Source organism: Lytechinus variegatus, chromosome 13 (genome assembly GCF_018143015.1).
Source record: "Lytechinus variegatus isolate NC3 chromosome 13, Lvar_3.0, whole genome shotgun sequence".
NCBI lineage: Eukaryota > Metazoa > Echinodermata > Echinoidea > Temnopleuroida > Toxopneustidae > Lytechinus > Lytechinus variegatus.
This window is the reverse complement of record NC_054752.1, coordinates 2567930-2674532: the sequence shown is the minus strand read 5'-3', so window position 1 is coordinate 2674532 and position 106603 is coordinate 2567930. Positions and strand designations below refer to the sequence as shown.

Genomic DNA, 106603 nt, shown 5'->3' with positions numbered 1-106603 from the left:
TTCGAAATGCTGACAATTAAGTTCTTATTTACAGTTATTAAAAATTCAATATTAAATATCACTACTTGAATAAAAAAAATGTTCTGCTGAATGCTACCATCACCCCTATGTCTGTTTTCTGTCTCCACCCCCCCCCCCCTTCCTCTCTCTCCCTCTCTCTCTCTCTCTTGTATTGAGTAGACTCAGAGTGAAAGAATAAATTACATGTATGTTCAGGAATTTGTTAAGAAGTATTCATTTTTATTTACATCTTCCTCATTTTTCACACAATAGTCGCCATGTTGGTTTGATTTTAATACACAGCAGTGCATTCCATGCAGTTGACAAATTATTGTACATCTTCAAAACATTCGAAGCAGAATATCAGATCTTATTTGATTAGCCTTATGTGGTGTCTGAATCGTCAGTCAGCATCGTAAATGAGGTGAGTTGAGCCATTCATAATATAGGGAAGATTATTGTTTTGTGGCTATATAGGGCAATAATAATCATGATTTGCCAAAAATGGTTATCAACCATCCAACCAACCAACCATAACTGAATTCAACAAGGAAGTGAATTCATAATCGTGAATAAAAGTAAATTTCTTGCCCCCAAACATGGCAAACATGACAATTGAACATGTAAGATGTATTGTATATTGTATACACACAATCACTGGTAGGTTGAAATTATTTTCATTTTTTCTAAAATCACTTGCTTTCATAGTTGGTCGTGCGACTGTTTGTGACCATTCGGCTACATTGGCATATTTTTACAACGGTTACAAATAGTTACAATATCAATTGTGAAAGCCACTTGACATCGAATCTTTCCACTGGCCTATATCCGAGTTACATATTTTGTGTGTAGCTATGTCAGGCAAACAGTGAAAGAAAATTATCTTCACTTTTCGCAGAATATAGTGATAATATCAATAATAATAATAATAAAAACATTAAGGTGCAGGCGCGGATCCAGGAGGGGGCCGAGCCGGCCCCGGCCCCCCTATTTTTTGACAACCTGCAGAAAAAGGTGTACTCTTTACCTTGATAGAAACTACGAAAAACAGAAAGAAAAGTAAGAAAGAGGTATTTTACCCATGATGTGTAATTTACAGCCTCGTAACGACCGGCCCGACCCCAAAAGGAAACAAAAAAGGTGAGGGGAAGAATTGGAAAATAGACTTTATATAAAAATTTTATAGTGCCTGTGCCTATTGCCTGTGTAATAGGAATCCCATTCAAGAGGGTTAAATGGCATTAATATATAACCAATATATATACAATGCAGTTCTGATATCAATTTGCACACAATTTTTTTAGCTCGCACATCAAGCTTTCATTATTTTGTTTGATTTACAATTGTTAATCAAATGTGTATCAAAATGTTCAGCTTGCGCTACGCGCTCGCATTGTTTGATTTGTGAGAAACCTATGCTCTTTGGAAATTCTTACAAAAATTTGTCAAAATGCTCCTTTATCATGTCAATATATCAAAAAATTAAGCTCATACTTCGCGCTCGCATTTAATTGTTTGAGACACACAGCTTGTTTATTTAAATAAAAACGCGCTTAGACTGTTCATTTTTTCAGGTCGGAATATCAGAAATTTTGAACTCGCACTTCGCACTCTCATTATTTAATTGGTGATACTTGTATCCTCTTCATTAATCACTAAAAACAGTCCTAATTGAGTCACTTTTCACGTTACTATATGATAAAATTTCGGCTCGCGCTTCGCGCTCGCATTATGTATGAAGATCACATTACATATTAAAACTTCAGTCTTTAGTTAGGACTACCCCCTGAAAAAAAAGCCAGATTGTAGTGGCCAATCGAGAAAAATGTTGATCAAAATATTTTTCGGCCCCCCCCCTGAGGTGGAACACATTTTAATTCGGACTTTGGGATGTTTCCATGCAGACTTTTGGAAGAGATTATCCTAAATGCACTCATATTATGAATTATAACATTTTCAGCATTTTTACCAATAACAACTATGATATTACTTGTCAAGTAAATACAAGATAAGATTAGGCCTAGATTTTTCCAGTAGTTTTTTTTAAGGTTTTTATTATTAATCTTTTTTCCTTTTTGTCTTCATTGTTTAGTTAACTAAAAAAACGAAAAAATAATTTAAAATGTTATGTGTGTGCGGGGAATTTAGGTACATATTTTGATTTCTGTTTAGATCTAATTTTGTTGAAGATTCAATCAAAAATATTTTTGCTCATTATCAAATTATTAAGGAGAAGTATTGGCTGAAGTAGACTGGATCTGTCGACGTTGTACTTTCTTCAACCAAAATGAGTGCATCAAAATGCCAAGCATGTGACTCAGATAGGACAAAGGACGGAGTTATATGCATCAAACCCAAAGAGGTATGTTAATGACTATTTTAGCGCTCACTTCGCAGAAGCTTTCTATAACGCAGATAATCTTTTGTCAAAAACCCTTCATAAAAAAGCAGCATTTGTCGAAAACCGGTGAATCAGAACAGCAGCGACGTCCAGGGGGCCGTTTCATAAGGGTGTTTGTAAGTTAACAACGACTTTAAGAACGATTGGTGATCCTTTCTTACGTCGTGTATACCATCACGAATGAACATTTTGGTATATTCCATTTACCACAAGAAAGGATCACCAGTCGTTCTTAAAGTCGCTCTTAACTTACGAACAGCTTTATGAAACACCTGGACTGGAGAGATATGACCTATATTTTGTTTGCATTGTTTTTGTCCGGTTAGAATCTTAGGACGATGTGATGTCTCGGTCCACCAACTTTCGACAATGACCTCTAATCTGTCAATTGCAATTTGACGGGCATTTTCAATACAGTTCTGAACGTTGCACAAATCGTCTGCCAAGTGGATGCTAAAATACACTAATGGCTATTTTGAGGACTCGGATGGATAACTTGACAAACTGGTCAGACTTACTATGAGGGGTAAAACAAGTAGTTTTAACAATGGCTTGACCATTGAATCGCTTGTCTGTTTACCTTTCTGGTGCCCTCCTACCCCACCCCTCCTCTGGAAAGGAATCTTCACAACAAAAACATTTTACATCATATCGATTTCTAGCTTTTCTTATGGTGTGATTGATTCTTGATGCATCGATTTAAAATGAATAATAAATGGATAATTATTATCCACGAGATTAGGATCAGAGGGAAAAATTATTTTCGTTAAAAACTGCAGTAAACACATTGGCAGATTATAAGTAGGCCCATTCATATGTTTTTTTAAACATTATGTACAGGATACATTTACATGATTTGAAAAAATCAAGTCTGCAAAATAATCTACAAGTTAATATTACTGAAATGGAGAAATTCCCTACTATGCCGGCTAATTATTGTATTTTCTATTATATTGCTTGGTGTTCACAGGACATTATTTTTTTTAATGTATACAAGGGCGATGCCATATAGGAACATTACCTAATAATTAGGTCAAGACTCTGTATAATAGTAACATGACCCATAACCGATCTAAGGGGGGGCAGACTGCCCCCTGACGAGTCACAACTCATGCAAGGGACGTATCACTGCCCCCCCCCCCGACGAGTCCCTGACGTGCCAGAAGTGGCTCCCTCCTTTTGAACTTGAAGACCCCCTTTTTTGCTTGCTTGCTTGTCAATTGTTTTTTCTGGTGCGATATGTCCTTTACTTCCATTTGAAGACTTTTTTTTGCCTCCCCCCTTTGGAAAATTCGACCCAAATGTCGCTTTCAGATAGTCTTCTTTCTTCCATTTTTAACTGCATCTATTGCCATGATGACCAGGGCACTGAAAACGATTTTTTTAAGTGGGGTGCTGATGTAAATTTTACAAGAAAAAAATAGAAGTAAAGAAGGGTTTCTCTTCAAATTGATCGTCGTTTTGGTCGGGGGGGGGGGGATTCGTAGCGCAGCTTTCGAAACGACGTGTAGCGCGCGCGTATTTATTGCAGCCGCGAGTACGTCGCAGAAGGGAGGGTCGATATATTCACCCACCCAAGAGTTGGACATATTTTGCCGGTATTTGGCAAATTCCTTACTTTGTAATTATAAAGGATGTAAGAATTCACATATTTAGGAGTCACTTGTTCGGTACAGGACATACAAGGACCAAATAGGAGTGGTATTGTGACCGGATTCTTCATTAAATTGCAATTTACTGATTGATATTTCGTTGTACGTGCTGTGTAGTGTGCAGTGCAGAACCCACACGACAGCATATTTACCGGCGCCTCACTACCGACTCGACTCCGGCCTGCCGTGCCCGTCAGATAAAACCTGCATCTCATTATCTCGTGGGCACGTACGACATGGCATCATCCATGATGAAGTGAATGAATGAGACGACATCTTATTTCTTACATCTTCAAGGAATTTCAATCTTGAACATTTTATCTCGTGAGGGATCAGCTAGAAATCAGACATGGCCGATCCAGCAGAGTGCAATATCAAAGTGGTCTGCCGTGTGCGGCCAATGAACGCAAATGAACAGAACACTTCTCACATCTGTACAAAATTTGTCAGTGAAGAACAAGTTCAATTAGGTGTAAGTATTATTATTAACATTCATGAACACACCCTCTATGATTGTTGTAAAGTTCAAACTAAAAAGATTCTTAAGTTACACAGTGTAGGCTCCTACATGATGTAAGACTAAGAATCTTTTTAGTTCTAACTTTACAACGTGACACTGCACTGACAGTAAGTGGGATCTAAATATTTAGATGTAACGTTAGACCTCGAATACTAGAAAATGTGAGAGAGGTCTACTGTCAGTGCAGTGTCGTGTCAAACTCTTTCTTTCCTAATCTACCTCAAGTTCATGTAATTGTAAGCAAAAGATTTAACTACATCTTTGAATTGAATGTTCAGCTGTCGAGCTTTTCTGTCTATTTTGCCTGAAATTCATCAGTTGCTGATTTTGTGTACATGCTTGAATTTATGACCCTCGCCCTGTTCATCATGGCAAACATTGATACAGTCAGTAGACTCTATGACTATGTTGATTTTTTCTTAAACAAGAAGTGTCAAACCTAACATTCACACACCTGGGGCGGTATTCTGAACATTGTCTTATCTCCATATTTTATCTTATCTCAGAGATATGACAAAATCGGTATTCTGGTGGATGTCATAACTTTTGTCACCAAAATTGTCATAAATTTTGTCTTATCTCTTTGGTGTGCAACAAAAATACGCGGCTTTAATGCGCGTAATCCTTTTATACAAGCAAAAGATATGACAAAAGTTATGACAGGGGGTAGCAGTCATAAATTTTGTCATATCTTTTAGTACCAAATATCCCGATACCCTGCCGACTGAATGTCAAGCATATAACGATATCATTTATATTAGATTGTGGCATAAGTTTCACTCATCATCCACGACAATTTTTAGAATTATTTTGTCATGCTACAATTATTTAGGCCCTACATATTAATTTCTTCTTTTTTCTCTGTTTTCCTTATTTTTCTACTTCTCCTCTAAAATCCTTCACAGCTCCCTGTCTCTCTTTGTAATTAAGCGCATCAATATTCGCGTAGTTGCGCGATGCCAGCAACAGAATTGGGGATATCCCCTACCTGTCACGGGGCATTCCTATTGGCTAGAAGGGCTCCCACTGGGAACTAACGATGATTTTGATTGGATTGCTTCCGAAAAGATGGGCGGGAACTTTGAGAGATATGACAGGGAAAAGACAATGTTCAGAATACCGATTTGTGACAATCATAGCGGTGTCATATCTCGGAGAGAAATGACAAAATTTATGACAAAAGTTATGACAGAGTTACAGAATACCACCCCTGGATCTATGCTCATTTTACTTTTTATTTATTTTGTATTTTTTGAATATTTTTTTTAAACTAATATATTTTGCAACATTGGGATAAGATCTCTTGTATCAAGTTATGATGTTGGTGACTGGTGCTGGTGATGATGATGAGATGAAGAAGATGATCATGATGATTTGATGAAGGATGAAGATGATGATGACAAGTATAATGTTGGTCAGTTGGTGATTATATTGATGATGATGATCTTGTAACATTGGGATAAGATCACTCTTGTATCAAGTCATGATGTTGGTGACTGGTGATGGTGACAGTGTTGATAATGATGATAATGAGATGAAGTCAAAGATGATGATATGATGATGATGAAGTTGGTGATAATAGGATGATGATGATGATGATGACGTGACAGTGATGATGATGATGATGACAGTGATGATGATGATGATGACAGTGATGATGATGACGGTGATGATGATGATGATGATGACAGTGATGATGATAATGATGACAGTGATGATGATAATGATGATGATGATGATGATGATGATGATAATTAGTATATCATTACACGTAGGCCTAAACTAAATATAGTGCTATTTTTTTAATGAACTAAATTTAATAATTGCATTTTAAATGTGACTGTTGACTCTTTGTAAAGTTGTGGCCCAAGAAGTCTCTTGGTTTTAGATGGAAGGCTTTTGGAAAAGAGGATCAATTGATGCCTTGATAGTCTAAGAAAGTAGGACTGTTGGAGTTTGATCCTGCGGTACGGGTTTCGGTAGCCTGCTGCAGGTCAAACTTCATGGATATTTCAAGTCAGCCAGGCCAGGTAGCCAGAAGTTTGACAAGACTTGTACCCCTTTCATAAACCCCATTAAAATGAATTAGGCGGCTAATAGCAGCATAATTTGGTCGTAAAATTGGAGGAGGACAAGAGTTATCCGCATTACTCTGATGCTGCTATTATCCGCATAATAGCAGCATCGGGACAAGATTTTGAGTTTATGAACGCATTTCCAAATAATGCGGATAATTGCCATGGTGCGGTCACAAGGTCACCCTTTTCCAACACAACCGCATCGGAGGGGGCGTGTCCAGTTGTCATGGCGATTATCCGCCTTTTTCAGGACGGGCGCTCGTAAAAATAATGCGGCTTATTTTCGGAGTTTATGAACGCAATTTTTATTGAATTATCCGCATTACTCTTAGGCGGCTAATTGGAGGATAGGTTTATGAAAAGGGTATAAGTAATAATGCTAGCTTGCATATTGACTTGATGGAGAAGTTTATGGCCTTTTAATGACCCCTGGGCAAGAAACCTTGATAATGAGAAACCATTGTTTAGTTATGTATGAACCGCTTTAATACCATTCAGGCAGAACTATAAAAAGTAATGAGTTTTAAAGACCAGTGTGCATGATGAATGATGATGACGATAATTAGTACATCATTAGGCCTAAAGTGCTATTTTTTCAATTAACTAATTGCATTTTATGTGACTGTTGGACTCTTTGTGAAGTTGTGGCCCAAGAACTAGAACTCTCTTGGTTAAGATGGAAGACTTTTGGAAAAGTGTATTGATGCCTTAATAGTCCTAGAAAGTAGGACTTTTCGAGTTCTATCCTGCACTAGGGGCTTGGGTAGTCTGCTGCAGTTCTAAACTTCATGGATCTTTCAAGTCAGCCAGGTCAGGTAGCCAGAAACTTGACAAGTCAGCATGTTACATGTACATGTATAATCCTAGCTTGATGTATGTATATTATGACAAAGTTTTGATTCATTTTACAAAACAGTTAAATGCACATCCTGATTGGTATGCAAATGAGGAGACTGATGATGTCATCCACTCGCTATTTCTTTTGTATTTTATGATATGAAATATGAAATATTCTAATTTTCTCCTCATTGTCAAATTTGTAAAAAAATGATTGATTCCTCCCGCAGCATGTGGAATTAGCATTGTTCAATACTATATAGTATATGGTTCAATCAAGTTGGTCCTTATTGTCAAATCTGTAAAAAATGAAATATTGTATAATTAAAACATTAAAAAACAAAAGAAATAGTGAGGAACATCATTGACTGTCTCATTTGCATGCCATTGAAATGTGTATCACTGTTTTGTGAAAATAAAATAAGCGAAACTTTTAAATGTCAGTTCTTTCTTATTTTACATCCGATTTTGATGACATTTTCAGTGTTATGCTAATTTGATTTTTCTCTATTTATTTAAATCAACATTTTTCTGGGGTGGCCTTGACCTTTAAAGGAATGACCTAATTTGACAAGACACCCATTTATCACAAAACTTTACCCTTCAGCTTATACACATCTCACTGGGAGTGTCGTGTCCTTGCCAGTACTAACATAATGTTGGACTTCAACCATTACAGTACATGTACCTTCTGGTGGAAGAGAGTTGAGAGAGTCAAAGTTCATGGACCCTCTTTATTTGTCTGCTATCCTGAACTAATGCTGGCAGATTTATTTTCATGGCAGATTACAACATGTACAGTTCCTTTCCCTTTCAACCAAGCAGTTGAACAGATCAGGAATCTACTCATGTTTGGTGACACACTTTGGCCTACAGCAGTACAGCCTACATGTACATGGACTAAACTTCCTTGGACAAATTAGCTTGTTTTGACAGGACAATATCTGTTGACCTGACCTTTCTAGCTTCATTGTCTTTTGAACTTTGCAGACTACTATAAGATTGATTTTGACAAAATCAATTGTCAATGGCTGAATTGTAATTCCATTGAAATAGCCTGGTTCTTGATGAGACCCATGTTCTGTACATTGTACAGTATAGGTACATGTATAAAAACTTTTTACAGAACAAATGGATGCCATTGACCTTAATAGTAAAGTTGTCTTTTCTTTTAATACTTTATTAGTCTATGGGGTTGTGAAAGTGGCACCGGATGAGAAATTTTGATACAGCAGTAGACAGAGGTTCATGAATTACACAATGTACAGTGTATAGGCTTTACAATGTATGCAAGTTAGTCCTTGTCCTCAAGCAACTTGCTATGGCATTGACAACTTGGGCAATTTTCAGTGGCTGGTTTTTCCTGCAATCACTTGTGTACTGTACAGATTTCAGGGCAAGGCCACTTTTGTTCAGTGCATTTTTCTTGTACATGTACGTTCTGTCGAGTAGTACTGGTTTTCAGTAAATTATTACTGAAAAATGAGATGGCATACCTGTACTGATGGTTTCATGCAAATTCAGTTTTTGCATGGTATTTCTGTGAAAATACGATTTTCTTACCAAAATACTAATTTTCAGCCTTTGAAATACATGTACATCTACATAGTAAAATACTGAAATGTTCTTGATTTGCAGATTTGCATCTCTGGGTGAGGTGTACTACATGTAGGTGTACGGCTGTACGCCAACCATTTCCAAGGCCAATTGAGGAGCATTTTGGTCAGTCAATGAGGCATGAAATGGCCATGGTCAAGGTCTTGGTCGACCATTGGATTAGTATTACATTGGAATAATTTAATAGATAAGACCTAATTGTACTGCAAAGTATTAAAATAAAGGACCCTATTTTTGTAGAGTATAGCTTGTCCTGTACAAAAGGTGAGATCGTGGACCTACATGTTCTTCACCCAAGGTGCTTGATGTTTAAGATCAGGATCCATCCTATTGCTGCTCTATCATCATGAACTGGTGGTTTACAAGACCCAAATGATGTGTGTATAATATAGATCTCAGTGTTGCTCTTTGTACTCTATGTAGGCCCTACCCAACCATGCCAAGGCCTGCTACATGTACAGTACATACATGTATGTATTTTATGGGGCAAGTGTGCCTGTCTCCGATTCCCAATACGTGGGACTTTTTAAAAAATGATGTGCCTACATGTAGGCATATCTTTTTTTCTTTGTGAAATTTGCATCTCTCAAATTTAATATCCCTAAAGTGATGTACATGTACTAAAGGAACTATAAAGAAAATTGTGGTCTGGCATACCAAAAGGTTGAAATTATTTTATGGAATTGTTTTTTAATGGTAACCAAACTACCAAAGTATTGGTACATGTACCCTCAAATGTACAGCTCATTGTGCATTGTACAATATGCCTTCAATTATGGATGTGTGGGAGTTTGTATGCATAAAGCGAGAAGTGGAAACTTCATTCAGTAATGAATTTTCAAATTATTTCAGTTACAATGTACATGTAACCTTGAAATGATTGAGCTGGAACAGAGGAAAAATGGAGTCCTTTTGTTTGGGAAATAGTGTCTCATACAGTTATGACACATGTCCTATCTCCGGTAGCTACAGTGTAAAATGTACTTAATACATGTTTGTGTGATACAAACTTTGTCAAACGGACAGTGGTGGATGATAGTTCACAGAATATACATAAACTGTATGTTATGGTTATAAGATAATGATCATATTCATAATCATTAGATTTCCTGAAGAACAATAAGAAATTCAAACATATTAGCAGAATAAAAGGCACCCACAAATTTCATAGGCAAACTATAAAGTTCATGTTTGTTGGTATCTCATTCCACTTGCAACTTTGTGTTTGATTTTACAGAACAAGTAAATAAGTGGGGCCTAATAATTTTATCGAAAAGACTGATTTTCATTTTAAAATTCTTATACTCATTTCATAATTAAATGCAAGGACCTTTTGTTTTTCATTTTATAATTTTCCTTGAGTGATTCATCCGTGAAAGTTGTTGAATGAGACACATTTGTATGTAGGCCTTCATGTAAGGTTGTACAATCATGGAGAAGACCGAAGCTGACGTGATAAACAACCCTGCCATTGGTTCTGACTCATTGCTGCACAATCATATGCGTGTACCCTCTCAGAGGCTGGAAGACGACCCACAGATCTCTCTCTCTGCGCTGTCTCCTCATAAATTATTCACGGCCAATGACGTGGGCTATCCGAGTGCCTCCGGATTAGCACATTACTCCGCAATGCTCATGTCGCTCTGTCAAGTGCATGTATTTGATTTTTATGTGCACAGTGAATATGACAACAACATTTACAAATTTATCTGCATTTGTTGCTTGTGTATACATGTACATGTATGAGTCATGACGTAGTCATATTTCAATTTGTTGCCTTAGTAACGTGTTCAAATCATACTATGGACATGTAGATCACAGATCAAAACAGGGGGCAAAAGTTTGAAAACATGTCATAGGACCAACTTATAAAGGAAATGGCTGCATCTTTGTAAATTGGGAATATACATGTACATACAATGCAGACCTGAGCCCTACAAATGTACATGTACAGGTTAGCAATAATGTGTTAGTAAGTTGAATGTAGGATTTTAGGAATTTCTACATATATACAGGCCTTAGCCATTAAAGAGGGGTACATTTATACATGACTACCGGTACATGTACATATTTTCTTGTTTTGAAGCATCTACTCTACATGGTGGATAGCATCACTTTCACTGATAATGAGATGGGGAATGGAGGTCACTTTAAATTGCTTTTGCATTTGCTCTTTCTCTCTCACTCTTTGCATTGAATTGATGATTTGTGTACTTACAAGTACACACATGGCAATCCCTGCTCTTGGTCTCTCTCTCTTTCTCTTTCCCCTTCTCTCACCATGTGTCTCTTTTTGTGATGGTGATACACTTTTAGATTAAAGGATTTTGATCTACTTTAGTACTGGTAAGGACTGCACAGATTTCAGTGATTTCTATTCAAGTATCACGTATGTTCACGGCCTCAAATCAGTGGAGCGCGCCATTGAAAGGTCTTCTCGCTTAGCCGTATTGTTAGAGACGTTCGTGAGCATCCCTTTTTTCACTCTCTAAAATGTCTGTGACATTAAAATCATAAAAACAGTGGAATCGTTAAATTTTAGTGAGGCTATGAATGTTTATCATTTACGTTAACTATCAGTTTACCAACATATACCAAATTTACAAGCACTGTGTGGGTAGACTTCGAATTATCAGTCATTTCAATGCAATCCCAAAATTGATGAAAATATTTAACAGAAATTTGATATAACATTGAAAAATCCTTATTTTCGAATCCCCTTAAATTTTCATTTTCTTTAAAAGCATCTTAGTACATTTTTTAGAATTTTTCATAAATGATAACGGCAGTGGATTTTGTGCTCCAGTTTTTTTAAGGAAAAGACAGGCATTTGAAATCAGGTAATTTTTTTTTACATTTTCAAAAGAAAATAGTTAGATTCGAACAACTTACTAATAGTTCTCCAAAAGAAGCGTTATATTCTATTTTTTGTGTGTAAATGATACATGACGCTAAATTTTACGAGTATATCAATGCATGGGGGATAACCTTTTCCACAATGAGTTTCGTAATTGAGAGAAAAATCCAGTTATTTCCTAGCACGCGAGCCGCAGAATGATAAATTTTAGCGTGCGCACACTGGCTGATCGCCGTGTCTGCGGGGACGGATATCTAGTCCCATACTGGTGTAAGGTCATATTTTCTACGTACCTTTTCCCTTGTAATGATCACTTTGCACTTTAATGCTTAATTTTGTCACTTAATCTGTAAAAATTGATGGCTAAACGATTTTCGAAAATGCTCGGAATAAACCTGACACATGATTTCATTTTCGAGAATTATTATTTCTTTCCTGAATTACTAAAAGGCAAATTTAAGTCAAGATTGCATTATGTAACATACTCACATTGGACTGTATACATAGCGCATATGTGTGCGTGGGGTGTCTATAATCATCTAAATTGTGATGTAAATATAATCATATTGTAAGCAAAAATCATGATGGGTGTCATAGCAGGGGCGGATCCAGCTTTTTATAAAGGGGGGTTGGGGTGGTATGCGAGGGAGCGAAGCGACCGAGTCCAAGCGAGCGGACCGAGCGAGGGGAGAGGGTGTGGGAGGGGGATGTCCCCCCCTCCCACAGGAGAGAAATTTTTTGAAAATCTGTGTGTGAAAATGGCGTTTTCTTGCATCTAAAACTCCACTATTTTTGGTATAGAGGTTAAATGAATACATAGAAATAGAATAAAATTAAATTAAAAAATGGTCCGCGGATTTTTTTTTTTTTTTTGGGGGGGGTTGCAACCCCCCCCCCCTCTAGATCCGCTTCTGCATAGTCTGAGTTTTCTTTGTGTAAAAGAAACAAAATACTGCATGTATGTCATTGTATGCAATGCATGGCAATTTCAATCAGTTTATATTTTTCTTTTGTTTAGTCAGCGTTTAGTCTTCAATGTACATAATTGTTTTTTTCAAGCGGTGTTAATACCAAAGAGCTCGATTCCGGCACTTCGACTAAAATTGGATATGATACAAACTATTTATTTACTGCAGCCAACGAGTTCCTGACACAATTTACTTCTTTGAATATAAACTACATTATGAATATCACCGGAACGGTTTTAAGATAAAAAAAGAATTACCTTTTTTTCGCAAATGAATATACTTTACTACAGTTGTAGCTGTAAAATTACTTTGTCTTAATCCTTTCCTCTTTAAGTCGCGCATCATAATTGCAAAAGTGTTTTTAATGTCCAGTTTTCAAGCCATAATACTAAAAGATTTTCACGGGCTCATTAGGCTTATTACATTAATAGATAAGATGTCAATTTAATAATTACTATGTCATTTTTAAAAATGGAATATTGACAAGTTCTATTTCGCGCTTTGGAAGAGAAATATGAACATAGTCATCATTTTCATTTGATGACATAATGTTCTAAGGATGTCCGGGTGCTATATGTCAAAGCTCAAAGGAATATATTGAAACATATCAGCTTATTTCAAACTGTGATCCATATCCACCTATAACAATTTTCCCACAAAGTGCTTGAAATACAGAGCCTAAATTGTCCCTTTTACAGATCGGAATATCAAATATTTTAATCCCTTTTTGATAAGATAAATTGTCTGTTCGCGCTTCGCGCTGGCGGTAATTATTTAGTTGGTGGATACACATTGAGGAACACAAACATTGCCCAGAATATTTAAATTTTAGGACAAATACTTGGAAAAAAAGCTCGCTCTTTGGTGGTACCCTTAAATATTTTTGTTGAATTTTTAACTCAATATATTGCTTTGACCGCCACCCCCTTCACACACGATTTATATATCCCCGTCTACTAACAGCTCTTTATGGAGGGGGGGACATTTTTTTTAATTGCAGCTCGATACTTTTATATTGCTCTCACCCCCCCCCCCCTATCAGATGATAACGCCACTTGACATACGTGATGAAATTTTTTACCCCCACCCCCACACCCGATCTATTACGTATTAGACAATGATATGAAATTAGGCTGATCTGCCTTTATTTGTGCACGATATTCTGAACTAAAGTCTTGATATGACCATTGACATATGGGTTATAAATTTTCATAGTTTGATCACACCATATCAATTTTAAATTCCTGGAAATTCCAGCAACAATACATGTTGTCATGGGTACGACACACATTTTCTTTATTAAAAAGTATCACGACACCAACGTTGAAACTGTGCAAAGGCCTTTAATGGCGAACTCCACTGGGTTGATACATAACCTATGGGTGATGAACATACGTGGTATCGCTGTGAACTAAAAATGAGCAAAATGGACAAACTACTGTACTTCATTTTGTAGCTGTTTCATGTACCAATTCCTATAGATGGAGAAATCTGAATGGGCACAATACATTGTATAAAAATATAAGGTTGTACATCGTGTAAAAAGTTTTAAAAGGCTGTTGAAAATTCCTGTCTTGTAATGAAAAAAATGATGAAAACAAAACATTCACTATTCCCTGTTCTGTTTTGACCATGTTGGTACTAAATCTCATCAAGAACATTTTTGTCTCTCCGGCATACATGCATCAGAGTGATACATACCCGGTATAGTATACCTCCTTTTCAACTGCAAAGTATCGTCAACATTGAAATTTTAACCAAGTTAAAGTTTTTAAAATGTCATCGGACCTACATGTATTTCATGAAACTTGGACATAAAGGTACAATGTATTCAGTATCATTGAACATCCTGCCTTGGTTTCAGATCATATGACCTTACTTGTAGGTCAATGAACTAAAGACCATGTTGGGGGAATCAACATCAAAAACTGAACGAACGTTAAGTTTTTGAAATTATGTAAAATTATATGGATATGGATCTACATGTACATGTACATACAGGTAGTTCATAATCGTGAGTAATCAAGTATCAATGATTGTCTTTCATGAAATTCGGGTAGGACATGTGATGAAGGTAAAGGTCATATAGGGTCAGTGAACCAAGTGTATAATATTTTGTTTGTGAATAATTTATTCATCTTGATTGTTTTCAAAATCAGCCCTGCTGTTATTTTGCTTAATGCAGGCGAGACTGCAATAATATACATGTAATCTGAAAGTACCAAGGAATTTATACCGTTGTCATGAAATGTAATGCAAGCACTCTTCATTCTACCTGCTCATTACTCAAGAATTCCGCCAGTATTTTTGGAAAGGTGATACCAAGAAATATTGAGTTATGTTGATAAGATGGGGGTACATTTCACACATGGAACCTAGGGTCTGCTGCTCTCACTCTCTCTCTCTCTCTCCCTAACTCAACCCGGAGGGCCTGCCGTGATCTTGTATGAATCCGAAATGGTAAAGGTCGTCTAGGCGCTTTACAGATGGAGAGACACATATTCATGCTGAGCTTTTTCTCGGTCCATCCCTGCCCCTGCTTTGGGTTTTAATTAAGGAATTCTCGGACATATTTATCACGACCCAAAGAGTCTGGAATTATTTCACTTGGATTTCTCCTTTCAGAAAAGTTCCTTTACTCAAGATTTAGCCGGTTTCAAAACACATCGTGTACAATGCAGCTGTTTATAATAATAAATAGGGGAAAATTGAATTTGCCACAAATACAGTGTATACATGCAGTTTTGTTGCTAAAAAAATTTGTTTTTCATACCTACACATGTACATTAATACAAAGTAATTGGGCAAAGAAGAAACTGTTCAAATGGAACTGGTCATGAACTGTCGAATGAACAAAAGAAAGGAAGGAAGGAAGGTAGATGTAAACAGAATGGTATCACGCTTTATAGGCCTTGTACATACATATCAGGATAAACGTATCTTGTGATGACCCTATATTTCTAATGGCCCCAACCTGATAAACTCTTTACTGTGTTTGCTTATTATCGGACCATCACCCCCCCCCCCCCCCCCCCGAGGTCCTTAGACATTTCCTGCCCAACAATTGTATTATTTGCAACATCCATTTTGATGCATACATGTATATTTCAGTGATTCAATATCTATGAAATAATGTTGTACACCTCAAAATGTCAAAATCTAAATAGAAAACAGAGGGTTATTTACATAGTAATTCAAATTTGCATTCATTTATACAGGTAATGCTAATAATAAACAACATTTAATTCAGTCTCGCACCAATTAAACAGTTGCAGACAGTGAAATTAATGAGCTGAGGTCTGTTTGCACTCCCCCATGAGTGACTTTTTTATGCAATGAGCTGATATTTTATTTTGGATGGAGCTTGATAAAAAAATAATGAGAACATATTTGGCATTTTAAAGGCTAAAAGGGAAAATAAATTCCTTCCATGGTTTTTAATCAAACTTTATTAAAGTTGATCAAAATTTTCATGAACAGACTGTTTGTTGGTTAAAATGTAAATTTTTTTCATGCAAAACAAATTACATTTTAATAAACTTTAGGTTTATTTTAACCAAGTTAACCAACTTGTCGGCTAAATCGACTTTTGGTTGGTTATTTAAACATTTTCTGAGTGTGTTATACTATGGAAAGTCAAGACACCCTTCTGTGTTGAACAGTGTACAATCAAGTGGGGGAAAAAGCATTGCAAAACGAGCAGAGAAAAAAAATACAACATGGCTCGTTGAGACACTGCTCTTCGGAATCAAAATTGGTAGTGATGTAAAGCAGAGAGAATGAGAGAGGTTGATGGCTAACGAAGGGGCCTACCATGTAGGGGTTTTCTCTGTTTCAAACTAATGGGTTTGTAGTAATGACTTGTTGACCAAACAGCAGACACTTTGGTACTGTCGTTCCAGTTGCTGCTTAAATGAAGATAGAAAACATGATAATGACTAAAGTAGACCCAAGGTTTAAATAGTCTAATGGACCCTAAACTATAAAGTTAGGTTTTTTTTCAAGGATTAAAAAAGAATGGAATGCATTGTTACACTGATAACCCTGTCAATTTAATACTTATTTGAAGAAAAGAAAGATGAAAGATATTAGGCCTGTTTAAAAAAGAGCAAGAGGCATTTTGAAACATCTCCCTTCAACCAATCAGGAATGCTTTGTGTATCATGCTTATTTCAATGGCATATTTTTCTGCCAAAGTGTTGCCAAGAAATTCGGTTTTTGCATTGAAAGTGAATTTTTTTTGGGCAAAAATACAAGATCACAACAGATGATGCCCCTTCAAGTTTGAATGAAATATCTCTGAAGATTACAGGGCTCCACACTAACCCATTTTTTCTACTGGTCCAACCTATTCATGTCGGACCAGTAGATACCCAGTTTTTTTAATTTTTACTGGTCCAAATCTAAAATCTACTGGTCCCAAAAAATAAAGAAAACATTAAAAAAAGATGCAAGTTTATTTTTCTAGCCTTTCGTTACCCCCCCCCCCCCTGAAATGAAGGACAAAAAGAAAGCAAGACATAAATGAAGGAAAGAAAGAAAGAAAGGAAGGAAGGAAAAAAAAGAAAGAATAAAAAAGGAAGGAAGTAAAAAAAGAAAAGGTAAAGAAAGGATAGATGTGAAGGAAGGAAAAAAGAAAGAACTAAGGAAGGAAAGGAAGGAAGGAATAAAGAAGGAACAAAAATAAGAAAGAAAGAAAGAAAGAAAAGAAAAGAAAAAAGAAATGAAGGAAAGAAATTAAACAAGCAATACAGAAAGAAAGAACAAATCCAGAAAGTAGTAAAGGAAAGAAAGAAGAAGCAATAAAAAAAGTAAGGGTTAAAGGAGAGATGGAAAGAAGGGCAAAAGAAAGAAAGAGAGGAAGGATTGAAATAAGTAAGAAAGGAATTAAGGAAGAAATAAAGGAAAAGTAAAATGATAGATAGAAGGAAAGATATAAGGGAAGGAAGGAAAGAAGCAAGCAATATAAAAGAAAAAGAAAAGGTAAAAAAGATGAAAGGAAGAAAAAAAAAAGACTGAGTGACAAAGAAAAGAAGAAATAAAAAAAGGTAAATGATGGGTGGAAGGAAGAAAGAAACAAAGAAAGTAACGAAGAATAAAGGAAAGAAAAAGGGTAAAAGGAAGGAAAGGAAGGAAGAAGAGAAGAGATGAATATAGGATGGATGGACTCAATTAAAGAAAGGAAGGAAGGAATGAAGAAAGGAAGAAGGAAGAAAGAAAGAAAGAAAGATAGAAGGGAGGGAGGGAGGGAAGGAAGGAAAGAAAGAAAGAAAGAAAGAGAAAAAAAGAAAAAGAGAAAAATATTTTTTTAAAGGATAGAAAGAATTAAAGAAAAAAAGGGAAAATAAAAAAGAAAGACAGTAATAAATAATGAAAGAAGAGAGGGAAGAAACAAAGAAAGATTGAAAAGGAAGAAGGAAAGAAAGATTGGAAGAAAACAGAGGAAGAAAGCTACAACTATCATCATAAATATTTTATCAATTTCTTTTTGGCTCAATTAAAATAGCTACGAAAGAAAGTCAGAAACCAAGTGTATCAACACACACATAAATGCATATGTGGTGCTAATATGTATTCAGACGATATCACCCGAATCCCGATCTATTTTGAATCAAACAGAAGTGAAAATTTATCCTTTTACTGCTTACAAATGACAGAGTTACTCCAATTTTTTTAGGAAATATGGACATTATAAGAGCCTTTCATGAGTATGAACCGTGAATTTTGACAGTTCTGTGAGAGATTTCTGCCAGAGTTTAGCCAAGCTTCGTTCGCGCAGCCAGTGAAGAATTTACCAAGTGTGTTGTGTGGCTGGCTACACGTACACATCTGCTCTAGTAGCAATTACGTGCGATTCATTCTGTGTGTGAATGACAGAATTTATCGGGGGGGGGGGAATGGTTTGCAGTGAATTTGACCATTTCTGGAAAAGTTATTGGCCCAACAATGGTTTTTATCACTGGTCATGTCGTACCAGTAAATCTTCCTATTTCTGAAAATCTACCGTCCCGACAGCGATTTTTACCGGTCTGGGACCGTCGGACCGCCGCTAGTGTCGAGCCCTGAGATTAAATATTTTGGTTTGATACATGTACATTACATAATAAGAAGCATAATGTATGCATGTAGTCCCTCTATGAGTGTGCATACAATGTATGTTCATCTTGTTTACTGGTCTAGATTTACAAAATGTATGCTTCAGTGGTCGAGAAAATGGCATGTATTGTATTGTACATACTAACTCCATTCCAAGACATTTTGTGATAGTTTTGGAAGCAAAAGTGCTCAATAGCTTGAGATTTGCATCACATTCAGCTATCCAAGAATTTGTCATTCTGGGGTTGTGAGAAGGGAAGACAGAGAGAGAGGGAGAAAAAAACCCAACATCAATTGTGCAAGCTTGAGGAATGAATGATTACTTAAGAAGTTAAGATTTTCGACATTTTAATAATTTCAATGTGAAGATACAGTTCATATATTGAAACAGGTGATACAAGTACAGAGCTCTGTACATGTAACCGTCAGTGTGAAAATGTATTATATAATCTTGTTTTGGTTTCTTCAAGACAGTATTGTAATGAAAATTACATGTTAAAAGGGTAGCATTTATGGGACAATAATGTTAATTGTAGTTGGTTTTTATAATTTTACTGATATCTTTCAGACTTTGTACTCCTGGTGCTCCAGAAAATATGACAATTATTTTGTTATTCATTGCATGTTTTTCTATTCTCTCATTACAGGGAAAGTTGTTTGTCTTTGATCGAGTATTCAAGCCTAATACAACACAAGAAGAGGTCTACAATAAGGCAGCTAGGCAGATTGTTAAAGGTAAAGACTTCCTTGTTCAAATATTTAATTTATGACTGGGTTATTTGGAATAAACAAGGGAATATTTGATTGTAAGCCCTGCGAACTGCAATGATAGCATTTTATAAAGTGTGTTGATTTCTTACACATTACTCTTTGGAGTGAAGAGCAACATGAAATACTGAAAATTCTAGTGCCCTTTGGTAGTATTAAAGGCAGTTATCTCCATTACTACATGTAGGTCCCTCGGAGAGGACCACCAGCCTTTTGTCCTCTGGTTGCTCATAAGAAGCAACTCTTTTTTTTTTTAATGGCAATCAGGTAAAAAATCTAACCATCAAGGATATGATGTACCCTAATAAAAGAATTTTTAAAGATTATATTGCTCACTGAAAAAAAAACACAACCTGTCGTACATTCATATTGTATTACATGTATGTGAAAAAGAAACAGTGTAAAAAAATCAAATAAAATTGTGCAAAAGAGGAAACAAAGAGAAGTGTACTATGAAAGATAGACAGAACAAGTTGCATGAACAGCCAGATATCTCATCAATAGAATTATTGCCAAATTCGATGGACCAAAAAGCTGAAATATTTACTTGGTAATTTCTGGCTAATTCGCAATTCTAGCTAGAAATGTAACAACTTTATATTAAATCAGTTTTGCTAACTAAGACCCCTGTTACATCTGAGAGATTCCCTACCTCGGGCCGGCCCGGGGCCTACCTCGGGTCGGAAAGAAATCAGATGTAAACATCCCAAACCCACCTCGGGCCACCTTTTAGCGTACCTACCCGAGACCACATCCAGAGGTAGTCTCGGGTAGGTATCGGGCCGGCCCCGGTCCACCGATTCGTAGATGTAAACGCACACAAGCTTTCAAACCTATCTCGGTCCGTTCGCCAGCTGTCAAATTACGTCATAGCCCTATCCCCTCCCCAGCCCCGTCGTTCTTCGAATGTTTTGCGGCATGCAACATGTGAATTGTGATTAATAAAGTCTTTTGATCAGTGAGTGGAAAGAAGGAAGCATTTTAAACGTATCCTTTTCAAGTCGATCATATCTTCAACGACTGCTGGGATCATCAGTGTAACTTCAATTAGCACACACAAATTTTTCAGAGCCTAGATCGAGAGCACCCTTTGGTGTCAGCAATCGGATACCGCTCGAAACCGTACCGATAGGGGAGGGAATGAACGCTGTGATGTAAACAGACCACATTTCGGACTCGGTCCGTTCGCGAAGCTAATCCACCAATAATCCAGTCAAGGTTGCAAGTGGACTCGGTCAGGTCTCGGGTAGGAAACTTTCAGATGTAACAGGGGTCTTACACATTTCTTGATAAATACAAATTCTTAAAAAAATAATATTCATCTGTAATCAAAATAAAATTTGAAAAAAATGTTACAAGACCAGTACTAATCATACACAAATCTCCAGTTGATGTCTTTTCAACATATACCCCTAACCCTAATAGATCTGCAGATTTTCTATGGGTCCTGCTAGAAGAGAATATGAATAGAAAGAGAGAGAAAAATGAGACGACAGAAACGACACAAGATGCATTTGATTGTACACAAGCCTAAATCAGCCTATTAAGTATTTCAAAAGCAGCAGCCTCACATCACATCCCTTCCTCGTAAACATTGAATGCTGAGTATGCTGTGTTGGAGTGTAATACATTATAAATGGAATACCCCGGTACATGTAATAATGCTTCCCTCATACCCATGACATGAAATGAGAGTGTTCATGCTAGGCCAACGATGACGTATACATGTACGTAGGAAGACATTTTACCCTCATCCATAATGCATGTTATTGTTTTTAGGTTTATTTAGAAATCTCTTTCCTCCTATTGTGGATAATGTTAATATCAGATTCATTCCTACCAAAGGTTTATTGTTAAATCTACATGTACATGTACTTCTTGGGAGGAAAAGGATCACAGTTTAAAATGTTAAATTACGGTGTATTGTTCACATGTGACGAAATACAGAACGTAGAGAATAAATGGTAGGCTGACAAGAAGAGAGGAATTTAGAAGATAAAGTGATAGGGAGAATAGAGATGGAGCTTGAAAAATCTATTGAGGTGGGATCGGGGAGAGACAGAAAGAAGGAGAGGGACAGAGATACAGTAGTGAGAAACAGAGACAGTAAGAGAGATAAGGGCCGTCTGCACCATCCCGAGTTTTCAAATTAGCGCGCTATTTCTGATCTGGCAAATTATCCCGATCTGAACAATCTCGAGATTATTTGCAATGCAGACGCAATTATCGCGCTATTTCGTAGGATTAATCTCGAGATTGCAATCCCAAGTCAACTTGGGATTATTTGCAAAATAGCGCGCTATTTCACGAATTATCGCGCTAATTCGTAGGTGCAGATGCACTCGGGATTATTTATACACGGCAATGCATCGATGCCTCGCTCGAGCAGGAATTGCTCTTCTTGCGATGGTGGAGACGGGGTTTCTTGAATCTCGAGATTAATCGCGAAGAGGGCCGATCGGGCTAAAATCTTGAGATTGGGCAAACTCGGGATGGTGCAGCACCGCCTATAGAGAGAAAGGGTTGGGATGAGATGGTGATTGGTTTATATGCATGCACAGCCCATATCGTTCACATCTAATAAATATTTACACCAGCATCGTCTTGCTGCTTCCCCATCGATCACCATGTACTGTAGAAGTGTGTCTTCAGTCTTAACCAGTATAATCTAATATAAATCCCTCTCGTACCCCTCTCACACCGGTTTTCAAAATTATGCCGGTGCTGTCACGGGACGGTGACACCGCTATAAATGCATTCACAGTAGAAAAGTTATCCCGGCACAGTCCCAGGATAAAGTCCTCCAGAATGATAGACAAGAGTCATATTGACTAGTCCACGATGCCCCCACATAAAACAAACATACATGTATCACAAGTGGCATCACGGTGTTGTAGTGGTGTTCCTGATAGTTTGCCTAGCGATAGTTTGTTGTGGAGTTATTGCGAGGCAAGGTTGTCCAGGGGTAGTTTATTGTGGGTCCGAGAATTCACACTGAAGGGACAGTCCCGGTACTGTAGCGGTGTTTGTGGCCAGTGTGAAGAGGGTATTATAATTTGCCTAAAACACAACCATGCAGTCATAATTCTCAGAGGTTTGCCTTTTTGCAGCTATGAATTCAAATGTAGAAGAACATAGTTGCAGCAAACAATTATTTATTGAGAAAGTCTGTTAAATATAAGTTTAATTGTCTCTATATTATTAGATATCTAGATCTTGTACATTATTGTAAGTTTAATAATATTGCTATGCAATCAAGAAATCTTAGCTCAAAACCAATAATTTTGATGATCACTAACACAGAAAAGCATAGCATGTACATGTACAGTTTATCAGTATTCAGATGATAAAAGTTTTACCAACATGGCTTTAGGGGGGCTGGGAAGTTGCAGTTAGTTATGTTTTATCTCGATGAGCAAATGATAGCATCCCCCCTCCCCCCCGTAGACGATAGACAGTCCTAGGGTGCGTTTATTCGACACTTTTTTACCCTAGAATCATGATTCAAATCACGATTCTGCAGAATCACGATTGCGTTTAGTCGAAATTGAATATAATCATGATTAGAATCACAAACATGAAACACGAAAAAAGGGGCGTTTGGAAAGACGTTTCTGTAGAATCACGAACGAAAAAGGTCGTATGAACGATATCGTGATTTGAATCATGATTCTATGACGTCATTGTGTCGTGCTTCTTCCGGATTCGACTCAAAGGCGCGCGCTGTGTTTCGTGCAGGTCAATTTTCGTGTAGCAGTATTGCCAGCTTTTAGGAATTATCATTCTGTGTATTGTACCCCCGGGGTTGTACTGTAGCGTCATTTGTATATTTCATTGTTTTATCCATCATTTCTTCAAGTTCCAAAGGCACGAGTTGGACTGACGATGAACTCAGGGCTCTGCTTGTGCTTTGGGCTCAGCCTGAAGCACAAGCATCCCTTACGGGGATTCACAGAAATAAGACGATCCCTTTCAGCGGCGTTTGCGAGGGAGGGATTTCAACGGAGATGTGGCACCGCCTGTCGAGACAAAATTAACAGAATTCGTGCCCGGGATTCGTGCCCAGTACAGGACCATCATAGACAAGAAAAATCGATCGGGAGGTGGGAGGGAGGATGATGACCCCTTCTGGTTCCCGATCAAAAACAATACGAGGTACAATACACGGAATTCTTGAAGTAAAAGATTTATTTTTCGGAAGCCGAGTAAGCGTTGCACTTGCACAAACGATCTCGCGTTAGCTCCGGCAGCAGCAAAAAGCTAGCAGCCGACGTGAAGTTAGAAACACGTGCGAAAATGTTGACCTATACTTCCTGGGTCAAATTGCGAAATGTGATGCGCACTGGATCGGCCCGAATTCAGGGAGAAACAGCGTTAGAAAGATGGTTGTATAAACGCTGATTCTGTCGGATCGTGATTCATGCTGCTGTTTTGAATCATGATTCAAATGGTGATTCAAATCATGATTCTGGGTCGAGGTCGCATAAACGCAGCCCTAAATGACACCCCACCCTCTTCTTGCTTTAGGTGCCATAAATACTTCCTAGTCCTCAACCCTGATTGTTGTGATGACAAATTGATTAACTCCAAAGTGCTACTATCTTTAACGAGCCAGTCAGCCGTCTGTATACGTACATTGTAGCATACTGTTTATGATTGCTTTATGAACCAGGCTTCCAATACTACGGAAATTGATTGGTGCGCCATGGTCATCTAAACTGGCACACTGATTCCATTTGATTGAGCGGAAATTGAAGAGATGACACTATTGCGCACAAATTTTCTGATTATTTATCAGGAGGAACAGAGTAGGACCTCCATGTACTTGTATGAAAGTGATGAGAAAACATTAGCTCTTGCATAATTTCACAGAGCTTTAAAGAGAGAGATGATAATTTTAATATTTTTATCATGATAACAAAACCATTTTTTATTTGACTGTATTAATGGAAAACAAAATTGGTTCAAAGTGATGAGCAAAAATGATCTTTGTTTATAATACAGAACTTTGATAAAAAATGATTACCAGTATGTTATGATTGGCTGGAGTAGCAAAACATTATCATGATCCTGATATAAGCAATGTTCACAGTTTTTAATGTTCTTCAGTATTTAGAAATTGCATTGAGTTTATATTTTCTCTTTTCACTCCCGCCAATAACATGTACATCAGATGTACATATATCATCAACATTTTAAAATCAAATTCATCACGATATAAAACAAAATAATGATGGCTACAATATATAATGAGCAATATCAAAACATTATGTGCTTATTAAAAACGCAACTCGTCATCAAATCTGGTGAACAAATTCCTGGAATTCCCAAGGCTGACTCAGATTCAGAATCCTTTTTTCAAGAAAAAAAAATCATTGCAATTGTAATACCTGAACATGTCAATGATGTCAGTGATAAACACACACACACAGCACAACACCCTCCATGAGTGTATACATGTAGAAAATGGCATAGCAAAAATTGTGTGGGCGGTTGCATTATGAGACTCGACCTGTCGACCATGGAGGCATGCCATTAGGTGTAAAATTCAAGTGCTCTTTTCAACATTGTTGGATATTATGTAGACACAACCCCAAGGGCAGTATGCCCACTTGTAAGCAGCTCGAGCTCTCATCTACTGAAGATGTTGAAGTCATGGGTACCATGCATTCAAAGGTCTTGACTCTTATAAATAGAGGCCTACAGATATGTTTATCATCAGGGATCTAATCAAATCAATCTTTAAGTTTTGCTATTCCTATGTAAGGATGAATTGTTTTATATTGTTATTTTCTACTTTCATTTTAAATTATGTATATTCATTTTATTTTATTTTAGGAATATTTTTTTCATGTTCATTTTTTTCTTATTTCATTTTGTATTCTTTTAACTATCCATTCTTTAAAAATTTAATTTGATTTTAAATTTTTGGTGTGTTTTCAATGCTATTATTTTGTTCAATTATTATTATTCTCATTTGTGGGGGCATCCCCCCTAAAATTTTTGCTTGATAAGCTTTTTTTTGCTTGTCAAAAATTTTTGGTGGTCCCCCCACCAATGCTTGGAAGGGGGGGGGGGATACTTTGGGTTTGATTCACCCCGAAACACACCCAATCCTTGTTCATTATTCCTCAATTGCAACTCCTTAAACTATCAAAGTAAAGTTTGGTTTTAAAATTTAGCTACATGTACATGTAAATTAAATAATGCTTTAAAAAAGTCTACTCAAGATAATTACATGTACATGTGTATGTATGTTGAATAACATACTGAGTTGTCATAGCAAAACAAACTTTGCAATCATTGTCAGTAATGGTGAATTATAATCTATGGTTTGTGCTTGACACAATAATGAGTCAGAGTGAGAAATAATATTGAACTTAAAGTAACCCAAATAAACAAGGTCCCATTGCTCTGTATGGAGGCACAGATCAGAGGGGGGGGGGCAAAGGGGAGCTTGCTTCCTTTCTGAGGGCCCCTCAGAAACGAAAGTTATTTCAATTGCAAAATATTCAATTGTTTTTTTTGTTGCTTGATAACTACATATAGTGTATATTGTTAACCAGGAAATGCACCCTGTGAGTGGTGATAACTTTTTTTACTGTCAGTAATGGTGAATTATAAATTGTTTTTATCGAGAGAAGCATTGTGTTTTATGTGATAATGAGTCATAAGTTTTGAATTGAATAAAATAACAAGGCCTTCTACATAAATACATGTATGTACATGTACTGTATCAAAAATAGCTGAGACTTCATGCTTGTTCAGAAATGACACACAATATTACAGACAACAGCAAAAAAAAAAGAACAGGAAAAAAATGAATAAATGATTGCAATTGAAACAACTTTGTTTCCCAGATTTCTAGTCATGATTATAGTTTTGAAACACCAAACTTCAATCTAGCATTGGATTTAGTCAATGTATGTAAGTTTAAGGTGTTGAACTACATGTATGTAACACCATCTATGAACACTGGTACTGGTAGCAGGGTAGAAAATAATTGTATCTTGTTTTGGGGACATTTTTTTTTACATTTGTATGATTGTGGAATTTTGGGGCTATGTCTTTCATTTTAAGGGGTAACAAGCAATTACACAGTAAAAAAAATATCATTTTCTGCCGTAGTAAGAACATATTAATGTTTGTGACAGATCGTGGGCATCTCTAGAAATAAGGGTCACCAGAAAGCATACATTTTGGGGAAATTAGGCTGTTTTGAGGTCAAAATTGCCCGTCGACCTCGTGTACATGTCTTTCCTAGAAAATAATTGTATCTTGTTTTGGGGACATTTTTTTTTACATTTGTATGATTGTGGAATTTTGGGGCTATGTCTTTCATTTTAAGGGGTAACAAGCAATTACACAGTAAAAAAATATATTCTGCCGTAGTAAGAATATATTAATGTTTGTGACCGATCGTGGGCATCTCTAGAAATAAGGGTCACCAGAAAGCATACATTTTGGGGAAATTAGGCTGTTTTGAGGTCGAAATTGCCTGTCAACCTCGTGTACATGTCTTTCCTACCTGACTTGTAGTGTACTTTGAACACCATTTTTTTTAATGGCAGTCACTGTACTTGAGACAGTTTAACTGAAAGTTCATGTACTTGTGGGATGCAAGCACTTTGTCTGATCAGCTACATGTACCATGTGTCATCAATCCCCTAGTGTTTTGGTGACATTCAGCAAAACTTTGAAAGCAGGAGTGTCAACATGTATATAGCTGCTATCAAATCTAAGAACCAAAAGCGAGGCAGTCTATGCTTAAGGTGATAGGGAGTTTAGGTCCATCTGCACCAGCCCGCATTTTCAAATAATCGTGCTATTCTGATTCACCGAGTTAATCCCGATCTGAACAATCTCGAAATTATTTGTAATGGAGACGCAGTCATCAGGATAGTTCGCTGGATCAATCTCAAGTTTGCAATCCCAAGTCAACTTAGGATTATTTGCAAAAATAGCGCGCTACATGTATTTCCAAATCTTGCTAATTCACAGGTGCAGACTCCGGGGGGGGGGGGGACACTCACATATATTGATGGTACGGGGATGTGCCACTTTGAAGGCCCCCTTTTTCAGTTCTCTAGATACTCTGAAATGAGTTTTGTGAGGCACACCTCCATCAAAAAATAATTTGAGTGCCCCCCCCCCCTGGGTACAGACGCACTCAGGATTATTTATTCACGGCGTCACCATAATGCATCGATGCCTCGCTTAAGCATGAATTTCTCTTCTTGCGCTGGTGGAGACGCAGGGTTTCTAGAATCTCGTGATTAATTGCGAAGAGGGCCGATCGGGCTAAAATCTTGAGATTGAGCAAATCTCAGGCTGGTGCAGCACCACCTATGTTGAAGTATATCAAGATCTTTTTACCCTAATTCACAAATAAACTTTAAAAATCAGAAATCAAATGAAAGTGAAAATTTTACCAGGATAATTTAGCAAATAAATTGTTAATATATTTTTAATTACACATGGCTGTTGGCTAATAAGTTGTAACATGAATTACATGTACAGTATGCCTACAATTGAAGTGTAAATGGTTACATTCAAGTGAAATGCATCAGTTACAAAAGTGACTCAGGAATTTCTATGATGCAATTCAAATGGAAATTTCTAAGCTCAATTGAAGATAAAACAATATTTTCATCCCGTTTAAAGTGCTGAATAATTTATCCCAATATTTGAACAATGAATGAAGACAAACTAAGAACTTCTCAATAATGCCTGCCGGCCGGCCGGCCATGCTCAGAAATTGCATCATATGTGCATTAGAGTACCACTATTCCTGTCGCGTGTGGGTTTTTATTGACACAAGAATTTTACCTGTGGGTACTGAAACTGAGCGAAGCAATTTGGAATCTGTCTGTTTGGCTCTCCTGTGATAAACTCTATGAAGGCAAGAGAGTCAACTCTATTCTTGACAGCGACTACGTGATGAGCGCCATGGAAGCTGGTTCATACTGGCATGATATATTGCTCCATAATGCAAGAGTTTGACTCTGCTTATGTTTGCCTGCATTTATTCAGAATCAATTAGAATGTACGTGTACATCTATGATTAACATAATTTATTAGAAACTGAGATAGTAGTCACCAGTGTAAAGGTGTCCCCATGGACACATGGACGTCCCCAAATAAAGTTGAATGTTTTTTTCATAACACTGAAAAATGATAGAAATAGTAGTGATGATGATGTTGATGATGATAATTTCAAATGATGATTATGATGATAATGGTAATAGTGTTTTTTTATTTTTTTCCCCAATGTAATGATGAATCATGATGACAATGATTGAAAGGTATAATCTCATATTGAGGTAATCGTTCTTTAGACAAATAGTTGGGCCTACGTATGTATTGTAGAGTTATTGATTTATTTTATTATGTATGGGCATAGAGTGTATTTAGAGCAATATCCAACTCCAAGGCCTACAATAAACATGCACCGTGTGACCCTTCTCTGGACAACCATTATCCAATGTTTGTTGACTGGATACATCTAACCTACAGATTTGACATCATTCAAAGCTTTTAATTGATTGGAATGCTCCATGCACTATTCACACAATGAATGCAAAGACGAACATGACCTATCAACGAACTCTCTGGATCACCCAGGCTTTGGAAAAAGGAAGCCCCAAGCTCATTTCTTTCTTCCCCTCCAGACAATGTAGTGGGTCAAATTACCCCCCTCCCAGGAGAAATGGAATATGCTATGACTGTACAACATGCATTATGAACTTGTAGTGGCATTAGCATGAACGGGGGTGCAGAAAGGGTGGGTGTTTTACTCATAATTTCTTGTTTATCAGTGGAATGTTTCAAGAAGCTAAATATCATTTTGGCTGTTGCATAAACATACCATTTTGATAACTTATCCATGCAATGGTAACTTACATGGAATACTTGATTTTGATTGACTGTTATCATTGTTGCCATGATAGATGCCATTGGTTGGCAAAGTTACCATAATTGTACTATACTGTCTAGTATTATGCAACAGGGCCCAGTAATTTTCATTGACATTCTCATCATATGGAATTTTTATGCATGTTAGCCTCCCCCCTTCAAAATTGTTTCCACTATACCTACATGTAGGCCAGTAGGCCTATACGTAAACTGCACAGAAGGTGAATTAATTTTCACCTAAAACGATTTTAATATAATCTATGTAGGGCCTACATGTCTAGTCTTTAATAGAGACATGATTCATTGGCACACACAATGCATCCGGAGATACATCCACCATTCGAGGATGCTACATGTAAATCCATATTGCTCCTTGAATTGACGATTCATTCTATTTTACGATCCACCTCGCACTTCTGACGGAAACTATTCCTGCATTGGGGGGAGAAAATGTGACAGAAATATCCCATAATTCCCTCCCCCAGGTGCTGACTTAGAGGGCCATGATATGAACTTGCTTTGACAGACATAATTGTAACTGATGCATGACTCATTGGATTGTCAAGGAAGACTACAGTATCAATACTAAAAAATATTGGCAGCATTGTTGGGAGCTCAAAACAGAACATTTGTTCTTACATGTACATGTAGATAAACTTAGATTTGGCATGCAATGTTACACTGTAAAAAGGTTTACCCAATATTGGGTAAAATGGAAACATGCATGTTTGCTGGGTAAAATGATACCAACTACTTTGTAAATTTTACGCCTTGCTGCGTTGAAAATTATCCTTAAAAATGCATTTTGCCCAATATGAGGGGGAAAAATTACCCAGCAAAAAAGCATGTTCCCTCTCTCCCCAATACTGTGTAAATTTTACTCAATCTTTTTTACAGTGTATTATTATTTCAAACAAAACATATTTGGGCCTATGAATGCATGGGAAGATTTATTTCTGTCCTCACACTTTTGTCCCATGCTAGAGAAATTGTTCCAAGAGAATGGAAAATGATGAAAAATTAGATTGAAGTAAAATTAGATTGAAGTAAAATTAGATTGAAGTAAAATTAGATTGAAGTAAAATTAATCAACCTCCTTTAATTTGCATAATTACCACACAACACAAACATTCAGAAGAAACCTCATTATCAATTTTTCAGCTGAGAATATCCACAGATAAAATGTACTGCTACATACAGTAATTCCACTTTTTTGTATTTAATAGAGATTTTTAGACACCCTGGCCAGTATTCTGAACTCGGGTTTAAATTAAACCCTTGTTTAAAGTTTAGTTTAACTATGGAGAGCCAATTTGGGCACAAATCCCTAACAATAAAAATCCAATTTATTAACTCATACTCATATTGTCCATAATTGTTGGTGAATGATAGCTGAAGTATTTTCTTCATTATGAAAGCAGAAGGAACGCAATAGTAAACATGATAAATATACAATAAAAACTGAATTTTTGGCTCCCCATAATTTTAGTACAGACTGTGGTCTAAGTTAAACCTGACTTCAGAATACAGGCATCTGTCTACATTGATCAGTACACGTATCTTCCGTATCTTCCATAATGAGACATGAAAACAGGTTGAAATAGCACAAAATAATCCAATTAATGTTCATGGTGCACATTGAAATATTAACTGTGTGTTAAAATCATAATACAAGATTCAATAGATAAAGTTTACAAAAAAAATAACAAAATGTAATGACAAATGGATGTATTTTGCACAAGTCTACAAGGAAAGATACATGATGATGAATGCAAATTTATTAGTTAAATACATCTGAACTTGATTTGAAGCTGTGTTTAACTCGAATCTGATATACACCTCATCAGAATCTAATCATTGTATTTAGGACATCATTGATTGAAGATAAAATGTACATGTATGTTGTACTTGTACACATGAAATAAATATTGAATTGTTGAAGTATTGATAGCATCATCTATCCCACTTCTGAATTGAATGTATTAATATTGATTTTAAAAGTTGGAATTGTTTGTTGTACATAGAAATTAATCAGGGGAGGCTTTCCAGGAGGCAATTTGTTTTTAACATGTATGTTGAACAAAAGGGGCTTACAAATCTAAGAGCTACTAACAGCATATTTTTGAAAGGTCCTCTCAAAATTACTTTGGAAGTACATGCATATCAATTTCTGAATGCCCCCTCCCCTCCAAAAAATGAGAAACTCCTCTGTCAAATGGGCAGAGCAAGACATGGTCAATAGGCTACCCCCACAAATTCTTCCATATGCAGCAGCTGTGGTGATGGTGATGATGATAAGGAAGAGGAGGAGAATGATGATGATGGTGATGATGATGATGATGATGATGATGATGATGATGAAGATGATGACGATGATAATGATGATGTTGATGATGATGATAGTGATGATGACAAGGATGATGCAATGATAATGACGATAATAGTTATAACATTTGATAATTATTATAATAAATTACTTTTTTGTTGTCTTACAGATGTTCTGGAAGGGTACAATGGAACCATCTTTGCCTATGGGCAGACATCCAGTGGAAAGACTTTCACCATGGAGGTAAATTATTTATAATCTCATTATTTCTTCAAAACACAAAAATCTGACTGAGATATTGATGTAATATATTTTGCACTTTAATAATGTAGTATTTTAATATGGATTATCATTCAAAAAAAAATCTTTGTAAATTTTTTATGGGGATGAAATTAGTTTTATGATTAGATTATTTCAAGAATTAGGGTAGGGAAACTGGAGATGGAGGATAATGAGGAGGAGGTGTTGATGTAGATAAAGGAGAAAAACAAAATTAATTGATTGAAAAGGATTGTTGATGTAATAAAATCGACAATGATGATGGTGACAATATTAATGACGATAGTTATGATTATGATGATGATGGTGATGTTCATAATGGTGTTGATGATCATGATGATGATCATGATGATGGTGATGATGATGATGATGGAGTTGGTGGTGGTGGTGATGATGATGATGATGGTGATGTTGATGGTGATGATTATGATGATGATGATGATGGTGATGATGATGATGATTATGATGATGATGGTGACGGTGATGATGATTATGATGATGATGATTATGATTATGATTATGATGATAGTGATGGTGAAGGTGATGATGATGATGATGATGATGATGATGATGATGATGATGATGATGATGATGATGATTATGATGATGATTATGATGATGATTATGATGGTGGTGATGTGATGATGATTATGATTATGATGATGATGATGATTATTATTATGATTATATGATTATGATGATGATGATGGTGACAGTGATGATGATGATGATAATGGTGATGATGATGATGGTAATGATGATGATGATGATGGTGATGATGATGATAATGATTAGGGAGGTGATGACAGTGGTGGTGGGGATGATGATGATGATCAGGAGGAGGGTGGTGATGTTAGTAGTTATCGTACAGAATTTAATCAATAATTTTACTGCCATTATGAACACGAGAAAATAAGTGAGTCAAACAAAAGTATTGCTTACAAACATCTCCTCTAACAAATCGTTTGCGTTTCTTGTATTTGCAGGGTGTTATGGGTAATCCTCAGTATATGGGTATCATCCCTCGTATTGTGCAAGATATCTTCAACCATATTTACCAGATGGATGAGAGCCTGGAGTTCCATATAAAGGTATGTCAAAATTGTTCTACATGTAGGACTTCATTTAGGGCAATGACTTTGGAGGACAACTCCCTTGGGGATAGGGAGGTATGCTGGGCTCTGGTACATAGCAGTAAAGTAGGGCCGTCTGCACCAGCCCGAGTTTTCAAAAAATTGTGCTATTTCTGATCCGGCAAATAATCCTGATCTGACCAATCTCGAGATTATTTGTAATGGAGACTCAATCATCACGATAGTTTGCTGGATTTATCATGAGCGTGCAATCCTAAGTCAACTTAGTATTATTTGCAAAATAGTGTGCTATTTACGAATTATCCCGCTAATTCGCACGTGCAGATGCACTCGATATTCGACTCAGGTTTATTTTATGGTGTCGGACCACAATGCATAGATGCCTCGCTCAAGAACGGGTTTCTCGGATATCAAGATTAATCGCAAAGAGGGCTAATCAAGCTAAAATCTTGAGATTGAGTTATTTTGGGCTCGTGCAGCACCGCCTATTGTTACTTTGCCTTTACGAAAACTACCATGGAAACCTTGATTTCATTGGTTGCGGAGCCCTGTTACCATGGCAGCTGGGATATTGGCAAAGTTACATTGATGGTCAAGTTTTTTGTGTAGGAATTCCTGACATGAAAATTCCTACTCTAAATTCCAAGGATTTAAATCTAGATCGGCTGTGAATAGTGTCCAGTCAAATATATATATTTTAAAATCTGAGGTATTAACTTTTTCTTTTTATTAACTTTTAAGTCTCAAAAGATTTAAATCTAAATCTGTTGGCTTTATATTTAAATGCAAAGAATAAAATCTTAATCTAGTGTTTAGCTGGTAACTATTTACAGCCAATCCAGATTGAATTTAAATCCTTGGAATTTGTAGTGCAATTTCTATAGTCATATACATATTGTCACCATGGCCCGAAGGATACATAAAAGGGAACCAAAACCCCAAGAAGAGAAGAAATCTTATTGGAAATTTAAAAAAATTAGAGAAACTATAAGTTAAAACACATTTTATGTTTTATCTTTCAAATTGCCCATTGCCTCCTTCTGATCATAAAATATGTCATAGGAAAATATAATACACACCACATATTTCAATATCAGGGCCCCGTCTTTCAAAGAGTTATGATTGATCCAACCAATGGTAACAATGGAAATCCATCAGTGTCATAATTTTGCTCAGTATCCTTGAAAACAAAGAGAAACATACTTGATTGTAAAAAAAAACAGTTCATGCATGAATATACCTCAAAAGTAGAAAACATTTTGAAGAAACATGTATTTTAGATGTTGACATTGCTGGCTTTCCATAGTTGTGATTGATCGTAACTCAATCGCAACTCTTTGTAATATGGTGCCCAGGAGGAGATAATGTGAAATACAAATGTAAAATAAAGGGGAAATCTAAAAATTTGTATAAAAAACAATTGGAGATGGTTATTTTTTCTCCCAAATCTGCCATTTTGTCCCCCAAATCCGCCTTTTTGAAGCATGTTTGCCAATTTTAGGATCCCCATAGAAAGGAAAATCAAGAATAACTCGCTTTAATATTCAGTCATGTATTACTGATTTTGATGAAACAAGTTTTAGATTGCTCCTCTCATTTGATTCCTTTTGATGAGATTGATTCTCTCCTTTTGGTTTCCTTTTAATGAGATGTTGCAGACTCTGCTACTCCTTTTCAGTGAAAATTATTTGATGAACCGTACTTGGTATAAAGTTTGAATTTGATGGATATAACTGCGATGACTGCCAAATAACCTGTAGATGACAGGAAGAGTTGTTTATGGTCAATAATTCAATATCTGGTTCATCAACCCCTAAGCTTCCTGAAAATCCACCCCCTAATACTTCTTAATGAATCAGATCCTGCCCCCAATTTATTGTCAAGACAAGTGTCGGGGGTTACGTTCCATTCCAATTCTCTGTTGATTTCGTGAAATCACTGTATATCATCTGAACTTCAACTTCATGTCGGATGTCGATTACCCCGGGGCAAGAGGGGGTGGGGGGCTGTCAAATGTCAAATTGCTGTACACACGCGTGGCCAAATTATTTCCGAACACCCCCTAAACAAGTTTTTCTCCATGTAAAATAACCCCCTAAACAAGTTTTTGTGGGCTTAATTTACACATTTTGGCCCTTAAAACAAGTTGTCGCCAGAATATGTCCCCCGGGGGGGGGGGGGGGGAGGGGAGGGGAAGCTTGGGGGAACAAATCATACCCTAAACATGAATGGCTAGTCTTAAAAAGAAAAGCTTTGGGAAAAAATACCCTAAATACGGAAGCTTGGAGGAACAAATCATACCCTAAACATGTATGGCTAGTCTTAAAAAGAAAAATCTTTGGGAAAAAAATATACCGTAAATACGTTTGACTTTGCAATTGACCATTGACTAGTCTTTCAAAACTACCCCTTTTTAAAAAAATCAGTGTTTTTGATACCCTAAAACGGGTGCAAGCGCGGCTCGTGTCCAAAACTGACAAAAAAATCCCTTTAAACTCGTTTGTTCTGCTTTTTTTTTCTTAGAAAATGTTCATAGTTCATTTATTTTTTCCTTTCACAGAAACATTTATACATGGTAGTTAAAAAAAATAAGATAAAACAATAGATTGACAATTTTAAACATACATTAAGTCATTTCATATTCATTACAGTGTACGATTCTGGACACAAAAGTTTACAGAAAAAATTATATTTTGAAAGAAAAGGAGGACCTTAAAAAAGCTACACCGACAAGGTCCCGCCCCAGTTAGGATACAATAGGTGTATAGATATCTTAAATACAATAAGACTACACAACTAAATTTCTATACATAGAAAAACAAGGTAGCATATAATAGAGGAAATTGCCCCTGTAGATTCTATTTGGTTATGATAATGTGTTCATACATGCCCTTGCACTGGCACTATCTTCTTCCTTCCTTTAACACCCTCTCTTATTTCTTTCTTCCTACATGTACGAGTATAAACCCATTGCTGTGGCCATTTCCCATGCTCTTGCACATGTAATGAGGTAATATGAAGAGGACATCCCTTTTCGTTAGAAAAGCACCTGCCGCATATGTCAGAAAGGCTACTATGCCTGTCAGCGAGGTCTGTTCTCACGTCAGGCCCATCTGCACAAGCCTTGATTTTCAACTTTGGTATTTTTTCTAGGTTCAAAGGATTCTTAACCCTTATTTTTCACATCAACTTGTATAATGAAATAAGCCTGGATTTTCAACTTTTTCAAAAAAAATCTGAGACTAATATGCTTTTCACACTGCATTTCCTTTACCCCGGACTATCCTTAAACTCCATATTAATTATCTTTGTTTTGGTTTCACACTGTCTTTCTTAACCCCATACTATTTGCTTTATAGCTAGGGTTTACATTCTAACCCTGGACTATCGCACAGCTCATGAATATTGATGATTTTGTCACACAGAGCGTGATTAACGTGCAATTTAAACTTCTATGATTGGTTAATAATACCCCCATTTTTCCTTAGCCCCGTTTGGTTTCACACTGCAGTTCTTAGCACTGCGATTGTGGTGCTAGCACTGCAAGAAGCCAGCTAATCCTGCTTTTTAGCAGGGCCAGATAATACCGTGCTAGCCCACTTTGGCAAAGCACTATAGTGTGAACTGTGAAGCCAAAGTGGGCTATAAAGCTTAACCCCTGGGAAATTGTTGGGGCCAAGACCCCCCCCCCCTTAGCCCCACTTATTTCCCAGGGTTATACAAATGGCAAATTTATATGTAGGGGTTGAGTTTACTTTAAAGGGGAGGTCCACCGTGCCAATACATTTAGTTGGTGATGATAAAGCAGAAAAATATTGGTCAAAATTGAAGAATATCCGTCAAATGATCAATAGAGTTACAAAGTTTTAAAATTTTCATTTTGTGATATCACAGACAAGCATCTCCTCCACAAATATTCTCATATGATTACGATATCTGTATGTCTTGTTTTTTTTTTTTTTATTTAGTTGGTTTACAATTTGTTCAGGGTCTTGATCCCGCAATGTAATTTGTGAATCCCATTATTACATTACCATATAGATTGATTTTTTCCCATAATACGTGTTTGTAGTATGTAACAAAAATGTGATCTGCGGAGAGGTACAGTACAAATTCATTTTGAAATGTTTTATGAATGCAAGTGAAAATTGTCTGTGCTAGACAATGTACTAGAATTATTAAATTTACTTGAAGATTCAGAAAAAAGTCTACTTTGTAGTCATGTACATACAGTAAGGCTGTATTTTATTTATTTTATTTGGGCCAAATGTTTCTATAATAATAATAGTAATGATAATTACTATTATGTTATTAAAAGTGAAATATTAACATTCAAATTACGTGTATAAATGAAGTTTTCATGAACATTTATGATTTGAAATATTTGAAACAATTTCAGATAGAGGAACCTGATAGCTTTTTAAGGAAAGTCGATAATTCAATATTCAACCAGTTTACAGACATTCAATATAAATTATTATGTAATTATTTTAAAAGATTTTACAGAAGAAATTTTAATAGAAGATAAATAATTTTTCCAATTCAATGGCAGATTTTTTTAATGTCACCCAGAGGCCAAACTGAGAAGGGTTGCTTTAAAAGCTCATTGTTTCACATAAATGTTATTAATTATACTATGTATATGAAACTGCCATTGAAATGACATACTGTGGTGGCAAACTGCCATGTATCCAGTCATGAAGCTTACAGTTTATACCTTTAGTCATATAAATTGGGAATTTCTGTGTACCGGTAACTAGAAAATTACATGTGCATACATGTTCATGAACATGACATGAATTTATGATGGATCATCATAAATGATCTGTTATATCATGGATGTTCTGTTATGTATACTCTGGATGAAAAAGATCAATAAGACATGAATTACAAAAAGAAATGGATGGAATTAACCTCAAAAAATTTAACTTGGAATTACATGTATGAAGGCATAGGACAATAAATTTATGAAAATGAATCAAAATTGAAAGGGATTTGAATTCTATTCTCACTTTCCATGCATCATATTCATCACCAACTGTATTACACCCAAGTCCTCCCCCCCCAAAAAAAAGAAGAAATAGTCAAGCACCGCAGCAGAGATTTTATGAGTAATATTGTTTTCATTGACTGAACTTAATTTTCATTTTATCCAATAGATACAAGTCTTATTACAATCTCATAACATATTTTTTTTTCCAATTTACTCTCTCTCTCTCTCCCTCCATATATTCCACTTGTCCCCCTTTAACCCCTCTTTCTCCCTCTCTTCCATGCCCCCATCTTCTCTCTCCCCTTTTCTCTTCTTTTTCTCTTTTTCTCCTTCCCTTTCTTCCTGCCCCTTGCCCCCCTTGCCCACATCGCCCCCCTTGTCTTCCTTTCTCCCCTCCTTCTCTTCTTTTTTTCTTCTCTTTCTCTTTCTCCCTCCCTTTCTTCTTACCCCTTGTCTCCCTTTCTCCCCTCTTTTTCTTTTTCTTTCTCTCTCGCCCTCCCTATACCCCACCCCTCACCCCCTCCTTTCGCCTCTTCTCTCTCCACTGACCTACAGGTGTCCTATTTTGAGATCTACATGGACAGAATTCGAGATCTTTTAGATGGTGAGTCATAGTTGCTGTTGAATAAATCAATTCCAGAACAATATGAAATATATTATGCATAATGACTGTAGGGATAGATCAGTTATGAAAACAAGAGCATAAAATGCAAGTCCATTATGCTACTAAATCGAGATGTTGTAATTCATTTACATAGTACTGTTCTAAATCTAAGCCTCCAACATTCATAAATTCTTATTTTACATCATTCCTTTATTTTTTTAGACTTGAAAAATTCTATTCTCTTATTTTTCACACCAACTTGTATGATGAAATAAGCCTTGATCTGTATGTATACACAATGAGCAGTTCTCTTTTATTCTGCTTACATTACATGTTCTCCCCCCCCCACCAAATTTTCTACAAAACCTAATTGATTGTTACATGCCTTAATGTTTCACATGTTTCAATGTGAATGAATGACACAAAAATGCATATAATTGTGAGTTATACATGCATAGCTTTATACATGTATATTCTTACACAGTTTTTTTCAACATGGGAACAGTCACGTAATTCATGGAAAACTATTGATTTGATTCAGGTGAAACATGTTACATATTGTATTCCGAGACAAGAACGTGTTTGCTTTGTATTACAAGTCTGATATATGGTTGGTATTTTGAGCAGACAATCGAAAATTCTATTAACATGCATTTTAATCAAATTACAGAACCCCCCCCACCCCCCTCCAAAAAAAAGAATACAAATCACAAACAATTTTTTTGATATGCTTTTGCCCACCATAGGCAATTGCAAGGGGCATTCTGCTTTTGGGTTGTCCATCCGTCCTGTTTTAGTCCTCACAATATTTAAAAAAAAATAAGAACCTTTTCATGGGTTAAAGCTGCCCAAAATGAGATATTCAGTATGAATGACAACATGAAAATATAATGTATTAGCATGATGACCATCACTTTCTTTGGAAAAATTGTCTCTTGAATAACAATTTGAAGGATGATTCACTTTGTGGGTTTCATAGGTATATTTAGATAAACAAAATATATATAAACACTGGAGCATTGAACTATATGAGATGTCAAGTGACAACTTTAAATGAATAATAATCCAAAGAATTGGCTTGACAATCATGAACTTTGCTCATGCAAAGAATGTTACATCACCATAGATTTATGGGTCATAGGTGTATTAATGATGCAACGTACAGTATAATTCTGAAATACTTATCACCAGTCAAACAAAGACACAGACAAGTAGACCCATTCGAAGCAGTTAGATGTAGATTAAATTTTAAATAGTCAATAGCATCAGGAATATCATTGTATGTGAACTACGGGCTCACGTGTACATGGCATGAACTTGAGGATAATGTTCAAGTTCAAAGACCATTAAAACAACATGTCTATGTACATAGTGATCTAGATGAGTCATATGACCTCCATGTTTAATACATGTTGTACATGTACATCTCTTTTCCAGCTTTAATGGTGTTATGTTCAGTTAATGTATTCCTCATCTATGCATCTCTTTAAAAGAATGGAATTTCTTTTTTTTTAATCAAAAGAAGATGTAAATATACATGTAATTTGACAAGAAATCTTGCCATTTATTCTTGTCGCAATTAGTGTTAATGTATAATTGGAATATCACCTTTTTAAAGGGGGTGCTTTTCATCCCCAAAATTTGACAAGAAAAAACAAGGGTCACCACTTCTGTGTGAAAGGTATATCTTTAGTCCTGTGGGGGGGGGGGGGGTCCAAGTATACGGGGTGTGCCTGCACCTTCTGCCCCCCCTTCTTGATCAGTACCTCAATATAGGATGATTTTTTAACCAAAGATTTTCCCCAAGATTTTACTATGAAAAGAATTGCTCAAAGCCCTTCATTGCTAAAACGTGGGTGTTAAAACTAACACCATTTGGTGTCATTAGCGGACCATGCACTGATTGATCAGTACCTCAATATAGGATGATTTTTTAACCAAAGCAGTCTTCACATTTCCATGTACATACATTTTTTATGATTATAGATTGATACAACCTTTTTAAAACTAAACCCCTGAAACATTCAATAGTTTTGTGCTTCAGGATACAATTATTTTCCCCAAGATTTTACTTTGAAAAGAATTGCTCAAAGCCCTTCATTGCTAAAACTTGGGTGTTAAAACTAACACCATTTGGTGTCCCTAGAGGACCATGCACTGGAGGTGTTAAATTACACACTACAGTTTGAACCCACATTACATGTAACTCCATAGTGTGTAGCAGCAACAACCAGAGGTGATGCAGGAACACCCAAAGGTGTTCAATGTTTAAACATACAACACCAAAATTTACCACAATTAAAAACTGTTGTGGTTGTCTACATGTATGTACATGTACACCAATTTTTAACATCTCCATTTTTGCTGTGAATTCTTATTCTCAATACAAAGTATGATATTTGCCTTGTACACGCAACATCCCCCCCCCCCCCCCCAGTCTGTTGAGTAATATAGATTTGGTGGTTATGAAAGTGATATATTAAGAGATGCAGCAGACGGCGTGACATTTACGATTTACATTACTTCGCCCAGACTAAATATAAATTATGTTGATGGAACGTTTCTGGATGTGGAAAAGAAAACGTCCACTCTACATACATGTATGCCTACATACATGTATATGTAGTTCTAGTAAACGGGATAAAGAAAGAAGAGTGGGCATGGGAGAGACTGAGTGATGTACAAATGTAAAAAAAACATGTAGATCATGTACAAGTTTGCAGATAATGAAAGAGAAACAGAGAGAATGATGGAGGGGGGGGGGAGAAAGAGAGGTTTGATAGAGAACAGGGAGATGTTCCCAAACATTCATTTAATGGACAAAGTTTTATTTTCAACAAAAGATGTTCATTTCTTTAAGGGATTCCAATGATACTTGTTTGTGCTTTGGTTTGTGGGGGATGCAGAAATATAATTATATCCAATAGTGATGCTGATAGCATCATCAATGATTAATGACATGGGTTTAAAACCAGACAGATGCTTCTGTCAGATACTGCTTTATGTGTACATGTACAGATCATGAGGGGGGACATAGGTTAGCATACAAAAAAGGATCGGAGAAGTCACTGAAGGAGGAGAGTAAGGGAGAATGGGAGAGGGGGAATAGGGGGGGGGGTGATAGGGGTATTTAAAGGAGAAAGAAAGGAAGAGGGGATAGGAGAAAGAGAGGGGAAGAGAGAGGCGGACAGACATAAAGGAGAAATAATAGAGAGGAAGGGAGAGAGGGGGTAACAGACTGGTCTATTAATAAACAAAGATAATTGAACAAATTGGTGTAAATTATTAAAGAGAAAATGAAGGGAAAATGAGTGAGGTTTTGATAGAAATATGTGATGATCTTTATTAAATGAATCCTGTTATAAATTCAAATTTCAGGGAATTTGATGAAAACAGTCCCTGAAAAAAGTTTGTAATCTATGATTATTAAAACATGGCTTGCTTTTGACCCTTGATGATAATATTCAGTTGTTAGTTTGTAACGTCAACACTCAAACACACATTCTCTTTCTTTCTTGTTTCAGTGTCGAAAACCAATCTTTCTGTTCATGAGGATAAGAACCGGGTTCCTTTCGTGAAGGGTGCATCAGAAAGGTTTGTTTCCAGCCCTGAAGAGGTTATGGATGTCATAGAAGAGGGCAAATCTAACAGACATATTGCAGTAACAAGTAAGTCAAGATAATAATAATTAAAGACCATTTATATTGCTCAGTTTATAATCCGCTGCACATAACAAAATGAATGATACATATTATAGAGTATTAATACTGAAAAGAAAAGTCTTAAGATGTGCGTTAAACTGTGGGTGATTCCCTTAGAGCGTGGGAGTATGTTCAATAATTTGGGAGCCGCGTATGCAAATGTCCCATCACTGAGGGTAGGTTTTGATAAACCTTTAGATATTAACCAAAGCTGTGGAAAAGACGGAAAAGCACTGTAATTGTTATGAGGTATCATAATCTTTTCATGATATCTAGCAAAATATGTACTGACACATTCTTCCTCTCCATAGGATCCCTGTTCTTGTACCATACATAAAACCCCCAATTATAATGAACCTCACAATATAATGTATGATGACTCTAGGGGCACTTCTTGTGTTGAATGACATATTCAATTACTTTGCCTTCCCATCAGCTGAAATAGAAATCCAATCTTTTTAAATTGCAATTTTCATTGTTAATAAGCAAATGAATGCAAAGTTTGTTCTTTGTCAAGAGATATAGAAAATTCACTGCCCGTTTTGGGAAAATTACAGGGTCGCCAGTCACGTTAATTTGTGCGGAATTTATGTACAGCTGAACTTGCCCCAGGAATATTATTCTGTTGGTGCAATTAATAATAATAATAATTATTAAAAAAAAATTATTTACACAGGGTAGCCACTTTAGTTAGGAAACTGGTGGGTGTTTCATAAAGCTGTTCGTAAGATACAAATGACTTTATGCATGACTGGTGACCCCTTCTTGTGCTAGATGATTCATCCCTATGTCATTCATTTAAGACATAAGGACATGTTCCAGTTGTTCGTAAAGTTGTGCGTAACTTTATGAACAGCTTTATGAAATGACCCCCTGCTCTTCCAGTGGGCCCTGCATAACATAATAATGTTATTATTCCATGTAAATGCTGAGCGCCTAGCAAGAAGTCTTTGGTTTGATTCTGCTTGCAATGCAATTGCTGGAGATCCTCTGGATAACATTCTTGCTCTGTTTAACTCTTTTTCAGATATGAATGAACACAGCTCTCGTAGTCATAGCATCTTTCTAATCCAAGTCAAACAGGAGAATATGGAGACCAAGAAGAAACTCAGTGGCAAGCTATACCTAGTAGATTTAGCTGGTAGTGAGAAGGTGAGACACTATACACTCATATTCTGAAGTCTAGTTTAACCCTAACAAGCCCGGAGGGAGGGGGGAGATTCCGCCCCCCCCCCCCCCACTACATTTTTCACAATAATTCTGCCGAGCGAAATGTTTCAGTCATGTCACTTACTGACTTTTCAATTTTAAATCTCGCACAACTTTTAAGACCAAATTTGCAATGAAAATGCCATGGTCTTACTCTGTGCTAAAGTTATGAGAAGCTTAAAATGCTAGTCATCGAGATTACATGTATTTGCTTGTAAAATATAATGTTCAGTATTATCTTCAGTATTCCATCTGCACATTAGAAAGTCTTGAGACTTAAATGGAATTCATGCAATTAACTTTTGTCCATTCATACTGTACACCTAGATTCTTTGTACATGGAATATAATGTTTATATGACTTTTGATTCCTCATTTATAGGTTAGTAAGACTGGAGCAGAAGGAACCGTTTTAGATGAAGCCAAGAATATCAACAAATCACTGTCAGCTCTAGGAAATGTTATATCAGCATTAGCAGAGGGAAAGGTGAGTTGATGCACCAGTGGCACTTTTGACAAAAATAATCACAACTTTTAGGATAACCCACAATAACAAAGTGGATTGACTATAACAATTATTACTTTCATAAATGAAGAGGCTTTAATAGGAGGAAATTGTAATTTGTAAAAAAAAATTTGTTTACATATTATAATTTTCTCCTATTAAAGCCTTGTCATTTACTATCTATTGTCCATGGCGGACTGCATTTGCATATTAATGAGTCAGAAAGAAGAGGATCGAGGGTATTTGAATTCCAGTTCATCGGGATTTAGCCGTGAACCAGAATAGCGTGATGGTTAAGTCGCTGTAGAAAGCAGTATATAGCAAGTTCGAATTTCACTGGTTCCAATTTTTTCTGACTTATGATTTTCATTAAAGATCGAGCATGCGATCTTAAACACACAGGAGTAATGTCAAAAATTTGTTTACAAATCATTACTTTTAATGAATATTATGTTAATCCTTCTTTAGAATTAAAAAAAAAAGACAATCATAACAACTATGACACTTGAAGTTTATGTGAATAAGAGAAGAAAATTCAAATTGCCAAGTCTTTTTTAAAACCCCAGAATAATTTATAGCCCTAAGTACGAAGCAATCAAATGCAATTTGTGTATGAACTTTTCATACCTGATGAAGATTATTTGTCTAATTTTTTCATGAAAATCCCACATGCCATACCATGACATTGAGATACAAACATGTAGGTGAGACCTTTGTGTGTCCCATTTTTCATAGAAATCATTCATCCCACAAAGTAGTAAAACAACACAGGATTTGTTTTATAAAATTATAATGACGATTCTCTTTCTTGTTTCTTGTAGAAATCTCACATCCCGTACCGTGACAGTAAGATGACCCGTATCCTCCAGGAATCCCTTGGAGGTAACGCTAGGACCACCATCGTCATCTGCTGCTCTCCATCCTCGTTCAACGAATCAGAATCAAAGTCTACTCTTATGTTTGGACAAAGGTTAGTACTACATGTAGGTTCCTGTTTCATAAATAGAAAGAGTAGTTCCAGGAGAGTTCCCCCCCCCCATATTCCATCCAGCTTTGAGAACATCAAGAAACTGTAAAAGTTGTAGTAGTACTGATATATAAAGTAGGATTTAATAGACTTTGACATAGAGAAGTTCTGATAAAGACTTTTTCTCACATTGTTTCATTCCAGAGTCAAGACCATTTAAAACACTCTAAACGGTTTCAAAATTGCAAACAAATATTACTTGAAAATTTGAAACGGTTGCAATGTGTTCAATGATCTTGGCTCTGTCAGATAGGATTTTCAAGATTTTAACAAAAAGGGTAGTTCCAAAGGAGATCTATTCCTACATTTATCCACTCAAGAGCGTAGACTATAAGAATAATTGTAACGGTTTCAAAAGTTGTAGATAAGTAAGATCATCATCATCAATATCGTTTATTTCAGTTAGCACTTTCCCTTTTACAAACAGTTGCATTCTCTCACAGTCTGATGATACTTCCTCCAACTTCTCTGTTATAGAAAGAACTGACAAATTCATTTGAATTTATTAGACTTTGACCGAGACTGAGGCCCATATTCTGAAGTCGGGTTTAACTTAAATTCAGGTTTAAAGTTGTGGTTTAAGTATGGGAAGCCAAAAGTATCAAAATTTTTGTATGTTTCTTATGTTTACTGTGCTCTTTCCCGATTCATCGATGGTGAAGACAATATCTATTTATACTTCCTACACAATTATGAATGATTTGAGAGCCGAATGAGCTGAAGTATGATATCTCTACTGTTAGTGATTATGTAACAATTGACTGTCCATACTTAAACCGCAACTTTAAACCTGAGTTTAGGTTAAACCCGACTTCAGAATATGGGCCAGAGAGTATAGCTAATTCCAAGAGGAAATTTTTCTCCTATTTCTCCATTCCAGAGCCAAGACCATCAAGAACACTGTAACAGTGAACATTGAGCTTACCGCCGAGGAATGGAGGAGTAGGTATGAGAAGGAGAAGGAGAAGAACGGAAGACTCAAAGCACAGATTCTTATCCTGGAGAATGAGCTACAGAGATGGAGAGGAGGTAAGAAAGATGGTTTTGTATTCACTTGGTGTACAAGCAGTTGGTATGGAAGCTTTATAGTGCCATCAACTTGTTGAGATGGTGAGATAATTTATCCCACCAAGTCGACTTTTGTAAAGTTATATGGCGAGATATATTATCTCAACAAGACGACTTAAGAAAAGAATGTCAACCTGGCTAGATACGTTATTTTGCCAATTCGACTCATGAAAAGTTGTATGCCAACATGGCGCGATATGTTATCTTGCCAAGATGACTTACGAAACGTATGTCAACATTGCGAGATACGTTATTTCGCCAAGTGGACTTAAGAAAAGTTGTATGTCAATATGGCGACAAACATTATCTTGCCAAGTCCACTTATGAAAAAGTTGTATGTCAAGGTGGCAAGATACGTTGTATCGCCAAGTAGACTTATGAAAAAGTGTATGTCAATTGCAGATGAGAGTCAGAACCAAGCTACAATGTTTCCATCCTATCCATATGATTTTCTCATTAAATCAATAATTTTTTTCCACAACCATTGTTTCTTCTAGGTGAGAATGTTCCAGTGAACGAACAAGGAAACAAGAACGATGAGATCTTGAAGGAAATGATGATGCCCAAACAAACGACGGTTCAAGTCTCAGAAGAAGAGAAGAACAAGTGGGAAGAGGAGAGAGTCAAGCTCTTCGAGCAGCTTGATGAGAAGGTAATTAATGCTTTAATCGGGAACTGACAATTCAGGGTACCGTTTCCTAAAGACTTGTTATAATGACAAATTCACAATTTCAGTATTTATTTGCCAATCAAAATAAATGATTTCAGTAGTTGCATATTTGTTATTAAGACCAGTTTTATGAGATGGGGGCCCTGGTGTTGGTGGTGGTTAGTGACAGCATCAGATGTTGCAGTTGGACAAATAGATAATCCTTTGTTCAAATAAACTATTCTTATTTTGGGGAAGAAGAAAGGATTATATCATTCTAGCAGCTCGATGAGAAAGTAAGTTTATTATTGGGACTGTAAATCTGGTGTTGGTGTTGTTGCAGCATAATATGTTGGACAATGATAATTTATTTGGGACCTTTCGCAATCTTCACCGACGCTATTATTGGGGTCTCCTTACACAAAAGTTAACGCTTAATCATACACTTGATTATTAAGATTGATTGTACATTATAGTTAATAGAATCAAACGTAGAAAACTGATGTACGATCAATGCTAAGCTTTGTGTTACAGGGGGGTTACAGGCCCTACAGATCTGCTTTTCGTGTGCAAAATCCTTTCCCGCGACACCCGCACCATACATACATGTATATTATGACTGATGGCTGGAGATATTCGAAATGCAGGACCTAAAATAGATTATGACATGGATAAGAAAGTGGTTTTTCAAACAGATCGAGTACATATTGAATGAGGAAAAACTTACTGAATGAAGGCTTAGATATAGATCATTACAGTCCATCGAATCGATATTGCATTTAATGTGGATTATTGGTGGATCACTGGCAATTGATTTCATGGGTCAGATCAACCTCTCTAGCAAACCATTTCTGTACACATCATATACATGTACAATACGTTTAAGCACGGACCCTGTTGGGTCCATGGTTTGAGCTAACGGGTTTCTTTGTTCTATTGTGTACACTTTCTACACAAACGATATGCCTCTAGCACACGATGTAATGGGCATTGTGTTTTACTTTCCCCAGAAATGGGGATTAGATTCAAATACCGGGGGGACCACTTCCATTGATGAGTGGATACCAGGCGCGACAATTCGGTTTCGAAAAGCACCCTAAACAATGGAAGCAAGTCTTTTTCATATTATGACAATGCATCTCTTAATTAGTATTTGGATTGTGACACCCTACAAGTATTGGATGTATCCCTTTTTCAGCATTTTAAACATCGTTTTGACACCCTTATAACGCTACATAGGTCTGTACGTAATGTACTTGCCCACTCTGTCCCCTTTTACACGTGGTCGCTCTTGGTATCCACTAATCAATGGAAGTGGGCCCCTCGGGCGGCCTCTCGAGCTCTAGGAGGAGTCAAATGTGGCTTTGGAAAGTCGTCCTCAATCGGATATATCGCTGTTACCATAGTAGCAACCAGAATTTTGCACACGAAACGCATATTGAACGTTTCCGTCGCAGATGCGAAACGAAAAAAAAAATCTCATGTCACACAATTTGCATTGCCGGCCAGAGTTTTACGACGGGCCCAAAAAGTCTCTTCCAAATTCAACTACCATTGTAAATTAGCGTCCGCGTCCTCAAACGAAAGGTCGGGATTATCTTGGGTCCTGAAACACATTTGTTAGTGCACACTTGATTTTCATTATTAATTGTAAAGTGTTATATGATGATTGGTAAGCTTTATTTTACGGGCAGTGTATTACTGTCTTATTTTCAATTGATATGCTGTTTGATTATCCCTATCAACATGCTTTCAGATTTCATTCATTATTTCAAGTCCCCGCTGTACAAAGAGTTACAATTGATCTGAGCAATCATAGCTATGGAAAGCCAGCAAAAACAACATCTAAAATGCATGTCTGTCCAAAATATTTTCTAGATATGATGTAAAGTCGTACATTTACTGTTTTCTTGAAAATTTAGGTTTCACTTCTTTGCTTAAAAAGGACATCGTGCAAATTTCCAGGAGAAAAATATTATGACATTGTTGGATTTCCATATACTTTAGAATGATGGGATCAATTGTAACGGGGCCAAGGATAGCAAGATCGACAACCAGTCCAGACTGAATGAGAAATTTGAGCACCAATTTTTTTAAGCAGAAGGATTTTATATCCTTCAATCAGATTAATCATTCTTACTTTTAATTTTGATGCTGTTCGATTATTCATATCAATATGCTTTTGGATTTCATTCATACCCTCAGGATAGCGAAATCGACAACCAATCCAGGCTTACTGAGAAACTGAAGGATCAGATGTTGGAGCAGGAGGAGCTGCTATCCTCGATGCAGAGAGACTATGAGCTCCTTCAGAGTCAGATGGGCCGTCTGGAGGCCGAGAATGCCGCTGCCAAGGAGGAGGCTAAAGAAGTCCTTCAGGTAAGTCCTAATTTGAGGATTGTAAAACAAATGATGCACAGCATTGAGGGCAATGGTAAGAATTACAAGCAGGAGGTACATTTGGAACAGTGCTTACTCAGTTTTTTGGCTAATGCTTATGAAACTTGGCACCAACATTGGCCTTTGGGTGAAGATGTGCAATGCACAGTTTTCTCAAATTTTGTCACAAATTGCGTTGCCATGATAATGCTACATTATCAAATTAAATAGGGAAAAAAGTGTGCTAAGTTAATATTCCGTGATGTTTCTAGTTGATACTGAAAATATTTTGATACCAAGAGTTGTTTCAGTCATATATCTATTCTGAAAGCCTGTTATTTATGTTGAATCTGTTTTATTTTATAGGCTCTTGAAGAGATGGCTGTGAACTATGACGAGAAGTCCAAGGAAGTTGAAGATAAGAACAGGATGAATGAAACACTCAGTGAGGAGGTCAATGAGAAAATTGTAAGCAAACCTGATGAATATTTTCTTGATTATGTACAATAGAGCACGACCTAATATGTCATATTTGGGAAGTAAATGTTATAGACTTAGTGATGTTGCAAGAAACTATATGCAATCAATTGCAAATTTTACAAGGGATAGATCAGTTTTACCTAAAGCAAATCAATATATACTAGTTGGTGCAAGAAGCAGACTTGTGATCAAATGCAAATTTGTAATTAATTGCAAGACTTTTGATTGATAAGGGTCCTGTCTTACAAAGAGTTGCGATTCGATTGATTGGTTTAATCACAAATATGGACGGCCAGCAACATCATCTAAAATTCAAATTTGTCCAAAATATCTTCTGGATATGATGTTTATTCATACATTCATCGTTCTCTTGAAGATTCAGTGTGATTCTCTTTGTTTAATATAAAGGAGATTGTGAAAATTTCCAGAAAAGTGTATTATGGTATGGATGGATTTCCATGCAGTTGAGATTGATTTGATCAATCGTAACTCTTTGTAAGACGGGGCCCTAATATTGATTTACAATCAATTGCCAGTTTCTTGCAACATTTTATTAGATTTATATTATAATTGAGGCTAATGTCAACAAATTGTTTGGTGCTTGTTGGTTTATTTTCCGTTGGTCTAATGGCAATTCGTCCAATTACCATCTTGTCTACTATCAAATAATTTGTCTACTGATTAATAATTGATCTACCATCAGTTCCCTCACCATTTTGTGTAATAACCAGTGTAAAATAAATTTATGCAATACTGCCCACAATTTATTGCTATTAATAATACAACAGTGTTGAATCATTATTGCAATAAATTGAGGGCAGTATTGCATAGATTTATTTTACAGGCGTTAAAGAAAAGTACAATGTTTCAACTTACCCCATGTTCCAACTAACCCTGGTCTCCCCTATTAGACGAACTGGTTATGAGACAAAATTGTCATAGACGAACTGGTGATTATACAAAATGATGATTGGATCAAATGGTTGTTAGACTAAATGTTGATTACAAAATGGCATTAGACTAAATGAAGGTAGACCGTGTGATGAGTGGATGAGATGGCTATAGACGAGATAGCAATTTACTTGCTAGTTGTTTTTAGCATTGGTCAGAGAAATAGATGTTCAATGAGCCAGGAAATTGTTGAGTCTTTAGTAACAGGACACATTTTGACTCTGTATGTAGACTTATACCTGTAGATACATAGCCTGAGAAATTCAATCCAAATCCCCTTTCATAAATGTTAGCATAAAGCTATGGGTTTTGGTTGGGAAATATTATCCAGATATTGCCTACCTAGAGTTTGAATATAATGTTTCCTCTCTCCGACGGAGTTATATTTTGCCCGAAGCGCGCAGTGCTGAGGAAAATATTCTCCCTTGGAAAAATATAGCTTCGGAGGGGAGTTGAAATGTTATTTATTAAAACGATAGGCCAGGCAATATCTGTTAAATTATATAGTGTATGTGGATTCGCCATCAGAGATTGCTTTTATCATCTGGCTCCAACCCAAAATTCTTGCTACAGCTCTGATCCATCTACGTCATAATAGAATTTGCTTTGAAAATACATCAAGCACGTTCTTCATGCAATCGACGCGTTAACACTAGCTCGTGCATCATTCACACAACTTGTAAGCAGCGAGTGACGTCACCTTAGTGACTATAACGCCGCAATTGACAATTCAACGCAGTTATATTCCCTGAGGTGACATCAAAACCTAGAATATAACAAATGCGATTCTCGCAGCTATGGTCACATGATGGCGTATTGACCTATCACTGATTCAAATCTACTTAACCTATGTACTATATATAAACACTGCCCTCTCATCTTCTATATTGACACAGAATGAAGTAATGTGGTTCAGGGGGAAATAGCCTCTTGGCTCAATCCCACATTTTGTTTTGGATGAAAAAGGGGCTTTGTGCTAACTGGTCTTGGTTTTATTTAGCTATTAAAAAAATTGTGATATTGAGATATTTATCATAGCCTAGTTTAATCACCCATTGCTACATGTATGTCATACAGGAATTCCACTTTTTAGACTTAAGTCTGAATTCAGATTTATTGACCAGTTTTTCAGCCATAGAAAACAATTTCTGTATGTGAGGAAAGGGACCATTCTAGATGATTTGCAGACTTTTTTTGCAAGCCTTAGTGGCATCCCTGGTAATATTTTAATTTCCTGTGTTGTTTAACAGACTGCTCTGCACACGACCAGCACGGAGCTCCAGAAGCTGCAGGAGCTGGAGCAGCATCAGCGTCGCCGCATCACAGAAATGATGGCCAGTCTTCTCAAGGATCTAGGAGAGATCGGAACAGCACTTGGAGGAAACGCTGCTGACATGAAGGTAAAAAGAATCTCCTTTAGGTTGGCCAAGTGGTCATTTGTTTCAGAAGGTGCAATAATTACACTCTTTCATTACACAAAACTTGATTGAACAAGAGCAAGCTGAGCAACTAAGACGGCTGAAGGAACAGATGCTACCGAAAGGACTGTTTAGGGATCTCATCATAGTCAGTTAATGGGCTTGGTCTGAGGTATTTGCCTCATCATAAGTGCACATGACTGACTTGCTGGCCTAGCTTCTCGAGGATCTAGAAGAATATTAACAGTATATTTCCTCATGGTAGCCACTTCACTAATCTTTCTTTGGTTTGTGTGAGGGTTGTTTGTAAGGGCTAGATGGTGTAGCTGAACCTTCTGAAATTGCTGCGCATCTCGTTGGCGAATACAGTGAAGACCAGGTGGGTGTTTCAGAAAGCTGTCGCAACTTATGAGCGACTTGTGATCCTTTCTTGTGGTAAATGGTATATTCATTGGCGATGGTTAGTCGCGTAAGAAAGGATCACCAGTTCTTAAAGACGTCTTTAACTTAAAAGCTTTATGAAACAGCCACCTGGGCTCCATAACACAAAGATTAGCGATCAATTGCTAAATGAACTGACAAATCAAGATCAACATTACATGGGCATTTGGCTCATAATACTGACCAGGAACCAATCAGAAGTGTTCTCTCATATTTGATATTCATCGCTAATCTTTGTGTTACCTGGCCCTGGTCATGAATTATAATCATCACTTCTCTGCACATCAAATAGACAGGCATACATAAAAGATTCAGTTGAAGTTGATTTGAAGTTGATACTTCAAGTGGAATTGTAATTACTATGCCATCTTCCCAGCCCAAAGTTTAGAACATCAAGAATAGGCAGTGGCCATTTTGTCAAGTGCTTGACATATTAAAATAGAAAGCAATGCAGGGCATACCGAAAGATTTGCTTACCAGGAGTTGCTACGCGGAGTAAATAAGAGCAAGAAATTATTGTCATTAATATTATTTTTTGTAATTATCATTCCATCTCCCTAGCCCAATGTTGAGAACATCGAGAAGGTGGATGAGGAATTCACCATGGCCCGTCTATTTGTCAGCAAGATGAAGACCGAAGTTAAGACCATGTCTCAACGATGCAGGCAACTAGAGCAGAGCAACATCGAGCACGAGGCTAAGATCCGCACCTCTGAGGATGAGCTTGGCTCCTGCAGGATGACCATTCAACAGGTATGGTGTTGTTCAAGTAAAATAATAAAAAGAGAAAAAAAATCAACAAATTCATTATTGGCTTAAAATGTTTTTCTTGTTATGTAATCATTTCAGTATTTGTTTGAAACAGTATTCCTGAAAAATTAGCCTGTTGTGCATATTATGAATTAATTATACTAGTAACGTGCGTGCTGCCTGAATTGAAACCTTAGTTGTATCAAGCATTGTCTCAATTGTTCAAGGCAACGGAAAGTGGATCGTATTATGATTTTTTTTTCAACTTTCCCTCATTTCATAATCAATGAAATCCTACCTGGTCATTGTTTTGAGCTATATTGTAATTCTGCAGTGGAACTGCAACTTGGCCTTACCCCCATTTCATTTACAGCCAACATCTAAGTTACCCTTTGATCATTTCAGACACTTAAACATGTATGACACGCAGGAACCTGGCCATGAAGATCACATGCTCTTATTTTAAATTGGCTAGTCTTTATAGGTTTCACTGTATTTCTTTATTGTTCTGATTGATTTTTTTTTTGCAGCATGAGGCTAAGATGAAGTCCCTGTCCGAGAACATCCGAGAGGTCGAAGGCAAGAAGAGACATCTTGAGGATAACCTTGACATGCTGAATGAAGAGGTCGCAAAGCTTAGAGCAGCAGGTTAGTCATGACTCGATTTACAATGACACTGTCATTGACAACAATACATATTAGGTATGCAGCTGTGACATTGAGGGTGACCTTGTCATGCTGAATGAAGAGGTCGCAAAGCTTAGAGCAGCAGGTTAGTCATGACTCGATTTCCAATGACACTGTCAATGACAACAATACATATTAGTTATTATACAGAGGTGACATTGAGGCTGACCTTGACATGTTGAATTAAGAGGTTGCAGAGCTCAGAGCATCAGGTTAGTCATAGCAGTGGTCATTATACTGACACTGTCAATGCCAAGAAGACATACTGATTATATATGCTGAATTAATAAATCGCAGAATCGCAGCAGGTTAGTCATAAACCAATGGGAAATCCTTTGATCAAGGGAAATCTGCATTACAGCGCTTGCATAATGTAGTCCATCTAGCGCCCACCAGTCATTTTACAAATGTTACGACCTAAGCATTTTTCGGAATTCAGGGCGCGCAAGGTTTGATGGCGCTTCTTTACTTAAGTGCTCAGTCAGTTTGCTTTTTATGGTTATATCTGAAATGTCAAGCAAAACTTTCGTGATTTAGAATAAGGATTAGAATGTAAGAAACAAACTATATAAAGGGGAAAGAATACCCCACTAAATGGGTTGCATTGTGAAATTTACATCTCTTTCAGTTCAGTTCAGTTCATTTATTTTTTTTTAAATCCGTATAAAAACAACACAAATTTACATGTAAAGGAAGGTTTACTCACAAATAATAGTTTTAACATTAACATAATAAAGGAATTTAGGGAAAATCCCCCCAAAACAGGATGGCTTGTCAAGTCGGCTTCACTTGTGCGGTAGCTGACTGTAATGACAAAATGGCAAAGTCAGTGACAAAGATAAAAATATATTAGCTGTGTTGCTATGTGAGGCAACCAGAGGGCAATGGGCCAAAATCTTGTTAACTACACCCGTTGCCCTTTGCAACCACTTTACTTCATTGTCGAATACATGACCCCACTTTTGACCGTTCAGTGGATAGGGTTGTTTGACATTCTTAAAAGAGAGGTTTATAGCAGCTTATACAGTATCCCTGGACAAAGACTTTGTGAATGCTATACAAATAATGCATGCAGCCGAGTGTGTTAGTGGAAATGCAGAGCATGCAAGGTTTCTTTACATAGATTCCGCACTGTGCATGAGCTGCTTATGGCGAGTGCACAGTGTGCACCATCTGAAGAAACCTAGCTTTCTCTGGATTTACTTTTATGCACGACAGAGCAAGAGCATTATTTGTTTTATAAAATAGCAACACCTAAACAAATTCTTAAAAAGTTACAGTACAGTTTTGTTGGACTTCTCCCGGGATTTCTACGGCACTGGTCTGCTTGAGCGTGCACACCTTTTGCACTGCCATACTGTGCAGTGCACAAAAAAAGGTGGATGTCATGTGATGCGTATTGGCCAATTGCGATGCTTGAAAATAATACACCTATTTTATAATGTTTCATAATTCAGTATCCTACAGGATAATACACCTTTGCAATGGAAGGAAATGTTGCAATGGGGGTTGCTTTGAGAATGGCATTGCACAACGTCAGAGTGAGAGCAAGGACTTCCTTCCTAACCGGGTTTAAAGTGGCAAAATTTACATGTATTGTGCTCTACTGTCAATGATTTTTTTCCCTGTTAATATCCCTGTGTATTTATTCTAGTATTTCAAATCAATACATATGGGGAGGGTGGGGATGGGGACAAAAATGGTAATATAACTGAAATCATATTAAACAGAAAACACAAGATTTCTTTGAAATTTAAGCAATTATTAAAAAGAGTGTAATCTTAATAAAATTTCAATCAGAGACCGTCTCATGTTGTTTAACAGCACTGACATGGTGACATTATCTGATAGTTTCCATAGTAATGTTTAGAAACTCATAGGCCCGTATTCTTAAGTTGGGTTTAATTTAAAATCTGGTTTAAAGTTGTAGTTTAACTATGGATAGCCAATTGTGGCATAAATCTCGAACAATATAATTACTATAAATGTATCAGCTCATTTTTTTGCTCAAATCATTCTTAACTCTTTCGGAGAGATAAATAAGAAATTTTTCACCATTCATGATTTAGGAAAGAGCACAGTAAGCATAAAAAAACATGCAATTTAAGGAAAATTTTAACATGTTTAACATTCCATGATTTTAGCACAGAGTCAGACCAGGGTCTGAGTTAAACTTGACTTCAGAATACGGACCATGCTATTTAGGCAATTAAAACTAAAATAAAGTTGTCAGATGTTGTGTGACAGCTTGTCGGCTGATTATTGTGGATGGTCTTCCTTGATCCAGTTTAATAAAGACTTGTAAATGCACAATTTCACCAGTAAATTACCTATCAGCCAATCAGATCAAAGGATTTCAGCAGCTTTTAACTGATATCATAAATTTGTTATAATAAGTTTTATGAAATGAGCCTCTGGGGGTGTTTCACAAAGATTTAAGTATGACTTAAGTCGCACTTAAATGCCGACACGTACATGATATGCAGTGCGGAATCTTATCGATCAATACGCAGTAGTGCACGTCCTCTCGGCATGATCTGACCAATGCGGTCATGCCTTTTATACCGCGCACAACTAGACATTAAAGTGTGACTCTAAGTCATACTTATATCTTTGTGAAACACCCCCCTGGTTTTTCAACTCGTCAGGTAGTCCAGGGACCACTGTGTTTTGTAGACTATAAGACGCCTTGTCAATGGTAATCATTTCAAAGCACATTGTTTTTTTTGTGCCCTTGCAGAGGAAATGCGTCTCGTGGATCAGGAAGACAAGAAACGTGAACAGGAAGACAAAATCCAGTCTGCTACTGAGATGCAGGTTAGTGTGTTAAAGAGAAAATTGAGGTCTCAAAATGTTGAGAGGAATATTTTTTTAGATCTTTTGATGGATCCGGACAGAGATATGCGTAGAACAAAAAGGTTATAGGAATTGAGAGATTATGCCTCCTTTGAATGAGCTATTATAGGGCTGTCATAATAAAAATGCAACCACAAATCTGTTATCTTGATAAATATTGTTGTGCTATTTTATCATGTAGTCCCATCTACCCATATCTGTGTTTGGTGCCTTTCACTATGTCATATGCTTTTGTGCAAGGAGCTTGAACTTGTCATTTTAGTGATATGATAGATCTCGTAGTAACAAAAAAACATATATTCAACTTTCCATATTATGAGTCCTTCATGAATCAATAACACATACTAGTCTTTAAGAGCATAACAAAAAAAACTGGATAAGGAGTGCATTCCGTGTAAACCTTTTGGCAAACACCAGTCAAGCTATAAATACCCGGAGCCCTTCTGACAGATCGGTTCAAAACAATTTGGATATCAATCAACTCTTGAAAGTATTGAAGTCCACATGAGCGTTATCGTCTGTCAAATCTTTCTTGCAATTGAGATGACCCATTTTTATCCTGTTTGTGACGGTACAAATTGGCATTACAAGAGCATTTGTGGATCATTGAATATCTTATCCGAGGCACCATAATTCTTTGTCAACGCCATCATGAGTGATCCGTGGTATACTGTGGTGCATGTGCCTATCGAATTGGAGGAGGAGGAATGGTATTCTTTGGACCATATACCTATAGATTTCGATGAGGCATGTGATGATTCAGCTTCATGTCCTTCACTGGATTATTTAAGCATGGTTTGTCATAGTGTGACTATCATTTCACTCTGTTAAAGTCAGAAGTGGAAGATAGTCTGACCACTTCAGTATGGTATCCATACTCTTCTATTAGTGGGACAAGGGTTCCATTGCAGAAAGAGAAGCATTTAAATGAAAGTCAAAAAATCAATCGCAAGTCCCAAATGTGCGCTGTTGATTGGTTGAATATCAAGTTGCGTCTGATTATAGTTGCGATTGATTTCAACTCTTTCTGAAACGGGCCCCAGATCACATACAATGCCATTAGTAGTTTTATCCTTACATTCATCTTAACATTCTTTGTTGAAATTGTTAATGAAGCTCTCTCACTATTTATTTGATAGCCATGAAAATTTTTATTTAGATTAATTGTATTTGAAGAAAATATTAGATAAAGGAATTGGTTATGAGACTCCAGCTAAGCATCTCTGATTAACTTTGTCATGTATTGAATGTCCTGATATAGTCGATTTGACATTTTCCGAACCTAGAAATGTTCTTTCCGATGAAGTTTTTTTCTTGATTCGTGTTCCTATGGGGTCCTAGAACAAATTCAGCTTGGTTGCCAAAAGTTGCCGTTTGGGCAATTTTGCTAATTAGCATAAATCCAAAATGGCCGCCAGATGCCATCTTGAAAACCTAACTTTTGAACCCCTGTCCACAAAATGATGAGTAATGACTCGTTTTAGGGGTTTAGAGATGTGTAGAACCGATTTCTGTAATCATTTTTGCAATATAAGGTCATCTTCAGGTCAAATCCAAGATGGCCGCCATATGCCATCTTGAAAATTGACTTTTGTTCCACTTGCTCCAGAATGACGAGTAATACCTCTATTTAGGGGTTTTGGGGTGTGCAGAATCCATTTCTGCTGTCTATTTTGCAATATAATCTCATCTTCAGGTCAAATCCAAGATGGCCGCCATATGACGCCATCTTGAAATATCAATTGTTGAACACTTTGCCCCAGAATTATGAATAATAACTCTATTCATGAGTCATTTGTTATGTTGATTCAATTCATGCAGTTATTTTGCACAAAGGATAATCTTCAGATCAAATCCAAGATGGCCGCCAACCGCCATCTTGAAAAATTACTGTCCGAGGCTTATACGTATTAGAACTAATGTAAAGGGATTTCAGTAAGAATACTTATTTCTTTTATCAATTCTCAAGTTCAAAGTCAAGGTGAAGTTACATCTTAGATGTCAGATTTCAACATTAATTGCTCAACTTAGAATGAATCCTCTTCAGGTTTGGGCCATGATCCATACCGAGTGTATTTTTATTTTTGAAGGTCCATCCATACCTTTATACTGAAGAGGCTTTTAGGGTCTTATTTGAATTTGAAAGTGTTTTATCAATATTTTTTTTCTAAATCAATGTGTCCAATGATTGGTAGGCATCAGTTCGCCTTAAAAGACGATGGTGTAGCGCTCGGCCTTACATTTTCGAGAATGAATATAGAGCTCCACTCTAGAGTGGCAGTCTCTAGAGCAAATTTTTACAGATGAAGGAGGATGGCGCTGAGACACGTTTATATAGAGATGCTGCCCTAGCCTTCGTCCTAGGCCTTTGGCCTGCCAATTTAGCATTCCGATTATTTTCTGACATCTTGACCCCTGTACTTAGTAGCTCTCCATAGAATGGCGACTATCATCTACACCTTCATAAGTGTTAGTGTCTATGCCGGCAAGTTTTATGTCACGTTTGCAGGTGTCTTTATAACGGAGGTGTGATCTACCGATGGGGTGAGACCAATCACATAGCTCACCTTACCTTGGCGAATCCCTTCTTGGATTCGCCAAGGTTTCATGCGGCAAACATGCCCCAACCACCTGAGGTGCCTTTGACTAAGGAGCGAGAATAAGCTTTTGATGCCAGCACGTACGCTAAAGGGCCTCTGTATTTTTCACTTTGTCCTGCCATTTGACGTGCATGATACGTCCGAGGCAGCTGACATGGAAGGTGTTTCGCCACTTTTCTGGGTCTGCGTACGTTTTCCAGGACTTATTTCCGTGCAGGAGCTTGGCCATGACTGTGACAGATTTTACAATCCCTATGCTTGTCATGTGAAAGGGGGCAAGAGACATATAGTCGGTCCAAGGTAGGTGAGGGGTCCACCACAACCAGACGAGTGTGTATTTGGAGGACAGTCGGTGTCTTGAGTCTATCAGGATTTCTGACTGTCTCAAAGGCTGATGGATGATCCAAACCCTTAACATGCACAGGACAGGCAGCTGTTATGTATGACTAGGTCTTGTACTCCCACTTCTTGAGAGGCAGGGCGACATCGTTTCCGTAAAACATTTCACGAATGAGAACAATCCTGACCGTGGAACAGTTTTGGGGGAGCCTATCTTCTGCAGGAGGCTAAAGAGTGCACTCCTGCTGACCAAGTCAATGGCTCTTGTCAGGAGGAAAAGTCCAATAATAATTATAAAGGAAGTTAATAAGTTAACTATTTTTTTTTATATTACCGAGAAATCACTTATTTATTCAAATAATACTTTAAAGTCATTTCACTGGAAAAGTATGATTGCACAGAAATAAAAAAGGATCAAAACTCCCGAAATCATAGCCCAAACCTTGAATGGTTTCACTCTAAAGTAAGCGGTTAATGACGAAATCTATCAACCTTCTGACCATATTAGACATGACTTGACCTCGAACTAAAAATGGAGTGATTAAAAGAAATGAATCATTCTCACTGAAATCTCCTTACATGAGCTCCAATACATATAACAACAACCTTATTAGGGAGAGCACTTCTTCAATGTTCAATAATCTCTGAAGTAGTTTTTTTTTCTTTATATGGCGTTTAGTGGTCCTGTTGGATTATTTTGACCTGGAGATGATCCTATATTGCAAAATTATTAACAGAAATGGAATCAGCATACCAAATAACTCACGAAAAGAGGGATTATTCATCATTCTTTGACAAAAACTTAGTATTAATGAAAAAAAATGAGTATTCTTACTGAAATTAGATCTAACACGTATAAGCCTCGGAAAGTAATTTTTCAAGATGGCGGTTGGCGGCCATCTTGGATTTGATCTGAAGATTATCCTTTATGCAAAATTACAGCATGAATTGTATCAACATACCAAATGACTCACGAATAGAGTTATTATTCTTGATTCTGGGGCAAAAGGGTTCAAAAGTTGATATTTCAAGATGGCTTCATATGGCGGCCATCTTGGATTTGACCTGAAGATAACATTATACTGCAAAATAGAAAGCAGAAAGAGATTCTGCACACGCCAAACCCCTAAACAGAGGTATTACTCGTCATTCTGGGGCAAGGGGATCAAAAGTCAATTTTTCAAGATGGCATCTGGCGGCCATCTTGGATTTGACCTGAAGATGACCTTACATTGCAAAAATGATTACAGAAATCGGTTCTACACATCTCTAAACCCCTAAAACGAGTCATTACTCATCATTTTGTGGAAAGGGGTTCAAAAGTTAGGTTTTCAAGATGGCATCTGGCGGCCATTTTGGATTTATGCTAATTAGCAAAATTGCCCAAACGGCAACTTTTGGCAACCAAGCTGAATTTGTTCTAGGACCCCATAGGAACACGAATCAAGAAAAAAACTTCATCGGAAAGAACATTTCTAGGTTGGTGTATTGAGCCTATGAGACTGTCAAATCGACTAATAGTATTCTTCTGCATGTGTTACTGCATTTATCTAAATTTGCCTCTCTCCACCCAGGTGTAGTAAACTAGTACCTGTCAGGAATCCATTCCCATCAATGGTCTAGTGCCAGAAATTAGAACAACCATGCTAAGGCTCTGGTAACGATATGCAGTGCTTAGAAACAGTTGTACGAAGCACTATTGGGGTGTTGCAAGAAACTTGCGATCAATTGCAAGTCTATTTTTGGACCCTAAATCATTCATATGTCTTGCCGTTAATTGCAAATTAGTGATTGATTGCTCATCTTCTCCTTGAAACAAGAAGTTTAATCTGATCGGCTACAACTAACGTTGATCTATCAGTTGTCAAATTGCAACAGAATATTTGCAATTGATCGCGAATATTTGCAATTGATCGCAAATATTTTCTTGCAACATCCCCTATGTATGTTTTATATCATTTATGAAAATCAACAGCAACAACCTAAACGAGAACACAGACAAACCAACCTTCAAGTGTGTAAGAAAATTAAACTTGTTATATAATTTTTTGCCCCCTATTCAGGCTTCGATGATGGAGCAGATGGAATCACATCGCGAAGCTCATCAGAAGCAGCTAGCCAACCTCCGAACTGAGATCAATGAGAAGGAACACCAGATGGAAGAACTCAAGGAGTAAGTCCCTTCTTTTATCTGGTGTTAGTGTTTGGTGTCAGAATATGAAGTGTAATTTTGTAAGAGAATTCTACATAGAACTCTTGCACTGTGTGGAGTTTTAGGGAATATTGGGGGAGTCCTTAAGGGTTGGTGCAGAGCTGCGAAGTAGTACTGGATTTCAGCAATTATTACTGAAAAGTGAGAAAGAATACTTGTGGTTTCATGTAAATTACTGATTTCTAAAGTTTCAGTTTAAGTGTTGTCCTATGGTATTTCTGTGAAAATACTGATTTTCTTACCAAAATACTGGTTTTCAGCCTTTAAAATACTGAAACATTCTTGATCAGGTAGGCATCTCTGTTAGTGTTTGTGTTCAGTGTCCGTTTATGAATTGAAATAGGTTTCTATATAGAGCTGTTGCGTTTAAGGTTATTTAAAGGTTATTTTAAGGTTTATTGCTTGTGTTCAGTTTCAATGTCAATGTATGAGGTGTAAAAGATGTTTACATTGGGCTGTTGCATTGGAGGAGCTTTATTAGGGACCAGTGTCGGAATTTGATGTTGCATCAATAGGCCTATTTGAAGAAGTCGCTCCACTGGTGACCAATCGATGCTGCTGGTCATTGATACAATTTTTTCCACACCAGTAGACTGCTAGAATGAGAAATTCATTGTCACCAAAGACTATGAATATTATCCAATTTTAGGCCTTTATTTCTTTATCTAGATCTATATCAAATGATACTATATTGCATATGCTTATTCAGCCAAATAGAGCTACATGTATTGTAAGTACCAATCAGGATTTCTTAATTTTCTTGCTTTGATTTTTCGGCCCATGATGGTATGATCCTATTGCGTGGTCACAGCCATTTTGTTTTATCTGGTTGTGACTTTTGGTAAATCTGTTGCAATTCTCCAGTGGATTAACTAAGAGTCACTGACATGACATTTTTCAGCTGGAATATGAAAAGCTCAAGATATAATTGATATTTAAACTATAGTTCAACAACTGACTAATGTACTCAAGGATATTCAGCTTGATTATGAAAAGCTTCTAAAGTTTTCATTGATTTTGTGCATATTTGTTTTTATTACAGTATTAATCAGCGACTGACCCTTCAACATGAAAAGCTTCAGCTGGATTATGAAAAGCTCAAGATCGAAGAAGCTGAGAAGGCTGCCAAGCTTAGGGAACTCAGGTAAGGCCAAAGTCCACAGTTCTCAAGTCGAAAGTTCAAATTCTAATATTTGGGTCCAATATCCATTGTTTCGACTCCTAAGTCAGAAGTCCAAAGTCAGAAGTATGAAGTCCAAATTCTAACATTGCATTTATATGTATTTGTTTGTCAATGTGTTTTTAATGTTTTTATGAGAATATCAAGTAAATAAGATGAATGAAATGACAACTCAAGTTTGAAAAAATAGAGAATATCACTTAAAAAAAAAGCAAGATAGGAAGATATTTTAAAAAAATTAATGAAATAAGGAAAGTGAAAGCTGTGTGATCGGTATGTTTTTCATGTACCAGTGTTTGAAAATGTGTATCAAGTTTTATCAACGCTGGTATGTAAAATCAAATAACTTCAACATTCCCAAGTCTTTGAAACTTATTGTTGATTATCTGTTATTTCCACAGCCAACAGTTTGACCGACGTGAACAAGCCAAGCAAGACCTCAAGGGTCTGGAAGAGACAGTAGTAAGTATTCTTCTTTAATCTAGAGAGTGTATCAAGAAACATCTTGTCAGTGGATTTCACTGGCAAACTAGCTCTCAGCAAATGAAAAGCAAGGATTTCAGTAGCTTATAACGAATTGTAAATGGAATTCACTGACTTATTATTTCATGAAAAGATATGCCAGTAAATAAGATAGGGAAAAGATAGTGGGCAATTCCATAACACTGTACATTTCACCCTCGACATGCAGGACCATCTTTGGAATAGCCTTAATACATAAAGGAAATATGGGGAAAGCAAATTCAGAATAACAGAGCTGCCAAGTAGTACTGATTTTCAGTATTTAGTACTGAAAAATGAGAAGAATACTGATGGTTTCATGCAAAATACTGATTTCTCAAGTTTCAGTCTTGTGTGTTGTCCTATGGTATTTCTTTGAAAATACTGATTTCCTTGGCAAAATACTGATTTTCAGCTTTAAAATTACTGAAATGTTTTTGTGGAGGTTGGCAGTTCTGGAAGAAGGCTTGCTACATATAGTAAGAACTGAAGCAACCTTACAATTTGTTTTATGACAAGTTGAAATTTTTCTCTTTATTATGAAGTATATGCAGAAGTTGATTGATGTTTCATGTGTTCGAAACATTCATATAATTTTTCTCTGATATAGTGCATGTCAGAAAGTTTGAAGTTATCTTTTTTCAATCAGGGTTCCCACTGTCATGGAAAATCCTGGAAAAACTTGTGGTTATGGAAAGTGAGGGAATTCAGAAATTTTTTGAAAAGTCATGGCTGTAGAAGTCATGGAATTGCATTTACCTCTTGGCTATGGCAGCTATGCAGTTTGTTGTGTCTTGCAACTCTCTTGTGTAGGCCATCATAATGTGTCTGATTTTGGAAACTGTACCAGAAAGGAAGTCGTGGAAAGCAGCGATTTAGTCATGGAATTCTGTTTTCAAATTTCTGTGGGATCCCTGTCAATGATCTTTCACATTTTGCAGTGCCAGCCATGTATTCATAAAACATGTCGATGTAAAACAGTTTTAATAAAGTATTTCATTCTCTTATCCGCATCCAGGCCAAGGAGCTTCAGACGCTACACAACCTACGCAAGTTGTTTGTGCAGGATCTGCAGAATAGGGTGAAGAAGGTGAGTGAGACCCCATTTCACAAAACTATCAAATGGACAAACCATACGTAAATCAAAGCATATTTACATGAAGTGTCCAAGAACTTCACCAGTGACAGTGTCATGTAACAGGGCTCCATCGATTTCTGATGAGTTTTTAACCAGAGCCCCCATATCACAGAAACGTCCAAAGAAAAAACCATGTCATGTGTGTAAATGAAGAAAGTAAAAAGTCTGACAGTGCCTTATATATTGTGTAAGCATACTTTGTTTCTTTTTCATGGAAGCAAAAGCTAAATCTGTTCAATAACTAAGAGGACAGCATTATGCAAAACTTCATAGGAGTATTTTTTTAAATCTTGGCCCTACATGTCGTTGATAAGACCCACTTGCAGTTAAACCAGCAAATCCTCTTCTTGCGTTCAGTTATTAGGACATTATTGGAGTTTTGAACCCTGACCTTTGTTGTAGTCCCGTGCTGTAAACCAACAAACCATTTCAAACATTCACTCAATCAGGCTCTAGAGGGCGGTGATCGCGACGATGACGCAGGAGGAAGCCAGGCTCAGAAGCAGAAGATCTCTTTCCTGGAGAACAACCTTGAACAACTCACCAAGGTTCACAAACAGGTAATACATTGGAAGAAACGAGTATTGAAATAATCTGATATTAGCTGTAAAAGTGTCATGATCTAATAATAATAATTCCTTCTTATTAAGCGCTTTTTCAAAAGTTACAAAGCGCTCTTTTCAATCTACTAGGAGCTGCTCTCATCTTTCAATCATCAATTTGGTCTAATTGCCTTGGTCTCACTGATTTTGCATATTTTCGAGAAAAAAATTGATTTCATAACCAGTTTATCAAATCATATGGACTCAGTGTTTTTAGACCAAGAGGGTCAAAAAACGATGGAAGGGGTATAGCCGAACTGGAATTAGACAAAATGGTAAATTGACTAGATGGCAATTAGACCAAATGGTTGATAGATGAACTGCTTGTAGACATACAACATGTAAGAGTAGACCATGTTGGAGTAGTAGTCAAAGCAGGTGTAATAATAATGATAATAATAGGCATTTATGTAGCGCCATCTATCTAGAAATATTCTATTCTGAGGCGCGTTGTTATTATTATTACCCCGGCTTGAGCTCGAGCTGCCTTTCAGTGTAGACCCAAGTGGTACTGGTATTTTACCCATTATTGCCATCATAAACAGGTTTAAAGTTATGGGTACCATCTTACAAAGACTTGCAATTGACTCAGTCAACCTTAACTGTATGGAAATCCATCATTGTCATAACTTTCCTACCAAAATTTTGCACAAAGTCTTTTTGTTAACAAAGAGGAGCGATTGTCAAGAGAACGATAAATGCAGGAGTATACATCATATCTAGAAAACATTTTGAACAAACATGCATGTTAGATGTTGACGTTGCTGGCTTTCAGTAGTTGTGGTTGATCAAATCAATCGTAACACTTTGTAAGACAGGGTCGTGGTTCCCTTTACACAGAGGATAGGGATTCATCGTACGCTTGATGTTTATGTTTGACTGTACATTGTTCCCAATACAATCAATCGTGAAGATATCATTCTTTATTGATCTCTTTGATTTCAGTTGGTGCGAGACAACGCCGACCTGCGATGCGAGTTGCCCAAGCTTGAGAAGCGTCTCCGAGCCACATCAGAGCGTGTCAAAGCCCTGGAGATGTCTCTCAAGGAGACTAAAGAGGGCGCCATGCGTGATCGCAAGAGGTTTGTACTTTCTTCTTCCAGATCACAATGGGGAGTTTTCGCTTCCATTATGCACAATGTATTCTAGAAGATGAAAAATTATTGTCAATTGCCCATCATGGCAATGAATAAGCAAGAAGTCTTTGTTGAAAATCGGTGAATCAAAATAGCAGTTTGGTCCTGGACTGTGAACAAACGACATATTTGCAATTTTTCGTCAGATTTAAAAATTTAAGGATGAAACTGCTGTTCCGGTTCCCCTAATTTCGACAAAGACCCAATACATATTCTGTGCTCGTGAATTCGTCCTGAATCGTGGAAGTGAAAATTCCCTGTTAGCATTGCCAATTCTTTAGTTCAATTTTTCTAAAACTTGATAATGATTTGTGTCCTGAATAATTAGTTTTCGACAAATAGGTTGGCTTTCTAAATCCACTTGGCATTCATGTTGATTAGAATAGGAGTATTGCATCACTAACGATGCTTCAATATTGACATCAAAATCTTTCCGGCAGTTACAAATGTCCTGATAATTTTTTATGATAGAAAGGACAGTTAAAAAATTTATAATTCTGCTCTTTTGCTGGGGGATGGCCCTTTAAATTAATGGGATCAGCATTGCCCCCCCCCCCTCCCCAACCATTCTTGAAAATAAATAATTGAATTATTTTCAATATACATTCGTGAATTTTAACTTCACTCAAAAAAGATATTGTTTAGACCTTGAATGTTGTACTGAATTTTGTTATTGTTTTCTCTTCTGTTGTATGGAGTGTTCTTTTTGTCTCACCTGCGAAGCAGAGTGAGACTATAGGCACCGCTTTTCCGACGGCCGCGGCGTCAACACCAAATCTTAAACGAAGGTTAAGTTTTTGAAATGACAGCATAACTTAGAAAGTATATGGACCTATTTCATGAAACTTGGCCATATGATTAATGAAGTATTACTGAACATCCTGCCTGAGTTTTGGGTCACATGACCAAGTTCAAAGGTCATTTAGGGTCAATGAACTTTCGCCGATTTGGGGGTATTTGTTGAATTACCATCATAAATGAAAGTTTATGGATCTGATTCATGAAACTTGGACATAAGAGTAATCAAGTATCATTGAATATCCTATGCAAGTTTCAGGTCACATGACCAAAGTCAAAGGTAATTTAACTTCGGCCATTCTGGAGGTAATTATTAGATTGGTGTCATAACTTTCAAAGTTTATAGATATAGTTTATAAAATGTGGATATAGGGGTAATCAAGTATCACTGACAAGTCTTAGGTCGCATGATCAAGGTCAAATGTCATTTGTCAATGATCGTAGTATTGTATCATTATATGAATGGTGTTTTTTACTTTTTTGTGAATAATTATTTTATAGTAGTTTTCAATATATTTTATCACGTGATGCAGGTGAGACTGCCAGAGGCGCTCTACTTGTCCCTATCTTTGGGTTCTTATAATATAGGGTGACTTAATCCATTGAACATGGCTAATTTAACTATAACAAACACTTCTCATATACCTTAGCCTAAGTTATCTCAGGTAAAGGGCTCAATGGGTTAAATAGGGTTCCCATAGTCATGGAAAATCATGGAAATTTTTGTGATCACTGAAAAGTCAGGGAATTTGGAAAATTTGTGAAAATCATGGAAAGGAGATTTTGGTCGTGGAAAAGTCATGGAATTGCATTTACCTCTGGTCAGAAACAGCCCATATACCAATGATAATGGATGTACAGTACATGTCATGATAGTGGGTGGAATGGATGGCTGTGAGGGGAGGTGGAGGCCATCATAATGTGTCTGATGTGGAAACCATGCCAGAAAGGAAGTCATGGAAAGCAGCAATTTAGTCATGGAAAAGTCATGGTATTCTGTGATCAAATTTCTGTGGGAACCGTGGTTAACATTATTTGTTGTTCTATACCAGGTATCAGCAAGAAGTCGACAGAATCCGAGAAGCTGTCAGACAGAGGAACTTTGCTAAGAGGGGTAACAGTGCTCAGATTGGTAAGTCATTTCATACATTAACAGCAAAAACCTTATAGTCATATTCACAAGTGTATTTTATGTGCTCGTAGTTTTGTTGAGCAAGTCTGGATATATTATCTTCATTGTAAATTGAAATATTTGTGTGAATAATCAAAGCTTCCTCTGCACAGAAAAGCAAGAGTGGGGGATCATTGAATTATAAACCTACTTTAAGCAATAGGTCAATTTTAAGATAGGAAATTTTAGTTGTAAACATTTGATATGGACATATTTACATTCATTTCTTCATGATAAGAATACACTCATAAAATTCTACCACATTCTTTCACAATACTCGCTTAATTTTGCATTTTTTATGTACTTTGATTTTCTATTTCGACTTTTGTCCTTCCCCAGCCAAGGCAATCCGAGCTGGTCATCCGCCCACGTCTCCTGGGGGACCTGTGGGCATCAGGGGTGGTGGAGGATACTCCGGTATCAGAGGAGGAGGAGGAGGGAGCGGAGGATCTCCCGTCATCAGGGCCCCCTCTCAAGGCAGCCCCGACCCCATCGCACAGAACAACAGCTTTGAGAAGTCGTAAGTTAAAGATAAATTCCAGTTCTGGTAACGATCTCAAAATGACTTTTTACAGAATCTAATATAATGACCACCGAAGTGTCTGTATGATTAAAAAATATGTGTCAAAGGATTTTGGAAGAAATTGTGTAATTGCTGAGAAATAAGCAAAATAAGCGTGGATTCGGTCACCTCCGTCGGGTCTTTATTCCAGCAATAATAATACACTGTCTCACGTGTGCTTATCTGTGTTGGTGATCTTCAGTGTGAACATTTTTCAGCATAGATTTCAAGATTTCATAAAGTTCAGTTTATGTAACTATACCAGATCTAGATCCTCGATGATATACTGACAATTAAGCCTGGTTTTACAGACTTTCTCATGAAATAAGTGTTTACTGAAACTACTGGCATTTCTCTTTAAATCCCTTTCCAGGATGGTGTATGGAAAGAAATGATTGGAAATACTAATGTCATTATATTACATCTTACAATACTTCTGCACATCTTGTCTTAGATCTTCCAGGTTTTTGCATGAATTGCTTTGCATGCAAACGAGGAGTGGGAGGGTCCTTCAATAGTGAAAGAGGAGGAGATTGGTGATTACGATCGTAATTGAGAAATGAAAGCAAGATGTGGGCCATGTATGAGGGACCCTTCCTTTGGAAGGGGGCAACTTAAGAAGACATGGAAGGAGCAAGTGGTGGAGTAGTCCAGATAGGACCGTGGTGTTTGGAAGTTCCCTTTCCCAAAGGTAACATAGAGGGTACATGTCTCCCAATCTCTAATCAGCGCCAATCCACTCATCTTCCCTTGGTGGGGAGAGAAGACGAGTGGATTTGCGCTGATGAGAGATTGGGAGACATGTGCCCTCTTTGCTAGCATTGGGAAAGGGAACTTCCAAACAACAAGGTCCAATCTGGACTAGTGGTGGAGTAGAGTAGGAGGGCTGAATTGAGGAAGGAGGATGCACTGAATAGAATGAGGGAGGGATGAGAATGATCTCTGTGAGTGTAAGGTGAATACGGCTACCCCCCGTAGTCTGGACTCAATCGGACTCAAAACCTTGATGACTGACTGTTTGTATGGAGTAAAAGGAAGTCTTATGAATTTACATTGAGATCACATTGCTTTTTTTCCCAATCAGATTGAATCCCAATGATGCTGAGAACATGGAGAAGAAGGCCAACAAACGCTTGCCCAAACTGCCACCAGGTGGTGAGTCATCACTCAATTCAATTTCAATTCAAACCAATTCAATCCAATTTGTTTTGTTTTAGTCTAAGTCCACTTCAATTTAATCCAGTTCAATGAAATTTCAATTTGATTCAATCCAATTCATTACTCGATTCATTCCAAACCACTTCAATTTAACATTTGAATCCAATCAAATTCAATAGAAATGTAATTGTATCCAAGCCATTCTTCTTTGTTCCAGTTCATTTCAATCCAATCCAAACCAATTCATTTCAATCCACTTTAATCAAAATTATTTCAATCCAGTCCACTTCATTCTAATCCAATGCAATTCAATTAACTCTTCTATTCCATCCAAGTTGGTCCAATTCAATTCCTTTTCAATTCAATGCAGTTCAATGCACTTTGTCCTGCACAAAGAGCGAGAATTAAAGTAAAAATCAAGAAAAATGATGGGACTATGTTTTTTATTAAATGTGTTTGCATTGATTCATCAGGTAACAAATTAACTGATTCCGACATCGCTGCCATGAAAGCAAGAAGCAAGGCAAGAAGTAACACACCAGGGAAAGCCCCTTTAACAAGTAAGTGTATTACGACTCCTAATAAAGAATGATAAAGTACCAAAGTTGTAACCTCACAAAAAACCTTTTTTAGCATAAATTTCAGCTTTTTTGACACCATATATTGGTAGAGCACAATGAAAATCCCCACTACCAAAGTTTGGTGGGAATCGGTCCGTGGGGGTTCCAAGATATGACCTCATGAATACATAATTAGCCCCATTGAAGTCAGTGTATTATTGACCTGTTTCCTAACATTTAGAACCAGGCCAATATTACATTGTCTTCTATGGAGCTATTTATGTATTCATGAGGTCATATCTCAGCCCCCCATGGACCGATCCCCACCAAACTTTGGTAGTGGGGATTTTTCATCCTGCTATACCAAAATATGGTATAAAAAAACGCTGCTATGCAAAAAGTGAAAATTGAAGACGTCACACTTCGGTACTCTATAAGGAAAGAGAACATTCACTCTTTCTATATGACTTGACATTTTATTTAGAAAGTATATTATGGTAAACTGTTCCCCCTAAAGGATTGGTTTCAAATGATATCCCAATCATAATATCACAATGATATTAATTTTCTTAGACTGAAAATTGGTGTATAGTGCAATACATGCATTTTCTGTGTGCAGAATTTAGTCAATATCTTATTAACTTCAAAGCCATACAGTTTACGCCAATTTTTAGTAGTGTTGGTATTCTGAAGACTTTCAGATATTTTTCATTAACCAAATAAGCCTCGCGATATTATTCATGAATTATTTTATTTGTAAGCTGAGGCGACCGAACACCCTCCCCCGCATAAGCCATTAATTTATCCATCTCGATTCTGTTTTGGTCCCTCTGAGCATATATCATTCTTGTATCTTGTGATTGCACATTAGAATAAAAGTCTTTCTACCTTACTTTCTCTTCCTCCTGCTCTTCTTTCTCTTCCTCTTCTTTTTCTCCTATCTCTCAATTCTTGAATCGATCTCACAGCTAGCGGGGAGCAAGGAAGCTAATGCGTGAGCCCCAGATGTCGTCGGAAACGATACACGTAGAGTAAGATTCCACTAAAAACATCATGTGCAACTGTTTTAGCTAGGTAGTAGTAATACGAATCAAAGTATATATGCATTGTACATTGTAAACAAATGAGTGTGATGCTTGTAATGTATGGAACTCTGTTGTGTTCACACGTGACGATGGCTCATTCACACGATTCTCATTGCAATTCTCTACACATAACCTACTCAAAATATGTACCAATATTTACTTTGACAGATATTGTATTGGGTCTATCGTAGCGCTATAAGGTGGTTCTGTGTTGTGTAAACACATTCTGCATTTGACTTAGTGATAATGATGATTAAGTATTTGAAATTGTGTTCACATGCTTTGCGTTCACACTAGACTCGTAGTGCTCTTAGATAAAGGTTACTCAAATCCAGTCATACCTGTACATTCACACTTGGTTCGTTGTACATAAACCCTATTAGAGTAAGGTACTCACTCCAAGTTGTGTTCAGACATTTCTTTATCTTACATGTGATAAGTGCAGTAGTGCAGATCATACTCAGATTCATATTGCACTGAATATTTCATCAATAATTGTCTGATGATTAATAAGTGTGTTCAGATTCAGGTATATGGGGTTTAAATTGCAGTTGGAATATTAATAATATGTCATATTTTTCATTAAAGGAAATTTGTTAATACAGGTATGATACTGAATTAAATATGTTCACAGAGTTGTAGACTTGTATTGCGCTACCGTTTGATTACATGTGTGTTTGCTTTGTATGGTAGCTTTCAAACCATCAAGGCAAACAGCAAACGAAAACTAATTGAGGTATACAAGTACTGTATAGTAGATAAAGCTATCACAATGTAATTAATTTTCAAAATCAAATTTTGATTGGCAACTGATTGATTGTAGTGAGTTGTATGTTTTGTAGTGCAATAAAGTCGACCATTGCTATATGATGATACGCTATTTGATATTGTCATAGTTTTCATATTGTGTATGTGTGCGTTGTAAGATAATAGCATTCACTTAAGTCAACATACACTAGATACAATATTGCTAAATATGCATGTATTGTCAAGCCAGTAATCTGTTGGTACTGTACATTAGGGAGAGTTAGATCATCCAAGTCTTTTTCATATCGGGTTTGAAGAGGGAATTAAATGGTAGTTCTTTGCTAATTTACCTGGCCTGTCATTCTTTTCTCGTGTGAAATGTTAATAAATGTTGCAGGATATTCCTTGTACAATTGCTAGTTGGACGTACTAAAAGCAATGTTTTATGCAGTAATGGCCCTCTTTACAAATCAAAGATTGATTAGTTTGAAAGTATTCCTCACCCTTTTGATAAGATATAATAAAATTTCCCATTTTTCTTTGGTACATTGTAACCTGTATAAGACTACCCAAGGTGGACACGAACAGCAGTCTTTGTAAGCAGTTGGTCTTTATGGAAGAGCCGTGGTGTAGTGGTTCTGAGTCTCGCCTTGAAAACAGGGTCGTGTGTTCGAATCCCACTGTGGTCTAACGTCCTTTGGCAAGGCGTCAATCCACTCTTTGCCACTCTCGACCCAGGTGCTAGATAGATACCCGGTAGGATGCGAAAGCCTATGTAGTATGCCTAGCAATTGAGTCTTAGAAGTTGGAAATCTTGTTGGAATGCTCCCCAGGGAGTGGAGAAGGTGCATACATTGTATGCGGGCGTGGAAGGGTCTGATGACCTGGATGATAATATGCTGTAAAGCGCTTTGGGCCATTATGGAAAAAAGAACTATTATTATTATTTATGGATCGGTTCCTTCAATGCATTGAAACCTTAATATAGAGATCTCTCACAGAAGACAAAAAAGTGGTTTTTATGAGCAGATGTTGTTTATAAACAGCTTCCCGTCAAACCTGTAAAGACCATCTCTGGGAGACAAGAAAGTCTTTTTTATGAGTGGGTGATGTTTGTGGGCAAAGTAATTTAGTAGATAGTTAAATGCAAACAGCGCATCAAGTAACAACAATCGTGGTCTTAATGTACAAGTCGATAAAACATATTTGACTGTTCAATGTTTTAAACAGGCTTGCAGTGTGTACATATATGGCACCCAGCAACGGAACATCATTATTTTAAGAATAGAGCAATATTTTGATCATTTTATTGACATCAGTATAGCCATGGGCATCAAGGCAGAGGACCGATTATCTTTTGATCTTGGGGGGAGGGATATCTATTGTTGCACCCCCCCCCCCAAAAAAAAACCCAACAACAAACAAACACAGTCCTCTACGCTGACACCCATGTGTAGCAGTCAATTGTAATACAACATGCAATTGTTGCCTGGCTTTGTATAGCATTTGATCGCTATATTTCTTTTGATCTTGGGGAAAAAAATTGCGTGTGCTTTTTGTGGAATCCAATAGACCTCATTTAGATCTTCTAAAAGATGCCAGTTAAATCACTAGTCTTGCTGTATTTTAAAAACAGAATATGAGCACATGTAAACTGAATGTCAAAATGCCAGGTGATGCTAGTTATTTCTCATTGAGATAGTATTTCAAGGCCCCTTCTCACAAAGAGTTATGATCGATCCAATTAACATTAATTATCTGGAAATCCATCATTGTCATAATTTTTTCTAAAGGAAATTTATACAATTTCCTATGTGAGCAAAGACAAGCGCAATGAATTTTCAAGAAATCAATGAATTCATGAATATAATGTACACTGTACATTATGTAGATAATATTTTGAACAAACATGCGTTGTGGATAGTGATGTTGCTTGCTTTTTATAGTTGTGATTGTTTGGATCAATCGCAACTCTTTGTAAGATGGGGCCCTGTTCTACATGTAAAATGATACATTGATACATTACCAGCTTTATTACTAGCTTTTAAAAAAGAAAACATTTCAAATAAATGAGCTAGGCATAAATAAATATATAAATAAAAAAAAAACATGTTGCAAGTTGACTTACGAAGTCACAGTCATATTGACCAAAGGAACACAGTGCTTTTTCATTCCGCACCCGCATCTTTTGGCAAGGCGTTAATCTACATTTGGCACTCTCCACCCAGGTGTAGTAAATGGGAACCCGGTAGGGAGAAATTTCTTGAAGGCTGTAGCATCCAATGAGAGTAGGTGTGCTAAAGCAGGGGTAATATGCAGTGCTTAGAAACCTTTGTATTAAGCACTATGTTGCATTTTATTTTTATTGTTATTATTGTAATTAACCACAGACAGAAACAGACAGAATTATTACTAGTATTTCAAATAAATAGTAGTTTGTCAAGTATAGAACAGCATACTAATGTTATCGGAAGGTGAATAATTTGAAACCAAGAGCCCCATAGGCCATATGTTGGGAAGATCATCAACTTCAGTCTTGTAAGACTGCGCAGAAAAAAAAATACCAGCAAGATTCATTCTGTGCAATCTATTTCCCCTTTCCATCATTTCATTCATGAAATATGTCCTTGCTCCTGATAGCATGTGTGCAAGACCTTTAATCATTATTCAAATCACTGACAAATCTACCTTGGTGAAATAGTTAACTACTCATTGATTTAGTATGGGAGAAATTTCAAGTGGCACTCGACCTGTTTCAGTTAGTCTTATCAGCCAGGAGTTTAGATTGATCCAGTGCTCCAGTGAAGCACCTTTGGGTGTGTCGTACAAGAGTCTGGTTTCAAGTCTAACCCTTCTGATATAAACTTATAAACTATGCACACTATTTCACTCTGTCATTTTCATCCCTCTTTCTTTCTATCTATAATAACAATAATAATACTAAAATTGAGATTTATATAGTGATTTAGACCAGTGTTTCAAAGAGCTGTTTAGATATGAAAATTAAAAGAAATTAACAAAAGAATTACCAATGCATAATAAAATATTATTCAATCAAACAGAAAAATTTTGGGACATAAAATAATCTAGATTACAAGCAGCTTCGTAATAGGACTTAATGAACTCAAATTTATCTTTTCATCTCTTTTAATCGTTTTGGGATAGAAAAGTGCAGAACGGTGGCCTAAAATGTTTGTAAGGTTTCGATTTCCTGTTATTCAGTGATAGTGGTTGAAGATAAGTATTCTAGTAGTACAGTGTACTTCACTATCGATAATTATGTAGAACTGTTATTTATATTCATTTCATAATCTCAACCTCATGCCTCTTTAAAAAAAAAATGCAATGCGATATGTGTGCAGATTCGATGATCTACATAAAAACAATTGTATTATTAATGTGTACAAAAGATGTCAAGGTCATTGATATAATGATCTTTGAACTCTAAGCTCTGGGAGGTGGCCAGTTATATGTACTCTAGATCTAGTCTTGTGTATGTGTGTGTGTAAGGGTGTTTATGTGTATGTATATATTATCAATGATCTGCACACACACAGATTTATATCATCATTTGTTTGTGTGTGTTGTGTGTGTACTGTAGAGCATCTTCAATGTACAGATGTAGATGCAGTAGTAAATGCACATTATTTCGGGTAGATTTTCAGTAATGCAATGTGGCTACTACAACTGAATGTGTCCAACGACTGATTCTGCAGTATTGTTGCATAGAAATATCATATTGCTTTAGACCATGTCACATTTATGATGATTGACTTATAGTATACGTATATATCGAGAAGAAAATGGCATTAAATCTTGATGTGTTGGGATAAAGGTTGTTTCTCTGCTCTCACTATTGGGTAGCATAGTCCTTGCGAATTAAATACAAATTACTCGTCTTAGTATTACCATTATTGGTAGTGTTTACTTACAGAGGAAAAGTTACCAAAAATGATAAAATGTCTGTTAAAGAAGGGATCAATTTCTTTTCTTTTGCTGAGTAACTAACCACAAATCTTGCAAAATATTTTCACCAAGCCCAAAGCTCAATTTTCTATGCTCCATATCACATAGTTAAACCCAAAGATTTTTGTTTCAGTATAAAAATTGAACATTTAGCAATATAAGTGAAGGTAATTTGAATTAATTTATATTTTTTTATCATAATGTCCATTATCCAATTTATCAACTGGTTAACAAAATGTTTCATTTTTTCACTGCATGTCATAGAGGACCAGAGGTTTAAGGATTATTTCCAAAATATTGTATTTAGATTAAATTGTATATATGACTTTCATTGCAATTTTCAATATTTAACAATCCAATAATAAACTGTATAAATTCTCCTCTCTTTCCTTGTAAAAGTAGATTGTTTTAATGTATGAAACCTGTGCTATAGAAAGCTGTACAGTTTATAGTACAACTCTCGCAGAATTAGAATACATTATGAGAATAATTGAATTGTATATATATTTAAGATGCATATTCATTTCACACAAACTAAACTATTCATGACAAGCGCACTGTATACTTAATTTTTCAATTTTGATTTGAGAGTGGCTCATTGCTGTAAATAAAATGCTATCCCTTCCATAATGTATGTGTGTAAAAGAAATTCTGTACTGCATATTAGGGTATATAATACTCTGTGGGTTCATGTTTTAATGCATATTCATCTATTAATGCATATTCATGATGTTGTTACCCATGATAGCTGGTGCATATTCATGTTTTCTCTTTTCACTTCAATATGGTTTCTGAAAAATTATTACAATGAGATGAAAAAATTAATTGCGTGTGGTAGTGTAGAGAGAAAAATATGTATTGCAGTGATATAAATATTTCCAGTGTATACATTTAGTATTAAAGAATATATTTGGCCTCGGTGCTGAGGTTCATGTGTACATTTTACTGTAAAGAAAGAAAAGAAAATTAGAGTTGAATTTATGCGCTGTAGACCTGTAACAGAGCAAATGTAGGATAGAATTTTAGCTAAGTACATGTATTTGCTAAATAAGAAAAAGTATGTACATTATGTTGTAAATTACTGCCATTTATTATGATTATTTCAATTGATATACATCCAGTTTGTTGAATTATGTTTACTTTATTGAATTAATTTGATTATGTTCCATAAAGTTATATCATTTTTTTTCTCATTAGTGAATGAAACTTGCTGAATGTATTTTGCATGACAGAGTTCAAAATGAAGTGAAAATGTGATCAATACGGCTTTTTTGTGCTGATGTCATTTGAGAAATGACCTTTATTGCAAAGACAGTAATTAGAAAAAAAAAGTGTAATATTTGTTCCAATTGAAAGATACATTGATTTATTTGCCCTCGGTTATCTTCGCTTCCTATGTGTTTCAGTGATTTTCATATATGTACATGGTGTATGTATGTAAACTGCAGTAAGCTGTGGGGATGAACAACTTTTGTTTTATTTCAAACAAAGTCTTTATCGATGATTTATTTTTTACTTTCCTTTTCATCTGAAACTGGCAATTCCTACACATAATCATTCTTGTACAGACTCTTTGCTATTTAATAAACATCCGAAAGGTTCTAACATTTTGAACCAGGCCAGTGATACATTGATTGAAATGGGGGCTATTATGTATTCATGAGGTCATATCTTGATCCGGTACATTAATATAAACTTCTCTCTCAAAATCATGAAATCTTAGCTCAAAATCGATAATTCTGATGATCACGTACACAGAAAAGCATATGTGGGACATTGTATTAATATTGCTTCGAAAAAATACCCAACATTTGATGGGATTCCGAGCTTATTTTGCTCATTTCTCAGCAATTACGCATTATCTTCCAAAGCTATTTGGAACATTTTTTATTTACCCTGTATACAAACACTTTGGTGGTAATTTCATGGGATTCTGTTCGAACTCATTTGAAATCGTTACCACAACTGGTATTTATCTTCAACTCTTTGTAAAATGCCCATATGGTTCCCCGTAGCAAAATGGTTAGTGGTTTATGTATGGGGTTTAGCGGACCACACATAATGAGTTAATATATTCATTCATTCTTTCTTTTCTATTATTTATATTTTTTGTTTCCATGATTTTATTTGATGTTTGATTGAAGACGGGATGCACAATGCAGACCAAAGCGAATGAAATAAAACGATCCTTTACGGGATCCATCAGTCAAAAACAATGCTTGCTTTTCGTTCTTTTGATTTGCCTTTCATTAATACCCCTATATTTTCATAATTTTCGTTGTCCCATCATTTTGATAGCCTTTGAATTTTTTCCTTCTGTTTACCCATACACTTTACATTTGACACCAATTGGTTTTCTAGAGGATCCCACACTAAAGGTGTTAGAATTACACACTAGAGTTTGAACAGAACACTTAAGAGTGTTAAAGTAAAAACCAAATGTGTAGTAATAACACCCATGGGTGTTGAACTAACACTGTCAATTTAACACCATGGTGGAAAGACTTGGTGTCGTCCTCTATGTGCACCTGTAACACCACATTTTTTGCTCTGTATACTTTCATTATTTTCTGTCCCCCCCCCCCTCATCCTTTCTTTTTTATTTGGCCTTGCATGTTTTTTTATTTTATTAATTTTTTTCTTATGTTTCTTTGTTTTTGATGATGATCCTTCAATGTCAGGATTTTATATCAATAAACTTTTGAATTTGTTCCCCCCCCTGACTTGCTTGAAGTGTATATTACTGGTGCACTCTGTACATGTATGTAGTCCCCCCCCCTCCCATGCCCTAGACATGTGGCATATTGGTATAAATGCCCCTCTATGCAAAACTAAAAAAATCCTAAATTTGTTCCTATTCTAGAGCACCATACCCCTGACTTTAACCCATCTTGAATTTAGTAATCATTCGTTAAGCCCTTTTCCCCTTGGCTATAAAAGTTTGGCAATCTTCAATATATATTCTGTTAGAGTATGAACAACATATTAATAACATGGATATACATGTATGTCTAGCAAGCTTAGAATTTATCTCAAGTCAGTAAACCAAATCAATCACTACTACATTAAGAGCAAATTGATCGCGTTTAAGTTAAGAATGATTAACTCATGTGTGAATGAATATATTCATGTGTGAATGAATATTCATATTTGATATCTTGCTCTATATTGCACTTGTACAAATGCTATCCAGGTTTTGTGTATTGGTACAGAGATGATTCACACTCGCTATATATTCACTGTTTGTGTATGATATTTGTTGTTCCCCAAACGTTGTCAAGAGGATGGTGTAAACAGCTGAATAAACGACAAGCAATTGATTTGTTGGTTGGGTGTCATCTTGTGCTTTCTATTCAAAGTGGAAAAGAAAAAAAGGGTACATATCCAGACATATTTCTGTAGATTTTTTTTTGGTTTTCCATGTCTCTACTCTGGGGAATCACGCAGAGCAGGTAAATTCATGTATGTTATACCCTCAAATTGAAAACTGCTCCTTTTCAAAAAGACTATTTTGCATTTTTTTCTCTCCCAAATATCCCCCCCCCCCCTCCAAAATCATACTTTAATGCTTGATATCACAGAAAGTTTATATTTTCCACCAGTAACTTGCTCTATTCTCTTTCGTTTCCTCCCCCCTCTCTTTCTTCCTCTCCCTCCCCTTTACTCTCCCTTCCCCCTCTCCTTGCTCTTCCCTCTCCATTTCTCTCTCATCCCCTAAAATCTCTACCCCCCCTTCTTATTCTCTTCTCCCTCTTTGTTATATTACCTCCCTACAAAATATCCTAAAATAAAATTTCAACCTCGTATCTTTTTGTCAGATCAACAAAAAAAAAACTTTCTCATATTTTCCCACTCAATACAGTAAACACTACCAACACTAGTGCACGGGAGTCCTAAAATTGATTAAATTGATTTCTTTAATACTGCCCCTCATAAAGGCTTAAATTGCTTTATAATAAAGCAAAGTTAATAGAAGTACAAATAAGATAAATAGTCTAAAAATATACATCATATGGGGCATTGTAAGAAACTACAGTTCAATTGAAAGTCAAGCATATGTGAAAACCTCAAATATAAGCATTGCCAGAGAGAAGAAATCAATTGTAATTAAACATAAATCGAACTACACTTTGACATTTACATGTAAGCTATAAATGACTTGCACTTAATTTCTGAACTTTTCAGAATTGAATGTAAGTCTCTTGCATTGCCCTGTTAGAAATCATTCTATCTACATGTATATGCAAAGTACAACTTTACATTGGAAGCAAGGTTTAAGATCACACAAATAAGGTGTATACGGTACATTGTCAAAAATCACTGGAAGATTTTTCAATGCAATGTATAAGATGCATCACAATATTATTATTTTATCTTTACACATTGGCCATGATTTCACAGTGTGCTAAAAAGTCAACAAAATCAACCATTTTTACAAACAATGGAAGTATCATCTTCATGTAAATTCCTTTGAAGAAGCAGGAAAATATTTCTTATTCAATGAACTTCAACATATTACCCTCCCCCCATAAAAAAATCCTAAAACTAGAGAAATTACATGTGAATATAATTGAAACATTCTATTGCATACATGCACAGGTAAACTTGGAGAAGTACACCTTCTAAAATTCCCCACGGTCAAAACAATTTTTTTGTCAAGAAACACCAAAAGGATAAACTATGAATGCCAACATGGAATGTGCTTATACTTCTGATACCTTTTATTAAAAATAACACTCTACCCTGTTTAATATTATTTCTAATATCTTCTAGAACTCTCAGATTAGAGAAATTTAAATGCACAAGTGAAAAATTCATAGAATTTATTTAAAATATACATGATTTAAAATGGCATGAATACAAGGTTGAATAAATAAATACAGTAGATAGAGAAGACATTAACACTACTAAACAAGAAGTTGTATCTCAGCAAACTGTTGCATTTTTGGGACATGCAAAACTGTTTTCAAATTTTTTAGTTTTATAAAACATTCTAATTAATGTTCTGAAAATGTTTGTGTCTGCTGGATATGTCATGGAAACAATATGTATGATTTATACTGTAACATTAACTTCCTTTCAAAAGTATCACACACTGATTTTTCACCTGAACTATAAAGGGCGAAGCCACACACATCATACATATTCAATACATGAATGTTTATTTCATGTGAATTTCCTCATAATTACATTCAAACCTAATCAAGAAAAACATATGTATACAAGAACATGATACAATCTGAAAAATACAGCAAATTTTCAGATCATTTTGCCAATTATCATATTTACAAAACATACATGTTATCCACAAGAAAATAAATACCATATCTCCATAAACAGTATGTGTTCAAATTAAAAAATCAATGTGATAAAGGAAAAACAGGATTATAGAAAATATTGCATTTAGTCTTCACTACACTTCAAATTGGACGCATCCGAGAATGAAGCAACAATGGTACGCCAGGCTTCGCGATCTGACATGAGAGATGGTAAATCATGAAAACAAATTATTTGTATCCCTACAAATGCACTCAACATTAGTAACTTGTGAAAATATATTGCACTTCTGCAATGAAATTTGATTTGAACATCACACCCATCATGTACAAGTTGCATGTACACTGTACATATATTTTCTCTCTTTATATGTAACACTGGGTGACTTTAAGTTTGGTATTGCGTTAGTGTTGAGAGGATAAAATTGTGATCCAAACTGCAAGTCCTATACCATATTAGGTTTATGACAGAATAACAATTGCATTATCATGCAGGCTTGACACTAGTCTGCAGGCACAGACCTTGTTTTCGTAATTCGCATAGTGCATAACACAGAGTCTGAAGTAATGAGACTAGATTCACAATGTACTGTGGCTGGCTCTACTTGAATGTATTTAACAGAGTCTTTGGAGTCTAGTCTTCACTCTGACTCTAGACCTGTAATCGGTCAAAGGGTGTGTTTATGCTTCCATTGCGAGGACAGAATCAGCGATTTCAAACGTCGATTCAAAACGCCGATCGTAAACGTGGTTCTGGGAGTGCTGTTCATGCTTAACTTTTCAGAGCAAATCATGATCTCCAGCTGGCTTCGCATCGTAAAGCGAGGTCAAATTGGGCGCGCCTTTTTTCGAAACTCTTTTTTGCGATTGTGGTTATTACGTAGAGATAACATGGAGCAATACGACTGTATTTCCCCATGGATTTACATCTCATGTTTAAATGACGTCATTTAAACACGTTTACGATCGTGGTTCTGTTTATACTTCCCCAGAAAGCCCGATTCTGGTCAAACGACGTTTACAAACGCACCTTTTTGTGAGTTTACGATCGGCGTTTTGAAACAGCGTTTAAATGAAAGTAAGCATGGACGCAACCGTGTTTTGGACTAATCACGCTTGGAAACGCTGATTCTGGCCTGAAAAGTGGAAGCATAAACACGGCCAAATAAGAGACTGTGCTTGCAGACTAGCTTGATACCACATTCAGGTGTATGAAATAACTATCATTTACGTAATTATGCATGCAAAACACCATATTTGGGTGTATAGAATAATAATTGCAATATCAGGCCTAAAACTCTATTTGGGCCAGGGTGTATTAAATTACAACAATCACATTTTACATGTAGCTCAAAACCCAGTGTTTATTCCAGGTTTCAATGCGGCAATGACAGATGTGCTAATGTAGTTTTAAACCTTACACCAATGCAAGAAGGTATTACCTCATACCTTCTACAATGTATATATTGTGCAAAAACATACCATACTGGTACATGTACAGTGTACCTAATATTTTAGCTAAGATGTAAAGGTTAAAATGATTTAATTACATGTACATGTAGGTCACCCAGAGTTGAAATAGGGGCCCTGCAATGGTGCAAAAATAGGCTCGAACTCTCTTAACATTTATGCACAAATATTTTTGCATTGAAAGGAGATGTTCTGCTTTTGGCAAAAATTGAGAGTTCTTAAAATGGAAGGGGTACTCTGAGTACCCACTCCAAAATACAGAATAACTACAAACACGCAAAAATGTTTCCACCCAGACATTCCCAAAACAGGCCTTGAATGACATGGATTAACTTAAGCCATGCAACATCTATCCTATGGCATTGTTAAAGGGAAAGATCACCCTGATATAAGAAGTTGATTTTAATAAAGCAGAGAAATTAGAGAACAATTGTTGGTGAGGATTTAATAAAAAAATGTTTATTTCAACATGATACTCAAGGTATTTTTAAAACAATGGAATTTTATTTCAAAGACGTGCGACAGAGACAGAAAAAGAGTGAAAGAGAGAACTTGAGGGGTTCAAGAGTAAGAAAAAGAGAGGGAAGTAGATGATGACAATAAAAAAAGGCATTAAAAGGGGAAGTTCGCCCTGAAAAAAAACGTTTATTGAAAAAAATATCAGATAAAAATGATTAAAACCATTGCCAAAGGCTTGAGAAAAAAACCATCAAAGAAATAAAGAGTTTACAATTTTAATTATTTCATTTGTGACGTCATATGAGAGCAGTATTACTACATAGCTAATGGTTAAAAAATCAATGAAATGTCATTTTTCCCTGTAGTTTCGTGTGAAGATCGCTTCTCAAGAATGATTGCGTCATCACCTACATGTATGCTTATTAAAGTTAAACAAGTTTAACGAGGCCAAGCGGTCTTGAAAATCACATCGCGAGGAGGCTTTCCAAACTGGTTTGGAAGACCACATTTTATATCAACACTTCCAAGACCGCTTCAAGCATTCCCATTCAATATTACACGTTAGACTGGTTTCCAATTTTAGTTATGAGAACGGGATGAGAGAGAAAGATCAAGTGAAAAAGAGATAGACACAGACATAGAGAGAAAAGAAAAGAGACATAAATTGCACTGTTCTTAGATCTGAGTAGGTTGGCTCTGATTCTGTTGGTCTATATGATTAGCCTGAAGGAAATCGGAACGTCCAGTCAGTGGTTGGAGATCTTGACCGGTCAACTTCTTGAACTGTTCCAGGATTTGTAACTCTCGATCATACATCTGAAATCAAACAAGTCAGAAAAAAAAAAAGAAATATGTGTATATAAAACTTTGCAGAAATCTAAGCTCACTATCAAAAAGAAAAAAATCACTTTCAAACAGTTTCTGATTTCACAAACTTTGCATATTCCTGAATAATTTCTTGATATTAGGGGTTGTAATATTTAACCAATTATAAAAGGTAAGATAACTTTCATACAAATGATTTCTAATCACAAGTTTTACCAGTAGTTTTACACAGGAGCATACATTGTACATGTAATTATGAGTCCTAATTTTATGATATTTGATCAATGTCCTGGCTATACCGCCTTGAGTTTTAATTCATCAGAAAGAGGGAGTTAGAAAATAGAAATACTTGTATCGATTCGGATACTGAGTGGGTAAATTAACCAGTAGCGTATAGGATTTTTTTAAGGTAAAAAAGGTAAAAACCCCTACTTGGTACATGTAGCCTGTTTGGGTCACCAACGCCTTGATAAATTGTAATGTTTCCTATTGTTTGCGGGCCACCAAATACAGTGTATATGAAATTGATGATTTGGGAGGACTTATCGGGCCACCAAGAATGTTAGTGTGGAGCCTTACATGTAAGTTTACATGTACTTTTACATGCCTGGGTAATATATTCTCCTCTTCTGTGATAAATGTAAAATTTGATACTGCTTGGCAGGCCTCATCATTCTTAACCTTGATTCAGGGGTAACAGAACTTAATTCATATTCATAATCATAACCAGATCACTGACTGACAGGGGGTCACTCTTAAGTCTTATGCTCTCTCATTAGGAATGGCCAAATTGCATACATATACCAAGACAAATGTAGGTCAGTTATTACTTAATACAGACTGTAACTACATGTAGTAACTGAGGTCTCAATATAATCAGCCGGGCTGCATCAATTTGAGAGTAATACTTGGACTGCAGTTTGCTAAACTATTCTTTGGTTTGCATCACATATTTTTTTTTGGGGGGGATGTGACCAGTTACCCCCAAACCAATACCAATTATAAGACACTAGGAATGGGTCGTCTCTATGAATAACAAAACAGCAAAAAATAGATTCTTCTTAGCTTACATGTACATGTATTCTTCTTCCTCAAACTGTCAAAATCTGAAATTACTTTGAATAAAATATGATACAAGAGTTTCATCTTTTGTAGACTGTTTGGAAGTTGCAATTCGATTGCACATCTCATGATTGAGCAATCCCTGAATCTCTTTTTAATGAGCTCTTTGAATTAAAAATTTCCTCTGCATTCAATCAAGTACCTACTTAATAGGGAATATTGTTGATCAAATTTGACAAGTTATATACAGCTTTGCTTTTTCAAGCTGTTGATATTGTTGCTTTGATTTGTACGAAGCTCTGCTTTGTAGCTTGAAAATACTTAAAGGCATTTAGAGTTTGTACACAGAACACATGTGATATATATTTTTAATGTTCAAATAATTCAATTCGCTTCAATTACTATCTACATGTACATGTAGTACAACATCTACCCCCCCCCACCCCCCCCCCCCCCCCCCGCCATCCATGCATTATAAAATGAGCAAAACCAGTATCATCTTACCATTTTCCATTGTTCTTGTGACTTATGATTGTAGCCAATTAGGTGACAGAGGCCATGGGTCACGATAACCTTTAAAAACCATGATAAAAACAATCTTTACTGTACACCGCATTTGAAAGCAACTCTAGAAAGTAAATCACTGAAATACACACATATACATGCTGTATGATATGTATGATTCTTGATAAAGGTGAAGTCCACCCATTGAAAAATAAATAGAGAACAAAGAATAAAAGAAAGTTATGACATATTTTTTAGGAAATTATTACACCTTCACCTTTGGGAATTTCAATCACTACCATTATCTAACTATTAAAGTAAGAGACAAGTTTTAAATGGGAAGTTCACCCTGTCGAGTGACCCTGATATATTAGTTTTTAAAAAATAAAAGCAGAAAATAGAGAAAAATATTGAAGTTTTGGTGAAATCCAACAATAAGAAATCTACAAAATTTGAAATTTTTCGATTTGTAACATCATGTACATGTATATATGCAAAAAAAGTGTGAACACTGCTCCAATTAAAAGATACATGAATAAATTTTCTGAGAAAAAAATAGTTTTATGCAAGTCACTTGCAGAAAATTTGATCGAAATCAGACAAAAATTAACAAAGTTATGGCATTTTAGTTCTACGCATGCATGTCTTCATGAATATTCAATGAGCAATTTGATGATCATATCTCCACTTGTTCTTTTGCATTTTATTATATACCGGTATGAAATAAAAGTTTATTCAATTTTTTTCTACCACGAACTAAAAAAATATTGGATTGAACACTGATGCATTAGATTTTAATTAAGTTGCTGAAAATTATTTCATTATAAAGGTTAAAGGAGACACATTGTTCACTCATATGATTTCATGTAATAACATAAGAAAAAGGAAAGTAGGGATGTGACATCATCTGCCCACCAATGAATATTCCTAATGACGTGCATATAATGTATGTAAATATTTTCATCAAATATTGCTAAACTTTAAAATTTGATTACTTTGTTATTTGATATATCCGATTTTGATGAAATTTTCAGCATTTTGCTTCGTGAATTTTACTCTATTTATTTAGATACAAATATTTTCAATCCGGAGCAACCCTTTAATAATAGCATACATGTAGAAGAGGATAGAGGTGTACATCTTACCGGCAGGACATCATCAATATTTGAGCTGTGTTTGGCACAGTCCCTTTCAATATACTCCATCCCAAGGAACATGTCTCCCAAGTCTGCTAAGTCACTCCAGGGGTCTGGCAGTCGTCCTGGCTTTAAATTCTGAGATGAGGAGAGTGAAAAATGGAGTGAGTGAGTGAGTAACAGAGAGAGAGAGAAAGGGCGGATCTTGAAACTTACAAAATATTGTGTCCCTCATTCTTTCTTTCCTTCATCCTTTTCCTTCATCATTTCCTTCTTTAATTCTCTCCTCCTGTCCTTCACTTCAGTTTCTTTTCTTTCTTTTATAATTTTCCCTTATATTCTGTTTACCGTTAGATCTTTCTTTCCCCTTTTCCCCTTTTGTTCTGTCTTTTCAGTCACTCCTTCATTCTTTCTTTCATTTTCTCCTAAATTGAACTCCCTTCCATGAATAGTACACGTTACTGATGCTGGTAAGGACTGGAGCTTATCATCTCATGACAACCACACTGCAAGTTTGGCATTGACCTAGTAGTGTACAGTGTACATGTATATCAAGTGAAAAATAAAACAAAGAACCCCTCTGTCTCAGCAATAATGTATAAAGAGAGAAAAAATTATGTCTGGCACTAGACCCCTAGACAAATATATTTAGAGTGTTAAAAACTAGTGAAGTACCTGTATGTATACACCTGTAATGCAAATCATACATGTACAGTATACAGTGTATGCAATCAACAACAAAAAAGTAATGGTAACAGTAAATTCCACTTCCAGGCATTGTTATTTATCACTCTGTCGAGTTGATATCATCCCCCCAACCCCCCCCCCCCCCTGACACATAGACAGAATCTTGTCCTGTACAAAGAGGTGTGTTTACAATACTGTGTATTGTTTGGAGGTGTGTGCATGGCTAACCAATCACAAAGCAAGCAACCGACACACCCACAATACATATTTACAATGCCATGGAGGCCCGGGGGGCCACTTCCATTCACGAGTGGATACCATGCGTGACCATGGGGTCTCGAAAAGAACCCTAAACACGTAATTTCCATATTCTGAAAATGCACCCCTTAACAAGTATTGGCGTGTGAAACCCTACCCTTAACAAGTATTGGAAACAAAACGATACTCTTGGCAAATATTCCCTGAAATGAACCCCTAAACAAGTACAGGAATGTTTTATTGTTACGGGTCCTTTGGTTGTCGGCTTTACCTTATTTGGTTTAGTACGACCCCACCTTCTACACCTCGCGCAAATAGGACTCTAAACACGTAGTGTTGGGGCAAAAAAGACATCCTTTATAAAACATTTTAATTTTGTTTTATCATCCCCGCAAATTCGACCCTAAACACGTAATTTTCCTAGCGAAATAGATACCCTTTTTTCATTATTTTTGTGTTTTTGACACCCTTTTCACGTTACATACGTAACGTGCCCTATCGTGAAAAGGACATCCTTTTTACGTGTTTTTTTGGTCGCGCATGGTATCCACTCGTCAATGTAAGTGGCCCCCCCGGGCATGGAGGTCATAACAAAGTCACTAAATGTCTGAAGTTACATGCAAGTAGAGGTAGACCTGTGTTAACATACAGGTACATGTACATGTACATCCTATTGCATGCACTGCACTCAAATAAAAGAACACTTACTATTTAATAAGATACATGCATGTGCAGTACATAGTTTTACATTAGTTAGATCCACATTTATACAGCTTCACAGCATTCAGGAATCCACCCAAAAGGATTACAGGCAAAAGAAATTGAACCAGGTCAGATTCCAACTGATGGGCTCCACATCGCAGAGATTTTTGTTACGCCAAGGTGCTATCATAAATTGTCCACATTTGCTAGCTTCATCTAGTCATGAAAACACATACCTACCTGGTATTAGATAGTACACTCACTGGGTAGTACATGTCCATTTTTCTTAAAGATGAATTTTCTTGAAGAAAAATGAAAGTATTTGCAGTTTAACATATAGGCCTATGTATAACTTCTAAGAAAAGCTGTAACCATCATTTAACGTATAGGCCTATGTATAACTTCTGAGAAAAGCTGTAACAATCATTTAATGCACAATTTTTCTCTGATTAGTACCGGGTATGCAGTTAGAGTTTACATGTAGCAATTCCACTGGGCTTGGTCTGACCAACAAAGTCCAACAAATATAATTGGTGGTTTCCACTGTACCACAATCTATGGACTATGTAGTTTTTGTGTAAATAATTACACTTTAACATTTATAAAAAAAAAATCCACGAATGCAAAATTTTTGCAAAACATGCAATTAATTATTCATACTTGAATGAATTCAATGAAGCACAATAATTTTGTATCATTATGCACCAGATTTAACAAGGAATTTAAAGTGCGATCCCATGAATTATATTGAAGCCCTCAGCCATGGTGTTCCAGTATTAACTTTATTTTCATTCCCTTGAAAATTTACTTGTTAACTTTTGGCAATGCAAATATTGAAAACAATTTCAAAGTAGGCCTACTACCCAAATAGTATGAAAATAATTTGCTCAATTTTGGTTTGGAAATTCAAGTGCAGTACATACTGTAAACTGTTTATAATATTAAGGACTGCAATTGAGGCAATCTTTGAGTGTGCAAATGTCACAGGTTTTTATGTTTACATTACAGAGTTTTGTTTATTGTCTGAAAATGTATGGAGGCATGTACTACAAAGCTATCCAATCACAAAGCAAGAATTGGAACACACCCACCAGACAATTGCCTTCAAAGTCACTACAAGGACATACAGTACGTGCAGCACAGCATACTACCAGGGAATTATACAATATACAGTACAAGCAGAGCTGCCAACTTGAAAAAATTGCATTTCAGTATTTTTAAAGCTGAAAATCAGTATTTTGATGATGACATCAGTATTTTCAATGAAATACCATAAGACAACACATGAAACGGATACTTTAGAAATCAGTATTTTGCATGAAACCATCAGTATTCTTCTTATTTTTCAGTACTAAATACTGAAAATCCATACTACTTGGCAGCTTTGTACAAGCATACATGTAGATGATAAAATCAGTTGCACACTATTGCAATAAACTTCACATGAATGTAGAGCCAACTATTCTTAAAGTAATAAACATAACACTCCATTCTTCTGAACATCCTCTGTTTCTTCACTTTTGAACTTCTATTTAATTAATAAGTTGTTGTTGTTGTTATTAATCTCCTTTTTCTTAGAAAGTACATGAAGAAGGCAATCATTTGAATCAATCAATGGTAATACAATATGGTACATTTGTAGTACATACATGTACAACTAGGCCTGGGACTTTCGGGTTTTTTTCTTTTCGGGTACCCGTGGTAATTTTCGGGCGGGTACCCGGGTACCCGAAAATCATGTCGCTCGAAATATGACTGGTGGAAAAACCCCATAGGTGACGTCATCATCAAGCCAATGCGATGCAAGCCAATTTATGAATGAAAATATAGTAAGCATGCGCATTGCAAGCCTCAGCCCCACGCAGTGTTCCGTCAAAACGAGTCTGCAATACTCTGTCACCTCGTACCGAAATTGACCTAGAAATCCACTTTTCTATATTTTGTATGAATTATAAAAGGTATTCTCAGAGGATCTGTTTTCCCACCGATACCGCACTGGTAAGCAAATTTTTATTACTTCTTGCTTTTCCGTCAAAATCTTACGAAGTAGCGTCGATATTACATCGTGTTCGTGAGTTTGTAGAATCTATCGCTACGTGAACAAAGTCAATCGATTTCCGGGTTTCGGAGCGTCAAATGCGCCAGCCAATCACGATCGTGTTACCATTTTCGGTTTATGATGAACTGAAAATGGTATCAAGAACGTGATTGGCTGGCGCCTCATATGCTCCGAAACCCGGAAATCAATTGACTTTGTTCACGTAGCGATAGATTCTACAAACTAACAAACACGATGCAACATCGACGCTACTTCGTAAGATTTTGACGGAAAAGCAAGAAGTAATAAAATTTCCTTACTTGCGTGGTATCGGTGAGAAAACAGATCCTCTGAGAATACCTTTCATAATTCATATGAAATAAAGGAAAGTGGAATTCTAGGTCGATTTTGGTACGAGGTGACAGAGTATTGCAAACTTGTTTTGACGGAATACTGCGTGGGTGGGGCTGAGGCTTGCAATGCGCATGCTTACTATATTTTCATTCATAAATTGGCTTGCGTCGCAGTGGCTGGATGACGTCACTGCGCTTCAAAAAAAACATGGCGACGATTGAACGATCTCAGTCACATCATCAACACTTGAAAAACTAGTATATTTAAGGATATTTCGAGGGTAATTGGTGAGATTCAAAATGAGACTTGTGTACTTTTGTGATGAGTTTACAATCATGTCTTACACTACGCAATACAAATCAAATGTACGTTATACTGGTGAGCAATTTTCGGGTATCGGCTATTGATTTTTCTACCCGGGTACCCGACGCTTCCGGCGGGACCCGGGTACCCGGGTTTTAGTCCCAGGCCTATGTACAACCATCCTGAGTTTGATCTTCATACTTATTCTACCGTAAATGTTTTTCCTATTTCTTCTTCTTCTTGGAAGTCCCGCCTGAGTCCAATTACGTACTACATGTACATGTAGTACTGCTACTTGCTAGTATCTTTTTTTTCTTCTTCTTCCTTTTAAGGCTCCAGCTCCTCATGCTCATTGAGTCCTACTCCATCTTCTACTCTTCTCCTTTTCACTTTGTTCTTCTTGTCTTTATCTTTTTATACTCCTTCTCCTCCTTCTTCTCCTCCTCCCCCTCCTTCTCCTCTTCCCTTCTTCTTCTCCTCCTCTTCTCCTTCCCCTCCTCTTCTTTTTCTTCTTCTCATCCTCCTCTTCTTCTTCTTCTTCTCTTCCTTCTTTTTGTCCCCCTCCTCTTTCCTCATCCTGATCCTTCTTCCTCCCCTTCTTCTTCATCTCCTTCTTCAAGATTCTTCTTATTATCCTCCTCCTCCTTCTTCTCATCTCACTTCTGTTTTCACTTTTATGACTTTCCTTTTCAATCATTAAAAAAATGCTCAATATTAGTTATTACTTTACTTTTTGTCTTAATCTCTGACAACTTCAATATTCCGACTGGGAATGGATGCCGGCATTTTTGTCAACTATTCATCGGCATTACAAAATTTACAATAACAATGGCATGTTAATTGCGCGCCACCTCTCTTCATGAGTAGCGGGTAGCGTCACTATTATGCGCCTTACCTCGTGGGCAGGAAACGCGAGAACGTCCGTAGGTTCATCTGTGGCCCGATAAATCCTGTTCATTTCTCTGATGTCTTTATCTTCCACGCATATCACTGAAACATCAAATCTTTCTGCGCGAAGAATTCGACGAAGTGCTTTCAAGTCAGTTCTCATCTTTTCTAGATTAAAGGCCACCGACTTCTGAAAGTTCCTCACGATAATAGACATGGTGAAATAGATATTTCCCGTGTATACAACCCGTGTATTCCAAGACAGGTTTTGCCAGCAAATTTAAAAGTCGGTCAGCGCAACACATGCAATTGAAGATCGAGTGCCGATTGTACGTGTGTTTTGTTTATGTTTAGTTTAGAGAACATACCGAATACATTTCATTTAATTTTACATTTCCAAGACCTAGTCTATTTCTCCGTGCTTCAGCTTTTATCATTTTGATTTGTAATTTATATTTTATGGTTCTTGATTAAAAAAATATTTGTTTTCAAGTACTAGACTAGTATCAGATTAAAAATTTGAAACACATTTATAAAACCATCGATCATGGCGCCCCATAGATAATCGTCGTCTGCTATTATGAAAGTATTAAAATCCCATAGATAAATCACAGGGGGGGTCCGAGGGATTTTGCACATCTTAATGAGCCTCCAAACAGCTAGTAAACCCACACTATTTGCAAAAGACATGCCATTAATTTTTTTATGATGACTCATGCAGAGTGACTTATATTGCAATATCATATAGGGTATTGCAGGACAGATTCTTAATAGAATTTAAGATCGAAGAAAATGTTGAATGTTCAATGTCACTTTCCTCGTCTATCTATTTATTTTTTCTGCCACTATTCAAGTCTCATGTTCGTAACAAAAATACTATAACCTATTCCTTACCTGCCACTTTCTTTGTATTGCCCTATACCATCCATCCAGCTACCCCCTCCCTCATACCTCCTTTTCTCTTGGCTTATTTTCTCTCTCGATCTCTCTCTTTCCCTCTTCCTCCCACCCAGGGCCGTCGCCAGGGGGGGTGTGGAGGGTGCGAACGCACCCCCCTTCAGAACCAAAAAAAAAAAAAAAAAAACCGGAGGGGGGGGTAGGGATACTTGAGGGCTCTTTTGAAAAAAAAAACGTTGTTTTTTGTGTTTTTGTTTTTTTTTTTTCATAAACAGCACCCCCCTAGAAAAAAGCTGGTGACGGCCCTGCCACCCTCTCTCTCCCTCTTCCTCCCACCCCTCTCTCTCCCTCATTCCTTTTCTCTCTTGCTGCTTCTTTCTCCCCCTCCCCTATTTCTGCTTCTGCCTCTCTCCTTCTGACACTCTCTCCCCTTCTTTTTCTCAAACTGTCTCTAGGCGTTCCCCCCCCCCCCCCCCTCTCTCTTCTCACTCATGTGTCTCGTAAATGATCCTCTTTAAAATATTTTACTATGTCATTTTATTTCTTCTTTTTCTGTTTCATACTCCCCCTCTATTTCTTCTCTTCTTCTTCCCCCACCCCCACCATCTCCCCCTCCCCCCCCCTCACTCTTCCTCTCTCTTTCTTTGTAATTGCATTATACTTTTGTGAATCAATCAAAATACATTAACCACTCCCCTCTTTCTTAATTAGTGTATATTAACATCTTTCTCTCTGATTTATATAATTTTCTTTACTTTTTAAATACCAATTCATTTTGTATTGACTATTCTGAGAAAAAAAGGAATCACATTCTAATAAACCAAGTTACAAAAATGTATAAAACGTACATTTATTTACAGATATTATCAACATATTCAAAAGAATGACTGACACTGAAAAGACAAAGACAAACTTATACATATAGAAAACGTGCATATAGGCCCTATACAAATAATATACCATGTATAAATAAAAATCTACATTCTATATATGACTTCTTTTTGTTTGACCAGTATATCTGACATACATAAAGTGCATGATCCCTATAGACAAATATTTTCTTATTTGACATAAAACATGCACATACCATCATGATTGCTGGCAGTATAAATATATCATATCTATTACATAGATTGCTAATGTTGAAATAAAAGATCTTCTTATTATATAAAGAAATGCATCCCATGATTCCGAGTTATGCTTTTGAAAAATGATTAATAAAAAGAATAATTATGGTACTTAAATACATTGTAAAATAGCAAACATACAGATCAAGAATATTTTTCAAAAGATTTATAACCAATATCAATTGCTATAGAAGTCTACGACTTGATTTTTTCACTTGTCGAATTGCATGGTGTCAGTAGCCTAAAACAATAACTTGCGGCTTGCTGCTGATAATGCATGAATTCAGTCCTAGAAAGTCAAAGCCTCTCTTTATAAACACCAATAGTTAATTTGGAAGACTCGCATCAAAACTGCACACACAAATGAATTGCACATAATGGCCAATCAAGCACTGAAATCTCTCCTAATAGAAAGACAGGCACACAATAACTTAACAATAAAATACTAATTATTAGCCAAGTTTAGTTTCTTTCTAAAAAAATGAAAGTTTCAGCTTAAGTAATTTATAACTGGCCTTTGATATGAAGTAATATCTGACATACATGTATACTCTGAAATGGCAATGTTTGAATTTGAACGAATTCTGCTGAAGAAATATATACATGTATAAATTATACTGGCAATGTTTAAATTTGGATGAAAGTTTTGCATATATTTCAAATACTTCATAACCTTTGAGATACACCACACTCTATGAGTGCAATCATATTAATGGTGAATGTATGGCAAGCAATAACATAATTTCATATATTTACAAGAAGATGATACAATTCCAATTTTGTTTGCTGCATTCTACTGTAATCATCTAGAACACTTACACAGGAACAGTAGCATATGCAGGATTTGTTAAAGGGGGGATTTCAAACTAATGAAATGCTGACAACCCCCCCCCCCAAAAAAAAAAGGTCTTCAATTTTAGGTCGTTTCCTACCCAAAAAAAATGTAACAACAAACGTTTTGACAAGCATTTAAAAAAAAAAGCCTTCATAAAAATTGTAGGGGGGGGGAGTGAATTATTGGGGCAATTGGGTATCAAAATACATTTAAGAGGGGGTTTGAATACCTGTAACCCCCCCCCCCTGCATACGCTACTGCACATGAATGCACAGGAATTAGTGATACAGAACATCAGTTGTTAAATGCATTCACGAGCTTGTGCACCTTTAACAAAGGCTGGGTGTTAAATAATAAAAATACTTATGACTTATAATTGACAGATATACTGAAACCGACAAAGCTTATATTAAGGGTAATCCCTCTGCATTATTAGTACAATATATTAGCCAATAGAATACCCTGCTAAGTATCAAATTAAGTATTGTGTATTAGCCAATTATTCCAATTGTTGATATTTCTTCACAAAGCAACCAAACTTTGGAATTTCATTTCAAACCATCAAGCAGCCATTTCTTAAATTCTTAAGGAAATTTCCCTTGTACAGAAGGAGTATATAAGAACAGAAGTTATTGGTGTCAGATCAATCAAGAATGACATCTGACAAATAACATATTACATATTCATTATTAAATTTATTTTCCCCTCAACAGGGATTTCATTTCAACATAAAAAAAACATTGTTTCCATGACGAATGAAATTCATGGCAGTACAATATTGGAAAAGAATAATTGAAGCAAAAAACATATTATGTTGAACAGTTGATTTGTATAGTAATTAAGAAATTCAATTTTAAAAGTTATCACATATTGATAAATAAGATATATCACTTATATATGCATATATATTGCTTATCCCTTACTTCATTAGAAGTCACCAATCGTTACACAATAAAAAAGTCAATTATCATTACAATTCTGAAACTAACAATAAGTTGCCCAAAATAAACGTTTTGAGATTTTTATTGAGTTTGATAAAGCACATCCTAAACTTTGAAGTAATATATAATTTGTCAAATTTGAATAACAATAACTCCTCAACTACTTGGTTGAATGTCTTCCTCCTAGGGTTATCTTTGCTGATACAAAAGCATGAAAGTCATTGGTGTCTTTACCTCAACAATTGTCCGCTAACACAAAACAGAGCTTATAGTGTTGCATTGAATTCTTTTTTTTTAATGATGAAATGAACTTGATTTAAGTATACCATTCTCCATTTCACATCACTGAACAGGCCTTCTTTAGGGTCTTTCTCCTTGAACTCTTTCTTGTTGCTCTTCGATCGAAGTTGTTGGCAGCTGCTGGTTGGCCACATCTTGACCAAAAGTCATTGACATTGTTATATGTGAATTTGGGCATTGTTGCCGTGTCTAAGGTCAGGTCCCACCATGGCTCCGAAACATATTCCACTTCCTGAATAAAGAGGGGAAAAAAGAAGGAAAAACAAAAACTGAATAAAATATCAATCAGTAATTAGTACTATTCGTGTAGTGACAGCATATAATTTACCATGTGGGCATAGTGGTCTAGTGGTTCTGACTCTAGTCTTCAATTCAATCAGAGGGCAGTGGATTCAAATCCCAGCCATGGCATGTTTGCCTTCAGCAAGAAACTTACCCACATTGTGTTGCACTCAACCCAGGTGAGGTGAATGGGTATTCCTTGAATACACAGCACTGGAAACGGCAGCTCAAACAAAAGCCGACATAATAATAATACCGTAAATAATAGTATGGATCAAAATTGATTATTTCTAGATGCTGCTATATATTTAGCTTTTATTATCCCTATAGTTACATCCAAATGAGAGAGTCGATGACATCACTCACTCACTATTTCTTTTGTATTTTATTATATGAAATATGAAATATTTGTATTTTCTTGTCATTGTCATGTGAAATGAAGTTTCATTCCTCCCTGAACACGTGGAATTCCATTATTTTAACATTTTGTGCTTCAGACAAGGAGGTCCTAATCGTCAAATTCGTAAAAATTGAAATATCGTATAATTCAAACAATAAAAAACAAAAGAAATAGTGAGTGAGTGACATCATCGACTCTCTCATTTGGATGTAACTGGCTCGTTCATATAACTATTTTGTTAAAAATAAGCGAAACTTTGAAATGTCATAACTTTCTTATTTTACATCCGATTTTGATGAAATTTTCAGCATTGTGCTTGTCTGATTTTTCTCTATTGATTCAAATCAATATTTTTCTGAGGTGGACTTGACCTTTAAGGTAATAGGCGCCTGGCCCGGAGTAGGATCTGAACCCATGACATTCTGATTGAAAGACGAGAGTTAGAACCACTACACTCGTGATGCAAAGATACAAAGTACAAACTAATACCTGTTGGCGCTCTGGAGCTGGTGCTGCAACCTCGGCATCTCCCGCTGCATCTGCCGATGCTCCTCCTTCTTTCTCCTTCTCCTCTCCCTCCTCTCCCTCCTCTTCCTTCTCCTCCTCATCCTTCTTCTCCTCTTCCTCTGGTTTCTTCTCCAGCTGCTTCATGACATCCTTCATTTCTTCCGTCATTCTCCCTTCTTTCTCGACCTCGTCGACGTAGGCCTTCAGTTGGTCATCACCGGATTCTCTGTAGCACACTAAACAAGGGGATGGCGAAAATCACAACCGATATTCATACAGAGTCAAATCTCTTGGGAAGTTGGGATCACATAAATGTGTCTGATTTAGGGAAGTTTAGCTTCGAGAAAAAGAATTGCACATCTTTGTCTTAATCAGGGGCCCGTAACACAAAGCTTGACAATGATTGTAGAACATTTTTCTACAATATTCCACTGACTACAATTTACAATCCATCGTGAAAATCAAGCATACGATCAATCGCTATAAAACTTTGTGTTACGGGACCCTGGTCTGAAATATTACTTTAACGAAGAAGATTTATCTAGTCATGGAACAGGGGCCCCACAGAGTTTCAGCCCCCTCCCCCATAACTTTTTTCCAAAACCGTAAAAACAACCATCTGATTGTGATTTTTTGCGTGGTCAGCCCCCCCCCCCCCTCACTTTCAAAACCGTTCCGCGGCCCCTATGGAAGATCAGACTTAACCAATGTACAATTGGCCTGATTGTACACATTTAGAACAAGGTCAATAATACACTGACTTCAAAGGGCCTAATTAGGTATTAATGCAATCATATCTAGAACCTTGTTGGACTGATTCCTACAAAGTCAAACAATCAGCAGTTTCAAGAAAAATCGAGAGAAATACTACAAGTAGATCACTGAGGAGAAAAAGCAAGCAAATTTTAGGGTAAGTTTAGAAGGAAAAAGAACTGGTAGCCACTCTTATCAAAAGAGGGATAGCATATACTCCTTTACCAAATATGTTGCTTTAAAACCTACCTGCAAGGAACATGTCTGTAATTAATGAGAAATGCTGGAATTTGATGTGAGCACCACCTGATTTCTGTGCCATGTGACCATAGAAAGAGTTGGCTGGCCTATTATCCATCGCTTGAACACCATACACCTGATTATAAAAAAGAAGAAGACAAAGGATAGTAGCTAGAAACAATATCATATAGCTTTCCAAATAGTATCAGCTTCTACGCTAAAGGGACATGCCTTTGATTTATGTTTGTATAAATGGAGACAGGAACAGGATATAGGAGCATGTATATTCAATTCAAATTCAATTTCATTTTATTGTCCACATGGATATTCGTTTTGCTCACATAATAGACATTTGTAATGAAAAAAGATCTGACCCAAGAAGCCATTCTGAAAATACAGTAAGCACTTTCCAAAAGCAGACAAGGCTTTACACATGTACCATAAATAAACAATGGTAGGTCAACAGTAAAATTGTTCATATCTGGAAAATGTGATGGTCGTATGATGTGGCAAAAGATGCTTAGTGTTTAGCCACCTATAGCATTTGAGACAATAGTTTAAAGAATACATCAACACCAAGCGCCACTGATGAATTCTTTGAAGAACAGTATCTACCTTGATATCCTACATGATACTGTTATTAATAACTGTATTGCCCATATAACAATTCACAGGATGCACAAGGCATCTACATCAAAATAAGAGTGAAAGACACCATGCAACAACAAGTGCCACTGACGAATCTAGCAGCTTTGAAGAACAGTATCTACCTTGATGTCCTTGTCACACAGCTCTTGCAGCTCATCCCGCCAGTTGATATTGATGTCTGTATATGAGGGAGGATGTGGCACGACATCCCCGATGATGACCAAAGCCTTCGCAGCATCTTCTCTCCACGATAAACCATTGGCATGTCTCAGAACCCATTCATAGCACTGTAAAATTCAAAGGAAATTGTGATAAATAATACAAATGAATATACAGTTCTTGTATAAAGTTATAACACACTATGATGCACTTCCAAAGGAACGTACTTAGATGTACTATCCCAGCTTCAGCATAGCAGCCTCTTACAGCTTGCAGAAGTGTGTTGAAGAATCAATGCCTGCCAGGTACCCATTTACCTCACCTGGGTTGAGAGCGTACAATGAGGATAAATTACTTGCTGAAGGAAAATACGCCACATGCAGCTGAAATTCAAACCCACGACTTTCCCTTTCAAAGCCCTTAGATTAATTATCCACTGGGCTACAACTATTTACCAGTGAATTCGCTTTGGAGATCTTTAGAAGATACTGATGTCATCATCTCAGGCTATGAGCTGATGCATAATAAGCTTGACAAGATCCTTTACATTCTTTGGAACCAAATATTATTGTTTTCTACATACTGTACGAAGGATTTTAGATTCTTGAATTTACTTTACAATTGATCAAGGTAGATATGGTTTAATAAATCATCGTCTCACTTTTTCAAATTAGGGAATCGCAAAGGCAATTAATAAATCAAACTGACCAAAACTTTTGATAGCAATAAGCTCATTATTACACCCCTGCAAAGCTATATGATTCCATTACAAGCTAAGTAAGTTTCTACATGTCAAGGTCAGGTGCAGATAATCCAAATCAAGGGGAAAAACCTGAAATACTGTGCACAACGGAGAGCTGTCCATAAAATCCATCATTTTGAAGCATGCTTGCCAATTTGAGGATCACATGATACGACAGACAGTTTGTCATTAAAGACTTACAGCAAATGGTCCTTCGCCTCCGCTGCCCTCAGTAGCTTGTACAAACTGGACCAGATCAGCCATATCTGCTGAGATGTCATGTTTTCTGATGACATATGAGTGCTCGTCACAGTAGTCTCCGTGAGCCATCAGGCCGATCTGAATGTTTGGTATGTCTGACATGAGACGGGTAACAGACTCTCGCAATTTCTCTCGGATTTGGCGCTCCTGTGTTAACGATAATAATAACGATAATAATAATGATAATACTACTACTATTACTACTACTAATAATAATAAAAATAATAATGATAACAATAATAATAATAACAACAACAATAACAATAATGATGATGGTAATAACAGTAATAACTATAATGATAATTATAATAACAACAATGATAATAACAGGAAAATAAAAATCACATTTTTATATAGCACCTTTTAGACCTGTGAAGACTCCCTTATACAGAAAGAAGATTAACAAATACAAAATTACACATTATATATTTTAACAGTGAATTCTACACTCAAACAAGTTATGCATGGTTGATCTACAAGGTAGTAGTATCACAACTATCATATCGTAAATTGATCTCATAATTACTGGCTACTGCATGCAGGTTCATGGACCACTATACCAAGATATATCAGATTCAGGAAGTGGTCCATCAGACAGGATTACACGTACCACTGATTGAATGAATCATATACACTACAGGAAGTTTACAATCTTTGGTTTAACTCTTTGCCCGCCATGGACAAAATCACTCCTGCGCCACATTTATTTCAAGGTGCAAATTTAAAAGGGGTTTTACATGGACTATACTAATTCAGCTCACAATAGCTTTTGATTAGTTAATTGTAAAGAAAAGCTTTGTGTGTATATGGTATAATGACAATGTGATGCATGCATCACAATTTTGTATGTGTTTATGAACAATAAACTTTATTATTAAAGCTCTGTGTGTATAGTGAATAGAATGTGAATGTGAAAATGAGCTTAAGGCGACCGCACACCTTACGATTGGTCTGCGACCCGATTTCAGAATAAAATGTAGTAGAATTTGATGCTAATATTGAGACTTGGAATATCTTATTGTGTAATGTTCTAAATCATCATGCGAATACCTATGTTCAAACTATGCTATCCTTCTTAAAATAAAAGCAATTTTAATATCTAGTCGTAATGACGTCATAGCAGTCGTACAATTGGCTACGATTTGAAACTAAATTGGCCTTTACTCCAAAACATAAAGGCTTGCAATCTTTCAAAATGGTTATATTAGTATTCTTTCAACTAATTTTAACCTTAAATAAAATGATATGTTCCATTCAAATTTTCAGAAAATGAGCAAAATGCGATTTGTTCCAAAATCGGATCACAAACAATCGTAAGGTGTGCGGTGGCCTTTAGTCGAACTTGGCAGTCTGCTGTATGTGACTGTAGTCTAACAAAGCGGGCAAAGAGTTAAAGGCAGTTTATTATTTGTCCAGCATTCAGAATAAAAACACAGTTCTACTAATAATAAAAGCAAACTTTTAGGTCAGACAGGAACCGCCTCAGAAATCAACATCAAAATGGTTCTTTTTATTCACTGACTCATACCAGGATACCAGGATTTCATAAAGACTTCTTCAAGAAATAAACGCATAATTTCTAAAACAAGATTATATCAGCCAATCAGATGAACGTAGCTTTCAATTGTTATTGCAAATTTGTTATCATAAAAGTATTATGGAACAGGCCATACAGTAGATGTACATTGATGTGATACAATTACAAAGTGACCTTGGATTTGACCTTACCGTTGATAAAAGAGAATACATGCTTCCTGTAGTGTCAAAGGAAAACACAATATCCACTTTCCGTCGTGAGGACATACTCGATGCAAAGCTGTTCAGGACTTCCTGTTGAAACAAATTGAAGTAAAATAATAAGTGACTAATATTCCAATATTCTTTACAACAAATTCACACTTCAATTTAATCTTGATGTATATGAGAGGTGAATGAGGGGGATTAAAATATCTAGAAAAAGAAGACAGGTATAGTTCATAATTCATACAAATTGCCTGGCAAAAATAAAACGTGGATAAAACAAATAATGGACATGGTAGCTTTCAAAGAATAAATACTCCTTCATTTGATTGTTTTTTAATTCATATCAATTCATTCATATTGTTTACCTTTTACTTAAGATCAATCGTTCGTAATTTCTACAGCAGGGGTGAAACACTGGCATAGATTAAAGCAGCATTCAGGTTTGGGCGAGGGAGGGGGGGTGATATAGTATGTCATCTGCAAGATTGAAGAGCATGATGTCATGCATCTATCTACGCCCAAGGAGTGAAATCACGATTTCTTTTATTAAAAAAAAACTACGGGTATGTATCTCTCATAATGCACATAATAGTAAGAAAAGAAATTGATAGACAGGGGGGGGATAAAAGCTTATCTTTTTTTCAAACAAACCTGTCTCTCATCTTCCTGCATTTCTTCTTCCTCTGTTCCCTGATTATCATTAGGGAATTTAACAATGATATTCTCTTCGTCCTTCAGACAGTCTTCATAGGCATAGTCTGTCATCTTCAGCTCCATGTTGCCAATCTACAAACACAAAATGGAATTAAAATTCACGTAAAATTGTTGAGTTAAGATGGCGCTGAACGCTGATCCAAAACTTAGAACGAACGTAGCCGGACATTACATGTAGTTTCGTTTGACAGTCTCAAGAATAAGAATCTCCTGCAAAACCATGTTGTTGATTTCCTTCTTTCCTTCTCACCTATGTAAATTAATTTTGATCTTCAAGATTGCAACAGAAAAGGAAGCCTTAATCATGTTTTATCTGTATAGTAGTCCAGTTTCTTTGAAGTTTAGACATAAGAGATTCGGGATTTGTCTACAAAATAATGGGGGCGCAGCAGCATGACACAACTTTCTCATCTCAGAAAGACATTAAGAACCCACCTTTTTGGAGTTTTTATTTCTAAGATCATACATTTTCATATAATTGATTCGGCCTTATAGGATAAGGGTAGTACAAATAACAACAATAATAATAATGATAGAAAATAATAAGAGTAATCATGATAATAATGATAATGTTAATAATCATTTAATGTCCTCCTTGGCTGATGGTCGCTAAACTATCTCTATTTTTCTAAATAATTTGAATATGGCTATTTTCATCCTTATCACTGACATTTCTGGGATTTTGTTATTCTAATAATTTGAAATGAAGTTACTTACATGAAAGGTTGTGTATTTCCCAGCAAGATGTGATTTTGCTTCTCCCAGCTTTGTTTTAATTTCTGAGTGACATGATGTATTGTTGATCTTCACTGAGACGACTTCTTTGTCCTTACCAGGAAGATGCAGGTTGATGTTCAGAGTTTCTTTTGCCAAAAGCTGAAAGAATAAAATGTCAAAATACAATTTCAATTTTCATTCATATTTATTGAAACGAAAAGTTCTCTCCTTCTACCCCCGTTTTGATTGGCCATTTTGTTGCAATTCTTAACAAAAATGGCCGATCGAGACGGGGGTAGGAGAGAACTTTTCATTTTTTTGAGGTTCCAGTCTGTGCCCAGATGTCAGGAAAACTGCCACTCGTTAGACCTTCATCCATACAATCATGGTAAGTGCATAATTTCTCTTTTCACAAGTCATTTGGAGAAATATTTAGACCATAAATCAAGCTAGTCCCGTGAGTATGGTCAATTACACGGTAAGGTCCTGGGCTCGCGGGCGGGAGTTCCATGGGTTAAAATTCAAGGTGTTTATTGCAGGGAGGTAGAGTAAATCAATGAAAATTTGGGTAGACTTGTTTATAATTCAGGCAATTAAGAAACAGCTTGAAAACCATCTGGAGTACCCATATAGGCCAAACAATTATTCACAAAATTATTTTTCTGTCAGCCACCCGAGACTAGCCTGGAGGCTTCTGGGGAGTATAAGTCATCAGAGTAAGCCTACGTTAGTAGATGACTTTTACTCCCCAGAAGCCTCCAGGCTACCCGAGACTATAGAAACTCATTAGTTTCTAGTCCTGGGATTTATTTAAAAGTTCTATTTCTGAAATTGTAAGCAGAGAGCCATGCAATGTAGTTCAATGGAACAACCAGCAAACAGGAGAAATATAGGAAGCTTTTGGTCTGAGGAGAACTAAAACAATTAAAAAGTAACGTAACTCCTCAAACATGTCGGTTTTCTGTCTCAGTATAGTAACAGATAACACAATGCAACCAATTAATGAATGATTCATGAATGTATTAGATTTGGGGCCTGGATACGTACCTTCACTTTTAGTTCCATCTCTTCCCTGACAAGATAATCATACATCGTCTTGCTCCTCTTCAAGACCTTACCACCGAATTTGAGAGTAATGACATCAGCGGGAGCTTTCTCCTCTTCCGCCACCTTCTCGCATAACTGTTGGGTCGTCATCGCCGCAACTACGGGGATGCGAACGGTGCGACCAGCGGTCAGCTTCACCTGCACTTGTTTCGTGTCAAAACCCATGATTTGCGTTAAATCTATACCAGGTTGATGTTGCAAACAATCGACACACTATTCCGGGTAAAATGTTTATCGAATGCCCAGTCCCACGACGTTAATAGTCTGAATGTCTCCTCAGTCTGTGGAACGTTCAAAAATTACAGTTCCATTTTATGTTGTGAACCTTTCTTCCGTGTTTAGGGTGGGTTTTATACGGAAGTAGCAGACGTCTATTTTGGGTAGCCAATCAGAATCGCGTATTTTGCTAAACGCTGGCAGCATGGAGCTAAATATAGCGCATTCGGTAATATGTCAATAATAAACACTGAACATGTTCACAGTTGTCGCCTGGAGCTCAATGGGATCAATGCAAGAAGAGACGGTATATCGGGGGCGCGGGGGGGGGATCGACCCAATGATGTTCCAGTGGAGGAAAGAAAAGAAAAATTGGGAGTAAAGGGAAGAAAGAAGCAGCAGCGTAACATGGGCCCGTCGGTGACCGGGGGGGGGGGGGGGGGGGGGGGGGGGGGGGGCCCAACATTTCCCTGTATCAAGGCATGAACAGGCGTAATGGTGTTATGAGGCGACGATTTTGAAAGGGCCATTGCGTATATCGGACAAAATTTATCTTAAAAAAAAGGTTGCGAGCGAGCAAAAATTTTGACATTTTGCTACAAAATCCAATTTTGTGATAGATTTTGACATGATATCCAGAGAATAGTATATTTCACTCTTCTCTCTAGCTTTCCAATCCTTTTATTGTGGTCTGTACGCCACTGAGAACAGGATTCTTTGCGGCAGCAGCGTGATCAAAGCCATTTAAATCTCGCAGATTAATGCCGCTATCTTTAATCAAATCCCGGGTATATACAGAATATATATTGACTTTTACACAACACATTTATTCAACTCAGTTTCGTAATGAACAAAATAATTTGGAAGGGGCAAATTTAGCTGCAGATAGCAATGTGGGAAAATTTGTTTAAAAGTCGCCAGCAAAGCGAGCTGGAAAAAAATGCATATTGAAATTAAATTCTAATTATGTTATAGATTCAGCAAATAACACATTCATTGTCATAGGCGGATCTAGGGGGGCGAGGCCCCCCCCCCCCCCTATTGGCGGAGCAAAAAAAAAAGAATAAAAAAAGGGAAAAAAGAAAAGAGAGGGGAAAAGGGGAAGCATAAGAGGGAGAAGGCTAGAATGCAGCCCAGACGTGGAGGAAGACGAGTGAACAAAATAAGATGGG

The 106603-nt window shown here is 36.5% G+C and overlaps 3 protein-coding genes across 3 annotated transcripts; 1 reads left to right on the top strand and 2 right to left on the bottom strand.

Moving 5' to 3' along the window:
* Positions 1-3942: 3942 nt before the first annotated feature.
* On the top strand, positions 3943-73034 carry LOC121425891 (kinesin heavy chain). The gene is made up of 28 exons (XM_041621981.1): positions 3943-4525; positions 19674-19761; positions 32205-32278; positions 33301-33405; positions 38957-39005; positions 42530-42673; positions 43734-43858; positions 44297-44401; positions 45241-45389; positions 46327-46475; positions 47012-47166; positions 49369-49542; positions 49909-50010; positions 52224-52373; positions 53394-53585; positions 54113-54230; positions 57010-57086; positions 62128-62237; positions 63319-63420; positions 63858-63918; positions 64976-65047; positions 65545-65655; positions 66643-66779; positions 68684-68763; positions 69142-69322; positions 70449-70519; positions 70996-71082; positions 72051-73034. The coding sequence occupies exons 1-28, from the start codon at positions 4403-4405 to the stop codon at positions 72071-72073; spliced, it is 3114 nt and encodes a 1037-aa protein (XP_041477915.1). The 5' UTR covers positions 3943-4402; the 3' UTR covers positions 72074-73034.
* A 10235-nt stretch (positions 73035-83269) lies between these two features.
* Positions 83270-93119, bottom strand: LOC121426173 (endoribonuclease YbeY-like). Its single transcript, XM_041622371.1, has 4 exons — positions 92850-93119; positions 87622-87750; positions 86477-86545; positions 83270-84901 (listed from the first exon to the last, which is right to left on the bottom strand). Exons 1-4 carry the CDS (start codon positions 93057-93059, stop codon positions 84761-84763), a joined length of 549 nt encoding a protein of 182 aa, XP_041478305.1. The 5' UTR covers positions 93060-93119; the 3' UTR covers positions 83270-84760.
* A 3694-nt stretch (positions 93120-96813) lies between these two features.
* On the bottom strand, positions 96814-105568 carry LOC121426187. Its single transcript, XM_041622390.1, has 9 exons — positions 105156-105568; positions 104109-104267; positions 103329-103463; positions 102662-102764; positions 100875-101071; positions 99895-100059; positions 99134-99260; positions 98114-98367; positions 96814-97174 (listed from the first exon to the last, which is right to left on the bottom strand). The coding sequence occupies exons 1-9, from the start codon at positions 105378-105380 to the stop codon at positions 96980-96982; spliced, it is 1560 nt and encodes a 519-aa protein (XP_041478324.1). The 5' UTR covers positions 105381-105568; the 3' UTR covers positions 96814-96979.
* Between the last annotated feature and the right edge of the window lie 1035 nt (positions 105569-106603).

Excerpts from the sequence above, each read along its gene's own strand:
- LOC121426187 (XM_041622390.1), bottom strand. The coding sequence starts at position 105,380 with ATGGGTTTTGACACGAAACAAGTGCAGGTGAAGCTGACCGCTGGTCGC. Across the intron at positions 101,072-102,661 it reads GTATTCTCTTTTATCAACGG|TCCGAGAGAAATTGCGAGAG; the intron begins TAAGGTCAAATC and ends AGGAGCGCCAAA. Across the intron at positions 97,175-98,113 it reads CAGCTCCAGAGCGCCAACAG|GAAGTGGAATATGTTTCGGA; the intron begins GTATTAGTTTGT and ends CTCTTTATTCAG.
- LOC121425891 (XM_041621981.1), top strand. The coding sequence starts at position 4,403 with ATGGCCGATCCAGCAGAGTGCAATATCAAAGTGGTCTGCCGTGTGCGG. Across the intron at positions 62,238-63,318 it reads CAGATGGAAGAACTCAAGGA|TATTAATCAGCGACTGACCC; the intron begins GTAAGTCCCTTC and ends TTTTTATTACAG. Across the intron at positions 68,764-69,141 it reads GGGTAACAGTGCTCAGATTG|CCAAGGCAATCCGAGCTGGT; the intron begins GTAAGTCATTTC and ends GTCCTTCCCCAG.
- LOC121426173 (XM_041622371.1), bottom strand. The coding sequence starts at position 93,059 with ATGTCTATTATCGTGAGGAACTTTCAGAAGTCGGTGGCCTTTAATCTA. Across the intron at positions 86,546-87,621 it reads ATATTGATGATGTCCTGCCG|GTTATCGTGACCCATGGCCT; the intron begins GTAAGATGTACA and ends TGGTTTTTAAAG. Across the intron at positions 84,902-86,476 it reads CACAAGAACAATGGAAAATG|ATGTATGATCGAGAGTTACA; the intron begins GTAAGATGATAC and ends GTTTGATTTCAG.